The sequence below is a fragment of the Nyctibius grandis genome, chromosome 35 (assembly GCF_013368605.1).
Source record: "Nyctibius grandis isolate bNycGra1 chromosome 35, bNycGra1.pri, whole genome shotgun sequence".
Classification (NCBI taxonomy): Eukaryota; Metazoa; Chordata; class Aves; order Nyctibiiformes; family Nyctibiidae; genus Nyctibius; species Nyctibius grandis.
This window is the reverse complement of record NC_090692.1, coordinates 181,209-315,866: the sequence shown is the minus strand read 5'-3', so window position 1 is coordinate 315,866 and position 134,658 is coordinate 181,209. Positions and strand designations below refer to the sequence as shown.

Here is a 134,658-nt window from a genome sequence, read left to right as displayed (position 1 = left end):
AACGAAGCCGTTAATTGGTGGGTAGGGGGATGCACGTGCCCGGTGTGGGTGCGATGGGCTCGTCCCTTCTCCTGGGGCTACGTCCCGGTGAGGACACCCCCCGTCCCCGCGTAACATCGCCGGGCGAAGAGCACGAGCATCCTTCACGCTGCCACATCCCACCACGAAGGGGAGCGCTGGCGTCCTCCCACGTGGCCCTCGGGTTTGCCGGGAAGGGTGTCACAGCGTGGCCCTGGTGCCACCGGCACGTGGCCGTGCCCTCGCCGCCCACAGCGAGATGAAATCAGCCCCGGGAGAGAAAGCCCGAGGGTGTTTTACCCCACAGCCCCGTGAGCCAAATGATGTTTCACAGGTGGTTTTTCCCCCGCCCGATGGAGGGTGCGTGGGGTTTCCCACAGCGAGGATCCACGTAGGATGTGTGGGATTTTCCCACAGAGGGCACGTGGGGTTTCCCACGGCGAGGATCCACGTAGGATGTGTGGGATTTTCCCACAGAGGACACGTGGGGTTTCCCACAGCGAGGATCCACGTAGGATGTGTGGGATTTTCCCACGGAGGGCACGTGGGGTTTCCCACAGCGAGGATCCACGTAGGATGCGTGGGATTTTCCCACGGCGAGGATCCATGGAGGACATGTGGGGTTTCCCATGGTGAGAATCCACATAGGATGTGTGGGATTTTCCCACGTAGGATGCGTGGGGTTTCCCACGATGAGGATCCACGTAGGATGTGTGGGATTTTCCCACGGCGAGGATCCACGTAGGATGCGTGGGATTTTCCCACGGCGAGGATCCGTGGAAGACATGTGGGGTTTCCCATGGTGAGAATCCACATAGGATGTGTAGGATTTTCCCACGGAGCACATGTGGGGTTTCCCACAGCGAGGATCCACGTAGGATGCGTGGGATTTTCCCACAGCGAGGATCCACGTAGGATGTGTGGGATTTTCCCACGGCGAGGATCCATGGAGGACATGTGGGGTTTCCCATGGCGAGGATCCATGTAGGATGTGTGGGATTTTCCCACGTAGGATGCGTGGGGTTTCCCACGATGAGGATCCACGTAGGATGTGTGGGATTTTCCCACAGCGAGGATCCACGGAGGACATGTGGGGTTTCCCACAGTGAGGATCCACGTAGGATGCGTGGGATTTTCCCACAGAGGACACGTGGGGTTTCCCACGGCGAGGATCCACAGAGGATGCGTGGGGTTTCCTATGGTGAGGATCCACGTAGGACACGCGGGGTTTTCCCACAGCGAGGACCCACGTTCCCGGCCCCTTCCCCGTGGGCTCCGCAGCGATGCTGGCACCAGCCGTCCCCCTTCCCCTCCCCGGCGCCGCGTGCCTGCGTGGAGCTCATTTAATTTCCCCCCCCCTCGGTTCTCACACGCCGCAAACCCCATTAAACTTTTATTACACCGCGCTGCACAAACGCCTCGCGAGCGGCTCCCCTCCGAGGCGGCGGCACCGTGAGTACCAGCGGGGCCGGCGCTAATAAATAAATAACCGTTTGAGGGACGCGGCCGCATTCGCATCGTTTAAAAACATAAAAATAAAATAACTTTGCCGGCTGCGGCAGATGAAATTAAAGAATGAAAGCGCACGGAGCGGGCTGGGAAATGTGCGCTGGGGTGGTTTAAAGGATAAAAAAAACAAATAACAGCTGAAGCTGGATGAGTAAAACGCGTTATTTTGTACGTTAAAGCTGCGGGGGGAAGAGATTTTGGGCTGGGAAATGGTGGTTTAAAGCCGGGTGGTTTAAAAAAAAACAAATAAGAGCTGAAGCAGGATGAGTAAAACATTTTATTGGTGTTTTATTTATGTGTAAGATACATTTATTAACGTATTTTAATAAAAATACATTTATTAGTGTATTTTATACATTAAAGCAGTGGGGGGAAGAGTTTTCTCACAAGCATTGGAGGGGGAGCGGCTCGTCCTCCGGCTCCCTGGGGATGGGGACACCGGGATGGGGCGTCCTGGGGCTGTGTCCCCACCAGCACCCCGTGCCACGGGGCTGCTCCTGGGGGCTGCTCTCCCTTCCCCATCCCCTCTCTGCCTCCGCACCCCAAATTCCTCAGGGTTATCGTTAGCAGCGGAGGGGCCGTGTTAATTAGACCGAGGGCTTTATCACCCCCTTCGTCCCACCACGCAGGTGCAGAACATCTCCCAGTCGATGGAGGTGCTGGACCTCCGGACCTACCGGGACCTCCAGTACGTGCGCAACACCGAGTCCCTCATGAAGGGTTTGGACTCCAGGCTGAAGGTGGCCGCTGAGAGCCAGAAGAGCCTCAACGCCAAGAGCTTCCAGGTGAGCCCGCGACCCGCTGCCGCCGCCTCGTGTGCCCGTGGGACCGGCTCCAGCCCTCCTCGAGCACGGGGTGCTGTGGGGTGCTCTGACACCGGTGGGCACCCTGGGAAGGGTCCTGCTTGGGGTGGTCCCGGGGCCGAGCGTCCCTGGGGTGGTCCCGGGGCCGAGCATCCCTGGGGTGGTCTGGGTGGGCGAGCGTCCCTGGGGTGGTCCTGGGGCCGAGCGTCCCTGGGGTGGTCCTGGGGCCGAGCGTCCCTGGGGTGGTCCTGGGGCCGAGCGTCCCTGGGGTGGTCCTGGGGCCGAGCGTCCCTGGGGTGGTCCTAGAGCTGAGCATCCCTGCAGCCCCTGAGCATGCAGGATGTGTGCGCAGTGCAGGAGCGGGACAGGGTGCCCAGCTGCGGTGGGCGCTCAGACAAGGCACAGCGCAAACTGACCCAGGGCCACATCCTGCTGCCTCGCTGGGTGCCGCAGGGGAGCTGTGCCGGTGGCGGGACAGCAGAGCTGGCCATTTCCCAGCCCATCTGCCTGTGAATCGACACCTTTAATTAAACAAGCCCTGTCTCTTCCCTGGCAGAGCCACGATTTCCACCTGACGGGCGGCAGCCGCCAGCGCCGTGCGCTGATCGATGCAGCCTGCGCGTCAGTGCCGCTCGTGCCGCAGCGGCTCTGCACCCCGAGAAAGCCCATTACCCGCCCCCCCGCTGGGGCACTGGTTTATTTTGGGAGCCCTTGGGCTTCATCCCGACAGCTGAAGGGTGTTTGTGTCTCGGGAGCGGCTGGTTCTTGGTGCTGAGCTGGGCTGGAGGATGCTTGGGTGGATGCCGGGCGCTGCCGGTTGCAGAGACGAGACATTGATTAAACATCTGAGCTGCAGCGAATGTCTCGGCTGGTTTAATCACAGCGGGAGGTGCTGAGCCCCACGAGGCGGGGGGGGACGGAGCTCACAGAGCTGAGCATCCCTGGGGTGATGCCAGAGCTGAGCATCCCTGGGGTGGTCCCGGGGCCGAGCATCCCTGGGGTGGTCCCGGGGGCGAGCATCCCTGGGTGGTCCTGGGGCTGAGCATCCCTGCGGTGGTCCCGGGGCTGAGCATCCCTGCGGTGATGCCAGAGCTGAGCATCCCTGCGGTGGTCCCAGGGCTGAGCATCCCTGTGGCACACAGGGTGCTTGGGTGCACACGCACCCATTGCCTAGAGCCATCGCCCATCCCTGGCACGCTCTCCCCACCCTGTACTTGCACCCTGGTCCCACATAGGCTGGACCTGCTCAGCCTTCGCCTGCGGGACGTGTTGCCTGGGTGCTTCCAGGCCAAGGTCAGAACGCCTCAACCTTCTCCTCGTGCTAAAATAAGGAGAGATTTTTAACCCCTGGGCCTGGCATATAACGAGAGCCTGTTGCTCTCCTTCCCCTGCCCTGGGGAAGGGGATGTCAGCCCACGCTCCCGCAGCGGGGCCGCATCCTGCCTGGTTCTGACTCTGCAGAGCGAGGCGATGGCATCGGCTGCGGCTGATTCGTGAGCTCCCTCTCCCCGAGCGCTTGGAAGATGCAAAGCCTCGTAATCGTTATTAATTACCAACCCAGGGAACAGGGCTCGTCTCTGGAGTGTTAACGAGGCTGCGCTCGGTGATAGGCGCCGCCAGGCTGGAAAGCTCCGTGTTACCCCTGGAGGGATGGACAGGCAGACAGCAGACATGGGGCCAAGCACCACCAGGCTCCGAGCAGGGGGTTAATTAAATTGGGGGGGGGGTTTGTTTCCCCTCGCACCCCTTAAACAGGAGCTCAAGGAGAAGATGACGGAGCTGCTGCCTCTCACGCCCGTCCTGGATCAGTACAAGTCGGACACGAGGCTCATTGTGCACCTGAAGGAGGAGGTGAGGAACCTCTCCGGGATCTTGCTGGCCATCCAGGAGGAGATGGGCGCCTACGACTACGAGGAGCTGCAGCAGCGGGTGCTGACGCTGGAGGCACGGCTGCACGCCTGCATGCAAAAACTGGGTACGATCCTCCCCCTCCAGCGCCACGGCTCTGGGCTGGGTGGGCACCCAGGTCCCCCACACTGGCACAGGAGCCACTTTTCCTTGCTCAGGAAGAGCTGCCAGAGCCCAGCGGTGCCTTTTCCTTGAGCATCCCCTAATCCTGCTGCCCTGTCACTCCTGGGGGGTCCCTGGGGTGAAGGGGAGCCCTGGTTCCTCCCTGCTCGGCGCGGGATGCTCGTGGGACTGGAGGGAGCTGGGCAGTGGCGTGGCCCTGGACGCCCACCCCTGACGCCGAGCTCTTTTTTCTGCCCATTCCCAGGCTGCGGGAAGCTGACGGGTGTCAGTAACCCCATCACCATCCGAGCGTCGGGCTCCCGCTTCGGCTCGTGGATGACCGACACGATGACACCCAGCGCCGACAGCCGGGTGAGTGACCCACAGGGATGGGTGGGGGGGGACACACAGACCTGCCTGGGCTTCCCGTGGCTCTTTTGTGGGTGTTTTACCCCCAAACCCTCCCAGCCCAAGCAGGGGTGACTTTTGCAGGTGGGCAGCTCCTCTTTTGGCAGCCCTGGCTCTGGATTTTTACTCCTTGGGCACCGTGTCCCCTGCAACCTGCCTGGCTCGTGCTGCCGTGTCCCTTCGGGCTGTGTCTCCGTGGGTGCACGCTCCCTGGGGTGCACGCCGCCCATGCACCCGGGGTACACACTGCTTGGGGTGCCCGTGCCCTTGGTGCACCAAGAACTCAATCAGGCTGGACGTTGCTAATGAAGCGCACCCACTTATTAAAAATTAGCTGATCATTTGATCAGCAGAGAGAGCAGAAAACACGTTTAAAGGGGGAAGCCAGAAAAATCGGGTGTCCCAGCAGGGTAAATGGCTGTGTGTGGTGGTGGTGGGTTGTGCAGGACATGGATCTTGTCCCTCTGTCCTTGATGGGGGTGGGAGCCCCGTTTTGGCCGGGCACCCCTAACCCGCGCCCGCTGCAGGTGTGGTACATGGACGGTTACTACAAGGGTCGCCGTGTCTTGGAGTTTCGGACCTTGAACGACTTCGTGACGGGTCAGAACTTCGTGCAGCATCTCCTGCCTCACCCCTGGGCCGGCACCGGCCACGTCGTCTTCAACGGGTCCCTCTACTACAACAAATACCAGAGTAACATCGCGGTGAAGTACCACTTTCGCTCCCGCAGCGTGCTGGTGCAGCGCAGCCTCGCCGGCGCCGGCTACAACAACACCTTCCCTTACTCTTGGGGCGGTTTCTCCGACATCGACTTCATGGTGGACGAGAACGGGCTGTGGGCCGTCTACACCACCAACCAAAACGCCGGCAACATCGTGGTGAGCCGCGTGGACCCCCAGACGCTGGAAGTCCTGCGGAGCTGGGACACGGGCTACCCGAAGCGAAGCGCCGGCGAGTCCTTCATGATCTGCGGCACGCTCTACGTCACCAACTCCCACCTGGCCGGCGCCAAGATCTATTTCGCCTACTACACAAACACTTCCAGCTACGAATACACGGATATTCCCTTCCACAACCAGTATTCCCACATATCCATGCTGGACTACAACCCACGGGAGAGGGTGCTCTACACCTGGAACAACGGCCACCAGGTCATCTACAACGTCACGCTCTTCCACGTCATAAAGACGTCGGGTGAGCTGTGACCACCCCGCGCCGGACTCCTCTGCTCTCCTTCCCCAGCTCTTTTTATTTTTCTACACTTCAGCCTCGGTCATTCCCTCTAGGGGATGGAGCCTTCCTCCTCCTCCTCCTCCTCCTCTTTGATTTTTATTTTTTTTTTTAGATTTCTTTGGTTTCCTCCCGCGGGTCATGGCGCATGGATCTCTTCTGCCTTCATTTGAGCCGACCTCGGTTGGTTTTTTTTTTGTTTTATTTTTTTTAATTTACATCTTTTATTTTGACAGCAAATAAAAACGGTCTCTTCGACGTTTGATGGGGCTCATGCTGCTATTTTTTTTTCCCCCTCTGATTTTTAAAAATAATTATTATTCTTTGTCCCTTGCTGGCTTGGTTTCCCCCTCCCTTTCCTTCATCCCCTCTGCCGGTGGATGCCAGGAGCCGGCTGTCATCTCCAGCCCTCTCCTCCAGATGTTGTTTATGGGCATGTTTAATGCATGCGAGTGCGGCGCTGGGGAAATTACAGCAGAGCTGGGCGAGGCGAGGAGGAAGGGAAGGGAAATTATAGTGCAGCTGCAGCGAGAAGGGGGGGAGCAGACCCTGCAAGGGGGGGAGCAGACCTTGCGTGGGTGGCTCGCCCCAAAATGAGCACCCAATGAAGCTGGGGGCAGCAGGATCCTGGCTCTGGGGGAGAGCAGGAACCTGCTGCCCAGGGATGAGGAGGGATGGAGGAGATGAGGAGAGGTGGAGGGGATGGAAGGGGTGGAGGAGATGGAAGGGATGGAGGAGATGTGGAGGGGATGGAAGGGGTGGAGGGGATGGAAGAGGTGGAGGAGATGTGGAAAGCATGGAAGGGGTGGAGGAGATGATGGAGGAGATGGGGTGGGAGGGGAAAAAGGGACAGAGGGACATGGGGCTGGAGGAGGCAAAGGGACTGGTGCCGCACGGGGCTCAGCGGGCAGCCTCACCTGCACTTGGGTGAACCTCCTGTGGGCATGGTCGGGCGTAATAAAGCTTGAAATGGTCCCGTAAAATCAAGTTGCAGAGCTGAGCCTCCAGGGCTATGGGTCAGTCTGGACCCTGCGAGGTGCTTTGTAAATGGGGGGGGGACCCCTGCAAGCAGAGATCCCCCCAGCCCTGAGCAGAGAGCTGCGTGGGGATGCTGGCAGGATGGGGACGAGGGCGGAGATGGGGACAGGGTGTGTTAAAGCTCGCAGGGGTCACATCAGCCCTTCGATTCCCCACCGCAGCCCCGGGGCCTTTGCAGGGTTTGGGCAGGGGAAAGGGGGGGCCTGGACCCTCCATCCCTGCCCCAGGGAACGGCCTCGTGGGGCCGGTGCCTGCGGCGAGAACATAAAACCGGAGCTGGAGGCATCGGTCACGTTTATTCTCCTCTCAAAGAGGAGTGGGGAACAAGAGGATAATCCCCGCTAATCCCATCAGCTGCTCATGTGTGGGCGCGGAGGCTGCGGTGACGGCACCACAGAAGGTCCCTGGACCTCGGCGTCCCCGGCAGCTCCGTGTCCCGTGCCCTGGTCAGTCGTTCCTGTGGCTGACACAGAGCCGCGGGGGTGGCCACCCACAGCCAAACCCCCCCTTCAAACCCTGCCCCACGGCTTCTCTCCAAGACTCTCCCCACTTCCCCCTGTCCCCTCGTGCTGGTGATCGTCCCCCACCTTCAAACCCCGGCTGGATTCGTGTCCCAAAGTGCCACCGTGGCGCTCGGTCACGACGATCGATGGGGCTCAGATAAAGCTTTGGGGAAAGGCTCAGAGTGGGGGGAGCACCGGGACGAGGACGATGCCACCGACTGCCACGCAGGGACCTTGGTCACCTTCCCTGCACCCCCTCAACATCAAGTGTCCTTAGAGGGGGACCCTGCGTGGGGACGGGGACGCGACTGGAGCCCTGTCCCCGCCGAGGCGACGCAGCGAGTGCTGCAGTGCAGCTGCCGGTCGAGGCACGTTCGGTTGGTGCCTACAGCCTGGGAGGGGGAAAAACCAACCCCCGACGTGCTCTTCCTTCGTGTCGCTGTTTATTAGGCTACAAAAGAAAGGGGGAGGTGGGGAAAAAACAACCCCTGGCATTTAATAACCTTGCACATGGAGAACGTCTTTGGGAAGGCAGGCTCTCCGACATCACCCATCCTGCGGGCTGGGGGTTTTTTCCAGCTTATTGTAAATTCTCGCGAAGGCTCAGCCCTAGGAGGAGGCGAGTCGGTGATCCCGGCTGGGGACGGGGCTGGAGGGGTGGGGAGGGAAACGCGAAGGGCTGCGGCGCGTCAGAAATGGGGGTTCCAAAATATTTTGCATTTTCCCAACGCCCAGGTGCCGAGAAACCCCAAAAAAGGGGTTCCGATGGCCCTAGGGCCAGGTCCCTGGCGGCATGGGCTTGGTGGGACCCCCATGGGACCCCCACCCGAGCTGGGGTGACCGTCTGCTGGCTCGCCCAACACCAGCCCGCTCGTTAATAACTCGCTTCGTCATTAAAGCGTCAGCGAATCCGCCCCCGCGCTAATGGTGTTCACTGCGGAGCCGGAGCGTCGCGTCCGCAGCCTCCGCGCCCCGTCGCAGCCCGCCGGGGACGTTCCCCCCCGTGACAAAAAAGCAGCGGGAGCTCAATAATTGAGGGTTATTTACGGCAGGCGAGCGGGTGGGGCTGCGGCGGCTGAAACAGGAGAAAACCTGGGCTGAAATCCCTCGTCCCCCGCCGCTGCCCCTCGCGGGGTTCGATTATCCCCCGATGGGACAATCGATGGGCTGGGGACCCCCCCCCCAGCCCCAACTGCTGCTCTCGGAGGAACCGGCCTCGCAGCACCCCCAGCAGCGGGGAGAGGGGCAGGACCCCCGGAGAGAGACCTGCTCGGGGATAGGCAGATATATCTATAAAGCAGCCAGAAATCTCACGTGGCTGCAATGTAGATAGAAATCTCATCTATAATATATAGATATGAGCTATGAGATAGCTGTGATACAGCCAGATGTTATAAATCTTACCTAAAATATATACATATTAGCTATAAGATAGCCATAATACAGCCAGATGTTATATATCTTATCTAAAATATATACATATTAGCTATATCTGTAATATAGCGAGATATTATCTAGCTTACCTATAATATATACATATTAGCTATATCTGCAATATAGCGAGACATTATATATCAATAATTTATACATATTAACTGTAAGATAGCTGTAATATAGTGAGATGTTCTATATCTTATCTATAATATATATATATTAGCTATAAGGTAGATGTAATATAGCGAGATGTTATCTATTTTATCTATAATATATAAAATAGCTATAAGATAGCTGTAATATAGCAAGATGTTCTTTATCTTACCTAAAATATATACATATCAGCTATGAGTTCTGTAATATAGTGAGATATTATCTCTTACCTATAATATATACACATTAGCTATAAGATAGCTGTAATATAGAGAGATGTTCTAGATCTTATCTCTAATATATACATATTAGCTATATCTGTAATATAGCGAGACATTATATATCAATAATTTATACATATTAACTGTAAGATAGCTGTAATGTATTGAGATGTTCTATATCTTATCTATAATATATACATATTAGCTATAAGGTAGATGTAATATAGTGAGATGTTATCTATTTTATCTATAATATATATAATAGCTATAAGATAGCAATAATATAGCAAGATGTTATATACTTTACCTAAAATATATACATATCAGCTATGAGATCTGTAATATAGCCAAATATTATCTATCTTACCTATAATATACACACATTAGCTATAAATAGTTGTAATATATCAAGATGTTCTAGATCTTATCTATAATATATACATATTAGCTATATCTGTAATACAGCGAGATGTTATATATCTTATCAATAATTTATACATATTAACTGTAAGATACCTGTAATATATTGAGATGTTCTATATCTTATCTATAATATATAGATATATATTAATATAATATAATACTAGCTATAAGGTATCTGTAATATATGAAGATGTATATCTTATCTATAATATACACATATTAGCTATAAGGTAGATGTAATATAGCAAGATGTTATCTATTTTATCTATTATATATATTAGCTATAAGATAGCTGTAATATCAGTATCTATCTTATCTATAATATACACATATTAGCTATAAGATAGCTGTGACATAGCGAGATGCTATATATATCTATAATATATAAATATTAGCTATGATAGCTGTATAAGATAGTTGTATCGAGATGTTATTTTTTTTATATATATATATATATATAAAAAAAATTATATATTTATATAGATAAATTATATTATTTTATCTATAATATATACCAGGGAGCCCCGAGAGCCTGGGGGGGCAGGAGACCCCCCAAACCCTCCTGTTCCCCCCCAGGCTGGGACAGCCCGGCCACGCTGGGGCTGAAATTCCCACTTTAATAATTAACGTGAGATTAAAGATCAATCTAGGGGGGGAATTTTTTTCTTTTAATTAGTATTTTCTTCCAGTGTATCACCAAACGTGCTACGAATAAAACTTCACTTGTGCAGGAGAGGATTTATTTATGAATTTCAGCTGAAATTTGCTCTGCGAGGGCTCGGAGCGGGCGGGCAGGAATACAGATGAGATCGTGCTTCCCGCTGGCAGCTGGAGGTATAAATTTTACCTCCCATATCCCAGCTCTGCACCTCCATTTTTATTTTATTTTATTTTATATTTTATTTTATTTTATTTTATTTTATTTTTAATTTTTTATTTTATTTTATTTTATTTAGTTATTTTATTTTTTTAATTTTTATTTTATTTTATTTTGTTATTTTATTTTATTTTATTTTATTTTATTTTATTTTATTTTATTTTATTTTATTTCATTTTCTCTTATTTGGATCATTCCAGCAATATTTACTCCCCAAGGAAATGAATCTCGGGGGCTCCTCATGGATGCTCCCAGCTCAGATTTGGCAAACACAAACCCCATTTCAGAGACAACAGCCATAAAAAACTCCCCCCCCGCCCCCCAACCCCAAATCAGGAAAACCAATTTTCCTTCATCTTTAATTAATTGGCTCACGCTAACGAAAGCATCGCATTTCCATGACGACCCAGGATTCCAGCCCAGTACTGCAGCGATAGCTGGAAATTAAACCGATAAATAATAGATGCTCAGCGCTAATGAACTAATTTCAAATGGAGATTTTTCCTTTTTTTGTTTTAATTCTTTTTTTTAAATCACAACTTTTTCTGCTCCCAGCGAAGCCGTCGGCGTTCGCCTGGAAGCAGAGCAGTAATCGATTAATTTTATTAGCGAATCGAGAGGCGCTTTAATATTTATCAGTTCATCGTTAAGAAATCACCTGGGAGGAAAAGTGCCACCACCCCGCTGTGGAACCCGCGCAGACTCCCCAGAATTAAATTTATTGGGGATATAAATTTATAACGGCTTCGCTCCCTCCACAGATGGGGTATATATTGGTAATGTAATTTTCCGAACGGCGTCTGAGGGATTTATTTTGGTTTTTTATGGCAAAGTAATACAGACTAATAGATTGCACAAGGGCAAAAATACATTAAATATGTATATTAAAATATTTAATAAATAGTGGGGACAAACCCCCACCTTGCGCTGAGGATGATGCCGGCGGCTGCGGACCGGGATGCCCCCGGGGTGCTGCTCCTCCGTCCTCCAAAGGGACCCGTTCTGCCCAAAAGCTCATTTAAAGGAGGATAATTGAGGATTTTTGGTGTGTCTAAACGAGCTGGGGTGCTTTTGTGTCATCCCTTTTGAGAGGAGGGGTGGGAGCCCCTGGAACGCGCGTGAGGGGCTCGGGAAGGAAAATGAAGGGAAAAAATAGATATAAAAAAATATAATATGAATAAATACATATAAATATATATATATTTAATATATAAATAAATATATATAAACATAAAAATATTAAAATATATACTTTTGTATATAAAATATAAATAAATACATATACTTTTATATAAAAATCTATATAATATAAATAAATATATGGGGATGGGGATGGGATGGGATTGGGATGGGGACGGGATGGGATGGGATGGCGATGGGGATGGGGATGGGATGAGATGGGATGAGATGGGTTGGGGATGGGGCTGGGGATGGGATGGGGTGGGGATGGGATGGGGTGCTAGGGCATGGCCAGGTGCTTCACAAAACATCTGTGAGGAGCAAAGCCTCAGATCTTCTCTTCTCTCTGTCCCTCTCCTTCTTCTTCTTCTCCTTCTTCTTCTTCTTCTTCTTCTTCTTCTTCTTCTTCTTCTTCTTCTTCTTCTTCTTCTTCTTCTTCTTCTTCTTCTTCTTCTTTCTTCATCTTCTTGTCTTCTTCTTGTTCTTCTTCCTCTTCCTCCTCCTCCTCTTCTCCACCCCAGCAGAGCCCAGCCCCCTGCTGAGCGGCCCAGCCCCAGCCCAGGTGGGGCAGGACGAGGCTATATTAGGAGCTCTGCCAGCAGCAGCTGCCCATGGCGGGGCTCGTGGGACAGATCCTCCCTGCTCCTCCAGCTGCCTGCTCTGCTCCCAGAAGATGCACCCAGGCGACTGCAGCTCTCGCCCGTTCAAGCAAAGGAAAAGCCTTGGTACGTTACTGGGGACGAGGGGAGCGGAGACACTGGGAGGGGCTGCGCTTATTGCTCCTTCTTTTCTCTTCCACAGCCACCAGGATGCACGAAGTGACCGAGATCCGGATAAAATACCCCAACAAGATCCCGGTGAGTGCTGCTCCCCACTCCTTGGGGCCACCAACGCTGAAAGCTGGGAGGTTCTTCACTAAAGACTTTGGGGCTCAACTATGAAGACCACAGCTCTGCTTCTCCGGGTACCCCTGCGAGAGTGGTCCCAAAGCCTCCCAGAGTCCCCCCCCAACTTCTCCTCCCTGCTGCAGGTGGTTGTGGAGCGATACCAGAAGGAAAAGACCTTGCCCCCCTTGACCAGGACCAAATTTCTGGTGTCCCAGGACCTGCCCCTGGCCCAGTTTGCTGTCACCCTGCGGTAAGTGGTTAATGACACAGTGGGGGCTTGACTGGGGCAAGGTGGGGGGGGGGTCCACAGCCCCAGACCAGTGCAAAAACCCAGTCTAGATGCAACTGGTCCTGGGAAAGAGCTTGGCTTGGAAGCCACTTTGGCTGCTCCACTGGACAAGTGGTTAGGCTTAGCCTAAAGCAATTAAGCCTTTGCAATTAGCAAAGAGCCTTTGTTTGCCAACGCATGGGGTTGCCTCATGGCAGCGTTCCTCTGGCAATTAGCTCTTCTCCCCGGGGACCTACAGCACAGGTGAATTGCTAATTAGGGGTAGGTGATTAGCAGCCCTGCAAACGAGCAGCACTGGTGCCGCTGACTTGAAACCTTTGTCCTCTGGGCTCTGCTTGAAATCCCTCCCCAGGACCAACATCTCCTGTTTGAGATGGATGGAGGTGAGAGCTTGTGGCTGGTGGGTTGGCCCTTGGAGATGTTTTGGGGAGCAGCTGGCCATGCCCTAGCACCCCCCTTCATGCCTGTGGGTGCTGGTGGGTGGTTGGCACCAGAGGAAGGTGATGCTGAAGCCCCATCCCTTTGTGAGGAACCATTAAACACCTGAACCAGCACCGTGCCCCCATGGATGAGCCATCCCTAGGGAGTCTCCCCAGTTACACACCTTCTCCCCAGTTACACACCTTCTCCCCAGTTACACACCTTCTCCCCAGTTACACACCTTCTCCCCAGTTACACACCTTCTTCGCCTTCCTCTCGGCAGGACGCGGCTCTGCCTGGCCTCCTCCCAGACCTTCTACCTGCTGGTGAACAACAAAGGGCTGCCGAACATGGCCGTCACCATGCAGGAGCTGTACCAGGACAACAAGGACGAGGATGGTTTTCTCTACCTGACCTACGCCTCCCAGGAGATGTTCGGCAGCTCTTCCTCCAGCGAGCCAGCAGCTGCTTGACCACAGAACTGCCTGCCACCACCGTGTCCTCGTGGCTCCAATGCTGGGGATGTTGGAGATGTATCTCTCCAAACTTGGCTTAAAAAAATCTATGGGGAGCCCCAAATCGTGGCAGGACCAAACCTCACCTTCTCTCTGGCCGCAGTTTGACAGGCTCAGCTTTGTAACACCCTTAAAAACTCTGCTCAACACCTCCTCAGTCTCGTGGCTTTAGGTACAAACCATTCTCCCAGCACAGCAGAAGACGGTGCTGGTTCATTCCAAGCCAGGGGAAGGTTGTTCTTCTAACAGGCTCTTCTAGAAGGGCTTTGCAGCCTGTCCTCCCTGCCTGGAGAACTTAGGCTCCGTCTAAACACCTCTCCTAACTGGGTTGGGTATGGGATTTTCACAGTTTTTGCAAGGTTTTGTTAACCTGCTCGAGCACCTGTGCTCTTGAGATGGGAAATAAAGAGAATTTGGCTGGTGCATCAGGTCACCTAAACCCAGGTGTGAAACCAGCCTTGACCTTGGGGCTTTGTCCCTGGCCAGCAGCAGGGACGGGGGAGCACAGAGAGGGGAAAGAACTTTGCTCCCACCATGGCAAAAGCAGCTTAGGAGAGACCCTCCTGCAGAAAAGCAGCTCCCCATCTCCCTCCCCTCTGCAGAATAGGGGGTGACCCCCCACCCAGCCCCCCAAGGACGGGGGGGACGTAGCTGAAAGCCGCAGCGAAGATGAGCTGAGCTCAGGTTGTGGGGTTGGGCTGTGAGTCAGACACAAACGCCTCCTGCCACCGACACTGCAAAGCGCCTCGTAAATATTTAAGGCTTCCCTCGCCATCAAAGGCGCGGTCACGCCGCCTGAATATTTCATGCACGTTTCGAGTTAAAATGTTAATAAATCAGCTCTAAAATTAGCTGCCGCCACAGCAGGAGCTGGGTCCCTGATGCGTTTGGGGGGGGGGGGGTGAGACAAGTCCCCCCCTCCTGCGCAGGGATGGGGAGCTGGGGTCTGCACTGCACCATCCCCAGCAGGTTTTGGGCTGAGCTGGGGCACCAGAGGGGTATTTTTTGGGGGGGTGGATGACAGCTCCGTGCCAGTTGCTTGCTGGGGATGAGGGGTGAGCTCTAGGGAGGGGGGAGCATCACTTGGCGTCTCGGGGTGCAGCTCCCAGTGACCAGCGTGGCTCTGGGGGATGCTGGTGGGGAAAAACTGGGCAGAGCTGCCCCTTGCCCTGAGCTGCAACCCGGAAAGCAAAGAGCAGGGATGGGGCAGAGCACGGGGGAGCCACAAACCTGATTTCCCCAAGGAAAAGAGCTCAAAAAAAAAAAGTAATTGATGGCATCGCTGAGCTCTGGGTCCTGGGAGCTCGGTGCTGGCTCTGCCGGGGGGGTGAGCGCTGCCGGCTGCCCCATCCCCTTCACCCACGCTCCATCACCTCGAGCCTTTTTCCACTCCGTTATCCCAACCCCAGCGTTCACCCCTGCAGCTGCCGGAGCTTCCCAGGCAGATGTTTGGCAGTGGCGCTCGCTCCCTCCGCAGCCACCTTCCTCGTCGGGGTTGGGTTTTTTTTTTTAACAACCACGTATTTAACTTGTCAGCCTGCAGCTGATCTGCTTAGACCTAAACTCATCCCTCTCCCTGTTGAGTAGGGAAGGCGCTGGCATGACTCAGTGTTTGCACACACACACGCAGCCTCCACGCTCGCGTTACCTCTAGGCAGCCTGTAATTAAAACCGTGAGCTCTTCGGGGCGAGGATTCTCTGTTTTATACACGTGTGTGTATTATTTATGAGGGTCCCTGCAGTCCATAGGGCCGGCTCTTCCCTCCCTGTGTCCTTCAATCCCCTTCCATGCTGAATTGCCTTTATGCACGCGTTATTTTTTTCCACGAGCATCCCTCGGATACCTGAAAACTGCCTGCAAGCCCCCAGGCTACACGCAAAACAGAGACGCAACATGCCACGAAACCTCCCTCAATCCATCCTCTCCCGTCCCCAGCTCGCGTCAGCGCAGGATGGATGGGGCTGGCAGTTGTTAGATGAAAGCGTATTTTTCACCAGCACCGGAGAATTGCTTCCCAGAAAGGTTCTGCCTTCAAAAAGAGGGGGTGAAAGCAAGGAGAGGCCGCTGAGGCTCGCTGCCTGCTCCCCCCCGAACGCTTTCGCTGCTCAGAGCATCGCCTCCGCACCAGCCGGGTGGAGAAGGATTGTGGGGGGGGTTCCCTGCCAGCAAAAAAAAAAAGGGTCTCCATTCCAGGTTGAATTAATGCCGAAGGCTCCCAGAGCTGTGAGATGTGGCACCTGATGGGTTCAGAGCAGGCTCAACTCCTTAATTAACTCACAGCGAGGAATAACTCCTGAAACACAGGGGTGTGGAGCAGAGGGAGGTTAAAGAAAGGGGAGCAGAGCCCAGGAAAGCCCCGATCTCTGTCGGCAAAGAGCTTTTCTCACAGATCCAATCCCCTTTCCTACCCTTTTCCCATTTCCCCTCAGCACACGGAGGGAGGGGAAGGCCAAAAAAGCCGTTTCCTTGCAGATTTCAGGGCTTACTCCATGAGGATGACTCCTACGGGGAAGGCTCCAGCACGAAGCTGAAGGGTTGCCCATCCCATGAGCCAGGCAGGGCTCATCGGGGCAGGTTCCTGGAGAACTTGGGTCCATCTCCCTCAGGATCCCACTTTTGCAAGGAGAGGACACTTTTGCCTCGTCCCCCGGACCGTAAACTCCTCACAGCTTCCTCCACGTACCCATGGTCCAGACACCCACGACCAGGGCTCTGCCACCACCCAACCAACGCGTGGGTCCTGCCCAGGCTCCGAATTACTGCATGAACCACGCGTGCCCTGGGCTTGGCAGCCCGGGAGCAGCTCTCCCCCCTCCAACCATGGGGATGCTGAAGGATGGTCTTCACGTCTTTCATGTCTTCTGGTAAATCAGTTCAAAAAAAACCAACATCAACCAGCATTTCATGGACTTTTTGCTGGTTCATTTCGTTTCCTACACGCCATTCCGCACGCCGCCCCTACTAGTACAAATATAATTACATATTTATTGCCGATATAATTCCGAGTTAATTATACGGCAACTAATTTTCTCAGCAGGGGCTTGCAATATTTGGGTGGGAAGGAGACAGCTGTAATCCGGAGCACTTCTCTCCCCAGTTTCTTTAACACTTGTTGCTCCGCTCCTCTCCAGAGGCACCGAAGGGGATCAGGAGCGTAGAAGAAGTCGTCATCTTCCTTCCAGATGCAGCCAAGCGCTGAGATTTCCTGCCACGGACAGCATTTCACCTCCTCGCTCCTCGTTAAGATTCCCTTCACGGCCGTTTTGTGTGTTCATTAGTGGATAAATATCTATTGTCGGACTTTTTATCGGTTGGGAGACTCGCCGGGCCTTTGTTTTGTAAATTGTTCTTTCATCTCGGAAGATGCTGTTTGTGTGGGAAACACGGGCTCACCACACTGGCTCCTGATTAGACTCAGCTCCTTTTGTCTAGCCCTTGAATAGACATTTTTTCCATGAGAGACAGAATAATGAAGCCATCTCCAGATTGAGGTGATTAAGACCTCGCTTCCTCCAGCTGCTTTTTTGTCCCCATCCGAAATTTTCTGGCTTGTCACATCAAGTGCCCGGCTTTTATTTCGTTTCACTTTCGCTCCTCCTGCAGCTGGAGGCTCCACAGCTGTCACTTGGATCCAGCGTGATGAAGAAGGGACCTAAGCGGGTTCAACTGCTCATTTCTTGGCGTCAGGTCCTTCATAGAATCACAGAACCATCGAATGGTTTGGGTTGGAAGGGACCCTAAAGACCATCCAGTTCCAACCCCCTGCCACGGGCAGGGACACCTTCCACCACACCAGGTTGCTCCAAGCCCCATCCAACCTGCCCTTGAACCCTGCCAGGGAGGGGGCAGCCACAGCTTCTCTGGGCAACCTGGGCCAGGCTCTCACCACCCTCACAGCAAAGAATTTCTTCCCAATATCTCATCTCAATCTCCCCTCTTGCAGTTTAAAACCGTTCCCCCTCGTCCCATCACTCCATGCCCTTGTAAAAAGCCCCTCTCCAGCTTTCCTGTAGCCCCTTCAGGTGCTGGAAGGTGCTAGAAGGTCTCCCCGGAGCCTTCTCTTCTCCACCTGAACAGCCCCAGCTCTCTCAGCCTGTCTCCAGAGCAGAGGGGCTCCAGCCCTCTGAGCATCTCCGTGGCCTCCTCTGGACTCACACCAACTGGTCCATGTCCTTCTGATGTTGGGCACCCCAGCGTTCATGAGATGCTCTTTTGCTCTCCACCTCCCCCAAACCCTTCCCCTACCATTGCAAATGTTTTTTCTGCACATTGTTGCTCCAGTTGGAGTTTAGGGGGTGCATCAAAATAGCCCAAAATGGGAAACAAGAAGTTGGTTTGCTCAAGGTGCTCCCTGAGCTTGCAAGACCAGCATGATCTTGGAAGTCAACGGAGCCTGAGGATGGTGGATGCAGGCAGAAGGACCTTCCCTACAGCGGGACCTTCCCCGCAGCCTCCCCAGGCAGCAGCCAGCCCACGCTCCGCCTTCACCGAGCCCAGTCGGAGCCGTTTATTCACCTTTATTATCCTGGGATCCCCTCAAGGCTGTTTAATTTCAGAGTTAAACCCCGGCTGATCCAGCAGCAGCCGTATTTCCTGCCCGCGTTCCTCCTCTTCTCATTACTTTATATTAAAAGCAATTTCACTCGCAGTCGCATCTCCCACTATTTATAACCCACGAGAGGGAATATTTTATAGCAGAGCGGGTACGTGGAGGCTCTGCCTGAGCCTGCGCCAGGACCAGGTGGGTTTGGGGGGCACCAGACCCCAGAGCATCCCCCCACGAGAGTCCAGCCTGGCTGGAAAGGGACTTACCCCGACACCCCCGGCTCGCTCGCCCACCCTGCAGCCCCACGCCGGCGGCACCGAAAAGGCAGGATTTTGTTTTGGCTGGTGCTGGTTCCCCCGGTCGAATGAGTAAGGAACAGCTTGGGAATGACTCACCTTCCCGATCAGGCAATTAGCACCAGATTTGCAGCTTAACGAGCTGGCCCGTCTCTCACCGGGCAGAGGTGAGATACATATTGAAAGGGATGATGGAAATAAAACACTAAACCCCCGCCACCTCGCAGGGGATTTTTGAACCACGGCTTAATCATAGAATCACAGAATGGTTTGGGTTGGAAGGGACCTTAAAGACCATCTAGTTCCAACCCCCTGCCACGGGCAGGGACACCTGCTCCAACAGCTCCGTGTCCTTCTGATGTTGGGGGCTGGACGCAGAATCCCCTTCTCCTCATCCATCGCCCCAAGTCCTTCTCAACCATCACCCCCAAGTCCTTCTCAACCATCACCCCCAGGTCCTTCTCAAAGTCACCCCCAAGTCCTTCTCAACCATCACCCCCAAGTCCTTCTCAACCATCACCCCCAGGTCCTTCTCAACCATCGTCCCTAAGTCCTTCTCAACCATCACCCCCAAGTCCTTCTCAACCATCACCCCCAGGTCCTTCTCAAAGTCACCCCCAAGTCCTTCTCAACCATCACCCCCAAGTCCTTCTCAACCATCGCCCCCAGGTCCTTCTCAACCATCGTCCCTAAGTCCTTCTCAACCATCACCCCCAAGTCCTTCTCAACCATCACCCCCAGGTCCTTCTCAAAGTCACCCCCAAGTCCTTCTCAACCGTCACCCCCAATTCCTTCTCAACCATCACCCCCAAGTCCTTCTCAACCATCACCCCCCAAGTCCTTCTCAACCATCACCCCCAAGTCCTTCTCAACCATCACCCCCAGGTCCTTCTCAAAGTCACCCCCAAGTCCTTCTCAACCATCACCCCCAGGTCCTCCTCAACCATCACCCCCCAAGTCCTTCTCAACCATCACCCCCAGGTCCTCCTCAACCATCGCCCCCAGGTCCTTCTCAAAGTCACCCCCAATTCCTTCTCACCCATCACCCCCAGGTCCTTCTCAACCATCACCCCCAAGTCCTTCTCAACGTCATCCCCAAGTCCTTCCCCTCAGGGCTCCAGAGCTTCGACGTGGCGGGGGTGCCGTGCCTTTTGCACGAGTGGACCCAACTCCTTGTGCGAGGATGCGCGTGTGGCTCCGGCAAACGGCGCATGGGGTGATTTTGGCACATTTCATTCCTCCCTGCAACTCACATCTCTCAACCCACCTGTCCCGTTAGGGTGCTTGGCCCATCTCTGCCTCCTCCCAGCTCTTCTGCCCCTCGTTAGAGATGATCAATAAGAAAGAGCTCGCAATTAGCCCGCGGCAAGGCACCCGAGCCCTGTGTTCAGAGCTGTGTGTGCCAACGAGACTCTTCTCTGGCGCAAAAAAACTTGAAACCAGCCACCTGTCTTGGCAGGCAGAGCCCGAGCCCTTCTCCTCCTGAACACCACTCCAAGGCAGATGATGACCATTATCCCAATCCACAGCAGCAAACGATGCGTTCCCAGCCCTCCGCAATTAATCAGGGTCTATTTATGGCAGGCTATTCATCACAAGGGAAGGAATCATCAACGTTGTAATGGGAGGCTTCAACGGCCGCGCATTCAGAAGCAAATCTCAGCAAAGCTGCTGCCAATCTGCGCAACCATCTCGCCACGGTGGAGCAGGGGAATATATTTCCATATTAATGACCGGAGGTGGTTTTTTATGACTTCCAGGGAATGTGCTGCTACTGCAGAATGAGTGCACTCGCTCGGTTGGGATGAGGCCCTGGGTGGGCAGAAGCGGCGTGGCTTTGAATTTGGGCAGGTGTCTTTGCCTGTCCCCTTGTCCCCTTGCTGTTGGGCGAATTTCATCCCCCTGTACTCGGCACTGGTGAGGCCACACCTCAAATCCTGGGGTCAATTTTGGGCCCCTTGCGACAAGAAAGACCTTGAGGTGCTGGAGCGAGTCCAGAGAAGGGCAACGAAGGTGGCGAAGGGTCTGGAGCACGAGGAGAAGGGTCTGGAGAGCTTGTGAGGAGCAGCTGAGGGAGCTGGGGTGGGTTGGTGTGGAGAAAAGGAGGCTGATCCCCTCCTGTCCCTTCTCTGTCCCCCTCCACCCTTCTCCGCCGTCGCCGTTCCCGACTCCCTTTGCTTCCAACCTCCTTCCTGCCGCTCGTTCCCGCTCACTGCTGCTGGCTTTGCTCCGTGCCCCCAGCCCAGGTTGGATGATATCACAACGGCTTCTTGGCACTCTCTGCATCCTCCTTCATTGGCTGCGGTTGCTCCCGGGGATTGCAGATTGAAAGAGCAATTTTTTTCCTTTTTTTTTTTGGCTGCTGTTGCACCGAACAGCAGGAACGCAATTAGCAGCAGCGTTAACGGAGCAATTTGGAGCCCCTCTGCTGCGCCCTCCTGCGCCGTGGCTTTTTGCCTCACCTCTCTCTTCATTTCTTACTTTCAGCAGCAAAATACCCCAGTGAGTCGGGAGGGTGCAGCCACCCCCAGATCAAACCCTAAGGCCGTTATTTAAAAGGCAGCCGGCCATTAATCATTAATTAACCAGCCAGGGACAACGTGGGTTCCTAGAAGGTTTCTATTCGTAACGAGCGTCGATTGGAAAAGTTCATCATAGAAAAGTTCATCATAGAAAAGTTCATCATAGAAAAGTTCATCATAGAAAAGTTCATCATACAACCTCCAATGAACGGATTGGGCCGACGGCTTCTTGGCCACCATCTCTCCACCCATCGCTGGAGCTCGGCCTCGGCACCGAGATGCTTTCGGAGGAGCTGGGATCTTCAGCCAGGTCTCTCGTCCGCTCCTCCCTGGGTGCAGGGAACGTGTGTGGGTGCTGCTGGCCCCCGGGCACCCAGCTCCGCTCATCCCGGCGCTGTCCATCCGGATAATTAGACCCAGACAACTGGATTCAGGTCGAGGGAGGGGATTCTGCCCCTCTGCTCCGCTCTCGGGAGACCCCCCTGCAGTGCTGCGTCCAGCTCTGGGGCCCCCAACACAAGGACACGGAGCTGTTGGAGCGAGTCCAGAGGAGGCCACGGAGATGCTCAGAGGGCTGGAGCCCCTCTGCTCTGGAGACAGGCTGGGAGAGCTGGGGCTGTTCAGCCTGGAGAAGAGAAGGCTCTGGGGAGACCTTCTAGCACCTTCCAGCACCTGAAGGGGCTACAGGAAAGCGGGAGAGGGACATTTTACAAGGGCGTGGAGTGATGGGACGAGGGGGAACGGTTTTAAACTGAAAGAGGGGAGATTGAGATGAGATCTGAGGAAGAAATTCTTTGCTGTGAGGGTGGTGAGAGCCTGGCCCAGGTTGCCCAGAGCAGCTGTGGCTGCCCCCTCCCTGGCAGGGTTCAAGGGCAGGTTGGATGGGGCTGGGAGCAACCTGGTCTGGGGGAAGGTGTCCCTGCCCGTGGCAGGGGGTTGGAACTAGATGGGCTTTAGGGTCCCTTCCAACCCAAACCATTCGATGGTTTTATGATTCCATAAATGAAAAATATATAAATAGGTATAGAAAAATATATAAATATATATAAAATATAATAAATTAAATAATATATCAATAATGCCAAAATGTTTGGGTGTGTTGAGAAGCTGCTGAGCCCTCTCTGAGCACGGGCAGGGCAGGCAGAGGAGGAACCACTGTGCAGGGCCCCCAGCTCTCCGCAGCAGCAGCAGCAGCAGCAGGAGGAGGAGGAGGAGGAAGGATGCTCGGGGAGTTGCCATGGAAACCTCGGTGCCTTGGGATGCAGCTGAGCATCAGCGAGGGCTACAGCCGGCGTGGGACGGCGCAGGCAGCTCCCTGCCAGGCTGTGCTGGGCGATAACGGGGCTCGGAGGGCTGCGTCCCCCTGCTCAGGAGGGACCCCGGCCCCTTTGCTCCCCGTCGCAGGAGGGAAGCCCTTCCCCACCTCGCACACCGCCGGGTTTATTTATCCTTCGCTCTCCCCACGCGTGGGGCTTTGCAGCAGCACCTCTGCCTCGCGGGCACGGCTCCCGGCCCTGCAACAGGAGCCTGCAAACCCACCAGCACCCTCCGAGCCCAGCCAGGCTCAGTAAAACCACCTTGTGCTAAAATACAGAGGAAAAAAGAATAAAAATCAAATCCATCCTTGTGCTCTCTCACCCCTCTGGAAGAACCTCGCACAACCCACCCCTTCCCTCCCCAAACCCTCCCCTTGCACCGAGTCCCGCACCGCAGAGCCGCAGCAGCCGGGCCCCTTCCAAGCCAGGCCACGGCAGGGACCGATGGCTCTTATTTAAGCCAGGAGTGCCTAAAAATAATTAGCAGGAAAGTTCATTACAGCAAGAGCTAAACGCTCTAGCCTCGTCCTGGGAAGCCGCCAGCAGCTCTCCCGCAGCCGCTCGCTCGCCCAGACCCGTAACGAAACGCGGGGCGGGGATGGGAAAAAAACCCCACAAAACCTCGGCAAATTAGATCCAGTTGACGAACCAATTAAGGTTCTGTTTGCAGAATTATTGGACGCAAAAGAGGGTCCCCGGGCGGACGCGGCGCTGCGAGGCGGCTCGCACAAAATGGCCCTGCAGGGAGCGCGGGGGGACGTCGGGGGGATGCGTCTGGTTTCATTTCTGTACAGCAGCTCACGAGCTACATCTAGAGGTCCAGGCACCCTCCGAGCCAGAACTGCAAACGCCCTAACGAGCGGTATCCTGGAATATTTGCAACGAGTCCCTTCACCTGTGACAGCTACAGCTCACGTAAAAGCATAATTTTATTTTTTTTTAACACATTTTTTTCTGTCCCACCAGCGATCGCCTCAACCCAATGTCCCGGAGACGCAGGCTCCAGCTTCAAGCTGCATTTGTGACTTCCCTGGGGAGAAGGATCTGAAGGATCAAGAAATTCAGTAGCAGGGATTAGACAGAGCCCAAAAACACCCCAACTGCATTCCCCCCTCCCAGAGCCACTGAGCGCTCCCTCAATTCTAGGGCAGGTAGAAACGTCGGCGTTGAATCAGCCCCCTCCGGTGCTGGTGGCTGCTGGGTGGCACAGAGACACCAAAGCGATGCCCACAGCACATCCACAGGCACAGGATCGGCTGCGATTCACCCTGGCCAAAGGGCAAGAGACCACCATGGAGCTCCCAGGGCATGGATGGGACCCAGGGGTGCTGACTCGGGTGCTGCAGCTTTGGTCCATTGAGACCCCGCTCTTCCCAGGAGCAGGGACGGACCCTGAGCCACGCAACTGCTGCTTCTCCATCCAGCCCCCGCTCCGGGTCTCATCACGGCACTTCCTTGAGCAAACCACGGGTAATTTCTATTGTATTTTCCACAAAACCCAATTCCTGCAGAGGCTTTGTGAAAAATGAACACGTTGGGATCAGCCATTTGGTAACACACCCAACAAACACCACCAGAACCTCCTCTCCCTTCACACAACCACCACCAGAACCTCGTCCCAACGTCACCGTTCGATTTAATCACACCAAGACTTTGGTCTGTGAACCAGAATATCGCTCACTGCTCCACAGTGCACCCAAGGAGGATTTTTTTGCTGCCCACCACCCTCCCCAAATCTTAGGATTTCTTCTGGGGCAGAAATGCCAACCGTGAGCATCCTCCGTGCCCTCCTAAGTACCCTTCGTGCCCTCCTGAGCACCCGGTGCCCTCCTGAGCACCCTCCGTGCCCCCCTGAGCATCCTGTGCCCTCCTGAGCACCCTCCATGCCCTCCTGAGCATCCTCCATGCCCTCCTGAGCATCCTCCGTGCTCTCCTGAGTACCCTCCGTGCCCTCCTGAGCACGAGAACGGTTCAGCTTTTCACGCTGGGCCCCAGCAGCTTCCCCGCAGCCCCTAAAGATCAGCCTGTGCATAGGAGCTCCCCCATCTCCCCTCCATCCACGCACCCCAACATATATATCTCTCTCCATAGGTGCGAGAGGTGCATTTTTAATGGGACTTCGACCCAGCTCCGATTCCCTCCCCAAGCTCCTTTCCAGGGCTGGAAGGGGGGAGCTGCTGCACCACCAGCCTGAGGGACAGGGAGTCCAGGGTCTCGCAGCCCCGTTTCAATAACGGCGTTTGACAGAGACGGATTCGGTCTCCTGCAGCGCGGCGATCCCAGCCAGCACGGGCTGCCCTCTCCGCCGGTGCCCGTAACGCACGGCGGGTTTGGCAGGCAGAAAAGAAGCCTTGAGCCTGGTTTTGGGAGAGCAGCAGAGGCAGGGGGGTTACCCCTTTCCCTGCCTGCTTGTCTCTTGCCTTCAGCCTCGATACTGCACGACTCCGGGCTGAGAGCACTGGAGAAAAGCATCGTTCTCCTGCGCCAGCCCCAGCCCTGCCTCCAACTCTGCTCCTGATCTCCTGGGATGCGACAGCCTCTTCCTCAGGCCTTGGAGAGAAACCAGAAGAAATCCCTTAAATGATCCTTCCGGAGAAGCGAAGGCTTCAAACGCGACACAGTCAGAAGCGGTTACTGTTAGTGTCACCGCTCCAGCGACGGAGCCAAGGGCTGACACTCGGCTGGAGCACGGAGCCAGGGCTCCCTGCAGGAGCGGGGCTGGACGGAGCCGTGCTGCTCCCTGACTCACCCAGAACAGTATCCCAGAGCCACAGACTGGTTTGGGTTGGAAGGACCTTAAAGACCATCCAGTTCAACCCCCTGCCATGGGCAGGGACACCTTCCACCAGCCCAGGTTGCTCCAAGCCCCATCCAACCTGCCCTTGAACCCTGCCAGGGAGGGGGCAGCCACAGCTTCTCTGGGCAACCTGGACCAGGCTCTCACCACCCTCACAGCAAAGAATTTCTTCCTAATATCTCATCTCAATCTCCCCTCTTGCAGTTTAAAACCGTTCCCCCTCGTCCCATCACTCCACGCCCTTGTAAAAAGCCCCTCTCCAGCTTTCCTGTAGCCCCTTCAGGCACTGGAAGGTGCTAGAAGGTCTCCCCAGAGCCTTCTCTTCTCCAGGCTGAACAGCCCCAGCTCTCTCAGCCTGTCTCCAGAGCAGAGGGGCTCCAGCCCTCGGAGCATCTCCGTGGCCTCCTCTGGACTCGCTCCAACAGCTCCATGTCCTTCTTGCTCCATCCCCAGCCACCAACACGCACTTTTTAGAAGCCAGCCCCTTCTCAGGCAGCCCCACGACTTGCTGCTGCGAGGTCTTTGCCCATGACAAACCCTCTGCCTATGACAGTAACAGAAAACCCCCAGCAGCATCTTAACCCACACCCCAAATTCTCCACCTTCTCTTTTTTTCACGGCCATCTCCTCAACCTTCCACTCGCGGTCACACTTTTCATTTTTATTTATTTTTTTTAAATCAATGTGTAGCCACAGAAACCAACTTTCACCCGACGCGTGAGAGCCTTCCACCTCCCAGCACAACCAGCAACGAGTAGAACCGCCAGCGATATCCAGATGTTTGGGTTTGGTGATGCGGGTAACTGGGGAGAGCACGGAGGAGAGGTTGCCTTTCCCCAGCTCTAAGATGGGAGTTTTTAGGAAAAAAACCCAACCCACCGAGGAGCTGCTCTCCATAATCGCTGATTTCACAGCACGAAAGGAACACCCAGACTTGCAGAGCTCAGGAGAGGTAGGACACCGTTATTAAATTGCACTAGAAATACTGTTTTTACCTTATCTGAAGTAACACCTTGTACCAGGATTTAAACCGTTCTTAGGAAATAAGACATCGACTCGACGCAACGCAGGAGAACCCAATAACAGAGAATAAAGAACATTAACTTACAGCTTAAGACAAATTTGGAGAAGTTTTTCTTAACACCATGCGAGCCACATTTCCATTTTAGGATTAAAAAAAAAAAACACAACAAACAGCAAGAGCCAACTCAGCACATACTGCAGAGGTTTTTGTTTGTTCTAACAGAAGCAACAAGATCTCTAAAGGCAAAGGAGGAGAAATAAGCAAAAGGAGGAGAAATGAGCAAAAGGAGGAGAAATGAGCAAAAGGAGGAGAAATGAGCAAAAGGAGGAGAAATGAGCAAAAGGAGGAGAAATGAGCAAAAGGAGGAGAAATAACCAGTACCAGAGCTCTCGAAATGTTTAATTGGAGAGGGCTTTATTTTCTGCTCAAGAGAACTGGAACTATACAGCTGGTTTGCACTGGACCAAAGCTGGGATTTTTTTCCCCCCCCTCCCCGTTTTTCTTTTGCCAAACATAAGCAATGCAGCGTAACCGGAAAACAATGACTTACAGTGTTTAAACCACGAGTGGATTGAGAGGAGCTTGAGGGAAAAAAAACAAAGAGCCTTCTAGCTAGAACTGCACCCCCACCACAGTCCCGCCCCGCAGCACGGCACCGTCGTGTCTAAGTAATGGAGTGACTCCGGGCTGGCACGGGAAGCACACAGCATCCTACGTACCGCTACGCAGCTCGGGCTGGCGACTGCTCCTCCTGCAGCGGGAACTACTGGCCGTTAGCCTCTCTCGTTGGGATTCAGGACCAAAAGGCATCTTCAAGTGTGAGAATCGAAGCGATGGCAGGAGCAGAGGGAGGTCCCGGTGCCACCGCGCGACGGGGACAGAGGGACGACGCAGCTACGGATGGACACCGAGGGACGGGCGCCCCGTGCTAAGCTGGCTCATCATTTGAGATCTTGCAGTCAATTTATGAACGGCTTTAGTAAATCACTTCTACAAACCAAGAGCAAGTATCGTTCCTTCGGGTTAAAATGTGTTTTTAAGCGAAACATGCAGAGGCTGGGGGAGCTCCTTCCGTCGTAGCACCAGAGTTCACAAGTCAGCGTGGCCGTCGTCAGCGCGGCGCTGCAATAAATACTCGGCGTCTCTAACGGGGTGGATGTGGGAAGCACTGAAGTGTGACCTTTAGCACTGACAACTCCTCCGCTTAGGAGACACGTCAATACAACTCAAGCAGCTGTGGCATGCCAGAAAGGTTGGGTTTAACGTGCTCTCTGCTTACGAAAGATGCTACTGTCTTAGTTTGCTCGTGTTCTCACCCTTGGCTAACCATGCATCTCTGCAGGTGAAAAACACCGTGTCAGGTGCCACAGAGGATATTGAGATATGAAATGAGCTTTTTTTTTTTTTAAACTGGATATGAAGTTCATCTGGGAGAGTGCAGGGTTGGCGTAGGTTTTGTGGTTTGTTTTATTTTTTTTTCTCCTTTCTTCCCCTCGCCCTTTCCTTTCTACGTGTCACCAAGGCACTTCACTCCGTGCGTAGGATGATGTGGATCCCTGATTCTGTGAAAACCGGCCCGCTCATCTCGCCAGCCCTCAGCGCAAATGAGGCGTCTTCAAAAGGCTTCTGCATCTGACCTGCAGAGAGCAGACACCAGAAAGTTCAATTAAGCCCAGCAACGCACGGAGGATCTTCCTGAGCAAGCAAGCCTCAAATGAGGACAGCTTCCAGGCAAACAACAAAGTCACCAATTAGTAACTTGCAGGGGGTATTTGTTTTCATCTGCTCCCAGAAGATGATTCAAAACAACTAATTCACACATGCGTGTACACAGATGTTTTTCTTTTTTTTTTTTTAAAACAGGGGGGTTTTGTTCAGATCCTACAGACATCACTGCAGCAAGGAAAGATACTCAGAGAGCTGCGGACCCAAAAGGCAGAGGAAATCTGTTCTGCAGACTCACTGGCTCAAGTGGATGTTCGTCTTCCAGCCTCGCGTGCCCTCCAGGTACGCGGGGGGAATGGATGCGGTGTGCATTACAAGCTGTGCTAAATAATTTACAAGGTACACGTGGATAATGTCATGACCTAGATAAGAATTGCTCTTAAGGCCTCTAAGTCACCGAGTTGCAGGAGGTTTTAACAATCCAGGGTCAGGAAAGCCAGAGGTGCTCAGAGGAAGGACCCCGCACGGGGACTCACGAGCAGAACCACCGCAGCTCTGCAGAGGGGCAGAAGGAACAAGCAGCACAAGTGCTCAGCCAGAATGATTCAAGCCAAGAGGAGAGCCAGCAGCCTGCTGCAGGGGGACTCAGGGGGGACAGTATTTTTGCCCAGCTTCCTGTGACAGCAGTTAGAGCAGAGAAACCGCCCGCCCCAGATGAAGTAACGAGGTTTTACTGCTACCAACAGGTCAAAGTCTCACCGGGGGACTCTCAGCAAAAGCTTCAGCAGAAGGACAAGGTGCGTGCGAGGGAAGGCCAGGAGGTGACAGTCCCCCAGGCACAGAGGGAACCCTTACTCTCTGCTCTTTGCACTGGCCACGCTCGCAAAGCTCGCCTCGAGATGCCTGAGGAGATGTACGGACCAGCGTCTTGCCAGAAACGCGACATAAATCTCCTGTAAGTTTACGACGCTTGTCTCCAAGCTTCGAGGCGGTGCTGTGGCTTTGGGCTCCGCAGCACGTTAGGAGGGGGCTGCAGAAAGCTTCCAGGCAGCCTGACAGCTGGATCAGCAGCAGACATCGCAGCCATACACTAATCTCTTTGCAAACGAAACCTTCCCGACCCTTCAAAGGCCGCCACATCCCAGATGCATGGCATCCAGCCCGGCAGCATCTCCAGAATTCATGTTTTATTTCAGGGCCTCCATCCATCCATTCCCTTTTCTCTACACCAGTTTGATGCCACAAAAGGCACTCAATTCCTCCCTTTCAGGATCAGTAATAGCTTCAGCTTGGTATTTTCCCCTTCCAAAAAACAGTGGCTTATTACTGAAGCGACCTGATGCATACAGCTTTCCAGAGCTTCCCTTCTCTCGTGTCAGCGTTTCGATTAATTGCCAGGAGAGGCAGGCAGCGTGCCTGGCTCCCAGCTCCAGTTACAAAGCCAGTGTCACTCGCCGTCAGGCAGACCTGCCTCGTCACCTGAATTTTTTTGGTTATTTTCCACTAGGACCTGAAATCTTTACTGCAGATGAGGTAAAGCCTCCCTGCTGAACCACAGCGGTCTCCCTCGAGCAGAAACATGACTTATTTGAAGGGTTTCAGGAAGACAAATGGAAATGTTTTAATAACTTCACCTCCGAAGTAACCAGTGCTCCAAGTTCTAACAAATTACATTTTCAGCCCAGTAAAAAAAAAAACCCAAGAGGCAGAGAGGGGGATGGAGTGGCAGCCCAGGGGCTTGGCCACCACACATGGCTCCAATGCCATCTAGTGGGAACTGGCTCTTGCAACAATTTCTTTACATTTTGGTGCAGCCAGAAAAAAAAAGCAATAAATCTCTTTCTATATGCCTCCAGAGAGCACAACGAGCAGAGCTTCCACTGAACCCCCAACAGCAGACACAGCACCCTAGGATTAATGCTTCATTATGTACAAATCCATCAACTATCACTGAAAGGATCTATTTGAGGAGGGAACTGTTGCTGAGCTACAGCAACGCCGCACCCTGAAAAGGAACAGTGATTAAAAACAGTATTTTAGGGGAAAAAAAACCCAAACCACATTCTTGAATAGAGTGTAACCTGCCAAAGCTGGGTGGGCGTCAGCTGGCAGGGCAAATAAATATGCACAAACACCTTCGCTACAAAAAGATTTTGGTTTGTTCTTTGAATATTGCAGCTGTGCTCACGACATCATCGCTTGATGTTTTCCTCCTAGTGGAAATTACTGCAAAGAGCATCCCTAAGATAAAGCAAAAGAGGTTTCAACGTTACGCTTCCCCATCCCAAAGATTCTTCCTCCCACACACGCAAATCTCATTAACGAGGAAGAACCCACGAGCTTTTTGTTGTCGCTCCCTCACTGCACTGATCAATAATCCTGTAACAAAATCTCTCATCAGCAATGCTATTTCGGTGGGCTGTGAATTGTTATTTCCACAATTTGCTAATAGCTTTCTCATCCAAGATTAGAGTGCCAAACCATTTATCTGGCGGGCCGTTAGCAAGACTTATCCCTTCTTCCTCATTCAGGGCTCATTACGCTGTGGGACTGGATTTCCACTCGGCGTAGCTGGAAAACCCTTTTCCAGAGGGAAAAGCCAATTTCATGAAGGGCGTTTGCACAACAGCTCCTCTCCACCTAAAATACTACTATAGTTGTATTCCTAATTGGTTTAACTCCTAGGCATAAACGACATCTCCTGCACAGCAGGCCGCCTAGCATGTAAATCCATTTGCATGGTCATTCCCCCAGCAGTTTTTGCATTATCAAACCCCACCTCCTGCCAAGATCAGCACCAACCCTGTAATCTTGACCCACGTCGCCAGCCTGGAGCTCGACTCACCTCTTCCAAACGCGCCCAGGTCGCCTCCCGCTTTTGCTGAGCTGCAGTCGCTGAACTGGGAAGCGAGAGATTCAAAATCCTCTTCTCCCGATTTTATCTTCTGGATGTAGCCTGTAAATACAGGGAATAATTCAGTCAGGGGAGGGGAAAAAACCCCCAAAAACCCACTTTAAGCATTACCTCCTGCACCAAGAAGGGCACAAACAGCCCCGTACACACACCACGTACACGCAGCGAGGTTTTCAGACCTCTTGAATGAAGACAGAGCCAGACCTAAACTTTCCTAACACCCCAAAAGCACTTGTCTCACGTTTGGGTTTTTTTTTTCCAAGCACGTTTCCATCTTTGCACCGTGGCCCATTTCTATTGAAGCTTCTATTAAATAAAAAAAAAGGTGATTCCGCCTCCTACTGCCCCTGAAGCACGGGAATTTATTATTGGGCTTCAAAACAGATGAGCTTTTGATTTCAGAAGGGCTCCCCTCCGTCGAAGAAGGAGCATGAAGAATCCCCGAGGAGCGAATTATTTGTCAAGGCAGCTTTTTAAAAGGTCACTTAAGAAATATTTGTAGTCTTAAGCGAGAGCTCTGCCTCACTGTTCTGAATCTTTCTGGACCGGTGGAAACCCCCCTGCTAGCTCTTAATGAGAAAACCTAGGAGACAGATCGTATTTTCCAGTCAACAGCTTGATTGGGGAGCCACTAATTACAGATAGTGACTGCTCTGGAGGTGAGCAAAGCACAAGTGCCACTGACACGAGACAGATTTTCTATTAAGTCTCCTGGTTTTGATAACCAAATTTCCTATTTCAGGTCATTCCCATGCAAGCCCTGCAGCCTGCTTGTATAGAGTCTGCACTTTGCTAGATAAACCTCTAAAAAGAAAATAAAATAGGGCTGGGCATCGTTTATTCCAGCCTCAAGCAGTGGAAGGTCCCTACCTGAAAAAGGGTCATGCAGGTAATTCAAGAGCTTTATTATTTGGAGGGATGCTCTCAGCAAAGGAAGAGGGCGGTTTCTGATGTAAAAGGATGAGGAAATTAAGTATTTTCCAGCTCATTTTAACGCTATATACTTGTATAAATTTGAGGAAATATCTGTGAGGGCTGGGGGCAGGTGAGAAAATATTCCTTAATGAGAGAATGGATGTTGCCTCTTAGGAGTTGATGTATCCAGCAGTGACTGAAAAAGCAGGCTATCCATTTCCAAATGAACTCCTTTATTGCAGTTTAATGCTCGCCGGACCAAAACGACGGGGTTTTAAATCTGCAGATTACTCTTGTAGCCTACAGCCCACTTTTTCCTCCCCAATTCAGCCCTCTCTTTAAACCAGCTGCCACTAGCCTGAACCTCTGGCCTTCAGCAAGGTGTCCAAGCTCGGTTTGCTTTTCCAGCTGGGCAGGCCAGGCAGGTTCCGAGGGGTAAAGAGGGTCTCACAAGCTTGTAGAGAAAACCAGTCAACCACACATTGAAACAGAATTTACTTATTAAAACCTCTTAATTTTAAGCCAGTGACCAGCCCAGCAGCAAAATCCGCCTGCCAACTGGATGAGGGTTTTCCTGGATAAAACCTAAGGCTTTTTTAAAGCTAAGGCAGTCGTTCCGAGCCACCTCTACCAAAACAAGACACCTGCACCCCGTGTCTAAACTTTGGCTCTGCAAAGTGGGATTAACGAGCCCTTTTCCCCAGATGATCTCAGTACCTGATCTCAGATACTGTCCAGGTTTTAATAAAGTGCCCCTAAAAACTTCTGGGCGTAAGTTAAATGGAATAATGAGCGCAAGAAGAGTGAGATGAAGAATGGCAATGGATTGTGCTGACACGAGGAGTACTGAGGCAGAGCAGCTTTTGGGGACTGATCTTTGGGATGAATCCTAGCTGATTCGGCAACAAGAAGCAGGGGTGAGCTAACGAAACATGCAAATAACCAGCTGGAAGCACTGTCAGCAGAAAGGAGGATCAGAATATTAAACGTGACCTGAATGACCAAGCAAGATCCAACGGCACCAAGCGAACTCACGCACCTATTCAGAAAGCAGCAACAAAAAAAATTCACTGTAGGCAGAGAGCTCGATCAGAAAGAGGAGGATTAAATGCAGAATGACAACTCCAAAACAGGGAGTACGACTTTAAAAGCCAGAAACACAGCACCGAAGTCACGGTACGCTCAGCAGAGAAGGGCAGTAGTAAATGCCACAGTCGAAGGCACAGCCAAGAGCTAATCTGGAATATTGCACACCACGATGAACCCACGCTCAAGACAGATTAATTGAAACTGAAATGCAAAGGAGGGCTAAGAGCAGAAAGAGCAGAAGAGATGACCTACATTAGCAGAGACTAAAAACCTGGTTGGCTCAGCGTGCAAAAACAGGCTGGTGAAGAGCGGGGCTCTCGAAATCCACTGAGAGGTCAACATCAGGAAGAAATTAAATTTAATTAAGTAATTAAACAACACTAATGCAAGAAACACTGGATAGAAACTGATCACAAGCAGCGTTTAGCTGGAAACTGGGTTTCTACACAGCAGAGCAGAGATGGTCTGAAATAACCTTCACAGCAAACTCAGACCCTAATGGTCTGTTAAACAGCTAAAGCTTGCAGAGAGGACTAAGAGGTTTCGCTACCTTTAATACCAGGGTCAGGCTCAAATCTGAAATTTCTTCCCAGTTCTTCCCACATTCCCTGCGATAATAAAATAATTAATCACAAGCTGATGTTCCCTATGGCCAGGAATGATGTTTATCGAGGACAAATGTGGACAGAAGGGTGGTCAGGGGTTTTTTTGACAATGGTATTTCCACCACAGGAGTTAATTCCCTGATGGCCTTTACCAAGAACACAAGCAGGGTGTTTACATGAAGTTTTAATCACGACTCTTTCCTCTCCAGGCACCGCAGAGAGATTGAAAGAGAAAGAGACAGAGAATTTGCAGCTTGGCTGAAATATTAAATATTTCATTCTCCTTATCTTTACACCAGTCTCAACTCCCTCAGCACAGATCTCCACACTCCACGTGCATCCTGCTTTACCCCTGGTCACACTTCCTCAGCCACCCTAACCCGAAGGAGACAATTCCCTAAGAAAATCCCCATCCGTGCCAGATAATTCAACCTCCCCTTGCAAAGGTGGTGAGCAGATACCACCTGCTGGTCACTGCCTCAGCGCTTTGAGTTATTCAGCAAAGATATTTCCCCTTCTAGGGCTTTCAAATTAAGAAAATCCTTATATTTATGGTTGGTTAGGATGAAGGCAACAGCCAAAACACCCTCCTTATCTTCCCTCCCTCATTGCTGAAGCCATAAAAGACAGGCCCAGCGCTGTGCTACGTATCTGCGCGCTCGCAGCGTGTCAGCTTGGCTTTGCAACCTCACTGCCACTGAAGAGCACAGTCTCAGCTTCATCAATTAATCACTAGGACAGATTTAAATCTCACCCAAGCCCCTAAATTCCTTATCCTAAGAGGTAAAAGCCAATAGTAACAGCTGGACTCTGAACTCGCTTCTGTAAGATCAAGAACCTCGCTGCCAAAGAAACACGACATCCATTCAGTGCTACTGCCAGAGCTGCAAGGAAAAAAAATCTAGGCTGCAAAGATTCCCCCCAGCTCCTGCAGCAGGGACACAGCACCCTCGCTCCTAGGCCCCAGCACAAGCCAGAACGCTTTGGGAACAGCCCAAGCCGCTCGGGTCACCCGCACGGCCTCGTGCAAGGTGGATCGCCTCCTACAAGCAACTCGATTTCAAGCAGAGGTTAATTAGAACATACTCTAAGTTGCTACTAGGGCAAGGAGTGACATTAAATAAAAAGAAATGTTTAAAGAACATTTGTTTTAGCTTTAAATAATTTTATTTTTTAATATTAAAAATACACATTTACAAAGAAAATACAAACAAACCTCTGAAATAACATTACAAAAAAAAAAATAAAGGGGAAGACACACGGGCTGGGACCTGTCTTTACATCATTTAATCATACAGCAAAACTTTCTCTGAGTGGCTGGGCCACACGAAAGTCCACGTTCAAACCACTCAGCCTAAAAAAACCACTCTGCTTTAGCAAGTTCACAACACACTGAACCACCCATCTCAGGGCCTTAAAAATGACTTTTCCCCTTCAACAGTACCATATTCTCCCTCTCTCTCCTGCATTTACTTGCCATTTATAAGCTCCAGTGCCTCATCTTTGGTCCGCGTGATCTTTTCCTGCCTCCACGACGAGGGTCTTCTGGACTGGTTGTGCTTCACCAGGAGATGTGAACAGCGCACTTTGCTGGGCTCCCCTTGGCCGTTCTTCCCGCTGCCGCTGGGCCGTTCCCACTGGCTGGCATTCGTGATGTGGTTGAAGTAATAAACACGGCCTGCGGGCAGAGAGAGGGGGCTGGCGTGAAAAAAAAGCTCCTGGCAGACCCCGAGCATCAGCTTCTTGACGTTAAGAATCAGTTTCTGACCCCAAGAGGCAGATCCTCGACCCCAAGAGGCAGATCCTCGACCCCAAGAGGCAGATCCTCGACCCCAAGAGGCAGATCCTCGACCCCAAGAGGCAGATCCTCGACCCCGTAGGAAAAGGCGACTGGATTCCTGTGAGAGCTCGGCCACATCCACGCCATCAGCTCAAACACACGAGGTAGGAAACAAGACTTTACAGCTCCACGTAATTTCCTTTAGCCAAAGCACCAGCCCCACGCAAACGCAGGCTCCAGCTGCCTTCCGCTCCACGAGGCTCACACGGATCAGCGACAAAACACCCACGGACGCAGTGGAAACGACAACCACCCCCAGGCACCACCCTGCTGCTGCCGAGAAGGGGGACAGTGCCGGGTTTGTGGCCTGGGGATACGGCTGCGCTGCACTCCAGCCCCGTTCACAAGGGTTAAACAGTGTAAAGCCTCTCTGTTAAGCACCTCCCGCAGCAAACGTGGTCAGCAAAGAGCACAACTTTGCACTGCACAGATCTTTCCTTCCGAAAAATCACCTTTTTTTCTACCAGAAAATAAACCCTTCCTGCACAAGATATCCACGGTTTCTCCAGGTAGCAGAAAATGAAGCGCCTGTGAAGTCACCTTCAGCACTAAAACCAGATAATTTTGAGCTCAAGGACCAAGCGCTCAGAGCCACGCGGGCGTTTACCTGCGATAACTCACAGCATCCATCGAGACGATGCCCGCTTTCTTCTAGCGAATCACTCACCCCAAAGCTCTCCACTGAAGCTAAAAGCAGACCAGACTCGAGAAAAAAGCCAAGCAACCAAGGTGAGGGGCTGCAACAGCAAAGCTGTGTGGCGGGAAGCTACGAGCTCACAGCAATGGGCCCGAGCTCCCGGTTTGCAATCCCAACCAACAGCCTAAACCTGCTAACTCCAGACAGCCACGGGGCTCCCTCCCTCTCCAGGATGCTTCAACCCCGGTAGTTCTGGCAAAAAAGGGTTCACGTGGGCCCCTCTCCCCTCAGCCTCATCGTCCCCGGCTCAAACAAACGAGCAGAGCAGCCAAGCTGATGAACACAACCTCCTAGGAACTGATTTGGAGCCACTAAACACAAAAAGCTCTTGCCACAAAGGATAAAACCCCGCTGAAAGCACCGTCCTGACCCCCCAACTTCCCTCCCCGAGCCACCGCGGCTCCACCGAGGGCAAAGCATCCCAACCCGGAGGCTCCTCTCGGCTCTGCCACCCTGCCCCGCTTCCCTCCACCACTTACCCCAGACGGAGCAACCCCCGCCCCGGCCCCACACACCCGCACGACCCCGGCACCGCTCCCCGGGCAGACCACGGGCCCGGGAGCCGCTTCACCGCACCCTGCCAAGGCCAGACCCCAGCCCCATCCCCTCGGGCACGGCAGCCCCGGAGCCAGGCGCCCCGCACACCCCCACCCCAGCTCTCAGGCCCAGCTCTCCACACCCCGCCGCCCCCGGGCACCGCTCACAGCCCTCACCGAGGCCCAGGCCGGGCCCACCGGGCCGCACCCCCCACAGGGCCCAACCCAGGCCCCCGAGAAGCCCAACCCGCCGCCCCGGGAGCAGGCACCCCCCAGCCCCTCCGCTCCCGGAGCCGCTGCGCGTACCGGAGCTGCGGCTCATGCGTTTCTCCCAGCCCGCAGGCAGCTTCTCCTCCTCCGCCATCTTCCCTCGGCTGCGCCTCCCGCACCCGGCCCGGCCCCATTGGCGCGGGGAGGGGCGGGGCGAACCCGCCTCTTCCCTCCTCCCATTGGCCTGAGGGAAGGCAGCGCCCACCCTCCTCGAGCTGCCATTGGTGGAAGCGCCCGCCCTTCTTGGCGCGCGTTGAGCCCAGAAGCAGCCCTGGTCACGTGACGGGGGAGTGGACGGTGGCCGCGGGTGGGCAAAATACGTACAAACGCGCAGCGCGTCGTTACGCGGCCCCCGGTGCCCCGTTCCCGCCGCCGGAGCCACACAGCGACCAGAGATTTGAAACACAAATTTATTATAAACAACTTAAACACTCCAGGGCAGCTACAGAAGGTTTAGAGCTTCAACACGGCTCCAGCTTGGCCATACCGAGGCAGGGGAGGGGGGGAGAACGGGGATGGGTCCATGGAGAGCACCGGGAACGGGAATGGGTCCCACGGAGAGCACCGGGGAGGGAAGCGGGAGGGGCGCCAGCCGCTACTGGTAATAGAGCTCCAGGTTCATGCCATCGTGGATCTCATCTGGAAGATGGGAGTTAAGGAGAAGAGCGGAGAGGGCTGGGGAAGCTGCGGACCACACACACCGCCCCCCCCGCCGTTAACACCGTAAAACACCCGCCCGGAGAAGGATACAGTCGCCCAGCGTGACGTGATCCTTGAAAATGGTGTACCTGCGGGGACGGAAAACACAGTTATCAGGCGGCCGGTACCGTCTTCATCGCCCCAGGGTAGAGGGGGGAGCCCTCCCCGCCATCCCGGGGCAAAGGCTTCTTCTCCCCCCTGGCCTCACTCACCATTTCTTGAGCACGATTTTGTCCCAGCGAGTCCCGGTCTGTGCCGCGATCAGCTTCTTCAGATCACGGATAGAATCCTCCGTGCTGGCGGCGCCGTTAAGGAAAATGGCGGGGGGGGGGGGAGAACCGGGAGAAGCCCCCCCACACCCCGGATACCCCCCCTCCCGCTCCGGTTCTCAAAGATACTTGCATTTCACCCGCACTTTCTTGCCCAGACGATCGTTGCAAACGACTTCGATCATGGCTGCCTGAGGGATAAGTGGGGGGGGGGGCACGGGAGGAGACACCGGGGGTTAACGGGAAGGAGCGAGAAGCACCGGGAGAGGGAAAGAGGCACCGAGGGGGGTTGTCGGTAAGGAAGGGAGTGAAATAGAGAGGTTCTGACCCCACCGGAGCGCCCCCGGTGCCCCCCGAACCCTCCCGGTACCCACCGAGCCCTGCGTCACTCCGCCGCAGCCGCTATTGTGACGGAACAGGAAGTTACCGGGCGTTGGACCGGAAGCGGAAGTGACGCGCGTAACGACCACCAAGGCGAGAAGACGCGAAGATGGCGGAGGCGGCGGAGCTGCCGGTGTTGCCCGATTCGGTGTTGCTGCACGTCCTGGAGCTGCTGCCGCTGCGGGACCGGCTGCGGGCGGCCAGGTGGGACCTCCCCCCACCCCTCGTCCGTGACTGGCACCGGAGCGGCCGCCTCCCGCCTCCCCGGCGCTGAGCGCGTCCCACCTCCCTGCAGGGTCTGCCGGCGGTGGCAGCGGCTGGCGTTCGACAGGGCGGTTTGGAGAGATGTGGATCTGAGCCCGCACCGGGTACGGGCGGCGGGATCGCCTCCTCGCACCGGGCGGCGGGGGAGGGAATGGCCGTAGTGCGGGCAGGGGGCTGAGATGGGGGGATCACCCCGATGGGAGCAGGGGGCTGAGATGGGGCGGGGGGAATGACCCCACTGCGGGCTGGGGGCTGAGATAGGGAAGGGGATCACCCCATTGCGGGCAGGGGGCTGAGACAGGGAAGGGGATCACCCCAGTGCGGACAGGGGGCCGAGATGGGGGGGTAAAATCACCCTATTGTGGGCAGGGGACTGAGATGGGGCAGGGGGGCATCACCACACTGCAGGCAGGGGGCTGAGGCGGGAGGGGATCACCCCACTGTGGGCAGGGGGCTGAGATAGGAGTGGGGGGATCACCCCACTGGGGACAGGGGGCTGAGATGGGAGCGGGGGGATCACCCCACTGGGGACAGGGGGCTGAGATAGGAGTGGGGGGATCACCCCACTGGGGGCAGGGGGCTGAGATGGGAGTGGGGGGATCACCCCACTGGGGACAGGGGGCTGAGATGGGAGTGGGGGGATCACCCCACTGGGGACAGGGGGCTGAGATAAGAGTGGGGGGATCACCCCACTGGGGACAGGGGGCTGAGATGGGAGTGGGGGGATCACCCCACTGGGGACTGGGGGCTGAGATAGGAGTGGGGGGATCACCCCACTGGGGACAGGGGGCTGAGATAGGAGTGGGGGGATCACCCCACTGGGGACAGGGGGCTGAGATAGGAGTGGGGGGATCACCCCACTGGGGACAGGGGGCTGGGATAGGAGTGGGGGGATCACCCCACTGGGGACAGGGGGCTGGGGAAATCACCCCCCGGCAGGCAGAGGAGCCCCCCCTTGCCCACCCCATGGGAACGGGCCCTTTTCTTTCTCGCCCCCAGCTCACCTCCCGGACCCTGTGGCACCTGGTGCGGTGGCGGTTCCGCGACAGCCTGCAGACGCTGCGGCTGCGGGGCACGCTGGGCTCCAAGCGGCGGCTCGTCTCCCCGGCGCTGCTGGCCGCCCTGAGGAAGCGCTGTCCCCAGCTCCGCCGGCTGTGCCTGGCCGAGACAAACCTCTGCCCCGTCCCCTACAAGAGCATCCCCCCTTCCCTCACCACGCTGGAGCTGAGTCGCTGCGAGATCCCCGCCACGTGGTTCTCTGCCGCCATGGCGCCGCCGCAGCTGCAGCACCTCGTTGTCTGCAGCGTCCCGGCTTTTGCCGACTACCATCTGCTCAGCGTCTCCTCCCACAGCCGCCTGAAGACGCTGAGCCTTTCTGGCACCTACCGCCTGACAGACACGGGGATTCAGCAAGCGGCTCCGCAGCTGGAGGAGCTGGAGCGCCTGGTGCTGCGCCTCTGCCCCATCGGCGACGCCGCCGCCCATTTCATCGGGCGCCACATGAAGCGGCTCCGGTTCCTGGAGCTCCGCAACGCTCACACCCTGACGGACGCGGGGCTGGCGTGTTTGACAACCCTGCAGCGCCTGGAGACGCTGTGCCTCGAGCTCTGCGATCACATTTCTCCCGGTGCTGTTATTGCTTTGTGCCAAGCGCTGCCCCAGCTGAGGAAACTCAAATTAAGCGGGGCTCGCTTTGAAGAGAAGGTAGTGGATAAAATTCAGGCGAGTTTGCCGCACTGTAGCTGTTCACATAGTCCTTGACGCAGGGCCCGAAGCAGCAGGGCTTTTGCCGTTCATTTCTACACCTCAAGTGTTCCTTCTTGGGTAAAGTCTGGTTTCCTGGGAGCTGCTCTGCGTGTTTTTGGGACAGAACTTCCACTGGGGCTAAAACAGCAAGCGTGTCCTGGGAAATGGTTTGTTGGGAAGTTGGATTTGGGAGGATCCCTCCCCTTTTCCGTGGATCAGGGGAACAGGAGAGCCAGGGAACCCCACTGATGAGCTGACCAAAGACTGGCTGAGGTTACAGGTTCAACCTCCTCCTCCTCTTCCCCGCAGTATCGTAACACCAGGTGACTGACTGTGCATCATGATGTTGCTGTTCTTTGGTCAGAGTCAGCCAATGATGTTTTTAAATCAGATATTGTATTTATTAAATAAAAATGCTTTTGATTTATGTTTTCTCACGCTGCAGTGTTTTAACTGAACTAACGTCTCTGTTAAAATAAAGAGGTCGGGCAGCTTTTGACACCCAGCAGTGGCATCCTCCCAGCAAGCACAGCAGGAGGACATCACGTGCACCCTCAGTGAATTCGCAGATGACACCAAGTTGGGTGGGTTGTGGATCTGCTGGAGGGTGGGAAGGCTCTACAGAGGGATCAGGACAGGCTGGATCGATGGGCCAAGGCCGATTGTATGAGGTCCAACAAGTGTCGGGTCCTGCCCTTGGGGCACCATGACCCCACACACCGCTCCAGGCTTGGGGAAGAGCAGCTGGAAAGCTGCCCAGGGGAAAAGGACGTGGGGGTGTTGGTCAATGGCTGCTGAATATGAGCCAGCAGCGTGGCCAGGTGGCCAAGAAGGCCACCAGCATCCTGGCTTGGATCAGCACTAGTGCGGCCAGCAGGACTAGGGCAGGGATCGTCCCCCTGGACTCAGCACTGGTGATGCCGCACCTCGAATCCTGGGGTCAGTTTTGGGCCCCTCATGACAAGAAAGACCTTGAGGTGCTGGAGCGAGTCCAGAGAAGGGCAACGGGGCTGGTGAAGGGTCTGGAGCACAAGGAGAAGGGTCTGGAGAGCTTGTGAGGAGCAGCTGAGGGACCTGGGGTCAGTTAGTCTGGAGAAAAGGAGGCTGAGGGGAGACCTTATGGCTCTACCTGAGAGGAGGTTGTGGTGAGGTGGGGGTTAGTTTCTTCTCCCAAGCGACAGGACAAGAGGAAACGGCCTCAAGTTGCCCCAGGGGAGGTTTAGGCTGGAGATAAGGAACAATTTCTTCACCCAAAGGGTTGTCAAGCATTGGAACAGGCTGCCCAGGGCAGTGGTGGAGTCCCCATCCCTGGGGGGGGAATCTAAAAGCCGTGTAGATGTGGTGCTGAGGGACATGGTTAGTGGTGGCCTTGGCAGTGCTGGGTTAAGGGTTGGACTCGATGATCTTCAAGGTCCTTCCCACCCAAACGATTCCATGGTTCTGTGACTGAAGTCTCTTCTGCCCCTTCCCTGGGCTCAGCCTGGCCAAACAGCTTCACCCCGCACACCCCCTGCCCTCCATTCACTGCAGCTTGTGCAATAAAGCCCTTCGGTTTCGGACAGACCTGGAGGGCCGTGACCTGCTCCGTGTGATGAAATCCTCGTTGTTGTGCATCTCGTTAAGGGCCGGTCTTTGTGCCCTGGCCTCTTTTCTGTTCCTATACCCAACCTCCGTGTAGCTTTGGGGCAAATAAACAACGGTTGAGCGCCCCAGCTCTGCTTTGGAACGCATCCCAGGGCTGCTGGCTCAACAACCACCGCGACGTGGTTCATCATGGGCCCGGAGATTTCTGCTGGAGTCATTAGCATTATTAAAACTTCCAGCACTATCTGTCCCAGTGCTCGGCGAGCAAAGGTAAAACAGCAAATAGGGAAATTAAAAACAGTGGAAAAAAAAAATCTGTCAGTCAGTCAAGGCGCAGCTCAACGAGAACCTCGATGCTCCCAGCCACGTAACTCAACAGCTGACAGCCCCAACTCGCCACTTTTCCATCATCTCCGCAGAGCACGTAACTGCTGAACGCAGAATAACACAAATTACAAGTTCACGTGGGGCTGCACGGGCTCAAGGTTTAGAGCTGCAAATATTGGATGACTGCAGGCAAATTATAGGAATAAAGGACCAAAAGGGTCTTCTGAAATCCTCAGATCTGTTCCTGGCCCGGTAGCACGGCAGCTCACCCCCTCACACACCTGCTGAAGCTCTTGGAGGGCTGTCCTAGACCCTTATTGCTTCTAATTTCCAAACTCAGGGGGGTTTTAGTCTGTTTATCTCCATTTCATCCTTCCCCAACCTTTAACCTGAGCGGTTCTTCCCCCCAGCCGCATCTTACAGCACATCCTGACACCAAACCAGGACTTTTTAAAAAATAGACAATAAAAACTTACAGAAAACCAGCACGTGAGACAGCTCCGAGAGTCCTGGCGGGGCTGAGAGGAGCAAAACTCCACAACCAACGTGAAAAGGAACCTCAAAGAGGCCCTAAAGGTTCTGGGTGATTAATTACGAGCTGCTCCTGCCCCTCCATCACACGGAGGTTTACAGACAGATGCTTTATCAGCCCCACAGCCGGGTTATTTTCTTGGGTGAGCGCATCTCTTGGGGCCCTGCTTGTGCCTGCAGCTTCAGTTTCTGAACCAAAGCCCATTTTATTTGCCAGACCCGCTCATTTCCCCACTTAGAGAGGAAACACCTTCAGAAACCAGAGAATTTGCCCCTCTTTTTACCCCAAAGGGACAGGGAAGAGTCACAAAGTCACTTTTTATGGGGCACCCAGCTTGGCTGGAGGAGAAAAACCCTCCAGACAGATGAATTGTTGGAGGTGGACACGATCCAAGCTGCTATTTTGAGAGGACAAACCAATAGGACACGGCCTGAAAACCCGCTGGTTAAATTACAACCTTTGGACTGAACATCCCCGGGGTATTGCAAGTTTTCTCTTCCAGAGATCCCGGTGAAAAAAGCTTCTGCTCACCTGGTCCTAAGCTTCACCCCCCCCTTACCAGGATGGATGAGGAACATCTTCACGATGACCTGCATGTTTTCAAAGGTAACCTTCAGCCACACCAGCCCACCACCTCGAGGAGACTGGCTCTCGTAGCCTGGTCTTTCTCCACCAACACACTTGGTTTCTGAGGAAGAGGAAGGTGCAGGCTCTCCTTCCTCCCCTTCTTATGCAGCTTGGCTAATCAGCTCTAACGAGGTTGATTGGGTGGGATGGGGAAGCCCACCCTGAGGAGCTCCTCCGTGGGGTTGGGGCTCATATGGAAGATGAGGGAGAGGGGCTTTGCTGTAGGTGTGGGCTGTCGTGGGGATGAAGGTCTCTTGGTGGTCTGAAGCTGGTGGTGCCCAACCAGCAACACCTGAGCGGGTTCAGCCTGGGAGGTGTCCTGGACCGGGGTACAATTCGGCTCTTCCTGGAGCCTTCCCAAGTCAAGCTCCCCAAACCGAGTGGCCCAGCGCCCTCACAAAGCTCCCAAGGTGGGACCTTGGAGCCCACGGGTATTCCCAAGGTTCAAACCCCTCCGAGAAGGGCACCTGATGCCAGCTGGGGACAGCAAAGACTCCTGGGGAACCATTTCCCTTCTGAAAAAGGGTTGCTAGACAGCCAGGAGGGGTTAAAAACACGTCACAGCCCAAAATACTTGGTGTAAGCTCATGATTTCTTTTGATTTTGCTTACGTGGTGCCTGAGATGCCCTGCCCTGCCCTTCAGCGAGGCCGCTCCGGCGCTGACACACGGCACCGTGTGACACGTCAGGTTTGGGGGGCTTGCAGCCCCCCAGGTGGGTCTGAACAGGAATCACCATCAAAATTTGGGCTTCTGTAGCAAATAATTAACTATTCTCCGTTATTTATTAACCCTTCTATAAACGGAGCCAGAGGAGCTACGAGAAAATCCCGGTGATCCCAGGGGAATATTTTCACATCTCTTTTTTTTTTTTCTTTTTCATTTTAAAGACAGAAACTTCTTCCAGCAGAAGCTGAGGTCCTTCCTCACGGTCTACTTGCTGCTGGCCCTCTCCTTCTTGCTGATCTTCACCCTCTTTGCTGTGTCGCTCTCCAAAGGTACTGGGGTATCTCTGAACTCATTAATTAGGGAGGACCGAGAGATACACGAGGTCTAAGCGCACGCTCACGTGCGAGGGGACTCACAGGTCCTAATTCCACAGGGCAGGAGGAGCTCCCAGACTGTCCCGTGTAGTGTCCACGCCACCATCGCTGGCTAAGCCCAGCTATAAACCAGGATTTTTAAATTTCCCGGGATTTTTTCCTGCTGGAAAAGTTAAAACACCTCTTTAGCCTCACGCTTGCAGGCGGTCGGTGCGTGGGTGGCAACACGACCGATAACCCAACATCTCTCCCTCTCTCTCTCGATAGTTTCAGCCATTTCTTCTAAACTCAACGAGGTGCAGCCGGAACGGAAACAGAACTTTTCTGGCAGGGATTTTCTCTGTAAGTCCTGGCCGCTCCCCAACCCCACGAGCTTTCCTGCCCCTACAAAGTTTCCCTAAATTTCCCCCAAAGCGTTCCCGCTCCGGATCGCTTTGCTAAGGCGGCGCAGGGCGGCCATCCCCTTCGGAGTTTGCTGCTCCGCCAGCAGCAAATGCTTTTATATTTAAAAAAAAAAAGAGAAAAAGCAAATTTTCCTTGGGGTAGAGGCTTTTTGGGGTGCCAGTCACTGCCTTTGTGGCAACCCACTACACCCCAAGCTTCGGGGCTGTGTCCATACCAGTTTGACACTGGAAAAAGCCTCTTGCTGGGACGAGTCCAGCGAGGACCAGCCCGACAGCGCAATCCCCCCTCGTCCTTCTCTCGCCAGTGTTCCCCTGCGGCCCCGGCTCCAGGGAGTGGGAATACTTCGACGGAAAATGTTACTACTTCTCCTTAACGAGAACGAGCTGGCACAAGGCGAAGGCTCAGTGCGAGGAGATGCGCTCGCACCTCGCCGTCATTAACAGCTACGCCAAGCAGGTAAAGACCCCCCCCAGCTCTGAGGCAGGAAAACTCAGGCTTGCCCCAAATCCTGCCCGTGGCCCCGTGCTGAGCCCCCCGCCCCGCACCTCCCTGCTGCCATCCTGCACCCCTCAGCTTCGCTGGGTACCGAGAGCTGGTGCTGTTATCCTGTGCATCAGCCAGCAGAGAGCAGGCAGGACCCGCTCTGCCTGCGGCCAGGGCTTCCCTGGGCCGGTGCGGGATGCTCACACACAGCACCGGCACCTATCCTGCTCCTCCGTGCCGTAAAGATACAGCCAAGCGCAGCGTTGTACCTCTCCGGCTCCTCCGCGGTGCCAACGCGGAGCTGGGCTTGCCCCGAGGAGCCTTTTCCTGGTGCTTTTCCCTCCTGATCCTTCTCCCCGCTGCAGAGTTTTGTCATGTTCAGGACAAGGAATGAGCGTTTCTGGATCGGGCTCACGGACGAGAATTCAGAAGGTGAATGGGAATGGATCGACGGGACCGACTATAAAACCACCTTCACGTGAGTGCCGGCCCGTCTGCGTGCCCGTCACCCCGAAACAGGCACCTTCCCTGCCCGTGCGCCCCCGTTTCAGCCAGGGACGGGCGCTCACACGAGCTCTAACACAGCAGCAGAGCCAAGAATTAGCACCTAAAACCATCTAAAATCAGATGTAGCCAGTCCTCGCCCTTCTCCCAGCCCCGGGGAAAGCCGCTCCAGCTCCGCTGCCTGCCCCTTCTCTCAGTTTGACCCTCCTCTGCCCAGATTCTGGAAGCAAGGAGAACCCAACAACAGCGGCCACAACGAAGACTGCGCCCACGTCTGGATCTCCGGGGAGTGGAACGACGTTTACTGCACCTACGAGTGCTACTACGTCTGCGAGAAGCCTCTGCCCAACTGAGCGGAGCCGCGCGCCGAGGCGACGGCCCACGCTCCGGCGCCGCAAATATTCCTTCTTTCTTCTTAATTTATACAAGCCGAGCGCCCGCTCCCCGCTCGCCCTCTCCGCCGCGCTGGCCGGAGGAAGGGCAGGGATGGATTTTTGATGGTCCTAAGCGATATAGGCAGGAATCCGGGTTCTCCGTGGGGAGCTCAGCCTAATAAAGGACGATTATTGCTCTGGTTAACGAAGCTTCTCCATTCCTCGGTGTGCGTGTGAAGGGGTGGGGGTGAGCTGGGGCTGCAGCCGTGGGACACCAGTGAATGTGGAAATGAGGGTGGGTTTTCCTACCGAGGGAAAAAAAAAACCATAATTTTCATAATTTTCCTTTTTTTGGTGGTTGTTGTTTCAATTTGGATTCCACCTGACAAAATTCCCCCGTGCTTGTTTGTTGTAACACGAAACTCGAGCACGGCTCAGCTCTGCGTCACGTCACCGGTCACCGACGGGGTCCGTGGGCCAGCGGTGGGGCTCCGGGACCCCGCAGGGATCGGGCCCCCTCCCGCATTTTCCGTCCTTCCGCTAAAAAAAGCTCATTTTGGGGCAGACGGGGAACACCGAGCTCCCATGTTGGCTCACGCCGCACCCACCCCTGCTACGAGCTGCTGGTGGCACCCGGTTCTTGCACAATCACAAATGTGCACACGCGTGTGTGCCCTGCAGGGAGTGGGTGTGCACACGCGTGTGCGTGCACACTGAAGGTACATGTGCACACACGTGTGTGCTGCAGGGAGCGGGTGGGAGCCGCTCTCAGCCTCCGGTACCGGAGGTGCCCGGAGGTGCCTCCCCCCCCCCCAACCCCCGAGGGCAGCCCGGGGCCGGGACCTGGGGTGGGGGGGCAGCACCCCGCGCCCCCGCCGCCCCCCGGGACACCCACCCGGCTGCACCCCGAGCTCCTGCCCGGTCCCGGTCCCGGGGGCCTCCCCGGAGCTCCCCCCGCCGCTCGGCCCCGGCTGGCAGCGGGCAGCCCCCGGCCCGGTTCTCCCCGGTTCCCCCCGGTTCCCCGGACGGTGCCCGCGGGCGGATCCGTTCGAGGAGCCGCGGGAGAATCACGGACACGGACCCGCCGAAGTCCCGGTCCCCGCCGCCCCCCGCACCGGGCCGCTGCCTCCGCCGCCCCGGTGGGACCGTCCCCGGAGCCGAGCGGGGCGACAGTCACCCCGACGGCGAGAGGACGCGCCTCCGCCTGTCCTGTCGGCGACACGGCTGTCGTGACAGAGCCCGGCAGCCCCGCGGTGAGCGGCGAAACGGAGCCCGGCAACGCGGAGTCTCCCCCCGACCCCCGTTACAGTCCGGACCCCGCGGAGCCTCCCCCGTGCCTGCGACAGCCCCTGTCGTGAGGAGCGCTCCCTCTGTCACGACAGCACCTGCCGGGAGAGCCGTCGGTATCACCTGGGTGCACCGGGCTCTGCCGGCATCAACCCCCCGGGGAGCACGGGGGGGTCCGCACCGGGTTGGGGGGGGGGGGTCCCCGCCTTGATGGGGTCCCCGGCGCGCTCCCGGCTCCGGCGCGCTCCCGGGGGAGGCGGGAGGGGGGGACGGGGGGGGGACGGCGGCGCTCACGGGCGCGGACACGGGCGGGGGCTGCGCGCTCTGCCCCGCGCACGGTCGCGCCCCGCTCCGCTCCCTGCTCGGTGCCGCTGCCGGTGCCGCTGTCCCGGTAAGTGCCCACGCGTGGACGGGGCGGGCGGGGATGCGGTGCCGGTAACCGATGGGCGAGGATGCTCCGTGCGGGGAGGGGGGGGTGACACCGGGTGTGCGCCCCGTCCGTGAGCGGAGACCCCGGCACCGGCAGCGGCACCGGCAGCGCAGGGACCCGTCGGGCCGTCGTGCCCCGACAGGACGGGACGGGGTTGGGGGGTGCAGCCCCCCGGGGTGGGCTCCGGGGATGCCGGGGGTAAGGTCGGGCTCAACCCCAACGGGAGCGAAGGGAGCGGGGCTGGTGGCCGCCGCCGCCGCCGGGATTTCGTTGCCGTTCGTTAACCGGAGCTCCGGGAAACGGAAAACGACCGGGAGGCACCGAGTAGCCCCGATCCTCCGGCGGGGGTGACCGGTCCCGGTCCTTACCGCTCCTCTCCGCCCGCAGCCCCCGCGCTGGCCGCCGGCATGAAGACGGAAGAGGCTCCATCCTGCCTGCAGCAGGCGACGCCGGTCCTGGGCTTCGGTGAGTACCGGAGAGACCGGGGACGGGCACCACGCACCGGGGAGCAGGGAGCCCCTCAGCCCCCCCAGCCCGGGCTGCTCAGGCAGCATCCGTGGCCGCCTGCCCCATCCTCATCCTCCCCGGGTCGCTCTGGGGGTCTCGGCGTGTCCCCACGTTGCAGCGGGACCAGCCGGCCCTGCCCGGTTGGCCCCAACCGTACGACCCCGATCTCCCGTCAGCGGCATCCCCCGCTCCTCCGCGGTGTTTATCCCCGCTCGGGAAGGAGCTTCCTTCCCCCCGAGACTGTCGGGGTGACCAGGGGAGGGGGATCACCCCCCGCCTCTGCGGTTTGCCAATCTGGAGGCACCGAAAGCCACGGCGAGACGCTGCAAAATGCCATCTTGTAGCCCCAAAGCAGCCGCGGCTCCGTGGGCTGGGGCTGCCCGTAACGGCACGCAGCACCGGTGTTGGCAAGGCACACGGCGAGGAGCCCGGGAGGGACAGGGACACCACACGCACCCGTCCCTCGTCGGCCCCGACCTCCTGGATAAGCCCCTCCGGAGCCTCAGTTTACCCCTGATTTCAGGGCACACCCCGTGCGGGGCCAGGCTGCGGCCGCGGGGCCCTCGACCGTGCCAGCCGCGGGCGATGGTCCAACCCGAATTTGAAATGACACCGAGGATCATCTGCCCACGAGAGCCCGGGGGGGGTTCACGTGCCGTGGGGAGGGTTAGTTTTGGGTGGCGCTGGGATGAGGCACCCGAGCTGCGCCGCTGCCGGGCTCGCCGGGTCGTGTCCCCTGCGTTGTCCCTGTTCCCTTCCTCAGAGAGTCACAACATGGTGGGTCGGGATTGCTCCTCGTTAAGGTATTTGCTGCTCCAGACCGTTGGGTTTTTGGGAGCCGGGTGTCTTCAGGGGCAGCGTAAGGCGGAATCTCCTTTACTTTCAGTTTGGCCTCTCTCTCCCGGGCTGCCTGCGGGGGGATTCAGGCAGGCCGAGAATTTTCCTGGGGATTTTTCACCTCCTCTCTTCCCCCGGGCGCTCAGGATCGCTCGCTCGCGTTACGGCATCGCCACGGTCGTGGCCTTGTGCCGAGGAAGACTCAGGTGTGACTTATTGCCAGGCATTAACCTCTGCTCCGGGCCCTGCCCGTGCACCCCGAGCCACGGCCCGGGCAGGATCCCGCTGCCTCCCACCGCCCCGAACCCCCGTCCCCGGCATCCTCCTGCCTCCTGGCTGAGCGAGAGGGAGGGACAAACATCCCCCGGGCTGAAGTTTTGTGTCTCTTCCTTTTAAACTGCTCCCACATCCCCAGAGCTCCCTTATCTATCTGCTTCCAGACTAATTTGCTATTAGATTCTTCCCGGCTTTTTCCCCCTAAATTAAAGAGGAGTCTCAGGGTCTCAGGGTCTGGTCCCCTCCAGCTGATGCTGCCACCCCATTGCCAGGTCCCAGCACTTAATTAACGAGCTGCGCCGAGCCCGGGAGCTCCAAAGGACTCGGCTTGACACAACGTTGGGCATCGCCCCGGCACACGTCCGCTGGCTCCGCCGGCTGAGCTGGGATGCTGGAGGTGCAGGACCCAGACCCACGCACCACAGCGAAGCGGGGCAGAAGCTGCCTTTGCACAGGACACCCCCATTTTGGGGTACACAGAAAGCCCAAATTAGCCCAAATCCCCTTTTTGCAGGAGATGCTGCTGGGCCCGGGGCTCCTCCACGTCCCCCAGCCTTGCGGGGAGGAGCGTGGCTCTCCACCGGAATGTGTCTCCTGCCCTTTGTCACCTCCGCTTCTTGTCTTTGGCTCCTTGATGTGGGACAGTGCCCAGATTAGAGCTGGGTTTAGCGTTCCCCCTCAACCCCACGTTCCTCCAGGGCGCAGCAGAAGACCTTGGTTGCCCTTGGCAGCTCACTGCCTTTTAAAACAGCCCTAAGCTTCATCCATGGGGTGCCATCATCCCCCCCCAACCCTTCGAGGGGGCTTGGGCAGGTGTTACCCCGGGACCCACAAGCTTACAGGAAGATAAAAGCATCGAGAGGCTGGAGAGGACAGAGATAAGGGCTCGTAAAAGCCCAGGAGCTTGGCAGGGTGGAGGCTGTGGCCATCGGAGAGGGTGCCGCTGCCTGGCTCAGCCGCAGCCCGGATCCAGCGCACCAGATAGTGTCTTTATTACTCACTCCTTTACCTTGAAGTTACCATGACGAAGCCTTTGAAGAGCAGCCATAGATTTACATGTTGATAACACCGAGGAAAAGAAAAATCCCAAATCTCTGGAGCCTTTTTAAGCAGCTCTTAGCACCAAATCTGGGGTGAAACTGGACAAACTTCAGCCCTGGGTGTGTCCTCTGACCAGGACCAAGGTTTCCAACAAACTCAGCACCCATTATCTCCTGTCAAGACACACAGATATTTGCTCTCCCGTCCCCAAACTTGTGTTCTCCACGTTCTCTGTGATTTACACAGTGCCAGAGCCGTGGGTTTGGGGTTCACCACCTGCAGAGAACCCCAGAACCTGCCACTTTCACAGAGCCACCTTTGACAGTTATTTCCAAGGTTGTCACCGACTCCGTGCCGAGCCTCCCTTCTCCCTCTCCTACACTAATGCCACGTGGCTTTAACAAAATCAAAGCAAAACCCAACAGTAGATGGTTTCAAGGAGTGATGTGAGGCTGAGCATCACCCCCTCCCCAAAGGCAGACGCTGTTACTGCGGGACATGATCCTGATCCCCCCCAGGAACCCCTTCTCACGCTGTCTTTTCCCTGCTGCCCAGGTTCAGACTCCAAGATGCGGGAGGTGTGCGCCGGCTGCGACACCCCCATCTCCGACCGGTTCCTCCTGCGAGTCAACGAGCGCTCCTGGCACGAAGGCTGCGTGAAATGCGCCGTCTGCCTGCAGCCGCTCGCCGGGACCTGCTACTGGCGCAACCGGCAGCTCTACTGCAAGCACGACTACGAGAAGTAAGCGCTCTCCGCTTTTCTCTGCGTTTTCTCCTTCCTTCTTGGCTCTGTTTTGAGTGTATCGGAGGTGGGGTGGGTTCAATCGCGAGGTGGGATTCTGGAAGGGTGGGTTGGAAAAAGGGCATCGTGGTGTCGGTGTCATGTAGGCTGGTGAGGACCAGGTGAGATGAGCAGGACCACAGAGGTGTCCTGCAAAGGGATGCTGTCCATATAGAGGGACAGCAGTGTTTAGCTTTGATTTAAAGTGGTGGTGTGGTGGGGATGAAGAGGAAGAAGGGAGGAGCTGTTGGATGAGGAGGAAGAAGGGATGAGCTGTTGGATGCGGAGGAGGAAGGGATGAGCTGTTGGATGAGGAAGAAGAAGGGTTGAGCTGTTGGATGAGGAGGAAGAAGGGATGAGCTGTTGGATGAGGAAGAAGAAGGGAAGAGCTGTTGGATGAGGAGGAAGAAGGGATGAGCTGTTGGCTGTTGGGATGTTTTTCAAGAAATGAGGGATGCCCAAGGCTGCCCAGGAGATGACACCACCCCACGCCTTGTCCTTCTGGGACAACGCGGTCCAGCAGATTTAACCCGAGGAGCTTTGCTTTGCGGCCAAGGTCCTGCTCATGGGGTGAAGAACAGGTCAGACGAGGGCAGGAGTGGGCAGGCTGTCCCCTAACCGTTACACCGGGATAAAAACGTGTTTGCAAAACCAGTCTGTGAGGAGCATCGTCGGCGTTTCCATATGGGGTGACCTCAGCCACCAACGTTGTTGGGGTTTTTTGCTATTTTTGGGGCATGGTAACGTGGCCACGCTGTTTTCCCGAGCACTGGGCTTCATTCAGCTGCAGCCGCAGGGCTTGCAGACCTCTGGCACGGCCTGCTCCATCCCGCTTCTGTGCTCCAAAGTATCTCAGCTGGTTTAAAAAACACCCCTGAGGGTCTCCAGCTCCTTCAATGCCTTTGAAATTTGGTGCTTCGGGCACTTTTGAAGGTGTCTACGCTCAGCACCTTTGTGCTTCCAGCATGGGAATTTCCAGGGAGGCAAACTCTCAGTCCTCCTCTTTGGAAATCTTGTCCCCCAGAGTATTCATTCTTGGCCTTGACTTCCCAAAGTCCATGTTTTTTTGGCCAACGATGAATCCCAGCCCGCAGAATCCAGCGTCACCCTGGGCTGCGGCGTGGACCGGGGCTTGCAGCGTGGTGACCCGGAGGGGAGACCCAGCTGGCATTTCTCCCTCCTCATGTGAAACTGCGCAATAAGAGGAAAATGCTTTAATGGAGAGATAAGCCAGCAGCTGCAGCTGAACGTGGGGGAAGGAACGGGCTGTTGATCCAGAGATGAAATGTTAAGCCCGAAGATGGATGTTGTTCTGCGGTCCCTATCATATAAAACCGCAATCTTGAAGGCTTTTTGTGAAGCTCTCCTCTTCCCCTCTCGCCTGGGGCCCCGCCAGCTCTCCTGCGCTTCGCTCAGGCACCTGCCCTGTAAATCCAGCTCCGGGCAGCTCGTGTAAATGCAACGGCTCAAGAGAAAGAGGAGGGGGAGGAAGGTAAAATACTCCTGGCCGATGATAGAGTGGCTGCAACGGCCGGGTCCTGGGCGCCTTGTTGACTTTGAAGTTTGTTTTGTGGGATGACAGGCGATGCGGGGGCTGCCGGGGAGCTGTCGGGAGGGATCTGAACCGCAGCCTCGCGCTGGCAGCCTTCCCCCTCTCCTCCGCGCTCTCCTTTCGCCCATGTGGAGATGATTTGCTCGTCCTCCGTAGAGATACGGGGTGAACTCGGCTCGAACCTGACTTGCAGCTTCTGCCAGCACGTGACCAGCACAGCTGAGCACAGAGCGAGGCCTCCGAGTGCCCTCACGGTCCTTGGTCGTTGCCTGAATCACCGTGGTTTCTCCATCTGGTTGTAGATGCGAGAGGGTTGAGGAGGGGTTGACCAGCATGTCCCAGCCATTGGCTCTGCCTGCATCGCTTTCGGGGTCCTCTCGGAGCTATTCTCATCCTTGCTGGGTGAGATGTGCAGAACCAAGCACTGCAGTTGAAGTTGAGATAATATTCCTAGCCAGGAGGGTTTGGGAAGCTCCCAAAAGGGCTGCGTGGCTCATCTCAGGTGGCCAAAGTTCAGGGAGGTCCTTCTGAACCAAGAGCAGCTCGTTTGCCTTTTGAATCACAGAACCATCGAATGGTTTGGGTTGGAAGGGACCCTAAAGATCATCTAGTTCCAACCCCTGGCCACAGGCAGGGACACCTTCCACCAGCCCAGGTTGCTCCAAGCCCCATCCAACCTGGCCTTGAACCCTGCCAGGGAGGGGGCAGCCACAGCTTCTCTGGGCAACCTGGGCCAGGGTCTCACCACCCTCACAGCAAAGAATTTCTTCCTCATATCTTATCTCAATCTCCCCTCTTTCAGTTTAAAACCCTTACCCCCCATCCTATCACTCCATGCCCTTGTAAAAAGTCCCTCTCCAGCTCTCCAGCTGGGTGGAAACCCACCACAGATAACCTCAGCTACCCCTGCGTGTGGAGCAGGGATGTTCAGAGAGCAGAGACAGAATCCTACAATCACAGAATCGGTTTGGTTGGGAAGGACCTTTAAGCTCATCGAGTCCAACCGTTAACCCAACACTGCCAAGTCCACTAAACCATGATGGGAACCTTGGGCTTTGCAGTCTCTTGTGCATCCCGAGAAGCAGCGTGGTGCAGGCAAGGAGCAGCCAGCAGCCCTGCTCCTCCCCGCCGAAGAGGCAAGGAGCGAGGCAGTGACCCTCCCCGCCTGAGTATCAGGGACTGACCCAGACCGAGCACCTTGGCAACTCTTCTGAGCAAGCTGGTTAATGTTTAAAGCCATGTGGGAGGGCTCCCCTCCGAGCAAAGATCTCCTGGGTAGGAGAAACCGGGACAGGAGTTGGACAAGGGTGAGCCCAGGGACTGTGTGCAAACCCCGTTGCATTCCAGGAGCAGGAGTCAGGCCCTAAAAATGATGAAATTGGTGTTGAAACCAGAATTATTTGGGTTTATTTTTTTTCTTGTGATGGGATTTTTTTGGGGCTTCTCCTTGTCCTTTGCTGCGTTTGGGATGTTTGGTTTTAGTCAAGCTCAGAAATTATCAGAGCGCTTCCTAGGCATGAGGACGTTAAAAAATAGTGTTTGAGATGTATTTATAACCCAAAAAACAGGGACTTGAGGACAAAACAGGGCCAAACCGTGACGGATTGCAAGAGGTGATGGTAGCTACTGCTCTTAAAAAGGGGCTCCTGGTTGCCCGTTCCTGGCTGCGCCGGGCAGCCCAACCCCGTCGCTCCGAGGGCAGCAGGCAGGACCCGTCCCTCCTGCCCCGCCGCCAGCGTCTCCGTCTGCTGAGCAACAGGGTCCCCCCCGCCCCAAGTCCTGCCTTCTCCTGGCCCTCCCTCTCCGTCGGGCTGGAGGGAGGTAATGAAAAGCGACGGCGCTCTGAAAAGTGAGCGAATAAATGAGATAACGAGGACCCTTGACGAGGCAGTGATGGATGGAGCTCCCGCGCCCGGCTAACAGACCCCGCGGGTACCTCCACGAGGAGCACGACGGGAGACGAGGGGACGAAGGAGGTGGGAAGGGAAGAGCCTGAAACTCCTTCCAGTCTGGGTGATGGGACAGAGTCTGGACGCCCTTTGATAGGACCCGTGAGCTGTGCTTACTGCCAGCCCCCCAAGGAGCATCCACGCTGTTCTCTTGAGACACTTTGCTCCTCCAAACTGGGGAGGTCACTGCAGCCATCCCCGCTCCACCAGTGAGGACCAGTGGGACCTCAGTAGTGCAGAAATTACAGCATCACAGACCGGCTGGGGTTGGAAGGGGCCTCTGGAGATCATCCCATCCAACCCCCTGCCAGAGCAGGGTCACCCAGAGCACGTCGCACAGGGTCGCGTCCAGGTGGGGTTTGAGTATCTCCGGAGAAGGAGACTCCCCACCCTCACCAGGGCAGTGTAGAGGGGCAGGAGAACCTCCCTCGTTCTGCCCACACTCTTCCTCACGCACCCCAGGACACCACTGGCCAATCCTGGTTCACTTTGCTGGCTCATGGGGAACTCAGTGTCCCCCAGAACCCCCAGGTCCTTCTCCACAGAGCTGCTTTCAGCAGGTCACCCCCAACCCGTACAGGTGCGTGGGAACCTGGGCAGCCTGAGCCTCAGCAGGACCTCAGTGCCCCGTTTTAGGACCCCCCCGGGGCATTCCCAGCTTGACATCTCCGTTGGACCCTCCCCAACGCTTCGGCAAACGCCCCAATCGCAAAACCTCGCGCCTTTTTCCCCCATCCCAAACGTTTCCTCCTTCCTCGTCGGGTGGGTTGGCCCAGCCCCGTCCCCCCCCCGAGAGCGAAGCCAGTCTGATGATTAATGACGTTAATTACGCAAAGCCGTTCCTACCCCGGTTCTCACTGTTCCCTCGCGCCGGTTTGTGCGCAGGGCCCAGGAAATTAAACACTAACTCTGTAATCGCCGCGAAATGAAAGGAATATGCAGATGCGCCTGGAGCGTGATTAAGGGACCAGCCACCACGTGCCGTCTGCTCCCCGTCGCCGTCGGATTGTTTTTCTAATGGGGGGGGGATACCGGGGGGAGGAAGAACTTTTTTCCGTGCGCAGCACATTATTTTTCTAGTTTAATTAAATGTAATTTACTTTGATAGATCCTCCTTCTCTTTTGGGCTGTTTTTTTCCTTCCATGTTTTGTGTCTCGTGGCTTTGAGTCTCTCCTGGACCCGTGTCACCAACTTTCTTTCTATTACTGGGCGGAGTTTTCTTAACTACTCAGCTCCTGGAGCCCTGTGACCACAGTTATTCCTGCCTGGAAAAATAATTTGCTTTCTTTTCTGATGAGGAAAAGGAAAATATGAACCCAGAAAGACTTAAGATACCAAAGTAAACAACTATAGTTCAAGGTATTTGCTCCCCACCAAGCAGAGGACACAGATGTCCCTTAACAATCGAGGGGTTGTAAATGGTTTGGATCCTTAGAGCTTCCAGTGAAAGACGTCTCTCATCCCTTTCAGGCTGCAGGTGACATTACGGGCACGAAGCAGATACCAAGGATGCCACCAGTGGCACCCGGGGCTGGGGAGGTGGCCGGGGTCCAGCGGGGAAGCCGGCTCAGGGCCGCAGGGGTTTGACCACCTGCGCTCCCCAGGGCTGAGCTGATTAACGTGGCGCTGACGGACGCGCCGCAGCTCTGCCTTCCTGCGCTCGCAGCCCCGTGGCCTCGCTGGCCGAGCTCCCCGAGCTGGCTGCCCTCGTAGCAGAGATGCTCCAGCCCTCGGACCATCTCCGTACCCTCCGCTGGATGCTCTCCAGTAACTCCTTATCTTGAACTGGGGGGCCCAGAACTGGACCCAGTTACTCCAGGTGTGGCCTCACCAGGGCTGTGTAGAGGGGCAGGAGAACCTCCCTTGTTCTGCCCGCACTCTTCCTCACGCACCCCAGGACACCACTGGCCTATCCTGGTTCACCTTGCTGGCTCATGGGGAACTTGGTGTCCCCCAGAACCCCCAGGTCCTTCTCCGCAAAGGGACGGAGGAGGGAAGGTTTGCTGAGGTCGGCGGTGGCTGTAAGGGCGAGGGTTCGCGCTGGTCACGGTACCTGGCTGTGTTTGGACAGCGTGACCGGCTGCATTTCCCCAAGATTAACCCAGTTTAGACCCAGCACAACTCCAGCGGGACTTGGGGGTTGCTACCCCGAGCGAAGTGGTGTCGGGGCGAGGAGAGGTGTGATCGCTGCGTGCCCGGGCTGGCAGGCGAGGAGCAGGGCTAGAGCTCTGCGTGCCGGTGCCGTTCCCATCCCTGCACCTCCGTGTCCCTCTCGGTGCCTGGAGTCCCCTGAAGCGGGTACGAGCAGTGTGGGGGGGTCTGGGCATTGCCTGCACGCACTGAGCACCGCCCCAGCATCAGCTCCACCAGGAAGGGCTCCGGGACATGGATTTATGGTTTGGAAGGCGTTGAAGGGTCGGAGGCTGCACCATGCTCCTGCTTTGGGCCGCAGCATCTCTGAGAGCCCAGGACCAGGGACCACCAGAGGGCACCCGTGAAGGGAAAGGTGCCAGAAATGAACTCTGGAGAGGTGGCTGCCAGCAGTGCCAGGGGCTGCAGCGCTGGGGACAGCAGGCAGGACCTGTTCCCACACAGCACCAGCAAAGGGGAGCCCTGAACTGTTAATGCTTCCAGGAACCAGGTTTCTCCCAGGCTAAGGGGTTCCTGGAGCGTGGCAAGGGGAGCCCAGACCCTGTTCTGGTGATGTTGAACGAGTGTTGTTGGCGTCACACAGTGCCCTGAAAATGAGATCCTCCCACCTGTCCTCTCAGTCCCCTTCCACTCGACAGGTCCCTGCTCAGCTTTTCACCCCCGATGGCCACCGGTTGCCATATTTTGTAAAATACAGGGACTGAGCCAGGATTACAGCCAGGAACTGGCTCACACAGAGTCCTTAGAGGGGACTTAGAGGGCTGGAGCCCCTCTGCTCTGGAGACAGGCTGAGACAGCTGGGTCTGGTCAGCCTGGAGAAGAGAAGGCTCTGGGGAGACCTTCTAGCAACTTCCAGCACCTGAAGGGGCTACAGGAAAGCCAGAGAGGGGCTTTTGACAAGGGCATGGAGTGACAGGATGAGGGGGAACGGTTTTAAACTGCAAGAGGGGAGATTGAGATGAGATGTGAGGAAGAAATTCTTTGCTGTGAGGGTGGTGAGACCCTGGCCCAGGTTGCCCAGAGAAGCTGTGGCTGCCCCCTCCCTGGCAGGGTTCAAGGCCAGGTTGGATGGGGCTGGGAGCAACCTGGGCTGGTGGAAGGTGTCCCTGCCCGTGGCAGGGGGTTGGAACTGGATGAGCTTTAAGGTCCTTCCAACCCAAACCCTTCTCTGTTTCTATGATTCTTACTGGCACTACAGCAGAAGGCACCACATACCGCACACACCCATGGGCGGAGGGGTTAAACTGCTCTTCCTCCCTTGCTTCTCCCAAGGTATTTTCCTACCTTCTGCTTCCCAGTCCTCCCTCTCTTTCCCTCTGCTCTTTCTGCTCCCGGATCGTCCCTCGAGCCCCGGCAGCTCCACGCCTCCCGCGTTGCTAACGCGATGCTGGAGAAGTGGCTCCTTCTTTCCTGGCTCTGCACAAATTGAATTACAAGCCAGATCCATAAGCTGCTTCCAGCTTTCATTTCCCCCTCCCCCTTAATGCGATTAAGCTTTAATGTGGTTAATTACAATTTATCCTAACTATCTTGGTGGCAGCTTCACACATCTTTGACTGCTCACGCAGCTTTTTTTCCCATTACTGAGGTCTGGCTGATACAGCCGCAGTCAGCCTTGCGCAGAGAAGCACCGTCCCAAATCCCTTTCGATTCCTGGACGTGGTTTCGCTGGTGCCAGGAGAAAGGTGAAGCTGGGAAGCAGCCTGGCCTGTAAAAAAAAAAGATGCACAAGTTTAATTAACAAGACCCTGTGTTGATCACCGTCCGCTCGCGTACGACTGGCTGTAGCGGCTTTGTGGACGAGGAGAGTCTTTGCTGCAGTTCCCTGGTCCCCAACACTTCAGCTTGTTTTTTTGTTGTTCTTTTCTTTCTTTTCACAAGTTTTAACTTCCCTTCTCTTTATTCCTGCCCCCTCCATCACAAGTCAGGCTGGTCTGTACGTGGAGATCTCCTGCACTCTTAGGTCAGCCAGTTTCTTGAGTTAAAGAGGTGGGTTCCTATTGTGTGACAGCTTAACAGCTTGCACTGCTTAAAAACACTTTTTAGACGATGTTTAACTGGTACCTGCCTTCAGAGCACCCGCATGGAGGGGTTCGGGCGCTGCCTGCACTAGCCTGGTGCCCTCGCTGCCGTAGGTCACTCATCAAGGCAACTTTATGCTCCTTTTTCCCCCAAGGTCGCCGTTAGCAGGGTACCTTTTCTCTTCTCTGTCCTTAACACAGGCTGAGTTTTGTGCTGAAATACCGTCCTGGCCACCTCTTGGGCCACGGCTGTTTTGTACGAGCCTTTTCCCTCTTTCCAACGTGAGTCCTGCTTTAAAGGACTTTAAAGGAGGATTTATCCTCAGCCCTGGCGGTGAGGATGCTCCGTAACTCCTAATCCACAGAGGGAACCGTGGCACAGAGAGGACGGGCCCAGAGCTGCACAAAACCTCCAGCAGGGCACGGACAGGGACTAATCAGCAAGTTTCTACCTCCAGCTTCTCACCCGGCCATGCCCAGCTCAGCCCCAGGGCGCTGAGCTCTGAAACCCTGCGGAGGTACCCGAGGCATTTTTGCCAGCAAAGCTGGTTCCAGTGGCCACGTTCGGGTGGGATGGAGCTAAATGTCATTCCTAGTGGCCCTGACCAGCCACGCTGCCCCAGTACTGCTGTGGGCTACCGCATCGTCCCCTGGGCCACCTCGTTTAAAACAGAGAGAAGAGGGAGCCAGCGCAGAGTTTAATTTAAATCACATCTCCCACGCTTGTTCTTTGCTCAATCAATATTGCTCTTTACATCATATCTCATCTCTTTTTCTTTTTTTCTGCCCCCCCCCCAAAGTAAAATTTAATTAAATAATTCTAATGAATGTTTAATGATGTTCTTTTGTCATTATTAAATCTGTAATAAAAGTGTCTGCGGCCCCTCTCCCCCCCTCCCCCTGGCTCCCCCCGTCCAGCCCTCCCTCTCCCTGCACACGCCGTCCCGCCGTCTCCCTTTCTCCCCTGCCTTCCCCCCGCCTCGCTGCGACAACGCCGGCATTCAGCCCCGCAAAACAGGAAATGAGAAAAGGAGAAACAGGATATTGAGCTGGGATACTATCAGGATGGGTAATATCACCCCTAGCTACTAAGCGGAGGAAGCCTTCTCCTCCTGCCAGGCATACTAATGGAGACGCGGAGGCTCTCCCGGAGCCCTGCAATAAGGCAGGGCAGAAATCAATAGGAATTGATGACTCCTAACCTTAAACCCACGGACCTGGGAGCGAGCTTTGGGGTTGTGCCGTGTCAAGCGGAGAAAAAGCAAGAGGAGAGAGAAAGGAGCTGATGGGTCCCGTCCCAGGGGACAGCAGGAAGGTGGTGGCTCAGTGAAAAAAGGCCCACAAACTTTGTCTCTTCTCAGAGGTGGAAGCCCCATAAATAAGAGATGCAGTTCCCATGTTTTTGAACCAGGGATTGTGGCTTCCCAAGAGCTCAGTGTGGAGTAAGAGCCAGCGTGAGCCCGCAGGTGGGGCAGCTTGCCAAGGCACTACAGCAGCTCTCTGCACTTGGAAGAGAAAATGACGGCCTCGAGTTGTGCCAGGGGAGGTTTAGGTTGGAGATCAGGAAGAATTTCTTCACCCAAAGGGTTGTAAAGCACTAGAACAGGCTGCCCAGGGCAGTGGTGGAGTCCCCATCCCTGGGGGGATCTAAAAGCTGTGTAGATGTGGTGCTGAGGGACATGGTTAGTGGTGGCCTTGGCAGTGCTGGGGTAAGGGTTGGACTCGATCTTCAAGGTCCTTTCCAACCAAAACAATTCTATAATTCTACGATTCCCTTTGAGCTGCCAACACCCCACGTAACGTCCAAGCTGCCTTGCCCTCGCCGCCCTGAGAGAGCTCTCCTGAGCTGGAGGCACTCTCTGTCGCTGGGGCAATTCAGGGGAGGTCAGCCCCTGCTGAAGCAGAGGCAGGAGCATTCTTGCTCTACTTTAATCCCACCTTAGGCTGGCTCATCAAGGGAGGTGATTGTGTCCCTCTACTCCGCTCTCGTGAGACCCCACCTGCAGTGCTGTGTCCGGCTCTGGGGTCCTCAGGACAAGAATGACATGGAGCTGTTGGAGCGGGTCTAGAAGAGGCCGTGACGATGATCCAAGAGCTGGAGCACCTCTGCTATGAGGACAAGCTGAGAGAGTTGAGGTTCTTCAGCCTGGAGAAGGCTCCAGGGAGACCCTGTGGCCTTTCTGTATAGAAGAAAGATGGAGAAAGACTTTTTGACCAAGACCTAGAGGACAAGGGGCAATGGTTTTAAACTGCAAGAGGGGAGACTGAGATTCGATATTAGGATGTGAGGGTGGTGAGACCCTGGCCCAGGTTGCCCCGAGCAGCTGTGGCTGCCCCCTCCCTGGCAGCGTTCAAGGCCAGGTTGGTCCTGCCGTGCTCTCTCCATCACTGCAGAAGCCCCCCTGCCCTGATGTGGGGTGTGAAGGGGGTTTGGGGGGGATATATGGTTGCCCCCTTTTCCCACTGTACTTGAGCCAGTCGCACCGTCCCTCCTTCACCTGCCAGGGACCCTCACCCCAACCCAATCCCACCCTGGCAGCGCTCGGAGAAAAATGGGGGGGGGAAAGAAAAAAAAACCCAAAAAACCCCACATTTTTTTGTTAGCATTCAGCAGTGATATGACAGGCGCCCTATGAATTCTGGGAGATTTTAATAAAGAAGACAGGCCTGTGAAATTTAATAAAAGAGTTCATCAGATTATATGGTGATGGCTCAGTGCCACCGTGCTGGCAGCAATATCCTCGCGGTGGGGGGTTTAACCCCTTGAGGGACAGAGCAGCGGCACGGTATTAAATCTTTCAGTAGCATTTCACTCGTGTCACTTTAATATTTATGAATCTCTCTGGCTTTGGGAACCTCTTTGGTGTTGTTTTGCTCCTCTGTTTCACTCGTGGTTTAGGTTTTCGGCAGCGGTAGCAGTTGTTTTGATTTTCAGCATCAGTTTTCATCGCGGACATGAACAGAATCAAGCCCAGGGTGCAGAGCTTGTAACACCTTGTACCTCCTGGGCAGATGCCAGGGGCATTTACAGGGTCCAGCCAAGCAGGACCACACTGAGGAGATGCAATTTTTTTGGTTACTTTTTATAACTAAGTGCAATTACATTCGATGCTGCTCGTGGTGCTAGACACAAAACCTTGGGGAGATCTCTTTGCTGCGTGCCCCGTCCCCAAACCCTCCTGCCCTACACGTCTGTGGTGCTGCCCTCGTCCTTCTAAGTAATATTTCCAGTGATGGAGACAGAAGGTTGGGTCGTTCCCTCTGTACAACCGTGCTGATGCAACAGCAATAGTGGGATGGCAGCTCTTCCCTGACTCCTACCCCGTCCTTCTGCCTTTCATTTAAATCAGACGACTAACACTTATTTTAAATTTGTTTTTTCTTCGGGGTAGAACTTTGCGTGCAGCAGGCAGCTTGGCTTGGGTAAGCTCTGGCTTCTGAAGGCTTCTTGTCCGGGGTACACGCTCCCATCAGAGGAGGTTCGAGTACGTTGAGTCTTGGCCATTTCTGACAAGAGGCACAAGGACATAATTACATGACGACAAAGTTCCTTTCTAGGGGTAAATCTGTTCTATGCAGCCCACAAAGAGCTTTGTTGGGAAGGGAGAGCAAAGGTAACGGTTGCCCTCAAATTACTCCTTCTCTCTCTGACCCAAACGTTGCTGGAACAAGTCACAAACTAAGCAGAAGGAAATTTTTTTCCCCTTAATCCCCCGGTGCCACTCAGTATCGCTGAACTGGGGGAAGTGGCTGTCGTGGTAGGGAATAAAAGAGCATATTGTGCTGCCGCCGCCTCCTCATTTCCCTCGTGTGTCCCCTTCCCCATCCCGCCCCGAGCCCCCAGCCCAAAATCTGGACAGGGGCTTTGCGAGTTCCACTTCAATATTTCAGACGGCTACAATGGATTTCGCAGCTCAACGTTAAGTCAACAGACCTCGCTTAAGCCTGGACCGCTTCATTTTGACTAAACCCTAACCAAATAAGCTCGTTTCATGAAGCACAGGCCCCCCCAGCTTCTTCCTTGCTTCATTAACACCTTTTAATCCCATCGAGACAATCGTATGCCCCCCAAATTACCCTTCCCAGGCTTGGGTCAGAGCAGGTTCTCAAATAACTTGCTGCTCAGCTCATCCCCATCTGGAGAGCTGGGAGCTGGGCTGTCCCTCCTCCTCCGGAGCCATCGGCAGAGAGAGCGGTGCCCTGAGATTAACGCAGGGTTAGGCGTTGGGCTAAAGTCTAATAAATTAAGTCTATGAAATGTCTGAACAGACACAGAAAGATCTCAGGGCTCCTCAGCTGCGTGCAAAAGCCAGGCAGACGCACGCGGTCGCTTTGCAGCAGCTCCTCTTCCCTGCTCTGCGCTTTAAAACTTTCCTGACTGTTCTTAAAAGAAAAGCAAAGGGTAAAAAAGAGATGGGGAAGCTGTAGGTAGGGCGAGGGGATCAAATAAGGGAATTGTTTATCCCAGAGGACGTAACTCCTTGCTACAGGATGCTGTTGGGACCAAGATTTCATAGAATCACAGAATGGTTCGGGTTGGAAGGACCTTAAAGAGCATCTAGTGCCATGGGCAGGGACAATACCAGCAAGGTTCAAGCCGCTGGGCATTGCCGTGGTGTCCAGGCATAAAAGAGAAATAGAGAAATATGGTTGGGACTTTCAGGGCGATACCACACCTCCTGTAACCTTCAACAGAAATCAGACTCAGCTGGGACCTCGAGGTGTTAAGTAAGGACATGGGGAGACTTGGTCAAAATACAAGTGGAGGCATGTGGTCTACGTGGCTTACGCAGCACAAGGGCCCTTCCAAAAGAAGTAGTTGTGAGTTACGGGCACTCCGAGGTGCTCCTGCTGCCGCCGAGGCTGTTCCCTTCTCCGGGAGCACGCAGCGATCTCGCTCGTGTCGTTGCTGTTCCTGAAGGCACTTTTCATTACGAACCTGGGAACCCATTTATTTTTTGGAGCGTCCCTCGCTGTGGTTTCTGCAGGCAGCCCCTTCTAGGCGTCGTGCAGCCGCGTCTCCGCAGCGCAGCCTCCTTGTAACCCACCGCCAGCGACGGAGATGTCTTCTGTTCCTATGGCAACCCAAACAATATTACCTTGACTTAAACGGATTCAGGCAATATTAAAACCAGCCTCTTTAGGAATTCCTGGTGTTGGAGGGGGCTGAGAATTTTAATTTTGTGTAATGCGAGCTGACACCGTGTTTATGAGCTGCTTGCTGAATGTTTTCTTCAATTAGGACAAAGCGGAGCGGATTTGTTTTCGGGGCTTAGCAGGGAGACGGGAGGGTGCAGACCTTGCGAGGCCAAAAGCGTTACCGAGTTACACCGCAGTAACGGCGCTTCCCTCACCTGGTAGCTGCAAAAAAAAACCCTTTTCGTGGAAATTTGGCACATGACAGCACCTTTAAATCAGGCTTGCTGACTGCCTCGTCCCGCCAGCAGCGGGAGGAACCGTCCTGGTGCCCTGCAGGTGAGCAGCTCTCCCGTCCCAGCTCCGTTTCTACGTTTCCTTGCTCCGCTCCATCCCTCTCCTATCAGCCTGCCCGCAGTCAGGAGCACACCACGCTCAAAGCTCTCCCCCACCTGCCTTGGCTGAGCAATATTTGGGATGTTTTCCTCAAGCAACCAGCGGTATCACTGAGGTTAGAAATATAAAAGGACCCAGGGAATGTGCCAGGATCCGTATGGATAAAAATAATTAAGAACACACGAGTGTGAAACAAGACGGGGGTTTTCCATCGGTGTTTTCCTAAACTATCCTGTTCCCTACTTGGAGTCAGGTCGGGATATTGAAGTAAAGCTGCTTTCCATCAGGTCTATGTTCTTGTTTCCATCCCTGGACGGGGCTTTGGGGTGGAACCAGCTTGGTCTGGGTGTGTTACAGGAGTAAACTTGTCTCTGGAAGATACAGGAAGACCAGGTGGAGCTTGGGGCTACCTTGTGCCCAAGTCAAACGGTATTTGTGTCACTTGATTCAGCTACACGACAGCGTATAACAAAGCAAGGCAGATCTTTGGGGACAGTAATTCCCCAGCCAAGACGCAAAGACAAGTCAGTGCTCACTTTGGAACCGGTTCTTTGGAGGATAAGGGACAGAAACGTGGAAAGAAGGAAAGTTTGCTTACCCACAGCTGGCAGAACTAATTGTAAGAGTTTCTCAAGAAGATAAAGACGTGACAAAGTCGAGTGGCTGGGCATGGAATAAAGGAAGGTTCAAACTGGAAGTAAGGAACGAGGAGCTGGTCAGGATCTGGAACCTCTTCCAGATGGATGTGGACAGACCCTCCCACGCTCGGAGCCTCCTGCCCACGACCGCCTGGCCTTCGCTGGACACCCACCACCGGCGAACAGGCTCGAGGTGGGGGTCCCTGGGCGAGATCCTCTGGGTTGCAGTGAACCCAGGGTCAGGCGACATCACCATTATCTTCCACCTGGGCTTAAAGCCCTGGAACATTAATAACTTCATGTTTAGTGATATGTCACACGTTCCACACCCATCCCAGACAGCCGCGACCACGGACTGGCTCTAGTGTTGGGTCTTTTTTATTCTTTTTACTATTTCTGCTGTAACAGAAGGATGTTGGTGTTAGGAAAGGGACAGATTTGGACTCAGCCCAGATTTGGACTGGGATTGTGCCTGGAACATGCTCCCAGTTTGCTCCTTCGTTAAGACAGTGAGAGGTTGTGGTTAAAAGGCTGCTCTTTACTCCCGGCTTTTTCAACTCAAACTCGATTATTATTTTTCAAGTGTGACTTAGAGAAAGACAAAGAGGAAAAGGGGAGAGAAAGAGAGACGGGGAGGGAGAGAGGAACACGCATGCAAACACACTCACACAAAGGAGAGAGAAATCCCACACCACTCCAGTCGGAATGTCCCAGGCACTTCAGCCGAGAGCCACCGCACGGCACAAATCCACGGTGGTATTTGGAAGGGATGAGCCCACCCCTGTAAGCCCCTTCATCCTGCTCCACAGAGTTTGCCAGGAGGATTAACCCAGTCTTGTTCTCAATCCCAGTTTATGAGTTCCCTGCTGGTGGGGAAGATCCTGTGTGTTTAAACAACAGCCTAATTAATCCCTATTTTATTACTTTCTCTTGTCAAGTGGCTAAATAGAAGCTGTCAGCCGGCAGCCACCACCGCTCACATTTGTTTAGATCCCAAATTACTTCATCAGAACCATCTGCTCCGTACGCGGGGCGCCCAGCAGTTGTTTATTTCTCTCTCTGGATGCGGTGTGGGGCACAAACAGCCTCCCCTGTGGGACTCCCAGGACCCCGGGGATGGTCCTGGAGGGGTCCATAAAGTCCTCTCACTAGGAGCAACCTAAGGAAGCCAGGCAGTGACCAGCCCTAGAGAGGAAGAGGGGACGTGGACCTCTGTCCTGTTGGGCCAGGCAACTCCGTGTTCCTCCCTGGGGCCACGGAAGGTCAGAAAGCCCCAAAGCCCAGTTGGGATGCACGGTTCTTGCTGGGATAGAATCAATCATGGAATTGTTTTGGTTGCGAAGGGCCTTTAAGACCATCAAGTCCAACCCTTAACCCAGCACTGCCAAGGCCACCACTAACCCATGTCCCTCAGCACCACATCTACATGGCTTTTAGATCCCTCCAGGGATGGGGACTCCACCACTGCCCTCGGCAGCCTGTTCCAATAGTGCTAGCACAGCTCCAAACATCCACCCCCTTCTTCCTCAGCCTCCTGAGCCCCAACCCAGGGCTCATCTTCCCTGCCCAAGTGTTTTACCCACCTGGACCTTCTTTGCAGGTTGTTCCAGACCAAGTGCAGCAGCTGCTTGAAGGCCATTGCCCCCTCCGAGCTCATCATGCGGGTGCTGGAGAACGTCTACCACGTCCACTGCTTCTACTGCTGCGAGTGCGAGCGGCGCCTGCAGCGAGGAGACGAGTTCGTGCTCAAGGAGGGGCAGCTGCTGTGCCGCAGCGACTACGAGAAGGAGAAGGAGATGCTGAGCGCCATCAGCCCAGCACCCACTGAGTCCGGTGAGAGGCTGAGGGTGGGGAACCAGGGTGAACCCTGTAGAGGGCAGGTACTGCCTGGTCCCTAATTAACTACAGGGGAGGCTGCAGAGGGAGGAGATGTAGGTAAGGGGAGGTTGTAGCACCTTTTCCCCTCGGTGACTGGCAGCCAAGAGGATACCAGGCTGCTGAGATCTGCTTGGCTGATCTGGAGAGGTTTGGGTGGGCTGCTCTGAGACATTACAGATGGACAATACGGGGCCAAGCTGGCCCATCAGCTCTGTCTCTGAATCAACAGCGTTCCCCTGAGCCACGAGCTGTGCTGGCTTCATTCTGCGCTTCTGCTCTAAACCACACCTTGGAAGGCGCCAAACCCAGACAAGTTCCTCCAAATCCTTCCCCTGGGAGGTGGCCCAGAGAGGCCACTCTCTGCTGAAGCTACTCACCTTCCCTTGCAGTGAAAAGCGAGGACGAAGACGGCAGCCACCCGCACGGCAAAGGCGGCGAGGAGAGCAAGGACCACAAGCGCTCCAAGCGCCCGCGCACCATCCTGACCACGCAGCAGCGCCGGGCCTTCAAGGCCTCCTTCGAGGTCTCCTCCAAGCCTTGTAGAAAGGTACAAGGATGCTCCACAGCACAACCGCCAGCTCGGATCCTTCTAAGTGCAACTTAAGTTCTGATTCAGCTCTCTGGGGTTTTGTGGACAGGTGAGAGAGACCCTGGCAGCCGAGACGGGCTTGACCGTGCGGGTGGTGCAGGTCTGGTTCCAGAACCAACGAGCCAAGGTGAGTGACGGTTCCCGTGGCACAGCTGGGCTCTGCAGACCTGTGGGATATCACACACGCTCGTTAGATTAAAAGGAAACATAAAATAGCTTAGAAAAAGAAGACATGGTTAGAAGAGCTACGCAGGGCCATCCACGGGTCCACCTAGTCCTACAACAAGCATCCAGCAGTAGCAAAAGCTTAAAGAGAAATACAAAAATTGATTAATTAATTAATTTGCAGGGCTTAACATTTTTGACGCTGTTTTTTTTTTGATTACTCTTTTTCTACCTTTTCCCCCCTCACTCTAAAAGACTAGAAGGATTTCACACTTCTTTTTTCTCGAAGTTGAAAAATTTCTAATTGAGCAGAATTTAAAGGGTGAAACCAGAAAATATGTGGCTTTGAAAACCCCACTTTGTAGTCAAACAAAGTCCTTTGTTTCTTAAACTGCAAAGGGCGTCTCCCACAAAGATAACACAACCCCTTCCATCAGGGATGACCACAGAGACCATGGGCTGCAGAGGAGTCACCCGGAGGGGGCCAAGCAGGGCTGTATCACGGCGGTGCTGGGTCTCTGTGACACGCAGTGGTCCCCTGCTGCACTAAACACAACCCACTCCCCTCCTCTCTCAGTCAGAACCTCAAATCCAGGGTCTCCATCTCCTTGCAGATGAAGAAGATCGCTCGCAGGCAACAACAGCAGCAGCAGCAACAGCAGGAGCAAGACCAGCTGGGCAACCCTCGCTTAGGGACCGGGCGCGGGACCGGGCGCAACAGCAGGCAGAGCAACGAGGACAGCGAGGGTGAGGAGCCCCGGGGGAGCAGGGTGGGATGGAGGGGACTGAGCCAGATGTGTTTGAGAAGGAGATTAGCAAAGACCTGCAGGTTGTCACTGGGTTGGTGTGTACGAGCTGGAATGACTCGGTAACGTCCAGCAAGACTCGTGGGTGCTCGTGGCACGGCACGTAGCTTCTCTTTTTGAGAAGATGATGGGTATTTTCTGTTGCATGTAGAATCATAGAATCTGTTTGGTTGGGAAGAACCTTTAAGATCGAGTCCAACCCTTAACCCAGCACTGCCAAGGCCACCACTAACCATGTCCCTCAGCACCACATCTACACGGCTTTTAGATCCCCCCAGGGATGGGGACTCCACCACTGCCCTGGGCAGCCTGTTCCGACCCTTGACAACCCTTTTGGGGAAGGAATTTTCCCTGATCTCCAATCTAAACCTCCCCTGGCCCAACTTGAGGCCGTTTCCTCTCGTCCCATCGCTTGTTACCTGTGAGAAGAGACTAACACCCACCTCTCTACAACCTCCTTTCAGGTGGTTGTAGAGAGCGAGAAGGTCTCCCCTCAGCCTCCTTTTCTCCAGACTAAACACTCCCAGTTCCCTCAGCCGCTCCTCACAAGCTCTCCAGACCCTTCTCCTCGTGCTCCAGACCCTTCACCACCTTCGTTGCCCTTCTCTGTACGTAGGCACCGAGCCTCGTACCGTGCAGTGCTGGTCCCAAGTCAGCCCACCACATATTGCTGCGGCAACGCGAACAATGCGTGTGCCCACCCTCTGCTCCAACCCATCCCACTGGTTGTGTCTTTAGACGGCGCAAGCGTTCACGGCCTGGATGGGCTCATGGTCCCCTACCCCAGGATCCCCCAGCAGCAGCTGCTGCCCCTGGACCAGAATGGCTACAGCACAGACTTGTACAGACAAGGGCTGACGCCGCCCCAGCTGCCGGGAGACCACCTGCACCCCTACGGTAGGACAGCGGCGTGGACATGGTCCTGTCTCTGCACCAAAGCGGTCCAAGTCATGAAAAGCCAACCGTGCTGCGCCTGCTGACCAAGCCAGCAGCAGCGAGTGCCCCACAGCACTTGGACTTCATGCCGAGCCTTTCTCAGAAGTTTGGTGCGGCCAGAGCCTCAGTGTGGGGCCAGGGAGAGAGGTTGGGGTCTCACCTCCACCCAACATGAAACGTTTGGGTGAGGGAGGAAAGAGTTATGCCTAACGCTGGTCCTGTGTGTGGGGCTCACCTCATACCTGCTCAGGGTGACCATGGCTCCGGGTGAAACGTGGCCCTGCTGTCACCCTCTTTCGGTGCTGCAGCTCCCCACCAGACACATTCATGCCACATTCATGCCACCTTCACACTCATTTCCTTTTCCTTCCCCTTCTAGACTCAGAAGGAGTTTTTCACGACATGGACAGTGACAGCATCAGCCACCTGGGAGACTGCCTGCTGTCAACGGCTGAAGCCAACCTCCTCCAAGCCCGCGTGGGCAACCCCATTGACCGACTCTACTCCATGCAGAGCTCCTACTTCACATCCTGACCATAGAAAAGCTCCCAGCTCTTCACCAGTACCTCGGATGGATGCTCTTCACATGCAGAATGAGGGTGAGGGAGAAGAAACAAGACTGAGACCTTCAGAGACATTCCTTGAGCGCTGCACAACGGAGGAGGCAACGAGGTCCACCACACATATAAGCACTAATTCGTGGAGACCTTCCACAGCCCGAAGGACACTGGATTGCCTCTCTCCTTTTTTCCTAGCCACGAGTAGATCGACGGTATGATGTTGTTTAGCTGTAACTGTAGCAGTCTGTCCAGTGTTTGAGCTTTTGAGCATTGTGTCCTGCAAACAAAGACTGGCCAAGCCAACCAGAGCTGCCCCTGGCAGCGAGAGGTGCCCTTCCCACCAGAACTCAGTTTATTTGAGTCTTGGTTGCAGCTGAGCTGCTCGCTGTGCTGGTTGTGCCTCATTTCCCAATCCAGACGCAGGCTTTATGGAACAAGGTTAATATTCAACAGCAAAATCCAAGGTCCTGAGGCCTCTCTAAAGGATGCCACTGAGATTTTCTACCGTCAGTCGGACCAGGACAGTTTTTTTAACGTTTGGCATTTCAGAAATGCGCAGCAGTTTGGCCCGACTGACACGGCTCTGCTCGGGTACCTGCTTCAAGAAATAACAGAATATTTGTCCTCTGTCATGTTCAAGGATGCCAGGAGAAGTGTAACACACCCACAGTGAGTTTGCTATCGCCTTTATATCTGTCTGTCTTTCTCTACAGGGGCAGTTTTACTCCCTGTACGGACAAAGACTTATTCTCACAGAACCACGGCTGCCCGCCACGCTAATTTCTGTTTGTTTCTTTTTTAAAGCAGCAAAATGAAACGCTTTTACTCTAAAAATACTCCTGGTAGAAAGCCCTTCCCCTGTAGCTCTGTCCACAGCAGGATCCCCCACCCTGAAGGCATCCCAGCACCTCGCTTCCCACCAAGTGATGGGAGAAAGAAACTGGATTGCGTCCCCGCCACGTCACTTAACTCCACGAGGCGACGCTTGGTTTTCGCTTCAAGGGCAGCCCAGGGGTGACGTGAGGACTCAGCCAAGAGAAGGGCACGTCTGCGCTGTGGATGGAAAGGAATGATCCATTTTCCCTACCCATCGTCACGCCACGAGGCGGGCGAGTTACGAGGAGCAGGTGGGCACTGATGGGGGTACCCACGAAAAGGGCAAGAAAGAGAGAGCGGAGAATGGAGTCTGAATTATTACCAAAGGGAAATTCTTTATTCTCCTGCCCAGGACCCAAGTCTGGGATTTGGTTCTCTATATACGTGCAGGACAGCCGGTGTTCCCAGAAAGGTCAGGCTTTCCCACGAGCCTGCTCGCAGCGTGCCAGCTGAAGGAACTCCTGGTTCTGGTCCTCCAGCACTCACCTTCCCTTGTCTATGTGAACTGAACAGCTCCCAGAGGAAATAACAACTGATTTTTAAATCTGGGATCTCCAGAGCTGCCAGTCCAGCGGTGCAACCCAAGAACCTGGCTGACTGATGTTTCTGTGTTTCTGTTTTACTGCGGAGCCTCCGCAGGCTTCTCCGTCTGATTTTAAAGGTGTGTACCTCTCAAATGTGAAAGAAAAGGTTAATTTTTGTTGTCTGCAGTTAGAAGATTCCCAGGAACTACACAACCCTGGATCTGGGGATGAAAGGAGGTGCAGTCCTGATGTGTTTTGCGTTTTATCAGGACTTTTTCACCTTCTCGACTACTTGCAGAGAACTGACATAACGAATGACATGTAATAGAACCACAGATCCCCCCACCATTGCCTCACCTTCAATAAAGCTGTGTGAACGTGACCCGTGCTGCTGTGCAGTCCCTTCCCGTCGCGTTTACCGTGCTGTAGCTGGACTTGCCTTGCGCCCAGGTCAGACCACGTCTCTCCCCAGCAGGCAGTCGTGTACATGGTTTACAAACATTTCTTTTTAGGAGGGAAGGGGGAGCCTTTTGCAGAAACAGCTATTCATGACGTATGTTTGCCCAGACACACAAGTTCTAGGCCAAGCTGCTGCAGCTGGGTGACTTCCACCTTCGTTGTGTGGTCGTCCATCCCCAAGAAATGAAACGGCAGAACTCCTAAAGCTGTGTGTTACTTTTAGAGCCTCTTGCACTAGAGATGGTCTCAGTTTAGATTAAGTTTTAAGATAATATTACAGTGAACTATGTGCAAATTGATGTTTCTCCCAAACACCAGAGCCACCTTCGCCCACTGCAACCTCACCCTCTCTTCCTTGTGATCTAGTGCTGTGATGTGCCAATGGGTTTTTTTTTTGCATGTACATTTGAAAATAAAAAAAAAGCAAAGCAAACTGTAAGTGGAAATCTGAAACTCGCCTCAGCACAGTCAAACTGCACGCACGAGCAGGCAGCTGGCTCCCTGCAGGCCCACGAAGGCTGGCCTGGGCTCCTCACGAGGACAGCCCAGCCGTCCCCTTTCCCAGGAGCTCGGGATCCTGGAGCAAAGGAGCAAGTAGTGCTGGCGGCTGTTCGTACCTTAATGGAGTCAGCAAACTCCAGAGCAGCAGTCCCAGCTAGCTGCAAGAGGAACTAGAACCCCAGCATCAATAAATACAGTGAAGAGCTATGTGAGACCTGGAGCTACTGAGCAAAGGAGCCTGATGATGACAAGAGAGTTCAAGTACAAGAGCCAGTGATGAGATTCACACCCTATAGCTAAGGGAAGAAACAATCACCCGTCAGGTTGCAGGTACTCTCCAATTGTGAGGCCAGATTCTGCCTTAAATGAGCACAAAAGTGGACACCAAGCACCACAGCTGACACTGTCAGAGCCTGGAAAGCTACCAGGCTTGTCAAGTCCTGCTGCTTCTCTTAGCGAAGGACAGAGCTGCTTTTAGCACCAACAGCCGAGTGTCAGAGTTCGGTGACTGCAGGTTAATCTGCTCCCAAGCGGATCTTGCAGTTGGAAGTCTTCTGGCAGCGACAAGAGACTTGGGGAGACAGCGCCAGGAGGTGGGAAGGGCAGAAGTAGCTTTGTGTGCATATGCAGAAGGGACCTGACCCTTTGGCAACCAAGGGGCACCACCGTGCACCCCAAGACACCTCTGGACATCACTGAATTAATTATCGTAGGACTTGGGGAATGTGTATTTGAGAGGAAACAGCAGGAAGAGGCCAAGCTCACTCTGCAGCAGAGTGAAGAACAGAATCACACACATCTTGGGCAACACCCAGATGTGTTTCTCTCCTGTCTTTGCAGCCAGGAGAATAAAGGTGAATATAAGCGAGTCGAGGTGATGGACTGACCACGAGATGAAAAAAAGCGCTCCCCTCTGCCCACACAATTTCCCTCGGGCTCACAAGTGACTCAAAAAACCGTCTGGGCGATGGCCAAGTAAAGCAAACGTGTGTGTGAATGGAATGCGGCTCCGTACGGCTCTCTGCCCTCGACAGTTGCCCACTTCAGACCCGGGCCTGCCAGCAGCACTAAATCTCTCCCTGTGACTGCAGACACCAAAGGAACACGCTGATTTATGGTTCCTTTAAGTAAGAGAAGCAGAGTGTAAAACGAGAGTATTTTCTGGATGAAGAATTAAAGGGATGTTTTTTTGTTAGTTCCTCATTCTAGGATCGTGTGTAATTTACCTTACTGGTTTTAAAGTTCCACTTGAAAGGAAAGGTGACATCAACAGGAGTTAAAGCAACAGGCTGAAAAAAGTCCTGACACACTGAACTTCACATTCTGAGAGATCTAAATCAAGAAGAAATGGAGGAAAAACAAAGCAGAGGATTAACTAACCTAATGATCCTTAGCTTTCTCTTAGTTAAGGACCTCAGAACCCCTTGCATGCATTAATTAATTATCCCTCATTACTCCCCAGCCAACTAGGTGTTATTTATTTCAGAGACGAGTAAACGGAGACATAGAACATGCTACAACCAGCTTCCAGGGCCACACAGAAAGACTTCCCCTCATTCTGTGCTACGCAAAGTTATTTCACATTTACATTACACATAGAGTGAACAATGTATGAGGACGTTCTTTATTCAGAATAAAACTTACAACTGCCTAATACTGTCACACAAAGCATTTCCCTTCTCAGTTGCACACAGAAACAGGATGGAGCAGCAGCTTCCTCTCCCCCCTCTCCCTAAGTAACAAGTTAACTGAACGCTGGGAGAGTTTGGCTCATGGGTGACAACAGCAAGTGCCTGGCAGCTCAGTGGTTAACGTGTTCGGGCGAGTAATAATAGAGTGGCTCAGGCTCCTGAGGAGGAGGAGGCATAACTGGGCTTAAGAGGGGGCCCAGGGCACCTTAAACATAATGAAAAATGGCTTTTCTGCTGACAGGCTGACATTTCAATACAATGTCAACACCATGCAAAGCACCTTCGCTCCCGTCTAACGGCATCCTTAATAAAGCCATTCACACCACAGACGTTTATGACTAACGGGGTGCTGCCTGGGATAAATAAAACTCCAAAGACTCACTAAAATAGATCTCTCCTTTTCTGGTAGCAGTTGCCCCCTCTCTAAATTCACTTTGAAGCGAAGCTACCGTCACCTTTTTCTCCCAACTTTTCTGCCAGAAGATAAAACATCTCTTTACATTTCCAACACACGGCATTGGATAAAGGGAGCACAGTGGTGGCTGCAAGCGTGCATGTATGTTTTCAGACGTGACCCCAGCATCTACACATGCCCCCACCACTGCTGAAATGCAGCCGCCTCTGTGAGACAGCCACGCCACCAGCCAGCTTTGGGAGTCAGGCTCTGCTAGAAGCTGGACCAGCTCAGCTCAAATCTGCTGTCCTCTCTCCCCACAGGAGTTAAAACTCGGCCCAACTGAAAAATGCCAAGCGACGTCTGCCAACCAGCGCCGGCTCCAAGGCGAACGCTTGGACTTACGCCTGGCTGAGCCACGAGGAAGGATTAGTGTGTCCCGGGAAGGGGGTGCGGACCCCTGGGAACCGGGGCAAGGCCAAGTGTCCTGGTCCAGGCCTTGCCTCCTCCCAGAGGTACAAAAAACCCTCACGAAGGCAGCGAAGCTGTGCTGTGCTTGCAGACACTCCGCTGGTGCTGTACCCAGTGCTTTCTGCGTGTCATCTGCTGCCTGCTCACTTCTGGAAAATTCTGGGGTTTGGTTCCCTGTAACTCTCCTGGAAGACCAAGTTCCTCCTCCGGACAGCAAAGCTGTTCCTCTGACGCTGCGTTTGCATAATGAGCTCACAGAAGCTCATTTCTCCTTCCTCGAACCTGCTCTCGAGTAACCCAAAGGATTTCCCAAGGTTTAAACCTTTGCTGGGAGAGATTCTCAGTCCCACTTAACAGCAGCACATTGAACAGACCCACAGTGGTTTTCAGACACGGCGCAGTGGAGCAGCGCCCCAAAGCTCTCCCTCCACAGGTCTCACGAGCCCAGGTCTTAATCCCACTCCTTGTAAGACCCTCTATTAATATTTTCTCATATTGTTTTAATTATTTTTTCCACTAGTTACAGCCCAGAAACCACCTCTCCTCGGAGCCAGGCCCTTTGCTCCCCCGTGTAAGAACAAGGGAGGTGCCCCCCCCACCCCTGCACTGGAAGATCTCCCTTGTGCCCTGGATAAAGCACTCAGGGCTCTGAAGTCCGCAGTTTTTCTGCTTCTCTGCCGGTGGGAAGACTCCCTCTGCTGTCCTAAACCAGCAGAAGGCCCCAGGCTACAACCCCTCACTCACCCCCAGAACTGGGAGCCACCCAGGATGTTTTCAAGTGGGTCAAGCTGGGACATTTACGGTCAAAGAAACGTCCCTGTAGTGCAGTCCAGCTCAGAGAGCAGCTTCCATCATCAGTGGGAAAAGCCAGAACTGGCTTTGGATCTTGAAAAGTGGTTTTTTATTGGGACAAAGGAAAATACTGTTTAATTATCAAAGGAACTGTCGAAGAATAGACTGCAGAAAAAGAGGTAAGGGCTGATTCTAACTTTCAGCTCCTATTCAAGCACATCTGCAGGTCGCTGCTGATCCTCTGGTGTCGCTTCAACACAGTTCTGTAATTTATTGACTTCTGAAGTTTTTAGAGGCAACTCAGCAGAGAAAACCCGGCGTTACCAGCACCCAAGGGATCAGGAATGCTCTGACATCCCGGCCAGAGTCCAGCTGTCTGCTGGAGACAAGCGTAGTGTGACCAGAACCAAGAGAACCACATCGCAGAGCTGCCCTTCGGTTTCCAGAGGGGAAAAACCAACCCAACCAAGCACTGGAACGATACTCCAGAGTACAGAAAGACTTTTCATTCAGTCCTGAGGATGAATTTTAATTCCAAGGCTCCCCTATGAAAAAAACAGCACAAATAAAAGCATCAGGTAGGCTCGGTGTGTGTGCAGCATCCTAGTTATGAGGCACAGTTGATGGGAGTGTGTCGCTCTCAGGTGATTTCTACACACTTAGTAACACGTTATTTACTACAACGTTGCTCCAGAGACGTTTACAAGACCTTTAGCAGAGCGCTGCAAGCTGACCTACCCCGACAAAACCATTCTGTATATATCACTGTACAAAATTGATGACCAGATTAACAGAGCTGGACAAAAATCCTGATTTTACCTGACCAAGGCTGCTTCCATCCCAGAGCTGTTTGCCACAGGGTATCAGCTTAGTCCGATACTGACAAGGTACTGAATTACCACACTTTCAGCCCATATATAGTTCCTGGCTGTGCTCTATAGTTTTTCTGAGGAGGCTAAGTCTGAATTTAGAGAGACAGGAAGGGAAGGTGGGGGAAAAAGGGAAAAAAAAGCAGGTCTGTGTATTCTGGGCTGTACTACTCCACTCCAGTTGTTTAAACGAGCAGCTCCCAAGCAGACAAGGCAGGTGGAGAGTGGCTGCTCATGACAAGAAAGACCTTGAGGTGCTGGAGCGAGTCCAGAGAAGGGCAATGAAGGTGGTGAAGGGTCTGGAGCACAAGGAGAAGGGTCTGGAGAGTGTGTGAGGAGCAGCTGAGGGACCTGGGGTGGGTTAGTGCAGAGAAAAGGAGGCTGAGGGGAGACCTTCTAGCTCTCTACAACTACCCGAGAGGAGGGTGTGGTGAGGTGGGTGTTAAGTTTCTTCTCCCAAGCGATGGGACGAGAGGAAACGGCCTCAAGTTGCCCCAGGGGAGGTTTAGGTTGGAGATCAGGGAAAATTCCTTCCCCCAAAGGGTTGTCAAGCACTGGAACAGGCTGCTCAGGGCAGTGGTGGAGTCCCCATCCCTGGGGGGATCTAAAAGCCGTGTAGATGTGGTGCTGAGGGACATGGTTAGTGGTGGCCTTGGCAGTGCTGGGGTAAGGGTTGGACTTGATGGTCTCAAAGGTCCTTCCCAACCAAAACAATTCTATGATCCTATGAAATCAACCCCGCTCTGCGGCCCGACACTCACCTCACGTGGAGAGCTTCACCTGGTCAGCACAGAGCAGGAAGGCGTTGACGTGGTCGCTGCAGTTCATGACGGAGGCCTGGTTCTCCTTCAGGCACTGCTCGAAGGCGGCGAACGGCTCCGCGCAGTCCCGGCGGATCTGCTGCACGATCGGGCTGCGGGACAACACCGGGCCCTCAGCTCCCGGGAGCCCCACGGCCCTGAGATCCAACCCGGTAGGTCCAACCCGTCCCCAGCCCCTGTTACCGGCCCTTCTTTGTAATTAGCGAGGAGTTTAACAGAGACCTTGGATTCTCTAAGAATAAGCACAAGAGTCAGTGACAACTATAACTTTAAGCGTTATCAGTCCCAGAAGCAGAAACTGCCTGCAAAACACGCCGTTAGCTTCAGATAGCACAGTTATTTTAGCTGAAAATTACTGAAAGGAAAATTGATTCTGTCTAAAAGCCTTTTAGAGCCCACTTTGAGGCCTACTTTTATAAAACCGTCTGGTATCACCCCGACTCCATCCCTCCCCTCCCGCACTCACTGAGCGGCGGCGCAGCGGGACATGCTGAGGCGGAGACGGTGACAGTCGCTCTGCCAGGAGGCCGGGCTAGCGGCCACGCACCGCCCGTACTGCTCCATCTCGTTACGGCAGTAACGTGCCGTGATCTCCAGGGCCGCCTGCCTGCGGGGAGACGCTAAAGTTAATACTGGGAGTGGGGGGGGCAGCGCGGCCTGGTCCGGCCCGGTGTCCGCCCCCCCCGCCGCCCCCTACTCACATGCCGCCGCTGGAGCTCCTGGCGCTGCGTCTGTGCGCATGCGCGGCCGCCGCTCGACTGATGTACGCATGCGCGGGCGTCCCTCGGCTGATGTGCGCATGCGTCGAGCCGCGGGGGCCGCCGGCTCCCCACGGCTCGGAGTATGCGCATGTGCAGTCACAGCTCCCCACAGCTCGGCGCATGCGCAGCAGCGGTGACGTAACTCCCGCCGCCGGAAGCGGAAGTGGGTCGTTCCGGTCCCTCAGAAGATGGCGGCGGCCGGCCGGGCTCCGGCTCCCGTAGACGAGCTGGTCTCGTCGGTGACTCTTTACCGCCGCCGACCGCGGCTTCTCCACGGCACTGTGTTACCCTTCGTGGCGGGGCTTTACCCGGCTTGGTTGTGGCTGTGGGGACCGCGTGTGTGGGCGGCATGGAGCGAGGCGGCGGCGGAGAAGGAGGAGGGCCCGAGTCCGGGCCCGGGCCCCGCGCCCCCCGAGGCCGCGTTGCTGGCGCTCGCCGCCATCGGTGTTGTCCATTTGCTGACGGCGCTCTCGGGGCTGTGGTCGGTGCACGCTCACTGCGCCCTCACCTGCGTCAGGGTGAGTCCCGGGGCTGCCGGTGCTGCGGGGCCGGCCAGGCTGGAGAGTCCTCCGGGGCTGCCCCAGAGCAGCGCGGGGAGGCTCCTGCCGCTCCCCACGGGCTCTCCTGCCGTGCGAGGGCGGCTGAGGGCGGGGGGGCGTTCAGTCTCCTTAGTGGGGGGTGTTTCTTGCGACGTCGGAGAGCCACGAGCCGCGTAGGGCAGCTTTGCAGGCGCGATGAGGGTGAGGTCCCCAGAGGTCCCTTCCACTCCTAACAGCCTGTGATGCTGTGAATGTCTTTGATTCTCACAGCGGCCCCACAAAAGCACCCGGCTGCAAAGAGCTCTTTTCTCCACGTGTGTTAATGCAACCGGGCAAGGATTCCTCCCGACTCGTTGGAGTTCAGGGTCCGCGGTCCCCTTTACAAAGCGTGTCCTGTTTGTGTTTCAGGAGCCTTGTCCTAAGAAAGCCACGTTGGCTAAAGTTGTGCCAACCCCAAATAACGGATCCGTAGAGCTGGTGCCACTCCACAGAGACCAGGTAAGGAGACGGCAACTGCGAGGCCGTGCTGTCAGCCTGCAGTTGATTAGCTTTTAACTTAAGTAATTAGGGAAAAATCAGCTGAAAGTGGGGATTTTAAAGATTGTGTGGTGTTTCCTGGTGTGTGTACCCCAAGCAGAATCATATAATAACTAAGGATGTAAGGAACTGGGTTTTCTGTCTTTCTTCAGGCTAGGTTATGTGTGGAGCAAAGTGTTTGGTGTGTGTCCAACTGGTTGTTTTTTTTCCCCCTCTCTGCAGGGTGAGGATGGGCAGGAGGCTCTTTCCTTTGAATTTCAGAAAATCAAATACTCCTACGAGATAGATGGCAAGAAACAGTTTCTTCCTGTAGCTTTCCCTGTGGAACATCCCCTCTGTTACTACCAGAACGCCCGAGGCTACCAGGAGGACAAAGATATCCGAGCAGCTGAGAAGAAATACGGTACAAACAAGTAAGTTTTGTGGGTGCAGATCTCTCTGTGCCCCAGTATCGCAGCGCATCAGGAGCAGAGGTGTGGAACCACAGTTCTAGTCCTGTTTTTCAAATTCCAATTACTCCTGGAATTGCTTCAAAATCCCTTTAAGGACAGGGAATGGTATCAAGGGGTTTTCTCCAGGTGTAGATGGAAACTAATTGCACGTAACGAATTAACTGAAGCAAAGTAATTGGAAAGAGGGCGATTGTGTGTGGATGTTCTGGAGTGCAGCCTGGTCTGACACCAGAGGCTGCAGCTGGCTTTTGGGGTGGGCTTTTGCTGAGAATGTGGAGCGTTGAGGTTAATGAGGATTCAATTCTTTCCCAGGGCTGAGATGGTCGTGCCAGAGTTCTTGGAGCTCTTTAAAGAGCGAGCTACGGCCCCGTTCTTCGTCTTTCAGGTAAAATAAAAAGCTGTAAGCACTTCTCCCTGCTAATAAATGAGAAAATTCCTGATAATCCTGGCTTGAGAGCCATAAATCAGCTGGCAGCTTTCTGAATCAGGAGGAGATGCTGTTCCTACACTGTAATGTTGATTTGACTTCTGGGAGTGACCCTGTTTCTCCCTAATGAGTTACTGTGATTTTCTGTTTTTTCTGGCTTCCTGCAATTAAACATGTACCAAGCTGGCTTGAAAAAAAGAAATCCTAGAAATTGAAGGCTTCTATTTTCTGAGGGAGATTAGAATAACTTCTGTGTCATCTTCTCCCCGCAGGTGTTCTGTGTGGGTTTGTGGTGCCTGGATGAATACTGGTATTACAGTGTTTTCACCCTCTCCATGCTGGTTGCCTTTGAAGCTTCTCTGGTCCAGCAGCAGATGAGGAACATGTCGGAGATTCGAAAAATGGGCAACAAGCCCTACATGATCCAGGTAATCTGAACCAGGGAGGATTGTGCAGGAAACATCTGGCGTAGCTGTCTTTTAGGTGTTCCCCTGCCCCGTGTCCCCTGCCCCGTGTCCCCTGCCCCGTGTCCCCTGCCCCGTGTCCCCTGCCCCGTGTCCCCTGCCCCGTGTCCCCTGCGTGCAGGCCTTCTGAAAGTGCTTTTTTTTTCCCTACAGGTTTACAGGAACCGCAAGTGGCGCCCCATTTCCAGTGATGAGATTATTCCAGGGGATATCGTTTCCATTGGTAATGACTTGCATGATGGTTATAATCAAAAGCTTGTTTAAAATCAGATTCTTTCTGGTGCGTTAAGTTACACGGTGAATTGAATTAGACTTAAAAAGCTAATTCACAATTAGCTGTCACAATTCAAGGGTCCAAGAGATCAATCCTTGGGCTGGGTCTCTTGGGCCTGCTAGCTGTCTTGAAGAAAAGTAAATACTTAGATAAATCAGCCTCAGGTTCTTCAGCTTAGGATTGTGAAGATGAAGAGTTCTCTTCCTCCTGACAGTATCTTTCTAGAATGGAAAGGGCAGAGCTCTCCCTTTTAAGGCTGCATTACCCCAGGATGTGATCCCAGTCGTTGAAGCCTGAAGGGCAATGAGAACTCAGTGACTTGATTTTGAACTTCCCTGGTCTCAGTAGAGACCTAATAACTTTCCAGCCCTTTCAGTTCTCAGTGGGCACATGCTGTGGTAGACTTGGCAGCCCCTGGGGGAGGTGTGAAGCTTTGGGAATCTCCCATATCTCAGCTCAGCTGAAGGAGAGCTGTCCCCTGCCAGACAAACAGCCAAACAATAGCCACTGCTGCCTTTGAGCTGCTTCTCAGGTTTAATGTCTGCATTGCAGGCCGATCTCCTCATGAAAATCTGGTGCCGTGTGATGTGCTGCTGTTACGTGGAAGGTGCATTGTCGATGAAGCGATGCTGACGGGAGAGTCCGTGCCACAGATGAAGGTCTGTGAAACCTCCTCTGTGCTGTCCCTTCGTTGCAACTGGAAAAGTAAAAAATAACTCAAGCCCCTGCAGCGTTTGTGGGTGCAAATTAATCTCTGTGTGTGAATGCTGGCCCGAGCAACCCAGTCTGTTTGTTATCGGCTCCTTATCAGTGATTGATGGTCTCTGGTAAATGAGAAACAGAAATGTCTGTTTTGTCTGGCAGTGTCTGCAGCCTCTGGGTCTGAACTCCGTCGTGCGGGCATGGCATCGCCCTCCTCCGCATTCCCCAGTCTGGATTCCTTTGGCTGGGTAGAGGTGGGAGGAGGAACAAGTGCAAAGCACTTCAAAACCCTGAATCTTCCTTCTTTTTCTGCCAGTGGGTGACTTAAAAATGATAAAGTAATGCTTGCGGAGCCTCCCTGGCTGAATCCAGCATGCCAGGGTGAACCAGTCCCCCGAAATCAGAATTTCCACAGATGCCAGGCTCTAAACCCACACTGAGGAGCTGAATGGCGTGTTAGGGTGTAGATGCAGTTCAGGCCACCTTTGGCTGATGTGCAGCTGAGAACATCTCGTGGGATACGAACAGAAAGAAGCACTTGGTGTTTACTTGATAGCTGTGAGTCTGAGGCTGAACGTTGTCGTGCAGGAGCCTGTGGAGGATCTCAGCCCCGAGCACGTCTTGGACATGCAGACAGATGCCCGCCTCCACATCATATTTGGGGGAACAAAAGTGGTGCAGCACATCCCGCCCCAGAAGGCCAGCACAGGACTGAAGCGTATGTACCTGCACAAATCCTCACTGAGGTGCATGCCACGTACCCACAGGTTTATTTTAGATGGCTGAGATGCAACTTTGGAGGGTGTCATTGAGTCAGTGTCCTTGGCCCTGTCGCTAACGGTTTACTTAGAGTATCACAACAGTCAATAATCAATTAAAGTTGATTATTCCCCTTTGTAAGTGAGAGGAGGGTGTAGGTTCAGGTGTATTCTGCCTGTGATAAGCCTATAAAAGATTTACACGAAGCTCATTGTCTCCATTCCTGCTCCAGCTGTCGATAACGGGTGTGTGGCCTACGCTCTGAGGACCGGCTTCAACACGTCTCAGGTAAGATGCGAACGCGCCTTCTCTCCTCTGTCTTGGGGATGATGCTGGTTGTGTCGTTCAGTGCTTCGCTGTAAGGAAATCCTTACGAAATACAGCGGTGGGAAAACGTAAATCAGGGCATCAAAATTACTTGTTTGTTTGGAAGAGGAATAAATAAGGTTGGTCTCTTCTGTGTGTGTCAGATGAGTCGTCTGGTGTTTGATGCAGAAGCCTGGGAGTCAGGATTTAGGGTTCTCACTATGACTGACCACACTATGTACCTACTCCAGCTCCTGGTTATCCATGTTTCTGTAATGATAATTGTTGGAAAAAGGCAACTCAATGTGTTGTAGAGAGTAGAGGTGTGAACGTGAGCTTTTTCAGTTGAAGACTGCGTCAAAGAAATCACCTTAATGCCGTAGCAAGGGGCTTGGGGTTTTCTAACAGATCACTTATGGGTGACTGTAGGCTGCTGCCTATTAAGAGGATCACAGAAGTGGGAATCATTGTCAGGCTCTGGCACCAAAACACCAGAGTGTAATTTTAAAATTGGGTTTCAGAGATATTTTTAACAAACTACTGCATGCTGCAGAGGTAGCTTCTTGCACTGAAGGCTGTTCTTCTCAGGGGAAATTGCTACGTACAATCCTCTTTGGGGTGAAGAGAGTGACAGCCAATAACTTAGAGACCTTCATTTTCATCCTGTTCCTGCTGGTCTTTGCCATTGCTGCTGCAGCATACGTCTGGATTGAAGGTGAGATTTCTTCTTGCCTCTTCCAGGTCTCTGCACAGGACTTGTACCAAAGCTTGTGGGAAGGCCAGTTGACGTAATATGTGAGAGTTACAATAGCTGGGTTGGGCTGCGCCAGTGTTCAGTGTAGGGGCCCACACTGCATTCTGGTAGGTGAGCTTCTTTGTGCTACTCAGCTCTGTGGGGCACGCAGGGTGAGGATGAGGTGTACAGGTCTCTCCTCTCATTCCGTAGGCACCAAGGATCCGAGCAGGAACCGTTACAAGCTCTTCCTGGAGTGTACTTTAATACTGACTTCGGTCGTTCCACCTGAGCTTCCCATCGAGCTCTCTCTGGCTGTCAACACCTCCCTCATCGCCTTGGCCAAGCTCTGTAAGTCCCCAGCCTAAACACAGAATCAAAACTAGGGCTGCTGTCCTGTCTCTGCAGCTGTGGGGATGTTGGTGAGGAAAGGAGTGTGAAATCCCTGGAGTGTCCTCGCTTTCTACACGATGACAGTGTGGGTTTTGGAGCTGGTGTACATGAGGGGGTTTAAACCCCGGAGAACTTAGGGGGGGTTGTGCTTTGCAGTGGGTTCTGAAGCGTAGGAGGGCAGTGCTTGCTCAGCAGTTCTGCATCGAGCAGGTTCCTGTATATGGAATGGGGAAGTCAGTGGCTTCTGTGTTGTGCTACGTCACTGCTCCATCTTGGTGTCTGCTCTGGTTTCAAACCCCACAAAAATTGACAGTGGGGGGTTTCAGGTTCGTTAACTCTAGCAGAGCACCATGTCTGGAGCTCCTGTCTTGTGATAAAAGCCCCGGAGCATCCTGTCCTGGCTCTGCAGCTGGTGTCTCACAGAATTTCCTCTCCTCTCTCCTAGATGTGTACTGCACGGAGCCCTTCCGCATCCCCTTTGCAGGCAAAGTTCAAGTTTGCTGTTTTGACAAAACGGGCACGTTAACCAGCGATCACCTCGTGGTGAGAGGAGTGGCTGGGCTCAGGTGAGGTCCTGGGGGATTCTCCTTGTGAGACTTGCTGTGCTCTGGGCTTTGTGTGCTGTGGGAGCTCCTCAGGCACGAGTGCAATCACATTCCAGTGAGGAAGAGGAGATAATCAGGGATTCAGAGAGTGAAAGAGGTGGATTGAACTGGAAGGAGAGAGGGTTGTTGGTCTCTGGCAACGACTGTGGGCTGAGGGCTTGTGAATTTAATTGTCTTGGGGGACTTCTTGCAGAGGGTTTTTAGGTAACTGAGGTCTTCACTGCTCCACGCAGTAGCACCCTGCCTTCTCGTTACGCTGCCATAACGAGCTGTGGTTGAAGGCTGGATGCCACAGCAGAGGGACGTCTCAGCACTTTGGTTCTAGAGTTACTTAAATGTGTTAGTTCAGGCCTCTACTTCGAGTGCTCTGCTTGAATCAAGCTTGCTCTGGAGGACTGGCAAAAATTACGGGCTTTGGCACTGGTTGCAGTTGAGGCAGCGCCAGATTTCCTGCGGCTTTGATCTCACCATGAGAAGCTCCACTGTCGTAGAGGAGGAATTTTTTGCTGGGAAAAATTCCAGAGTTTGTCTGAGATAATGCGAGTGGGTCTGTTAACATGGGCAGTCTTTTTTCTGCCGCAGGGATGGGAAGGAAGTGACACCAGTGTCTGACATTCCTGTAGAAACCCACCGAGCGATTGCGACGTGCCACTCGCTGGTACAGCTGGATGATGGGACGCTGGTGGGAGATCCCTTGGAGAAGGCAATGTTGATGGCTGTGGACTGGACCCTGACCAAAGGTAAAACCTGTTTCCAGCTCCTCCCTGGTTGATACCTGAGCCCTGTTTACATGTTCTGTGGGTTGTGGGGTGGGTTTTTGGGGGGAGGTGACGATGATAACACTGTTTTTATCAGTTCTGAGCATAAAATTATCTGGTCTATGAGATTTCCTATGCCTCATGCCAGCCTTCTGCAAGGAGTGAATCCCATCTGGTTTGGGGCAGTGGAAATCCTTGCACTGCATGCCTGAGGGACAGCAAATAGTACAAGTCCCTTCTCAGGCCTGCATATCTGCAGCTGGCACGCTCAGGTTGGTGTCTCCTAGTTCTGATTGTGCTGACTCAGTAAAATCAGGGTGTGACTAGCACTGATCACACTCGTGCAGACACGACAGCGTGGGGTTTAGCATGGTCTCTCTGGAGGCTTTCTGCTCTGCTTCCTTGGGTTTCACATGCACAGATAAATAAAGTAGAAATCCTCCAGAACTCCTGTGTACATATCCCGCTGAAACCCACGCTGCTGTGGTTTTTGCTGCTGGATTTTTACCTGTGCTATAAATGCACCTTCAGCCTGTGGTGTAGCTGCTCGTACTAATGCACGTAGGTGTCCTGATCTGTTGCATCCCTTAATTCTTGGTGCTAGAATTTCCACCTCTGTGTACTTGTATCTAAGGAGAGGGAATTCATAACGATCTCGGTGACCTGTGGGTTCCTTTGGGACCCAAAGGGAGGGATGTTGCTTTTGATACCGAGAAACCTTTCAGGATTTCCTGATCTGTTTGTTTCCAGATGAGAAAGTTTTCCCCAGAAGTATTAAAACTCAGGGACTGAAAATTCACCAGCGCTTTCATTTTGCCAGTGCCCTGAAAAGAATGTCTGTCTTGGCGTCGTACGAGAAGATCGGCTCGACTGATCTCTGTTACATTGCAGCTGTGAAAGGGGCCCCAGAGACGCTGCACAAAATGGTGAGCGTGAAGGGCTCGTCCCCTGACACCTCTGCTTGTCCCTGACCAGTCTGGGACCTGAATTACCCAGGGATTTTGTCCTGCAAGACAGCACAGTGAACCAGGGCCTGAAAACAGACTCCACTGGGGAGTTCCAGTCCAATCCCAGTGATATTTAATATCTCACCGTGTGCATTCCTGGCCCTGTTGCTTTTACTGGCAGCAGAGGGCTCAATCTGGGGGATCTCTTTTGCCCTTGTTGGTGAGGGACCCTCCCAAAGGTGCCTCTTTCCCACGTCTGCATATTTAATGTGAAATACTGGCATGTGCTAATGAATTATGTTTGGAACTGTATTGATATGATGCTTTTCCCCACCCCTTCTCTAGTTGTCTCAGTGCCCAAGCAACTATCATGCTGTCCACACGGAAATTTCACACGAGGGGGCCAGAGTGCTGGCCCTTGGCTACAAAGAACTGGGCCACCTCACTCACCAGCAGGTACATCTGTCTGCTTGAGCCTTCAAATCGAGCCCTTGTTAAAGGAAACAGAGGTGGTGCGAGCAGGGAAGGAGAGGGGGGACTCTTTTGGGATGTGGCTGCCCAAAGCTGCTGGAACCGTGGTGGTTTTATGATCTGGATGTTCTGGGAAGATCCCACCCACTGGAAAACAAGATTGCTGCTACACAGCAGCAGGTAACTCTCTGTTTGCTGATTTGCTTTGGCAGGTGAGAGAGATGAAGCGTGAAGCTTTGGAGTGTGATCTCAGATTTGTTGGGTTCATTGTGGTTTCCTGCCCTCTCAAAGCTGACTCCAAATCCGTCATCAGGGAGATCCAGAATGCCTCACACCACGTAAGCGTCGGCAGCGTCCTGCCTTGCTGGTAGCTGTGGTGGTTGGGACGTGGTGTTTCAGTACCAGAAGCTTTTGTGGAGCGAGGGCAAAGGCTTCCCCATGGTGAAGGCAGGGAGACCTTGTGGGCATGATGGTATTTTTGTGCTGGGATTTGCCCTGGCCCAGGGGGAAAGCCTTTCTGCAGGGCGCTGCGCAGAGCTGCGTCTCAGGGGGAGTGTCAGCAGCATCCAGGCCAGGCAGAATTCTTTTCTCTCTGTGAAGTGCTGCTGATCTACCCAGAACTGATCTTTGACCCCTCTCGCTTTCCCCTCAGGTAGTGATGATCACAGGAGACAATCCCCTCACTGCCTGCCACGTGGCCCGGGAGCTGCACTTCCTCCAAAGGGAGCACACCCTCATTCTGCAGCCTCCTGTGAGCACAGGTAACCCATCCCACGTGGGAAATGGCTCTGTGTTCTGGGGGACAACAGCCAAAGCCCTGCTGGGGCATTGTATCAGTTATCTACGTGCTGTTAGCGCTGCTGCTTGATGCTGGTAAAGGAAACGACTCGCTTTCCAGGATCCCAGATAACCCTCTGTCCTTCACCCCTCTCTTTTCTGGCTTGGAGCACTATGCAAGCGACATACAATCCTCTGCCAGCTCCTAAACTGAGCTATCTGAGCACTGAAATAAGAAAAATAACGGGAGCTTGAAGGCCTTTGTGCTGTGTAGGTTCAGAGGCCATCCAGGGAAGCTGAGAGCCACGTCCCTGACTGCAGGGAAGGAGGGTCCACATCAAGGCTGTACCTAGGTGGGAGGTGGGCATGTCACTGTCCTGAGGAGGGGAGGGCCTTGTGTCCACGGTGCTGAGGGGCTGCACACACCAGGGTCAGCGTCTGTTGGGTGCCTGGGAGCCTTTCTGACGGCCAAGCACCTCACGGCCGTGCTCACGTCAAGCTGGTGCCTCTCTTCCCAGGCTCCAGCTGGCAGTGGCAGTCCATCGGCGGCGCTGTCGTGCTCCCAGTCCTGCCAACCTCCTCGCGGGAGCTGACGCAGCGATACGACCTGTGTGTGACTGGGGAAGGTCTCTCCCACCTGCAGTCTGTGAACAGGCAGCAGCTCCTGAAGCTCATACCGCACATCCAGGTGTTTGCCAGGGTGGTGCCGAAGCAGAAGGTGAGAGATCTCAGCTGCTGGTAGAACCCAGGTTTCGCAGGGCTGGGGTTTGGGAGCCACGTGGATGCTCCACATGATCAGTGCTGGAGCTGCTTTCGACACAGCAGCGTCACCTCTCCCAATATCAATCCAGCAGGGAGCAAGAACCAGGGCTCAGGGTGCACCACATTGTTATCCTAAAGAGTCCTGAGCCTGTCCTAGCTCTGCACTGCTAAAACAGAGCCTGAAGGTGAAGCTTTTGGAGTGTGGGGTGAGGCCAGTGAGTTCCTGCAGAACAGAAGCACTTGACCACGACGTGTAAACCAGACAGCAGCGTATCAGGACACGCAGGCAGCCAGCTCTCACTGTGCCTTTCTTTTTGCAGGAGTTTGTCATCACCACTTTGAAGAGCCTGGGCTACGTCACGCTGATGTGTGGGGATGGGACCAACGACGTGGGAGCTCTGAAACACGCAGATGTGGGTGAGTCCGCAGGCAGGACTCGTGTGTGCCCCTGTCTGGGTTTGGCCAGCACGAAGCCGGGGTTCATTTCTCTGGTGTTTCGAGGGCTGGGATCGATCTGACCAACAGCATTTGGTGGCAGAAACCAACATAAAGAGGAAGGATCTTTGTGCTGTGGAACACCCACTGTGTGCACACCAGCAGGCAGCAGGAACTGGCTGCAAACACGTTTCGCTGGAAGAAAGATTCTTCCTAATTCTTTTTTCCTAAGTCTTACTTCAGCAAGTGTAAAACCTCTGTGTGAAAATGCTCTGCAGGCAGAGGGATCACAGCCCTTTCTCCCTGCAGCTGATGTTTTCACGCTCTTACAGGAGTGGCACTGCTGGCAAATGCTCCTGAGAGACTGCCTGAACGGAAGAGGAGAGCTCGTGATGGACCCGGCGACGGGCGGCCGGCCCTGCCGTCGGTGGGGAGCGGGGCCGTGAAGCCCACCTCCCGTGGAGCCAAGCACAGAGTCATGTCCCAAAGGGAGGAGCAGCTGGCCATCCAGAGGGTTGGTACCTGGGCGTTTAAAAGCCCGTTAACCTGTCCTTGCTCTTTGACCCTCCTCTGGTTTACTGCTAATTCATGAGAACTGGAAGTGGCAGGATGTACTGGGAAAAGACCAGCTTGTCTGCTGCTTACCCTGAGAAAGCAGAATGGATTTAGGCAGAGAAGGTGCTGCTTTTCCACCCAGCCATCAAGCTGATGCTGCAGACACGAAGGCGTCTCAGCCTCACCTTGGGAGTGGGTAGCACGGGATGGTCTGTGATCCAGGTTGTGATAACAAGGTGTGCATTGGCATCTTCCTCTTGTTGCCTGCAGGAGCGGATCAGTCAGGTGCTGAAGGATTTGGAAGAGGAGCGCGTGCCCGTCGTGAAGCTGGGCGATGCCAGCATTGCAGCCCCCTTCACCTCCAAGCTCTCTTCCATTCAGTGCAGTAAGTGCGTGGTGGGAGCTGAACAGCTGGTGTCTGGGTTCCCTGAGGGGAATAAGCCACGACAGAGGGTGTGGGGTGGTGAGAAATGCCCCCAGACCCACGGCTTTGCCAGCTGGTTGTGTGGAGCAGCCTCGTGGGGGTTTCTTGGGTGAGGGATGCAGGCAGTGAGGGGTCAGCTGCCCTCCGTACTGCTTCAGAGGAGGAGAAAATTGAGGGACAAAGCCCCCAAACCTGTTTTGTTTCGTTTCCAAACGCTGCTTCCTCTTGCTCCTTAGTCTGCCACGTGATCAAGCAAGGTCGTTGCACGCTGGTGACAACACTCCAGATGTTCAAGATCCTGGCCCTGAACGCCCTGATCCTCGCTTACAGCCAGAGCGTCCTCTACTTGGAAGGGGTGAAGTTCAGTGATTTTCAGGCCACTCTGCAGGGGCTGCTCTTGGCTGGCTGCTTCCTTTTCATCTCCAGGTCGAAGGTAAGGGCAGGGAAGCGCCTTGGGCCAGGGGCTGGTCGCTGTCAGTCACAGGGTTGCTGAAGGAGGGCCTCTCCCCAAAAAAGGGCCCTTTATTTTAATAAAGGAACAGTCCACAGTGCTGGGGAGGGGGTTTATGTTCCCCTGGATTTAGGAGGTTCCAATCACAATATCTTGTGATTGCAGGCAGCTTTGTTCAGGTTACAGGAGCAGCTGGAAGAGGTGGGAAGGGTGGTGCAGAGAAACCAGCTGAGCTGTGGGTCTCATGTAAAGTGGAATTCTTGGAGGCGTTTCCCGAGAAACACAAATATTGGTTGGATTCTGCTGGAAAACTGCCCTGAGATGCTCAAAATCATTCGAGTGAACCCCACTTGCTTTTCTCCCCCAGCCTTTGAAGACGCTTTCCAAAGAGCGCCCGCTGCCAAACATCTTCAACCTCTACACGGTGCTGACGGTGCTGCTGCAGTTCCTCGTGCACTTCCTCAGCCTCGTCTACCTGTACCGCGGCGCCCAGGCCCGCAGCGACTCCAAGTAAGTGCCTCTTCCTCCAGCACCGGGGTGTTTCCTCCAGTTGCTGCTGAGGAGGATGGCAGAGGCCTCCCTCACCCAGTGCTCTGTGAGCACGCCAGGCGTTGGGAGTTTGGTGTGTTAGACGTGGAAAAAGCGTTTTTGAGTTGTACGTCGAGTGCGTCGGCAGCCCAGCGTGGCAAGGGTGCGACGGGACTGGGGGGAAATGGAAATAACACCAGTGAGGTGGATGACTGGGAAGCTTTTTAAAACAAAACCACCACAAAAAATTGATTTTTATTTTGTGGAAAAAACCCCAATAATTCAATAATTACCTGTGCTTGCAGCAGCTGCAGCTCTGCTCCTCCCCGTGCAAGCACACTTGCTCAGGAACAAGCTGTTGTTGCCCAACAAAACCTAAATAACCCGGGGTCAGTGGGGTCATGCAAGGAAAGAGAAATGTTCCTGAGGGTTCTGAGTCTGGCCCACTGATCTCTGGCTTTGTTCTCTTTCAGACAGGAGGAGTTTGTGGATCTGTACAAGGAGTTTGAGCCCAGCCTGGTGAACAGCACCGTCTACATCATGTCGATGGCGATGCAGATGGCCACGTTCGCTATCAACTACAAGGCAAGCACGGTTGAGTCATCTCCACCAGCACCAGCGCAGTGATTGTGTAATTAAAACACAATAGCACAAAGCAGTGCTCTTCTCTCAGCACAAACTGCATTTCGTCAGTGCTCTGCGGGGGAAAAACTCCCTCTTTTTGCTCCAAGTTGCAGTGAGCCAAGTGTCCCAAACTGCATCATGAATTGCTCCGCATGCCCTAGTCTGAACGAGTAGGAGCCTCCAGGAAAGCTGTAGAAGGGGACAATTGACAAGGGCGTGGAGTGACAGGATGAGGGGGAAGGGTTTTAAACTGAGAGAGGGGAGATGTAGATCTAAGGAAGAAATTCTTTGCTGTGAGGGTGGTGAGAGCCTGGCCCAGGTTGCCCAGAGAAGCTGTGGCTGCCCCCTCCCTGGCAGGGTTCAAGGCCAGGTTGGATGGGGCTGGGAGCAACCTGGTCTGGTGGAAGTTGTCCCTGCCCGTGGCAGGGGGTTGGAACTGGATGGGCTTTAAGGTCCCTTCCAACCCAAACCCTTCTGTGACTGAGTACAGCCTCCCCCTGCTCACTCTTTCTCCCTGCTGCGTTTCAGGGCCATCCCTTTATGGAGAGCCTCCAGGAGAACAAGCCTTTACTGTGGAGCATCGTCCTCTCGGGCCTGGCCATCGTGGGCCTCCTCACCGGCTCCTCACCAGAGTTCAACGAGCAGTTTGGCTTGGTGGAAATCCCGGCCGAGGTGAGCGGGGGGCGTTTCTCTGTGCCTGCTGACTTCTACGTGTGGTTTCAGCGGGGAGAGCAGGACTGAGCCTGTCCCCAGGAATTCTGGAGGGAACTCAAGGTTTTTAGCAGAATCTCAGGCAGAGAATGACTCACAGGAGCATGAATAGCTTTAAGTGTGGGGAGCTGGCAGCCACCCTGCTGGAGCATCGGGGATTTTTTACAGCACACTGTGAATTTTTTACCATTTACCAATTTTTACGGCGTGCTGTGAAGGGAAATTCAAGCTCCAGTTGAGCAGAGGCCGATAGTGGGGCAGAAGCTCCGTTCTGCGGGGACAGAGGGACTGAGGAGAGGGACTAACAAGTTGTGTTTGTTTCCCTAGTTCAAGATGGTGATCACGCAGGTGCTGCTGGCTGACTTCTTCCTCGCCTTGTCAGTGGACCGAATGCTTCAGTTCCTGCTGGGGAGCGAGAAACTGAAAGTGCCTTCGTGAAGGGAGGGCGAGGCCCTCGCCCCCAGCAGCGCTCCGCGGAGGACAGCACCCAGGGTTCCACCATCACAAGAATCATCCTGAACTCTTATTGACAGTAACTCTGACCCTGTTCAGAGCCAGGCGTGGGGACGCTTCCTTCCAACATCACACGGAAAACCACCTCTGTGGAACGAGCCCCGACTTTTTAACGGTGCCAGGACGTCCCCACCAACGGGCGGGAGGTTTTGTACTGCCCCAGCGTTTAAGGAAACGTTTACAGAATTTGGTAACTAAAATGAGAATCGATGTTATTTTGAAACACGTTTGGAACTTCCTTTGTGGGGCTGAAAGCTCTGTGGTGTTTTTAGTAGGGAAGGGGAGCGAGCGCAGGAGTACAAACAGCAACACAAGGAGGGTGAGGCCGCGGGGCAGGAGCTCTCACCCAACAGAAACACCACAAACACCCTCGCAGGAGGTAAAAATAGAGAGTTTAGTGTTGACAAAGCGCAGGAGAACAAACACTGCCCAGAACTTCTCTACATGGTGCTGCTGTAGGTGCCAGCCCTCAAGCCCTGTATTTTAAAACCATTACAAAAATATTTTGGCAGGTGAGGGGAGAAACATTTGCTTCTCCCTCAGCAATGTGTGTAATCAGATACCGACTGCGATTCTTCAGGTACCCTGAAATGTAATCAGAGAGAGGGAGAGGAGCTCAGCCTTGCTGGGTGTTTGGCTGCAGGTCCCGTCCTCGAGGGGGGCTCTGGCGCTAACAGAGGCCGGGCGGGAGCCGGGCAGCGGCCGTCCTTTCGACGACAAAAGCGTAATTGTACTGGAAATAAAAACCACTCGGTCAGGACAGGGCGGGGGTGTTTGAGACACTCAGACCACGACCGCTCGCCGCCCCGAAAGAGAGGCAGGAACAAAGCAGCCCCCTTACCTCGTTCTCGATATCGGCGAGTGATTTAACATTCAGGTCTGCAAGGATGGCCTAAGAAAAGACATCAAATATTTCTAATTAGGACTAGTTAATGAGGGAGGACTAAGAACAGCGGCTTAAAGGAAGACTCACGTTGCTGCCAGAGCTGAGCTTGCTCTCGAAGCGGGGGTGTAGTGTGAAAGGCACGCCGTCCATGGCTGCGGAGAGAGGCAAGAGCTGCTTTAGGAACATCAAAGTTCCTAAAAACCCCCCGTTCCCTCACCGCTGGGGAAAGCAGGGGAGGGGAACGGGTCACCTCAGCCCCCTGAGCGAGGTGTCAAGGGCGCCTTTTAATTGAAGCAAGGGATAACTTGCAGGAAGGGAGAAGCCTTTTAATAAAACTTTCCTCTCAAAATTTAGCTCAATTCCAGTCTTTGAAGGGAACAACCGTGCGGAAGCACTTGGGTAGGAACCAGCCCCCAGCCTCTATTTTAATTATTTTAAAGTTCCCCTTAATTAGGGAGACGCTTGTGCAGCTGCCTCGTTCATTCCGCACGCAGAGCCGCGGTACCTGAGAGGCCGTAGATGGTGGCGGTGTCGTACAGGGATTCCTGCGGAGAGGCACGTTTGATGCTGCACCGAGCCCCGGGTGACCTGCGGCAGATTTAATTAATTAACGTCCCTCACGCAGAGAGGAAGATCATTAGCACAAGCCCCAGAGCACGGGAATGGAAACCACGAGGTGGCACCAGCAGGCGCAGGATTATTCCCAGTCCCGGACTGGTTCAGGTGAGATGGGGAGGGACAAGGAGGTACCTGTGCTCCGAGTCCGGGGGCTGGAGCGAGAGCTGCCTCAGGCCGGCGCTGAGCGTCCGCGGGCGGGGGACGGGCGGGGGGCTGCGCTGCCGAACCGGCCCCTTTTTACACCAAATGGCGAAGTGACCCATTTCCCTGGGGAAGATATGACACCCCCCAGGCTCGTGCCGGGGGCGGCGGGGCGGCGGCGGCGGGCGGGGCCGCCCTACCCTATCTTCAGGTACTGCGGGAGGGCTTTGCTCTTGGAGCTCAGCTTGATGTCCAGCACGGCCGTGGCGGCGGCGTCCCGGGGCAGCAGCTTCACGTACACCCGCTTCTTCCGGGAGACACCGGTCCCTGCGGGGGGGGACAGGCGACAGGGCCGAGGAGGGGGGCTTGGGACCGGGTGCCGTTACACACACCCCCCTCCCGCCCCCGGGGGGGCACTTACGAGGCTCCGGGAACTCGGGGGCGCGGGTGTAGCCGGCGGGCTGCGGGCTCCGGTCGCTCAGCACCTGCACGTCGGTCACCACGGGCCCGGGGGCCGCCTGGACGCGACGGGACCCCTCGGCACCGGACCGGGCTCGGTCCCCAGCCCCCCTCCCCGGTCCCTCCCCTCCGGGCTGGCACTCGCCGCCGTCCCGGCCCCGGTGCCGCCCCCCCCGGTCCCGGTTCCCGTCCCCCCGCCCCGCACCTGGGCTCCGCCGGTGCTCACGCACAGGTACCCGCCGCCCTTGTGCCCGAAGCCCTTGCCCAGGTTGGCCGCCGCGCCCTCCACGGTAACGGTGATCTGCGGGCACACGGAGCGTCAGGCCGCCACGGAACCGGGCGGCGGTGGCCCGTGTCCCCCCCCGCCCCCCGGGCCTACCGCGGTCCAGCCGGCGGGGGCCGCCTCGGGCGCAGCGGCCAAGGCCACGCCGGTGAGCGGGGCCTCCTCCGCCGCCGCCATGGCCGCCACCTCTGCCCCGGGAGTGGCGGAGCTCCGCCCCCCTCCCCGCTGCTGAGCAACCATTGGGCGACGCAAACTGCGGCTGCAGTGATTGGCCGGCGCGCTCTGAGCGACGCGCGCTGGCCAATAAGCGGCGATTGACGCCCAGGGCGCGTTCAAAGGCGGAAGCGCGGAGGGACCGGACAGCGGGAGGCACCGGGAGGCGCCGGGCTCCCCCCGCCTTTATTGACCGCAGCACCGAGAGCGCAGCCCCCCGCCCCCTCAGCCCTCCGGCGGCAGCGCGCTCCTCGGCGGGGCGGCGATCAGCTTGCGCACGGGGGAGTTCTCCAGCTGCCGGAAGGTCCTGGCGGCTGCAACAGGGGGGAAACGCCCGTTAATCCCCGTTACCGGCCCCCACGGGGGCTTCCACCACCCCCCGGGGGACACCCGCTTACCGAGCTGCTCCGACAGGCGCCGGAGGTACTGTCGGCTGTCCTCGCCGAAGGCCTGCAGCAGCTGCACCACTTGCTGGAGCTCATCGAGCTGCAAAACCAAAGCACCTCAAAAAAAAAACCCCAAAAACTCCCTCAATCCTCACCGGGGGCAGAAGATTCTCCCTCAAACAGCTGGGACCAGCTCACCACAAGCTCCATGCAGCTCAAGACCTCGCCCTGGTCATCCAGGATCTGCTGGTAGTTGGGTTTGCTGCTGAGGACTCTGGCCTGCGATGTCTGGAGGTAACTCAGCGGCTCTGCCCGGCCCCCGTCCCTCCTGCACTCCTCCAGCCGCCTGCACAACAAACCATTTCTCTGCCCTCATTTCATTTTCTTTTCAAGCCCTAAACAGCTGCAAGACAGGGAGGAACCGCCCCCACCTGGCCATCTCTTCAGCGCTTCCCTGGTAGCGCCGCAGGAGCTGATCCCAGGAGCGACATTCGGTGCTGAACCTGCGGAGCGGGAGGAGGAGGAGCAGGTCCGTACCCCGCAGCGACAGCCCAGGCTCAGGCTCGTGCCAAGAACAGCCACAGGATTAAACCCCCCCAAAACCCCCTCGAGGAAGAGGTGTCCGAGCCCCCGCGGGCGCTGAGCCTCGGGGTGTGGGCGGGCTCACCTGGCGATGTACTCCTTCACCTGGGCCACCGACTCATCCAAGGCCGAGTCCAGCAAAACCCTAAAGCACAGACGGGACAGAGATTCTTCCCAAAATCTAACCTAAATCTCCCCTCTCTCAGTTTAAAGCCATTGCCCCTCATCCTGTCACTACATCCCCTGACAGAGGGTCCCTGCAGCCCCCCTGAAGCACTGGAAGGCGGCTCTAAAGTCTCCCCGGAGCCTTCTCTTCTCTAGGCTAAACAACCCCACATATCATCCCCCAAACACATGATCCTTATTATCCATGTGCATATAATGTGATTTTTATACCTATTTATTCATCCAATAAGCAAAATCTTACTTGGTCTGCCTCTGACTTCTGCCCCACTCCCCTCTGCAGACCCTGCGTGTGCACAAAGGGACCATCGAGGGGTTTCTTGCCCATTTACAAGTGGATTCTTTCCCCTTTTCACCCCCCTAAACTCCGCGGGCATAATTGCACATCAGCCTTTCCTCCCTGGTTCTGCCAGAGCTGCCTGCATGAGGGAAGCCAGCTAATTACAACATCTAAATGAACCCAGAGCATTGTGACACCGGGTTAGGAAGGTTTTTGCTGGCAGGGTGAGGTCCCTGTACACGCCAACAGTCATTCTGTGTCCAGACCCGCCCCACTGCTCCCACCCCACAGGGGATGAGCTCGGCCAGGCTGTACCCTTGAGGGTCTTCCGTGCAGCCCTTCAGCGTCCCGTCTCGTTTCAGCTTCTGCATGTATCGCTTCAGGTCCTCTGAAACCGAGTGCACTGGAGGCAAAATGAAAACAGGATGAAACAATGCTTGTACCCACCGCCTAGAAAACACCGACACCGAGACATGAAGCTGGTTCCCAACCTGCAGCTGCTGCTCTGGTTCCTCAGCAGAGGCATTCTGGTATTAATTAACTGTTTCTAAAGGAATAACAACTCATCCCTGTGGCCACGGTTCACTTCAGCGCCTCCGTTTGTCTTTTCCCTCCCAGAAACTGGTGACGCAGAGCATGTTAAAAACACCACTCCCCTATTCTGGCTGCCCCCTGGCTGCCCCCACCCCTTCTAGAGGGCGGCTGGTTTCAATCCGAGAGCGGCTCGGGAAGGGTCGGTGGTTTAAGCCCAGGATTACCCCTGCGCCTCACCGTGAGCTGTGAAAGCCTCCGGGCTGAAGCCGTCCGCCTGCTTCAAGACGTGTTCGAGCTTCTGTGCAGAAAACTGAGAGAGAAGAGAACATCTCAGCACCCTTTTGTGAGCTGTGTGACAAAGCTGGGGGGAGGATTCGTTACTCAAGGAGGAAGGAGTCCCTCCTGCCCCAGCCCGTACCTCACAACTCAGTCATACAAACCAAAACATACATTTAGTGGCAGAAAAAAGGCAAGAGAAAAATAATTCACTTTTAAGAGAGGAGCTTACCTGGAAACTGGACAACAGCAGCAGAGAGAGCCGGTCTGTCTCTGGCAGATCCAGGCTAATTGATTTGCTTAATTCTGAAAAATCAAAATTATTTAACAACAATTAAATTCACACCAAGCTACAAACAGCTGGAATGTTCCTGCAAGACACCAAAAGCTCTTGTGTTGGGAGGGTGGTTTGCAGGATGTGGACGGAGCAGGGAAAAGAGGGAAAACCAGAGTTCCTGACAAGGGAAAGTCACACTTAAGGCTCAGCCGTGGAAATACAGAGGCAGAGGCTGCAAACCCCTGCTCTGCAGAACCCGTTAGCGCAGCATCTCCTGTCATCCTCCAGCACCGGGACTTCTGAGACCACTGCCAACACGGCCCTCAGTGGCTACTGGTCTGGAATAACGCAATTAGTCTGTAATCACCCCAAAGGTCGTGCCATGAGACTAAATTTCAACTCGCTGCAGGCTGCCACACGAGTTGCTCAAGAAGGTTGATGAAGGGAAGCAGCAGAGCACGCACCAGTGACATCCTGGTGAACCGGGGGCAGAGATTTTCGGCGCTTCGTCCCCTTCAGGCTCGAACGACACCAAGAGCGACGCTTGGCTTGAGGAGTGGTGATGAGCTGCCTCGGGGACAAGCTAAAAGAACTCAAGGTATGGTCTTTCCTGGGGCTGCTTCTCCAGGGAGACAGCCTCTTGTCACTAGATCCGAGGGGGCTTTTCCTGACGCTGGGACTTTCCTGGGATCTTTTCCTCATGGCCGCTGCGGTTGGCTCATAGGGACTAACGTTCTTCTTGCCAACAGCAGTCAGGTCAGGTGGCTTTGGGAATTGCTCAGGATCTGCTTTTTTCTCTCCAGGGTCCGATTCTGAGAAAAACAGACAGAAATCCATATGTCAGCAGGGTCAAAAGAGAGGAAAGGGTCTGTCCTGGTTTCGTGGGGATAAAATTTATAGAATCAAGTTTCTGTTACACTTTGTTTCAGTTTGTGGCCAGCTGGGGGATGGTGATCAAGGCCATCAGCAGTTAAATCCAGGGCAGCTGCCCCTCAGGTGTATTCTATAACATTAACATCATGTTCACTGTAAAAGGGAAAGCTTGGGGGGATGCGGGGGGGCTCTTTTTGCTCTGCTCTCTTCTCCCCTTCCCTCTTTCTCCTTCTTCTCAACAACCTGTTCTTTGAGCTTTACTTTCTAGCTCGGAGCACCAGCAGCGCCGAGGGGCGACGGCTGGATCACCGCTCACAGCCTCCCGAGGCTCCCGGTGCCTCCGGTTCTCCCTTCCAGCACGGAGATCCTTCTCCCAGGCGCCGGGCAGAGCCGGGGGGGTGATGCTCGGCTCCACCCAGCCCTCCCCGCTCCCAGCCCCGCCGCTGCCGCCCTTACCTGCCGCCACCCCTTCGGCCGCAGGGCGGGCTCCGCCGGGGGAACGCTGAGGGGAAAAACCCGTTAGGAGGCAGGCAGCGAGGCCTCCCTGAGGACCCCTCAGCCCAGCCGAGCCCCCCTCAGCGCTCACCTCCTCCTCCGACCCGGCACACGGCCGCGGGGGGGCGGCGGAGCGGGGCCCGGAGCCCCTCGGCGTAGGCTCCGCCATGGCGGCCGTTGGGCGCGGGGCATGGCGGGAAGGCGCGGCCCGCCCGCCCTCAGGCGGCGCATGCGCAGAGCCCGCCGCGCGCTTCCCGCCCTTCGCTTCCCGCCCTTCCCTGAGGGAGCGCGGCGCTCCCTCCTCCCCTCAGGGAGCCCCGGGGCCGCCTCAGCGCGCAGGTGAGGAAAGCCGAGAGCTAAAAAACAAGAAAGACGACACAAAAGAAAAAAAAAAAAGGCTTTGGAAGTTTATTATCTTTGATAAAATCTCAACTGAAAGGGGTGGACTTTGTTAACAGCTGCAGAAATGCACAAAAACCCTATTATCCATGGGGCAGTCAGGTGGTTGTGTTGATTATTTTTTTTTTTTTCACTAGACATTAAATTAGAATGACGTGGAATGACACAGGATGGAAGGTCCTACCCGAGAGCAAAGTCCAGTGAGAGTTTTGGTAAAGCGACGTTCTGATTAATTAAGCTCAGAATGAATTCTAGTTAAGAAAAAGCTTATTTTCCCTATACAAAATTACAATACAGAGAACGCATACAATTACAATACGGGGGGGGGTTTAACTGTTAGTAGCTATCAACTAGAACAGAAATTTCATAGTAAAAAACTTTATGGAAATTAAAATAAGTCAATTTTCTTAAGCTGTAAAACTTGAGACAAACGCCAAGTTCTAGAAGAGACACTTTCCGATTCTTACCATAAAATCCTTATTTTAAAAAATGAATTTGGTCAGGAAAATGAAGCAAGTTCTTTTAAAACAATTTCACATCCCAATGGGCATAAGTCAAAAGAACTCGACTGCATGAGGCTGAGAGGTAGAGAGGTATCATTGTAATCACAATCTTCTATTGGTTCCAGGGGTTTTTCTGAGGTAATTAGCTGTGTGTCAAGTTGTATAAACAATAGTATTGGCAAAAAGAGCAACATTGACAAATTACACTAATGACCTCTTTCCTCTCATCAATAGGTCCTAAAAACTTAATTAGATGCATCCGAATTAACACTTCCAGGGTCTCCAGCAGGTGAAGTGATTGATGAAGGGGTGGTAGCATCCTGCCAGCTGCCATTAGCCTGAAGGGAGAACAAATGTATAATTTCATCAAATCTTTAAGAAACTACTTGCAGACAACAAAGTATGCCTTTACATATTTACACCTTACAAGGAACAGTGGTTTTGAAAGGAAATAACTGTATCTGCTCTGGCAAAGCAGAGTCCACAAATACCCCATAAAACCTCTTCCCCCTCCCCGATTTCACGGTGTTACTCTTGTTCCAAGTGCCATCTCCTTATGCCAGCATTAACTGAAACGCACATTTTCTGGTGAGCAAAGCCAAAATTTTAAATCAAGTCTCCGTGAGGAAAAGGCTCTTGTATTAAACTACATCTTTTTCCAGCTTTTTCCTATCCCCACATCAGAGATGTCATGGGAATAGAAAGTCAACATTTTTTCACAGATCATTAACCAGGCAAATTAACGAATACCTCGGTACATCTTACATCTATGCGCTGCGTCGTGTACAAAGGATTCCCCACAATTGTGTCATATCTTCCTGTCTGGTGTATGACGTGGTGTAAGGAATCCATCTAGAGTAAGATCCCACACAATGAGAGCAGTAAGGATAAAACGTCATGGTGAAATGCAGTAGGATGTGGTACATGTCTTTTGGGCCAAAAAGTCTTTAAATAAGGGGAGGTTTTTTTGCAGGAAGACAAGTTTTCTCTGCAGTTTTTGCTGTCACCTGAGCTGCACAGAGCTAGTTCAGATGGATTTAGAAATTCAGCAGAAAGTTTAACAATACTGTTAACCACAAATCCTAAGCAAAGTTCTACTTATATGGAACAAGACTGACTCTAAAATGAGAAAATGCTGATTAATGTAAATTTAAAGGGATAAAAGAATAGCAGCAGGTTTTTTCCTTACTGACCTGCGACTGCACATTGGCTCCCACTGGGGAGCTCTGGTAGGAAGTCAATGACTGCAGGTTTATAAACGAATCTCCGGAATTGGTCATCTTAAAAGAGCCAGAGGAAGCTGAAAAAAAAACCAACCCATGTTTTAATGAGAAATAAAACCCAGCAAAAATGGTTCTTCAACAAGTATTACATAAGTTTAAAAGAAAAAGAAAACCTATGACTGTCAAACATCGGCAGTCCGTGGTACTAATTGTCACAAGAAATAATTAGGGACTTCTGAGCAGACAGACACTTCACCAGCACTCTCACTCACCTGAATTTGGTGTAGACGGAGAATTTGCCTGGTTGCCTTGAGCCACGACATTGGTTGCATCCACTGCTGTTTTTGCGGCATAAATATTAGCTTCTTCTTGGAACTTCCCCATGTTTTTTTTGTATCGAATTCTTTTGTTACCAAACCAGTTGGAAACCTGGAGACGTAGATCGCTGTTAGCATTCGATCAAATTATTACGTTTTCCTCTATGTGCAGAAGTTACCAGCAAAGGAGACGTTTTAAACTAGGCTTCAAGCAGAAAATACCTATTAAATACCTTCAGAATAACCTAAATCCTATTTAAAGTACCAGTGACAAGCCTGTTGCTAACTACGGGATAAAAAAACATCGTTCAAGGAAAAAAAAGTCACTTAATTCCAGATAAAACACTTGATACCTGTGAAACTGTAATGCCACCCTTCTTCGCTAGCTCTTCTTTGGCCTCTTCACTGGGGTAAGGATTACTCAGGTGCGAATAAAAATACTCGTTCAGAACTTCTGTCGCCTGTTTGCTGAAGTTACGTCGTTTACGCCTATAAAAACATCAGTTATTCCTATTTAAATTGTCTTACAGAGTGGCTAGAGCACACTGTTGGCTTGTCTTCTCCTCTAAATTACATTTGGTTTGAAGGTGAATGTAAGACTTGAGTGGAATTGGTGTTGGTGTCAAAGCAGGCGTAACGGGTGGCAAATTCTTAATTTGAATTAAGAATTCTTAATTCTGTATTCTTTAAGAATTTCTTAATTCTTAATTCTTTAAGAATTTCTTAATTCTTAATTCTTCTAGTTTAAATATTAACTAGACCAACCCTGGGCATGACAGACTTGGGATTTCTCACACAATCACAAGCAACAAAAGCCGCTCAGGCTTAAACATCCGTTGTCCCTCGGTTGTGTTTTCTCATACCTGGCATCGAGGAAGCGCGAGCGCAGGATCATCACGGCCTCGCACGTGCTCTGCTTCAGCTGCATCTGGATGGTGCTGAATTTGCCGTGGATTATGTTCACCATGCGCTCGATTTCTTTTGGCGAAATCGGCCTTGTTCTGCTCTGCTCCCTAAGCAGGTTCATAACGTGGGTGGTGAACTCGCTGCAGGCCTGAAAAGACACACATTTGTATCGACAAACAACAAAACACCCGAGAATTCGTTTCCCCAACAAGAATATATATCCAAAACGCTTCAGAGGAGTTTCCATGTTTCAGCTTTACTCTTATTTACCCTTAAAAAACGGCAACAAAGACAAACGAGACATTTATTATCTTCAGTCTGATGTCCAGTCCCTCTATCTTCACCCTACTTCTGTAACACTGAGATAAGTTTTCCACTGAATCGCTCTCCTCGCGTTCACCTGAACCCGTTATACCTCCTGTTCCGTTCTCACAACCGACACCAAAGGAAAAAACGGTTATTTTTAATTGAGATGATAAAAACTCTTCCATGCAGAAAGATCACCTGTTCATATTTCTCTAGCTCAGAGTGGTATATCTGTCGGATCTGTGACAGCTTGGCCCTGTAGTCAGAGTGTTCAATGCTATTGTCATTTGGACAGCCACCTGATGTTGCTGCTACAGCCATCGGTCCTCCTCTTCCTCTTTTCTCGGGCCCGGAGACACCCTCTGCCAGCAACATGTTATCTAGTCTCATTAGTTGAGCATCTGGGGGATCTTCTTCCTGAATACCGCGAATACTTAACACTAGATAAATATAAAGAGGGAATCAAAAGATTATTTCCGAAACAGGAACGAGCATCCATTTCAATTCTGGCAAAGAAGCTTTAGCAGGTCTTGAGCTCAAGAAAAAAAAGGGAGTGTTTAACGAAGCCACAGGGCAACACATCAGAACGAACGGGGCATTATTCAGGTTGAGAAACACCAAAACATAAGGCGAGTTTTCAAATTATTCAAGTTTGATTCCAAGCAAAAACTCCATTTCCCAAACTTTTTGACAATTAATTACGAACTCCCTTCTTTAAAAAGGGCAAGAACTCATGAGATACTGAGTCAATACTACAAATGCCAACAGCTTTTTGGCTTTTAATTTGATTTTAACTGCTAGCCAATTTGAGTTGGAGGAACAGTTGGTCTTAGCCTTGTGAAGCTACCAAATTCAAATGACCTTTTCCAAATTGTAATTGGCAAGTTAACGGGATATTATGTTCCCTACCAAAGATAAACACAAAATATCTCTGGTTATGCAAAGATTCTAGCGCGAGGGCAGGAGAACAATGTACAGAGACATTAAACTTCTGAATTAATAACAATTTTCAGCACCCAACAGGCAAAAGAACAGCTCATCTAAGAGAACCCCAATGCACCACAGACGTAATTCTGAGCACACAAGCAGCCTAAGCTCACAATCACATTGCTGAACCTCCTATTTTGCAGGCTGTACAGAAACTACTACACAATTCTGAAGAAAAGGGAGCTTTGGAGTGGCTGCAGACCCTCGCCCTGCCACAGCAACCCAGCTCTTCTCCAGAACATCCCCCGTCCTTTTGCAAGCCAAAGGTAAGGCAAAAATAGCTGTGACGTAGATCGTGTGTAACTGTTGAACTCAAGCTCAGACACCAGTGAGAGAGGAAACTGTTGACTATTTAAGAAGTTTGTGGCTTTTCTAACTCATTACAGAATTAAAATTAATACCTTATAAAGAATAAATAGCAGACCATCTAATGCATGCACCCTTTAATGAGTGATTGTTACAAGAAATTAAACGCAGAAAAAAGTTTTTTTTAATTTGTTGGCGGTTTTTTGTTTTCAAACGTCGCCAGTTCTCCTTTTTTCCAGCAGAGAGTTTGCCAACGGCCATTTGCTCTCAGTCTTTTTGGCAAAACTCACCCTAAACTATCTGGGCTGGGAAGTGTGAATTCAGTGCAACAGATATTGTGGTGTCACCTTCTTATCTGAACGTGCTTCTGCCAAACGTCTTGTTATGCACATTATGATGCATATCAGAGTACCTCGTGTTGAAGTCAAGCTCCCAGCTGCAGCTTAATTTTATGTCACTTGTCTAATTATGGTAATTAGACATTAGTTATCATCAATTACACATAAGCTCATCTCAAGCTGACTCCTGAAAAGCATGTATAAAGCACCTTCCCAGTCTGGAGGGAAGACTCTGGTTGGCTGGCTCCAGGAAGGCACGGGAGACTAGAACGGAGTTAACGGCCATCAACACACCACAAACTGCATTCCCAACCCAGCAGCTCAAACTTTTATTTCATAAACCCTCTCAACGGTGAGCAGACCTAAGAATCAATGAGTCCAAGAAGCTCCGTCTGTTCGACCCGCTCCATCAGGTTGATTTTAAACTTTTGGCCTAACTGCAGCATCTTAGCATGCGTGACAGTCAAAACACGAGTTTAAACATCATTGCCACGGATATTATTTGTAAATTTAAGCCGTCATCCCCCAGAATGGCTACCTTTTGTGTCTTTATTTTTACTTCTAGAATCTTCACCTAACGATAATATTTGTACAGATTGTAAGTTACATCAGATTCACTCAAAACTTCCTACTCAGTGAACTCACACCTGTGTGTGCTCCAAGTAGCAGCCAGTTCCAGTTTCCAGGAACGAGAGCTGCAGTTGTTCACCTGCCAACCTTTTCAGCACGCTTACCGACTAGATTTCATTAAACAAAAAGGATCCCAAAGGGAAAAAAAAGTAGTTACCACACAAAAAAAGCAGCATCCCAGTCAACACTGACTCGTTACATCTGCCTGTCCTCACACACTGCTTGTTACCGACTTGGACGCTTCTCAGCAGCCTTTTGGCCACCAGATTTTCCAAGTTCCCACAATAGTTTAAGCACATATAACGACTCTATTAACACTCAAGATGCTAAGAGGCTGCAGCTATGCCACAACCAGTTATGGCACAGTGTTTGAAGCGTGATTTAGAAAGTCCTTGCTAACAGTGAAATCGTTCACACTTAAACACTTCCCTGAAATCCTTCACAACCCACCACTTTTACGGATGTTTAAGAAAAACCCTGCACTGGCTCAAAAGGCCCGAGGAGCCGCTGCCTTCAGCTGTACCAGTGTAACATTGTGCATTCTCTGGCACGTCACCTACCAGATATTCATCAAATATGTAAAATAATTATACTAAGCAAAATGAAATTCCCATCATTTCTAATTAATCTTTAATTAAAACACCTCACAAACTAAGGTGCTGAAGCCTCACTCAGTATGCAAATGCAATCATTACAATATATTTACATCTCATTAATTAAAGGTTTGCAGTTCTGTAATGAACTGTACAAGATCACTGGTACCAAAATAAGTGACACACACTTTGCTCAGACTTGCTTTCCTTTCCAGATTTTCCTTCCTAGAGCAAGTAAGGCAGAAGAGCACGATAAAGATGCCTCTTCAAACAGCTACATACGCTTCAGGCCTGTATTTAAGACTTGAAAATAAAATACCTGTTTTTCCCATAACTGGTTTAAAATAAAAAAAAAAATAAAATCATTTAGAGGGGGAGGAAACCCAGGGCTTGAACAAAATATTAAATGTGGCCAAATCTATTTAAATTACAAAGGATCATTTGTAATTTCTTTTTAATTAATAAACACGATTGGGGAGAATTTTCCAGCACCTTTCAGCCGGCTGCCCCTTGCGAAGGCGTACAGCTTATCCCAAGCTATTGTCAATGACACCAGCGCTCCAACAAAGGGCAAAGGAAAGATGGAGGGGGGGGAGGAACGTGTTTGAAACCGATTTCTGAGCTAGAAAAGCAGCTTGTGTGCCTGGGTCACAAAGGAAGCCCCAAAACCTCGTGCTACAGTATGTCCAGGCTTTTGTCTGCTTGAAGCCATAACATCTGCTCCCCATAATTTAAATAAGGAAGAGACAGACCATCAGACATTCAAAAACCTACGAGACCAAAACAAATCCAGCAGAGTCTGCTCCTGCCCGTGTATCTCGCTCAGAGAAGTCTCAATCAATAAAATGCAGAAGGCAGCTTTCAGCGTAGAAAGGAAAAACAGAGGGAAGACCCTCTTCCAGGACAGCAATCCCCAAAGGAGGGAGAGAAACGCACACCCAGGGAGCACACACACACTTGCTACCACAACATTTCTCTTCAGAAGCAACCTGATATCCTAAGAACACAATATATGCAACCAAACTCTCCAGAACAGAACGTGTCCTGTCTGCCCCAAAGCTGCCCCCGATGACAAGGGCACGCAGAGGACGGAACCGCGTGGCCCCTCACCTGGCCATACAACGAGGAGCACTGCTGGCTTCCCTACTCTTTTAGAAAAAATAATCCAAACGTGGGTTTAGGATGTTAAATGTTAACACAAGAAAAACACCACCATTTTGTTACGTATCATGAAAGCAGTTACCCTCTAAAAAACCATCAGAATTCACTATAGTTTATAGAAATTAGCTATTCAAACAACAATCCTTAAGTGTTTGTGTACGAGCATACACTGGGCGACTGAAAACCAAAACCCCTTTGCCCCCAGAGCTTCTGCTCCTCAAAGCTGCGTGACCACCAGCTCCATTTCCTGCTACTTCTTTATTTTCCCAACACCCCCGAGCGTTCTGCCTCCCTGTCTCTTTTTCTCCCTAATACAGTTATTTGGCAACTTTGAACTCTTCCTACCACCACAATTTTGGTACCATTTTCTTAAAGGAAAAAACACAGCAGGATTATTCAGGGTTCTATAGATCCAGCCAGACATCAAACAACCCCAGCCTCTAGGTTCTTCACATACACACAACCAGAACACTTGCTCCAATAAGCAGCATTGTCTCTCCAAACGTGCACACAGACAGCATTAGAAAAAGCACATCAAATTGCCAGCTTACAGAAGACTGTTAGCCAAAATAAATAGCTTTAAGTTGTAGAATCTCCCAGGGAAAATCCAGGGCATGTTAAATGAGAGCAGAGCTGACGACTGAACGGGGTTTTTTGGGAAAGCTGAGGCCAGAAAAGACACCAACGCACCTGTTTTCTCCTTGATCTCACAGAGCACGCTGAAAAGAGCAGGCTTCATCCTGTGGCAGTTCAAGGCATGTTTTCTGCAGAGGAAGAAGAAAGAAGGAGTGAACGCCAAGGAGAAAGGCGGAGAGATGCCAAGGCCTACAGAGAACTGGATCGCGCTTCAGGAGCGGCAGGTTAGTGCGTAAGATTCACACAGAAATGTGCCAGTTCTGGTGATGGGGTTCATTTAACTGCCCCCCTCAGTCATCACTAGGGGCAAATGGTCATAAAAACGTGCAGGCCTTAAAATCCAAAATTCCGCGTCGCTCATAGGAACTGTGCACACCTGCAGTTCTACCACAAACATGTTTTATACGTGGGGATAAAAAGCTCCTTCTTGAGTCACTACGTTTCTATAAAATCTAATAACGGAGTCCATCCCAAAAGTAGAAAAAAAACAGTGTCTTTAGAGCGTAGAGATCCTGAACAGCAGGAACACCACGGAACACCAGCACCACTGACGCACCCGGCTCACGCCACGAGCGGCCACCTGCTCCGAGGAAAAGCAGATTGTATTTAACAGCGCTGTGGGACAAGCTCTGCCACACGCGCTCATTCTGCCTTTCTGAAGCTCTTCCAGGGTCTGCTGCTTTCTTTTCCTCCCTTCTCACCAGGAAGAGACAATGTTAATTGCACTATTAACACAAAATCCATCCTAACGTCTAATCAAAACAGGGAATTACATCTTTTGCTGAGTGCAAACACATGTGAGGGGCGGTGAGCCCCGTCTAGAAGCAGGGGCTGAGGTTCCCCACGGAGGCGGGCGGTGTTTCACCCAGCCATCGCCGATTTTCACGGGCAGCCAGCAGTCAGGCGCCCACTTCCACTGGAAGTCAGGGGAAACAAGTATCTAGCTGCAACGTACACCTCAAACAAAGTCTCTTTTGCTTCTTGGGACCCCTTTTGTAATTCTGAAATAATATTTAAACCACCTTTATAGCCAGGTTTCAGTGTGGTTTTTATACAAGTACAAATTGGCCTTCCTTCTCGCACACCCGTCAGTCCTCCAGCCATTGGGAACGGCACAAATACAGGTGCTCGGCTCCCCCACGACGCTCACAGCTCCTGCTGGACCACCAGCGAGCACCAGAACGTGAGCTTTTAACGAAAAATCACAGAACCCGCAGCCGACTGGCCGCTGTCCTTCGTGCCACAGCCCAAGGAAGGGTGAAACCCCTTCAGCTATGGAGATGTTTGGTACTATCAGCCCCCAGACAAACAGCCTGAGAACAAAGGCAGCTGAGCAGGCAGCGAGCGGAGCCTATTGTCCTCGCCGAGGAGGGAACAGAACGGGGGGGAGAGGGAGAGAGAAAATGAATTCCGAGCCTCTGCTCTCCACCCGGGTCTGAAAAGCGGCGTTTAGGTACGAGGCAGCAGAGATCCCAGCCCCGAGATAATTGTGTAATTAATATGGCCACTAACTCCCGTGGAGAAGACTAAGGTGATAACGTAACGTGTTTAATAGCGGCGTTAAACTCATCGTCTTCCTTTCAATGAAACTTTCACCCAAGTTTTCAACCTGGACTTTAAAAATTCTCGTTGCCTGCACTGAAAGAACGCTCTGATGTTCACCAGGCGCTAAAATAACACCCACAACACGTCAACATGCATTTTTAATACAGAAGAACAGAAGCAATCCCCAACAAACGAAGCCGTTAACGCCGTGAGGTGTGGGAAGTCCCGGACCCTCCTCCACGTCCCTGTACGCTCGTGCGATGGGTTGAACCAGGCCTGAGTTGTACTTTCTCAGCAGCACGGACTGAGTAAACCCAACAAACTTCTTGTCCAGAAGACAAAACCTTCTTTTACGCATATATACGTGAAAATAATTAAAAGTTGGAGGCCTTCAAAGCCTGCCGTGCTTCGGGTGGACTCTGACAGCATTTCCAAGGCAGTGTTGAAGTCATTGAGTTCAAACAACGGCCAAGCCGCTTTCCAAAGCCCGTTCCCCAACTCTTATTTGAAACTCAAGTACCTGACAGATTTATTCTGCTCAAAGTTAGCTTAAATACGAGGTCGTGAGAGAAAACTGCAGCTCTTCTGCAGCACACAGGCACATCCAGGCCTATGGAACCTACCCAGGAGCTGCGGGGGGTTATTTCCCAGATACGGCGCCAGGGAGGAAAGAAAAACGTAAGTTTGGGGAAGGAGCAGCAGTCCTAAGCCTGAGCCCCACTCGGGCTCCACTGCCCGACGAGCTGCAGTTGAGTTACCTGAAAGAGTCGACTTTAGACCCAAATTGTGACATTCTTAGAACACAGTTTCTCCTTGTATTCACATAAATCCGCTCAGCCGTCAGGAATCCCGGACCTGGCCTCGGTAACGCCGCTGCCTCGGCACCCCAGCTGCTGACAGCGACAGCCGTACCCAAAACCGCCTAAACTTTAGGCACAGATTAAAGAAAACCCGGCACGGTTTTATTGGCACCGTGGCAATCACCACGATAGGGGAATCGGGGCAGCCGGGGCAGCGGCACCACGCTCACTGGCATGAAAAAGGCCAGAAAAGCACTTTGCAGATTTTTATAAACCCACTCTCTCAAGCCCCCACCTTCTCCCCAAGCCCCTCACGGCGGGGCTGCCCACCTCGCACAGCAAAGCATGTAATTACGTGTAATTACACGGCGCCAATCAAGGCCGGACGCACCAGAAGACGCCGAATTCCGCTCCGTTTCCAGGCCGGTTTTGCCGTATCATTATTTACGCCCCGGTGACGTCAAGAAGACGCAAAGAACCAACGTCGGGATTTTGCCTTTGAACATGATCCGAGAGAAACTTCTTGATGGTGGCAAAACCCCCTCGGAGCCCCTCGCCCCCGCGCCGGGAGGGGCCCCACAGACCCCCAGCTCCTCTCGCCTCCCTCCCGAGCAAACCTCTCGCCCTCAACAGCAGCCGGTGCTTCGGTTTTCCCGTTCCCGGCAGCACCGGGCAGGACAATCCCGTTTCCACCCGGGATAACGGCCGCAGTCAGCTCACCCGGGCAATGTCACGATACCGTGAGAAGGAGGAAGAGTCAAAGGGTAATTCCGAGGGGTCCGGGCGTCCTCCCGGTGCCGGAGGCCGGTACTGAAGCGTGCCCCGGCTGACGGGAGGCCAAGACACGGAACCACCGGGAACCGAACGTGGAACTTTGCGCCAAAACCCCCTCGGCTTCCCCCGCCGCAGCCGCGGCCCGGAGCCGCTGCCCTCCGCCTCCCCTCGCCACAGCCCCCGGTATCGACCGGAGCGGCGGGGCCGACGGTGACCCCCTTCCCCATCCACCCGCCGGCGCCGCGCAGAGCTGAGTCACGGCGCCGGGCTGCGCGGGAAGGCGCCCGGTACCGAGCAGCTCCGCCGGCCCGCTCCGCTCCGCCCCGCTCCCCGCCCGGCGGCTGGGCCCGCCGGTACCTGGCCTGGGCCTCGTCCAGGCTCTGGTCGGTGATGGCCATGATCTGCTGCAGGACGTCGCCCGTGTCGTGATGCGCGGGCGGCGGCCCCGGCGGGGGCGCGGCGGCCGGATCCGCGGCGGCGGGCGGAGGCGGGATTCCCCCGGGTAGATTCACCCCGGCACCGTGCGCCGCCGCCAGCAGCCGCGACGGGTCCTCCATGGCGGGGAGGCGGCGGGGCCGGTCCGCCGCGCACGGGCAGCGGCGCGGCCCCAGCGGCTCCCGCACAACAGGGCCCAGCGCCCGCAGCCCCCCCCGCACCGCGCCGCCGCCGCCGCCGCCGGGCCCGCCCCGCGACGTGCCCCGCCCCCGCCAGGCCACGCCCACCCCCGGACGCTGGGGGCGGGGCCACCGAGCGCCCCGCGCTGGGTCCTAGTGCCGACCGCCCCCGGCTGCCACCGCCTCCCGTCCTCTTCCCCGCTGCTGCCCCGCGGTTCCCCGGGCAGCACCGGCGGCCCCGTGGGCTGCGTTTACCGGCGGAGGTTCCCGAGGAGCCAACGGGGTCAAATCCGCGCCGTAGCGTCAGCGCGGCAATCGGCCATTTCATAAAGCTCTATTCAGATCAGCTTGGGGGTTCCCTAATTGCCCTCTAATTTGCCTGGGCAGACAATAAACCCTTCCCATGCTAATAGACATTTAAACGCGGTGCGATGATTCCGTTCTTTGCCCAGCCGCCGCCACCGTTTTCGTATGTACCTGATGTCAGGCCAAGCATTGAACAAACACGATCCTTAGCCCCGATTCTCCGCTTTTTACACTCAAACAGAGCAAAATGATTCTGATAAACACTCGTGGAGTTTCATTAGTAAGAAACACAGTGGAGGGAAGAATTAGACTATATACTTTGTTGCTAACATAGTGCATGTTTTTGAGTAACCTGAGGAAACTCTCTCACCTCTAAACCGATTTATTCTGCCCAGTCACTGCTAAGCTGCTCCTCAAACACCAACACCACCAGCACCAGCCAGCGCCATAATTGCCTTCCTCCATCAGCCTGGGTTCACTCACTGCTTTCCAGGATTTACATCCTTTTACAGCTGTATTTCAAGCAGAAGCACCCTCCCCACTCCTGCTTGCTACCAACCCAACTCTCACGTCTTCACCTCCCAGGCAAAGCTAATTTAACACGCAGTGTTGCCGTTTTAGTGCTGTTTAAAATAACAATATCGATCCCGCAAATAAGAAGCGCTGCATTCATCCTCCAAAGCTGGCGTATGACATTCATCTTCTGCTTCAGAACACCCCGTCCAGGGGCGATCCCCCTCAGAGGGCTGGTGGCCAGGTCTCTGGGGCAGCCAGGCACGGCAGCTTCTCAGCAAAGTCTTTGCAAAGCAAACGTTCCCTCCTCGACAACGCGATGAGTGATGGAAGTGCTGCAAAGTGACCCGCAGCTTCCCTCTGGGGACGTTCCCGGCGGAGCAAGTGCAGCACATGGGAATTGCTCATCTGATGCAGCTCTGCTCTGACAAAGCTAAAACATCTTTTCTGTTCTGCTGCAGCAAATGCAGTGACGTTCTTGTGAATAAAAAGTTTACTAAAAGTAGCAATTATGGTAACGCCCAGGGCTCCTCTCCAACTACAAGGCAGGGAAACCTCCTTCTCCGCCCTTCCCCTTTTAGCTCATTCTCTCCCCTCTAACACCATGTACCTCTCACCCCCACTGACGTTTTCAGGCACCACTACAACCACCCTCACTGCAGAGTCATGGTCAGGAGTCTCAGCACACCCCTGCTCCCTGGGGGGGAATTGTTGCATTTAGGAAAAAAAAGACAAAACTTTGTTATATTAGAAAATTTCCAAGAAACTGCTGGTATCAGCAAACACAAACATGGAAGTACTGAGTTCCCAGACCTCTGCTCTCCTCCATCCAGATCATAAAATCTTGTTTCCAGGCAGAGCATTACCCTTCTCTGAGTATTGGTGTGTTTATTGATCAAACTGACTGAAGCTTTAAATCAGAGAGGAAAACAATAACCACAGCAACACTCCCCATCGACCTGCTCTTGGTATATTTACCTTTGTGTTTTTTAATCATTGGGCAGCATTTGGACCAGCAGCCACATTGATGTGCAGAACCAGAACAGCTTCTTACTGGTTTAAGTATACATGTGTATTGGTGTGTGTAGATGTGTAGATATAGTCCCAGTGATGGTTATGATGAAGGTTCAGTGCTGAAGCAACCCTGGCTTCACACCTCCCTGGATCTGGTTCTACAGGGACACCACTTGCAGAGCCAAGCAGCAGTTTTGCTCACACTACTCCTTTCCACCCATTACACCACCACCATGGGAGCAGAAACAGGGTGGGGATGAAGACAGGAGAGAGTGAGGCAGGGAAGAGAACGCCAGTGACAGAGGGAACAGATAACCACGGCAGGTCCCAGGGCTGTGCCTGGGCTCAGAGCAATCAGCCCCTCCTCGGTTATCCCAGCTCACCAGCAAGTGATAACCCTGCTGCTTCAGACAGATTCGAGCACATCACTTTAGTGAAGTTCTGCATCCATTTATTCCACCATAACGCCACAGATTTGGGACCTTGATGGGACCTGGCTTTACGAGCTAGAAGTTCCCCCTCACCTCAGTCAGGCAGCGATTGCCCCCCGCTTTGTGACACTGAACACACACACTTTTTTTTTATTTCCAGGCTTTATTTCATGCAGGTTCTTGCATAAAATGCTGGGGCCAAATCCAGTTCTGAGTCCCACCCTTTAAGACCCCAAGGAAGGCAAAACCTGGCTCCACGCACTCACACTTGTCAGGTTTTCACAGTGAGGGAGCCCGTTTTCCCATGTCACAGGGCTGAATGTTTATGACCCCGTGGCTCTCCGAGCGCTCGGGGGATGCTGACTGATGGGATACAGAGCAGGCACCGCTGGAGAAACGCCGTATTTCTCAGCCGTTTGCTAAAATGATTAATAAACCCTCTTTTCTCATTCACAGGCTGACTATACGGGCAAAGGGAGCTGGATTAAAAGATGACAAGAAATTAAATTGTCTTGCAAAAGTTCTTGCTGATGCAGCCAAGGGAACGGGGAGAGCTGTCTCCAGCTCCCTGATAAATCGCCCCGTGCATTTCGATTGAAAATGGGCCGGGGTATAATTAGCAAGTGAATTCTCTCCTGTCAGCACAAAAAGGAGGGGTGGGGGGAAGAGTTCATTTTAAAACTGAAGCCAGGACTTCAGCTGCCAGCTGACAAGTTATAAACTGAGCCTGAAGCCCGCAGAGCATAAATTCACAGGGAGATACACCCCCACTGCAGTCTAAGCCTTACCTCTGGGCATTGCTACAGCTCAAGTAAGTGTGTGTGTTGTGATGGGATTAAATTAGCTGCTGGACCCACGACCACTGGTTGTGTGAGGGGAGGCAGCAGCACACAAGTGGTGAACTCCCCAGCAAGAAGCTTGCACGCTCCCCAGCTGTATTTCAGAGTTCATCTGGACCAGACCATGCCCATAAGATATGGAAGTTGTATGTACCTCTGTGAAGATACCTGCCCACTACACCTGCACGTTGTTCACGTAGGCAGCAATACTCACCTTGCTCTTCCATCTGTGTCTCTCTCTTCCTGTCGGTGTCCTCTAAGTTGGAGCGTATGAACTTGGTTTCACAGATCAAAGCCTTTGCTCAGCCCCGAAACTAACAGGGACGTTGTGGGAAACAGGCTCCAGTGCCACAACTAACGGCACCCAGTTCCTAGATTCACACACCGGTGGCAGCATGGGTGGCAGCAGGACAGGGAGAAGGGGACACCAAGCCTCAGGCAGGGACCAGGAGAACACCCGGCGAAAGCAAAGCCTGGCCTACATTGCCTCCCGGCGGAGGAAGGCTACAGCACGCCCACAACAGCCACCCTCATCCCCGCAGCAGCTGCCAAGGCTGTCCTGCCAGTAAGGGGACTCGTGAGCTACTGCCGAGGAGGATCAGCCACTCACCATCTCAAAACACCACTTGTAGAGATCTCGGCGGGCTCTGGAGAGCCCCATCCCATCGCATCGTACCGCTCCTGGCTTCTGCTTGTGCTTGTTCAGGCACACGTCCTGCAGCTTCAGCCTCACGTTGCTGATGTGTCCCTTGGCTGCCGCTGCGACAGCTGATGGCAGACGAAGGTGACCACAGTCTGTGCCTCAGATCATGTGCCACACCGGTGACACGGGTCACCCCAACACCCCAAGGATTCCCCACCCACACTGAGCTGGGATGCTCTGGCACTGGCCTTCGTGAAGCGCCTCCTGGACTCACCACGATCTGCCAGGGTTTCCAAACACCGATGGGTTTTACTTTGGGCTGTGAAGTAAGTTGCTTCTTACAGCCAGGTTAAGGAAATAGTACAATAAAACGATCCAGCACTGAAAGCTGCATTACACTCACAGCAGCCCATGCCAGAAACCATCAAGATATAAGGACACATCTTTGATCTCTGACTATTTGCAATAAAAAAGTGCAATTTCCCTGACAGCCAGAAAGAAAATAAGCGCAAGCACCACTTCAGTGAAGGTCCCCAAGGCACGGAGACAGTGAGAAGAGAAAAGCAGCAGTGCCAAAAGCATTTCTGTTCCTGTCACCACACAGCACAGCAGCCAGTTACCCACTGGTATCTCCAGATCCCAGGGCTCCACCATGCTGCGTTACTCCTACCAAGCCAAAAGCGGGTGGTAAGTGCTAAAGATCAGAGATTGGTAGCACCAAATAAATATTTTTTTGACAAATGACTACACCAGAGCAAAATCCAGCGTGCAGCTTCCTGGTTGGTAGCACTGAACTCTGGATGAGCCAGTGATAAGAGACTTAGGAGGAGGATATTCTCCTGCTGCCTTTGGACTTTCTTCCCGTGTGGTGCTTGGGACACTTCGCAGCATTAGAAACAGCCACAGGCACATTCAAAAAACCTTTCCAAGAAATCCTAGGCACATTTTTTCCAGTTTGTATTCATCACTTTCAGTGAGCAGAGAAAAACCTGGAGAGCAAGACTGGTTCTACCATGCAAAGGCTCAGTGCAACTCGACCAAACGCTCCTTCCCCAACGCAAGCCAAGCAGAGGTCAGCTGAACACTGTCACCATTACAGAAGAGACTGAGGTGAGATTCATAAGGAAATGGGTGTGCACAACTAAAGCACAATTTTATTTTCCCTGCTGGGAAGTGCAGGCAAATCAGAGCTCCCCCTTACCTCTTCCTTCTGGTGCCCGCTGTATTCTCCGTGACAGTCACAGCGTAAGGACAAAACCCAGTCAAGACCACCAGCTAGAAAAGAAGCATCTTCCAGAAACTCCGTTTGAAGCTGGGCTCTGGGCCCAAGCCAAGAAGAACTCACCCCATAAAAGCTTCCAGGCACTCGCTGTCTCCTTTCTGGCCTTCGGCTGGGGGAGCACAACGCAAACCTATGGGTGGGCTCCTAAACTATCCACCACCATCGTGCCAACCAGGGGCCCCAGGTGTCACACCAGGCATCCTTGCCCATTAAAAATGAACTCTCAGCTCTATTATTCCAGTATTGCCCAAGAAAGCACAACTGACTGCAAACAGCTTAACTTCTGCATTGGCTACACTTACAGTCTAGCAGAAACTTTGATTTTCCTTTTCCATGTCTCAGCAGGTCAGAGAGATGAGGAACTGAAGTTTAAAAACAAAGAAAAACCACCCATCACCAGCTTCCCCCTTCTTAATCTCACTTTCCCTCTTATTCTTTCCCCTTCCTGCAGGTTGTTTTTTTTTGTTGTTGTTGGATTTTTTTCTTCAATAAAATAAACCTTCAGAGTCCATCAGTCCCTCCAGTATTAGTCTCCAGTGCTACCCTCCCCAAAAAACACACCAAAATCCATATTACTTTTGGCAGCAGCTTGCTTCAGGAATTCCAACCAGTCAGCAAGGCACGACCTCTCATTCCTGGAACCACACGGCCCATCTTTGATCAAGTTGTGTGTTCTCACTTGTCCCACATTTCATCCCTCTAAAAGAGTTCCTAGGTGTCTCTCCCTTCCTCCCACCCAACACACAAGTCTAGAACAATCTCACATGCCTCAAAAAAAAACACCACAGAAAAACAACCCCACACACTAATTTCAGGGAGATTTCCTCTTAAAAAAAGAGCTTGATGAAACCAGCGATGAACCTTCAAAGGCAGTTTCATATAGTGATTAAAAAAATAAAAAGGCAGGGGGTCTTCTCAAACTGAAGAGAGGGATATTGCCACATTTCAGCTAGACACACCTTAGGCTGTGGGTTGCGAATTAAAAAACAAGCTCTGCACACAGTGAGAAAGTCACACTTAAAAGTCTTCCAGCAGCTTTGGGAAATGAACATGTAACCAGATAACACCACACCCTCTGCTGCAGCATCTTGTTCAGGACACAGAACAGCGAGAGGAAAACACAGTGCAGTGTGGTTCCTGCCCCCATGCAGTCAGACAAGGCTTCGTGTTTCCAAGTAAAACTAGGAAGTAATGTCATGTGGAACCCTGAACAGCCTGAACCCCTTTTCTTGTGATACATGTTCTATACACATCGTCTATGTCTCCTCCTCTCCCTTCCCCCATCTTCATTGCTGGGAGGGCTGTTAAAAATCCTCCCTCCTCTCTCTTCTGCCTCATTGATTCACCATTTCTTTTCAAATCTCACTGAAAATGGCACTTTCCAGGCTAGTTTCTATGACTCCTAATTTCCTGCTGTCTCATCTATTACAGCCAGCTGGAAACAACTAGAAATCCAGGAGTCCCAAGTCACTGGGGAAGAGAAATCTCACTGAAGAACTCCAGGCAGCCCGCCTCCGTTCCTGATGGGTGCCAGCCATCACTCAGACACGAGCTCATTACAGGTTTGGGACCGTTTTTCCTCCTTACACTAATCAGTTAGTATTTACCTGTGTGAAATCATGCAAACTACTGTTCACTACTACAGTCTTTCTCCAGCTACTGCTAATCCACCACCTGCTTCCCCTGCAGTGGGTATCCCAATAACAGTGTTTTCTGGGGCAAGTAAAGTTAACTACAAGTCATCTCTGGCAATGAAAATTAAATTCTGCCTTCTCTTAGCCCTGTCACCTGGTGTGCTTTAGTGGTATGAGACTTCCCCAAACCAGCCAAGTCTGGGGTTTGCAAGCAATGGACCAAGGCTGTAGTCTAACCCCCTGCTCTGGCTGAAAATTACTTCCTCCAGTCTCTTCGGGGTCTTTCTGGAGGCTGTAACCCCTCCAGACACATGCACAGTCCTGCGAGATGCTCTCAGGGACAACCTACCGAGAAGGTGGTTCAGTAGCAGGGCCACCACACAGCGAGTCACAGTGGATGCAAGCCTGAAGGCCAGTGTCCCTCCCTCCCAGCACCACAGCACACAACTGGAGGATGGCATTTTCCCCAGGGCTGCAGAGAGGGGAGAGAGGGAAAAATTCCAAGTCTTTTTTTTCCTAAAACCCAGGACAAAATATTTATTCAAAAAGTCTCTGGGACAGGGAGATGGGAACCATATTCCAAGACTGGTTTAGTCAATCCAGGAGACTGTCACCTTAACACTGTCACTTCCTGACCATGTTCTGCAAGAAGTCCATGCACACACAGTACCAATGCCTCCAGTAAGTTGTCTTTGCAAAGCCAGCTGAGGTGATCAGTCAGGAAGCTGATCATCTGACAGAACAGGGCTGGTTTTTATTAAAAACTCTGAAATCCGAGTTTTAGACAATATTCCCAAACCTGCCTTCTGGTAGCCTCTCTCTGCACTCACAGAAGCCCACGGTAAAGGACTAACTCTGGATTTTGGGCTGTCACCAGCACGTTCACACTGTTAAAAGTTAACAACACAAAAGTGAAGTGGCCTCACAATCAGAAGTGACAGTTTACACTGCGTGTCAGACGCAGCAAATGGACTTCCTCAGAAAGCTAGATCCTACAGGCACTAGTTTGATCAATACTGCTAATTGTTTATGGTGCTTTGCTGAGGGAAAGCCTACATTTGAACACACTCTACACATTATTTGAGCAGTTGAGTATTAAGGTACAAACTGCACATTAAAACCTAAGGCAAAATACCGATTGCCTTGGAATCCAACCTAAACCTGTCCCAAAGGGCTTTCACTGAGGAGAACGAGGGTTTAATGGGAGCATGACTCACTCCACATTTATGAATAGGCAATGAACTTGTGCGTACCACATGGTATCACTTAGCAGAACACAAACACAACTGCAGTTAGTTACAGCACCACTCTCCATTTTAGGAAAGAATTAGGTGCTCCTAAAACATCCTCCACAAGCCCAGAACACTTTGAAATTCAGTAACAGACACCTAAGGAAAGCAGGAATCTGCTGCTTAGGCAGCAATTCAAACGGATTCCTCCTGGAAGAGGCCTTAAGAACGGCTTCTGCAGCGGGTGGAACACGACCTGGACGAGGCTCTCTGGGGAAACACTAAGCAGCAACACGTAAAGCTGGAGAGCTTTGGCTCCTTGGAGTACGCTACCACTGGAACGACTATTTCTGAAGGCAGTTAATACTGAAGTACCAAGAAAACACTTTGCTCGTTGAGAGCTCACAGGAGATTCCTGTCGCACACAACATACTCCTAGACGCTGCTAAATTAAATCCACTTTGCATTAGAAATAGCAGTCTTTAATAAGAACACTACTCAAAGTACGTTTGTCCTAAACAATGCACCATCCAGCAGGTCCTTAAAAGCATCTTGTCCTTTATCGATGACAAGTATTCTATAGAAATATTTATGCTTGAGCACATAAAAAGTCTCCACTGCTTTGGAAGCAGGTCGCTCTTCGCCTCTGCTCTTCCGCTCCGAGAGCAGCCGCTGTTCAGCCCCGCGCTCGTCTCGCTGATCAAGAGCTAAATAGAGGAATCCACAGTAAAGTGCCCGTTCTGAGAGAGTGTCCTGCGGTCTGTGGTGTTTAACTTCACCACCGTGGGGGTGTATTTGGAATTCCTATAACAGACAAAGCAGAGGATCCTCCGGAAGGTGCTACGCATCTCGTTGTCCCTGTAAGAGTAGACAATAGCGTTTATCAACGAGTTGATCTCTGCCAGCAAGAGGACGTATTTCTCCACGGCGAGAACATTGCAGCTCTTGCAGCCCAGGCCGTCCAGGAGGAGCACGACTTGCCCTGGAGTCCAGCAGATGACAAAAGCACCTGGGGAGAGAAGAACCCCTGTTAGAAAACAAGCAGGTCCCTGGCCCTGCTCAGTCCCTCACCATAAAGATGCTCAATGGAATCACTGGTGGTTTATCTTGGGGGAAAAAAGTTAAATGTGGGTTAAAAAAAAGTCTAGTTTCACTTTATATTTTTGCTTTGGAGGAAGACCAAGGATTCACCCAGCAAGCACTGAAAATGGAGGCATTGTTTTTTTCCTCCCACCCCATTTGCTCAGAACACCACTTCCAAGTACTTGCACTTACCTCCTTCATCCCCAGCGTTGCATTTACAGAGTGAAGATCAATCAATCAGTCAGGTTGGAAGAGCCCTCTGGGCTCATCGAGTCCAACCATGGCCCTGACACCACCATGGCAACTAGACCAGGGCACTAAGTGCCACGTCCAGTCTTGTCTTAAACCCCTCCAGAGATGGTGACTCCCCCACCTCCCTGGGCAGATAAAGTGTTGAAAGATGAAGTGTCTCATTTCCTCTTCGTGCGCCGCTCCCTCCAAAAAGGGGAACAGGCCACAAAATTAGGGAAGAGTCAGAGTGATGCATCTTGAACCATATAATCTCCACTGTCCATACAGTTTATGGGGCCTTTAGTTAACGAGTTTACAAGAGTCCTGGCCAACACTTAGGGCAGCCCAATGAAGTTTCTCACACACAACTATACGCTGAGCAGAAAATAGCCACGCAATGGGCTGGCCAGCCCCAGGGCTGAGCTGGACAGACTCCACCACTGATCCAGTCAGGCTGATACTATGTTCTTGCCACCACCTGCAAAGCTCGTTGGCAAAAGGATAATTGCTGTTTTGCATGATGGAGTGGGAGGTGCCTGCGCCTCCTAAAACCCTTTTTACAGTCATGATTCTAAGGCTGATGTAAATGGAGCCCTCGCCCATCAGTGCTCCTGGAGGACAAGCATAAGGTTGTATCTTAAAGCTCAGGAGCTGCACCCTGCTGTGTCTTCTGGGAAGGGGTGGAAGAAAAGACTTCCTGGGAACTTTGCAACTACACCCTTCACTGAAAAACATCTGACAGGGAAGAACAGCCAGAGGAGCTGCACCAAAACAGGCTGAATTTAAAGCTGGCACTGAGGGAAAAAGTTGTGGGCCTTTGCCTGCAAATCCAGCTGATCTCCTCGCTCCTTAATGGAAGCCCAAGTATTGAGAAAGAAGCCTCAACCCTTAATAATTAACACGGCATGGTCACCAAGGACTCTGCCCTGTGGTTTGGCCATCATCACATCCCACGTCACTCAACTCATCTGTGGGAAAATCTGCTCCTAGGTTCCAAGTGTACCTTGGACTTGGAGCTAGGTCAGCTCCTAGACCTGTTCTCAGTGCCCAGGACCTGCAGGATTGTCACCCGCAGCCGCCTCGCCATGCGCTGGAGCGGCACACAGACAGCTCCTGCCGCGCCCTCGGCTTCCTCGCATGCTCACCAGCGGCTACGCCCTGATGCATAAGGCGCAAAGTATTCCTCTGTGCAGAGTCCAAGTTTGCAGAAGGCTGGGGAACGAGGGCGGAGGAGGAATTACACCAGGGCTTTCACAGGGAAGAGAAAAAACCCTCTGCAGTCTCAACTCTCTGTACGCCGAGTCCAAATGGAAAGGTATTTCCCCCGAGTTGAGCAATTCCCTCCCGTGCAAGGGACCTGCACAGAACCGACTGCTGCTTCTCCCGACACTGCCCCGCAGAGGAAGGGAAAAACTCCTGGGTTACAAGAGTCCTAAAGGCCTGATGAACTCCTCATTTCCCCCAACTTTCCACATGAGGTTCCTCACCACTGTGTCCACCCTCATGCACCAGTCCCAGCTCCCTGTAAAACCACAGCGGCTCTCCTGAGCCTCCTCTGACCCGAGCTTTGTCCCCACTCGAGGCAGAAGACAAAGGCAGGCCACGCCAGGCGGGCACACACCAAGAGGGAAGGGATCTCCCAAAACAAGGTGATGCACCAAGCGTGAATGGCTTTTTCCTTCTTGCCCAGCACCCCCATCCTGCCAACCCTCTTCCAGCAGATGTCGTGAAGTCCCATAAACTCCGCAGCCCTGCTGACACCACGGGGTAACCCTCAGATACTGCTCAGGAAGGAAAGGGGGGACCAAAACAGCTTCTCTCTGCTGTGGACTGTGCAAAATACACAAAGTAACTCATCCTTCAGCCCCGCTGACCCTCTGTGCTGCATCTGATCAGCTCCAAGGCAGTAACCAACTCCCAGCTGCGCCCAAGAGATGGGGAGATTGCGAGGCAGGGAAGAAGACACCCCAGGAAAGGCAGGAACAGGCAGAAAACTCCGGTTTCGACGCTCACAAGTTGCAACAGGACCCGGCAAGCCGGCGTGCCCCCGAGCAGGGACACACCAAGCAGCCCGCCAGCCCCCCCACGCTGCTCCCCTCCCCTGCCGAGCCCCGCTCCGCCAGCCCGAGTTCACAAGGGAGTCGTCTTTGTTTGCAGTACAAGGTTTCCCTGACGGAGCAAATTCTGCGCTTATCAGGAAAGATTTGCAAGCGAGGGGTTGTGACTGGGAGCCCAGGGCCGAGCGGGGTGGCTGAAGATCTGTGCTCACTGATTTATTTCACGTTAAAGAAAGGTTGTTGGACCATCAGAGCACACAGCAACAGCGGATTAAAGAAATGGAGTTACGGGCTGTCGATAGCACAACGCGTGCACCAGCCTCCACCGCTGGATGAGGAGCTCTGGGCAGAGCAGCACATACCCAGATAAATGTCCTGGAGGGGCAGAGCCTCAGCACCAGCCACTGCCCCTTACTGATGTGCTCCTATTTGCACTACAGACTGCGGGTGCGGACAGACTGACGGGCAGTTAGCGCTCAGCTGGAGATCCTGTGCTCCCAGAGAGCAGCTCCAACTACGAGTTAAGAGCTTCCAGGGACAGATTTACCCGAGCAGATTGAGACCTGGTACTGAGCTGCTCAAAAAAAAAACAAACCTCAGAGTTCAGCGCTTTGTTCCAGTAAACAGGAAGGAATTTGGACACAACTCCCTCATTCTCTTTCCCCATCGCCTTGTAACATCTGCCCCGAGCCTCTCTCCATCTAACAAAGGATGCACTAAGTGCTGCTTCTTGATTAAGGCCTGACTGTAGCCCCTAATTCCATGCTACCCTTCCATGGAGGAAGCATCTAGAGTTGAGCACGTAAAAGAGCTGCTTCTGGGCCCAAAGCACCTGCACTTACAGCAGTCAGGTATTACCAAGTCACATCAGTAACAGTTCCTCTGAGGAGCAGCCATGTCACTGGGCAAGATATTGAGGAGCTCACCCTCCCCTCTGTCTGCCAGGTCACTCCCGTTACAGCTCACACGGAATTCATGCAGAGCCCTGACACTGTTGAGCTCCTCAGCAGCCAAACCAAACCAAACCATCACTCCAGCAGCTTCAGAGACCAGGGAAGCAGAAAGTCACTTCCCAGTCCTCTCCGTCGTCCTGAGCACCTTCACCTCACCAACCCCACCCAACCCAGGATGGAGGATCAAAGCATCGTTTAGACTGACTACAGCAAGGGGACTTACTTAGGATAATAGTGACTGTCTTGACAAGGCTGATCATGGTCTCCTTGTAGCGAGGGTGGAAGCTAGTGTGCTTGGACATCCGTGTCATCTTCCTCTTGACATAGATGAAGATGTGCGTGTACACAACCACCATGATCAGGAAGATGACCAGGTTGGAGATGGCCCAGAAGGTCAGGTAGCTCCTGCTGTAGAGCGGTGCCATTCTGGAGCACTTCTCCAGGGCACAGAGGCAGTGCCAGCCATAGGACGGGATGAGCCCCAGGAGCAGCGCCGTGACCCAGATGCAGAAGATGAGGATCATCACACGCTGGTTGGACATTTTGCTGTGTAACTGCATCGTGAAAACAGTCTGGTGCCTTTCCACAGCGATTGCCAGCAGGTTCACCACAGAGGCTGTCAAGCTGGTGTCCAGCAGGCTCTGACGGATGAACCAGGTCTTCAGGGAGAGCTCTGCTGTCCTGGGCCCCGTGTGGAACATGAGAAACATGTATGCGATGCCAGCAAAGAGGTCGGCAGCTGCCAAGTTCCCCAGCAGGTAGTAGATGGGGTAGTGGAAACGCCGGTTGATGATGATAGCGGTGATGACCAGCAGGTTGGTCAGGAGCACAATGACACTCACTGTCAGGCCCAGGGCCACCACCAGGACATCCTTCGTCCTCCAGTACGTGGTCAGCTCTTTGCGGCTGTTGTTGTAGAAGAACCCCACGGTCTCATTGTAAAAACAGTGCTTCATCGCTGCTGTCCTAAAGAGGGATGAGAGGATCGTTAGCTGGTGCCTGCACACCACAACTATCACGAGCTGGGGAGATGCTGAGCGTTACAGTAATGCCTTTGACACAGATGGAGGTGGGGAGGAGTTTGAAACAGAGAAACCACCACACAAGCAACAGAAAACCACTTCTGTACTCAAGAGAGCTACACATCTCCCAGGCTGAGTCCTCATCTGTCCTCAAAGCCGCACTGAGGATGCAGCAAAACCTTGAACATTCATGGGAGGAGATAAGGCTTGCCAGATCTGATAAGAGGTTCTCCCTGTCTGGCCCACGCAGCTTCGTGGGGATGACAGACAAAACTATTTCTGTTGTCCCAGATGTCCTACTTCAGCAATGTAAAAACAAAGCAGCAGCAGAGAAGGTTTATCAGTCAATCACGAAACAACACTGATGAAGACTGTGAGCCTCTGCAGCTGTTGCAGGCCCCAGGACTGCTGCTCCTGGCTCAGGGAGCACATCTCATCCTTCCTGGGTAGTTTTATTGCTTAAAGGCTAATGCAATGCTCAGCTGCTTCCAGACACTGGAGCAAGACCAGCCAAGCCGTTCGTCTGGATCATAACGTTAAGTCTTACTTTTCAAAGCCCGTGGTCACACCTCTGGTCATCCACCTTCCTGCCCTGTGACAGCCCAGCAGGAAGCAGCAGGTTAAGTTAAGGGATGCTTTACCTGACAGAGTCAGAGTTTAAACCCAGTAATTGTCGCTTGTGTTACTTGTCCATAAAAAAATGAAAACATGACAAAGATACAGCACCGTGCAGAACCCCGCGGGAGGAGACACAGCCTGACCATCACAGCCCACAGCAGATGTTCGTGTTCCTCCCCTAACCAAGGGCCTGGAAATCTCAAGTCAGGGCTGGCTCCAGGCCCCGCTGGGATGAGCAAACCCAGTTCAGAGCGTCCTTCCTCGTGGCACCGAGGTGCTGAAAAATGACACGCTTTTTCCTTACCCTGGTGTGCTCTGCACATGAAGTCACTGGTTCTCTGTCCTCTCATGAGCTCAACCATCCTCCTCATCTCAGAGAAAGCTTGACGCAGACCTCGCAGCACGAGTGCCGTCCTCCTCAGACCGGCAGAAACCCCAAAGTGCCTGACTCACAGTTCACTTTAATCACTCCTGAAACCAAACCACAGCTCAGGAGCCCTAACGAGCTGCATGTTCCTCTGCTCTCTAGGCAGAGCTTTCCGGGACACCCCAGCAGGAGCTCTGGGCAGAGCAGCAGGGCTGCTGTTAGCAACAGGGAGGGGAGATCACCGCAGGCTTATTATCACCTGCACCGCACCCACGCCGAGTTGTACAAACAAGATGGCTGGGCCAGGAAACCCTCTGTACCTGCAGCTGAACTTCTGATCTCTGCTGCCTCATGGGCTCTGTACCAGCCCGCTTCAGCGTACGGCTGGCTGTACCATGAGGCAGGAAAGCTATAAACTCAGCTAATTCACTTGAAAATCTGCTGAACAGGGAAATAATATTTTTTACAAATATTGGTGGGAGGAAAAGGAGGCAGAGGAGGACTCAACCTGCCCCAGGGGATGGAGTCATGGGCTAGCACTGTGTAACAAATCCATCTTTCCTCTCTTTTCAGGTCACGGGATGTTTGTGGATCTCAAGCCATCGAGCTGCTCAGGAGTCGTGTGGTCCAAAGGCAGAGCAGGGGATGAAAGCAGCCGAGTGAGTTCTGCAGAGATGGCATGTGGCAACCTGGCAGGTAACTGGGGAGTATTTCAGCTCGAACAGGGGAAAGTGATGGAAGAACAAGGAAGGGCAGAACAGGACCAACACAACCGCTGTGAATCACAGGCAGGCAGATGACACCTGCACAGGGTGTGTCTGGGGAGGCACCAGAGGCACCAAATCCAAGGCTGGGCCCTTCGTATGCAAAACAGTTTCCTGTAAACGTTTTTGAAAGCTTTAATCCCAAATCAAAAATGAAACTGCTGAAGTTAGATAAGTCACATCACCTCTTTAAGATTACACACATGGATTTCCAGGGAAGGAAGGGGGGCAAGGAGAGAAACTAAAGTGGTGCCAGGGTTTGGAGCGCCCCATACACTGTCCAGCCACATGAACAAGCAGGTTTCAAACGCCATTAAATCCCATCCACATTTTTGCTATGGAGTAGCATAAGTGTCCCCCCCCTCCGGTTACAAAAGTTTAACTGATAGGATGAAGGTCATACTGGAACAGGGACTTGCCCGTGCACAGCGCAGCACAAAGACTGCTCACACTACGCTTTGATTTTTAAGAAACACTGGAATACTACAGTGAAATCATGTGTTGATGGGTGTGTTAATTACTCTTATTCTCAGTAATCTTTGAGCTGCCACCAAGACAAATTAAATTCAAATAAGACTAGCTTTAAAATTGCCACTAAGTTATGGAGACCAATCTTATTTTGTTGCAAATATTAAAGATTCCCCAGCTGGGACAGGCCCCATAAGCTTCCTCCTGGCAAACTGAACTTTTGTCAAAGCCTTACACAAGTACTGGTTCAATGGTGTGTTTACTGGGGGAGGGGATCAGAGCTGTGTGAACCCACAAAGGAGCTGTGTTCTGCATCTGTAATACCCAAATCTGGAGAAACAGCCCCTCAGCATTAATCCTAACGACAACGTCCAAAATGCTTCTTTAGGCAAGACCCAGTCAGAGCACAGGGAAAAGTTTGAGAGTAGTAAATCCCTTGGAAATGTGCGTGGGTTACAAACCAAACCCATGCGAGAGCGTGAGCTGGGTGGGGTCCAGCAGCGACTGACAGGTTAACGCTGGTGACTGGTCCTACGAGCTCATGTGCTGCTACCCTGCAATTAGAAAACTGACCTTGGCGCTTGGCATCAAGGGCAGACAATGCCACAAACCAAAACCGAAGAGGCAGCGGCGGGGAGGAAAACACCCTGCCCACAGCAGCGAGCAGAGAGAAAGTCAGGCTGGTGCCATGATGCACAAAGGAGCTGGATGAGGCTATTGTTCAGTGTCCGAGCAGCCCCTTCCATGGCCTTACCCTCCTCAGCGGGCTCCTACAAGACTTCTTCCTCACCCGCGTTGTTTACTCGGTAAAACCAGACTCTGGTTACGTGCTGCAGCAGTTCAGCAGCCCCTTTCCTTGAGCAATACGCAAACACAGGCTCTTCCCTAATCACGCTACCTCCAACTCCGCTCAAGTCTCTCCCCCTTAAACTCGAGCCCAGCGTGTGCAGTTTGGTAGGAACCACAGCACACAATGAGCGCGGAACACGTCCTTTCTCCTCGCCGGCGTTATCCGTACGCACACGCCATCTCCCTCCTCACCCAGTTAATCACTGCCCCAGGTTCACTCTGAGTTCAGAGTCCTTCTGCCCAGAAAGTAAAGGTGTAAGTGTCCTCCCTTCTCCATTTCCTCTTGCTTGCAAAAGTGGAAAACGCTCGTCAGCCCCGTGCCATCTGGGAGGACATTCAACACTTGTGAGCAAGCCCCCAGCCAGCGCGGAGTGGAAGGGAGCGGGGATGAACGGCTGAATTTGTGCTCTCACTAATAACCACAATCAGTGCTGATCCAGACAGAACAATGGATCTATAACGGCTCACAGGGACTCAAATCCACCCTGTTTCACCCACGTCCACTGCACGCGGATTTACACGCCTAAACGTCCAAAGCACTGATGTATTTTTAAGCCATAAACAGGACAAGGTTTTACTCCAAAGAGCAGCGTCCTTACCTGAAAGCACAACCACCGCATCCAAACCTGACCCTCAGCGTTGGTCTCCCCCCCGCAGGAAGCCCGGGCAGCTATCCAGCAAGGAGATCCCCATCGCAGGAGGGCAGAGGTGCTTTCCAAGCAAGAAAAAAAAAAAAAAAGACAAGTGCCTTACAGGGAAGTTTCAGAGAAGCGCTGCAGCCCCGGAGCCCATCGCGGAGCGCTCCGAAACACTGGCTCCTGGGAGGCAAGTTTGCAAGAGCTCCGACGAGCCCGTCCCTCCTTGGGTCCTCCCCTAGGCGGGTCCTTCCAGGAGCCCCAGGAGCTGTAACCCGAGTCCTCGCCGCCTCCATGGAGGCCGGAGCCACTTTCCGAGCGCCTCTGGTTCGGACTGGAACGAGTTAGCTCGGATCTGCCAGCATCGCCCTCGGGCACCGTTCCTGCCGGGAAGGTGTTGCTCTGTGGGAGCTGGCACCCTCTGGTCACCCCATGGTGAGGGTTCACTGGTGCTCGCCTGCTGCCCCACAGCCTTCCCCCCACCGCAGGAGGAGAGTGGACCTTCTTCCAATGACCAGGTGTGACCCGGTGATGGAGGAGCTGTCTTGCCCCCGCACCAGAAGGCTGTTGTCCTACCCTGCAACTACAGCACCCACATCTCAGACTGTCAGGTCAGGATCCAGCCCCCCACATCCCCTACACCAGCCACACTCGCCCAGTGGAATGCAAGAAACCTGGCAATGGGGGAGATGCAGGGAGATGTTGTGGGACACAAGGGAAACTGAGGCACGGACTGGAAATTATTTTCCTGCTATAACTTGGTAAAAGTCTGTGTCAGTGCTAGAAGAGCTCACATTTCTGTCAGTCTAGCTAGTCCTTGACACATCTGAGATTATCTTGCCTGCCAAATCCTGTACAAATACCCACCACACACTTAGTGCTAACGAGCCGTAGCTGTATAAATTATGAAGGAAAAACCCCAGAGTTTGCAACATCCATTTTTATTTATTCCTGCTGCTCTTGCAAAGGCCCCAGCGGTTTCCATTCAACTCCAATTTCCTACTCTCCCACCCTCCTCCTGCCATCATCTGCTCCCCAAGGAACAATGTTATCACCCAGCACAACCCTAATCCGCTGCCAGTCAGATACACGGGCAGAGCTCGGCAGAGCAGAGTAATGTGATGTAAAATAGGCAGGAGATTTACAAAGAGCTCAACACAAAGGGGAAGGAGATAGGGCCAAAGATCCAGGACACATTAACGGAGCAGGGCAGCCAGTAGTGGAAGCAGAGCAGTAGGACACCAGCAGAAGAAGAGATGGATGAAGGGGACAGGCTGAGAGAGCAGAGGGGCAACTACAGAGTCCTGCAAACACTGAAGATTGCACCAGGCTCCCTAAATTCTACCCCCACGTCCTGCAGCCTCCCAAGGCCAAAATCACGCCAGAAAGCTCACAAGGGCTACAAAAACTCAGCAAGAGCCTGTCATTGCCACTGCTCACAAATTCTGCACCCTCAGGCCGATGATGCCACCCCAAGACAGCACCAGGCACAGGGGCCTTTCACAGGATTTCCAGATGCATTTTTAGAAGCGGCAAGAAGTTGCACTAACAGGTATCCCAGAGTCCTTTCTTGGAAAAAAAAAATAATCTGTATTTTAACAACTTGCTTTCTCATAGCAAAGAACCACCAAGTTACCAAGGAGTCCAGTCCCAACACAGAGAGCCTGAAGTCCTTACTGCAACTAGACAGAGTTACAACAATATTAACATTACCAGAAGTCATTTCAAATCTGAAGTATCTTCCTCAAGCGACACAGGGCAGACCCTTCACCTTCCCACGAGGCTTTATCACCCTTTTGGTTACACAATTGCTTCAGACCAAAGAGACCCAAAGTCCAAGCTGCGATAAAACAGCCCCCCCGTTTCCCCAGCCCCCCCTTTGGTCTGCTCCAGCCCTTGGGCTGCCCGCAACGGGTTTAAGTCGCTGATCCAACTCCACGCTGGTGCACAAGAAGCAGAACCCAGGTCAGAGAAGCCGTTTGGCAGCAGCGCTGGCTTCGGGAGGCTTCAGACGGTTACGAAGCCACACGTGCTGTGCAGCTGTGCAGTGTGGGATGGCAGCAGGCTAAAAATACTTTTGATTTACTCTTTCCTTAAAGGTTTCAAACTGGCACTCAGCGAGTGCTTTGGAGGTGACAGTTCCATAGAGAAACACCCAGAGCGATCAGGAAAACAGCCCAGCGTAACTGGTTTCAACTGAGGTGTCAACAGTCCATCACAATAGCTCAGCAGTCAAACAGACCCAGCGAGTTCAGAGCACCCAGGGCTGACAAAGGGTCAGAAGCACTTTTGCAACTCAGCCCCCACACACCAGAGTCAGGGCAAAGGGGGATACAAGAAGGGCCAGACTGGGTCAGGCCAGGGCTCATGTCAGCCTGTCACAGAAGGTATCTGCTTGCGCTTGGAGGTGAGAGAATATTTCAGGTTTCAAAGTCCATTTTGAAAATGCAAAATCTACTAAAACAATGAGTTTTTTAAGCCTCATAGCTGTGACTGTTCCCATGGATGACAGTCTGAAAGGTGTTTTTTTTTCCTGAGACCCCTCTCCTGGAATCCCAGGAATGTTAAAAACCTTCTGGAAGGAGTCCTGTCATCATCTCCCCCCCAGCAGATCTCTGCAGAGAACCAGTTGCTCAAATTAACACTTCCCAAGTCCCAGCTGGCCCAGAGATCCCCAAACCCTCAGTGAGGGGCACTCCCTGGAGTACAACAACACAACAACGTGGTTCTTACCACTCCAGCTAACAGCCAGACCTTTCGGTGGAAAGCAGCATCTACATCAGCGTTCAAGACGCAGGAATTTCCTAACACCCACTGCTGCTGACACGCAGCCAGCTCCGAGGTGGAGCAGAGCTGTTGTTTGCAAGCCTACAGCATCAAAGAACGCTTCTCAACAAAGAGGTGGGGAAGAAATCCGTGCCCACTGCAGCCTTGCCTACAACAGGAATTTGCTTTCCCTCCAGCAAGCTAGCAACCGTTTACAATCAATTGCTCCAGAACGAATCACAAAACCTGGAAAATTCCTTCCCCCTTTCAGCGTCCAGGTTTGCCCTGGCTGCATTTGGACGCTCAGAATCAAGGCGTTTCCATAGACAACACCTTGAATTGAAGCAGGGAGACCACTGAGGAAAGCAGAACATTGGAGCTTGTCACCTTGTCAGACAAGACAGAAAAAGAGCTGACAAGAATGGCCGGGATGTTCTCTCGAGTGCAGCTGGGTCCTGGCAAAACAACCCTCTTACCTGCCCCAGGTAACTATCCCGGATGGGTTTTGGTGGGCTAACTTCCTCCTGCACAGTCACTGCCTAGTCCAGCCCTCTCCAAGAGGAAAACATTTGTCCTGCAGCAGTGGAGGGTAGGGGAGGGAAGAGAGGGTTATTTGCAGCGGTGTTTTGTTTGGAGCCAGGATGGTCCAGGGGCCCCTCTGCTGCTGCTCCTCCTAATTCACACAGGAAGGAGGAGATTATCCTACACAGAGACAAGCAGCGCTGAAGGCAAAAAGCAGCAGTTCAGAGAGAGAAGAGCTTGGCCCCCCGAGTGATGTCACATCACTAGAAGCCACGCGAGGTTAAAATCAAGTGGGGCTGCTGTGTTTGTGAAGCGGGACTCGGCCTCCTCCTCACCCAAAGATAATTTCATCTGGCGCTTCGCACTATTGTCAATAAAAACAGAACTGGGCGGAAATTCCCTTCCTGCGCACCGCGGGCGGGCGGCCTCGGCTCGGCTCCCTCTGCAAGGAGGCTGCACGCTGCCTTGCTCCGAGCTCCTCTGATCCTGGCTGGCACCCAGCGAGGTGAAGGCTCCCTCTTCAGCTGGCACTTGCTGGAGAGTCAGGGAACTTTGCAGGCACTCGAGCTCCGCGTGCCTCAGCCTTTGCTTTCATAGGGATTATTCCTAAAAACCCACTTCCCCCGTGTCTCCGTTTGGTTTAATGTCATACGCCTGCAGCTTATGGCTGGAGAGTCGTAAAGAGCATTTAACATGCCTTTCTGCTTAAGTCTAGAAAGAATAAATAACAAAACCAATCCAGAAAAGCCTCCAGCTACAGAATAAGCAGATGCAGCACAACTGCAGCTTTATCTTGAACGAGAGCGTCAGGGGCTGACACACGGCTCCTCTCCCCGAGCGAGGAAAGGGAATGTCTGTCCCTCCAAAGAACTGCGACTTCTGGGTCAAGCACAATTCTCAGCAACTTGGCTTTGTCCCCAGGGCGGTGGGGATTCCAGCTCCCTCCAGGGATGTTTCGTGATGCCCACAACTGCTTCACCAATGGACCGAATCACGTTAGCAAGTCTTGCATTTGTTCTCAAGAATCAGCTCCCACAAGAGCGAGGTCACGGGGAAAAAAAAGTTACAACCCCCCCACTTTAACCACGCAAAAGGTGTGTTCAGCACAACCCTTTACAGACCCCCCCACCAAACCCCTTGAACACGTCCAGGCGATAGCCAGCAAACCTTTCCAGTCCTGCCTTGGTCCTGCAGCCCTGGCCTGGGCACCAGGTCGTTCCTAGGCAGAGCCAGCTGCCTGCTCAGCAGCCAAAGCCATTTGGTTTTCATTCCCTTCACCACCAGAGCCTGGATTCTCTGTGCCCTTTGTGTATCACTAACCATGGGGTAACTGGAATTATTTCAATAGATTCAGGCCACAGGTCCATAACTTCTAAGGTTTCCATTACAGATGAAACTGTCTTTTCTGCTTTTGTTTGCTTAATTCCTGAACTTCTGATCATTTTTGGTGATGCTTTACTAACTGGCTAAAGCTTTGAGCTTTTAGGCACGTTTCTAGTGGAAAAAACAATTACCTCAGATGCTTCCTTCCCTGCCTTCCTCTGTTGCAAAGCAACAAGAAAGCTCTTGCTCCTTCTAAGAAAAAAATACTCCCTTAACTAAGTCACTGTTGTACAGGGCATAGGAAGGCTACAAGTTCCATTTATTAAACAGATTTATACTGAAAAACACAACCCCCTTGAAACCTGTTTATAAGATACCTACAAAACTGACCATCTCCAGGGCCCTGGGTGCCAAGTATCCAAAACTCGCTGTCGAAGCAAAGCTTCAATTACAGCTCTGTGCATCTTTTTTTAAAATAAATGATAGAGGAGAGCGGCCAGTGCCCCGAAAGTGTTCCAGCCACAAGCTGTGGGCCTGGATGGGCAGACATGCATTGTGATTTAGTTCATTCCAGGGTTCCCTTTGCACAGGCTTTTCTTGAACGCCCCGAGGCGTACGACACCTACGAGCACGCCTGCGCTGCGTACACATGAAAGGGGGGAAGCACATCCTAACTCAGCATCTTTAGCAAAAAGCCCCCAAGAAAAGTGTCCTCTGAGTTTCAGCTGTAGGAGCTCTGGCTCATCAGAAATTCACGTGCCTGGTTTACTTGCTGTCCCATACATTGTAAGTACCATCACTGTGCACATTCACACAACCAAGAATATTACAGAATATCCTGAGGCGGGGGGAGATAGAGAAGAAAACAAAAGCTGTTTGTCTGCAGCAGCGTGAACTCCCAGCAAGACACGCAGAGGAGCTCACTTTTCACTGCCTCATCTGCCCAGCACTCTGCTGACTGGCTGTTGGAAGACATCTTTCAAAGTAAAACAAAACACGAATGCAATAATACCGACTTATTTTACACACTGCAGTATCCCACATGTGTTAACGCCCAGGGCAGAGATAGGAATCATTTCATTTGCCATTAAACAACCACTCATGCAGCCACTCCTGCTGCTAAACCACCCACTGTGGTGCAAGACAACAGAACAGCTCAGGAGGAGGAATAGAAGTAAATTGGGTACCTACTGGTAAGGGCTAGAACAGGGGGGCAGAACGGAACGGCCCGTGGTGATCTTTAGGGGTAACTGAGCAAGGAAGCGCCCTGCACAAGGGCAACATTAACACTGCTCACTCCTAAGGGATGAAACCTCCTCCCCAATACACAAGCCCAAGCTGTGCCCAAGCTAGCCACAGGAAGACAGGGGTTGCCATTTTATAAATAGTTCCTTACACTGGCCCCTTGAGTCAGGGACCCCCAGGACTGGCTTGCTGGGAGCACATCCATCCCAGGGACCCCTCACAAAGCAGGGAGCAGGTGACCTACAAAGGGGCCCCCATCTATAAACCAGCCCCTTGCAACACTACCTGATATTCTGATTGGTTTTAGGAAATAACGAAGGCTCTCTCACATTTTGAGAGGCACAGCCTGCTAATCAAATATCTCTTACCTTCAGAGAAGGGATTCTGCAGGGCATAAAAGCCCCTGGAAAAAGCCTGCTCCAGGGAGAGCAGTAACAAACCCCCTGAACCCCCATGTTCCCCCATCAACACCTCAGGCTCCCAGCAAGCCCCTCACCCCTGGCTTTGTGTTCTTGGGATCCTCGTTCAGAGGTGAGTGTGAAGTGCTAAGGGTTCAAAAGGAAGCACCTGTGAATGAAGGGTGTTTCCACCTGATAAATGGCCTGAACTTGCTTTTTTTTAGCAAAGACTCTCCTGGGGATACTTTTAAGAGCTGACAGGTGTGTTTTAATCTCCATTTAGCTTCTCCAATTAGATAATAATGAACAACAGCACAGGACAAAAGCTGAAATGGGGAGGAAAAAAGCAAAAAGGGAACAGTGGGATTGAGAAATGGACCAAAGTCTGGAACCCCTTAAAAAAAAAAAAAAAGTAATGCCTTTTGCCCTGCTTGGCCCTGCGTTGTTAGAACTGGGAGGGGCTGAAGGCGACCCCTCAGCAGTCTCTGCTGGAAAAGCCTGGAAAATTTTCC

At 53.2% G+C, this 134,658-nt stretch overlaps 13 protein-coding genes across 17 annotated transcripts in view; 6 read left to right on the top strand and 7 right to left on the bottom strand.

Annotated features, from left to right (window-relative positions):
• The window catches only part of OLFM2 (olfactomedin 2), an 11,252-nt gene extending 5,200 nt beyond the window's left edge, over positions 1 to 6,052 (top strand). Inside the window, exons 3-6 of the mRNA XM_068421749.1 lie at positions 2,157 to 2,312; positions 4,086 to 4,305; positions 4,606 to 4,712; positions 5,276 to 6,052. Coding sequence (XP_068277850.1) covers positions 2,157 to 2,312; positions 4,086 to 4,305; positions 4,606 to 4,712; positions 5,276 to 5,953 — 1,161 coding nt within the window. The 3' untranslated portion in view covers positions 5,954 to 6,052. The remainder of the gene's footprint in view (positions 1 to 2,156; positions 2,313 to 4,085; positions 4,306 to 4,605; positions 4,713 to 5,275) is intronic.
• Positions 6,053 to 12,479: 6,427 nt separating this feature from the next.
• LOC137675602 (microtubule-associated proteins 1A/1B light chain 3C-like) lies at positions 12,480 to 13,875 on the top strand. The gene is made up of 4 exons (XM_068421767.1): positions 12,480 to 12,531; positions 12,608 to 12,663; positions 12,837 to 12,943; positions 13,686 to 13,875. Exons 1-4 carry the CDS (start codon positions 12,480 to 12,482, stop codon positions 13,873 to 13,875), a joined length of 405 nt encoding a protein of 134 aa, XP_068277868.1.
• Positions 13,876 to 26,816: 12,941 nt separating this feature from the next.
• On the bottom strand, positions 26,817 to 37,097 carry PIN1 (peptidylprolyl cis/trans isomerase, NIMA-interacting 1). Its single transcript, XM_068421743.1, has 4 exons — positions 36,987 to 37,097; positions 35,085 to 35,285; positions 30,930 to 31,040; positions 26,817 to 28,056 (listed from the first exon to the last, which is right to left on the bottom strand). The coding sequence occupies exons 1-4, from the start codon at positions 37,042 to 37,044 to the stop codon at positions 27,947 to 27,949; spliced, it is 480 nt and encodes a 159-aa protein (XP_068277844.1). The 5' UTR covers positions 37,045 to 37,097; the 3' UTR covers positions 26,817 to 27,946.
• Positions 37,098 to 37,346: 249 nt separating this feature from the next.
• Positions 37,347 to 38,392, bottom strand: UBL5 (ubiquitin like 5). The gene is made up of 5 exons (XM_068421745.1): positions 38,293 to 38,392; positions 38,048 to 38,109; positions 37,862 to 37,945; positions 37,701 to 37,738; positions 37,347 to 37,589 (listed from the first exon to the last, which is right to left on the bottom strand). Exons 2-5 carry the CDS (start codon positions 38,101 to 38,103, stop codon positions 37,546 to 37,548), a joined length of 222 nt encoding a protein of 73 aa, XP_068277846.1. The 5' UTR covers positions 38,104 to 38,109; positions 38,293 to 38,392; the 3' UTR covers positions 37,347 to 37,545.
• FBXL12 (F-box and leucine rich repeat protein 12) lies at positions 38,362 to 40,736 on the top strand. Its single transcript, XM_068421744.1, has 3 exons — positions 38,362 to 38,503; positions 38,595 to 38,667; positions 39,563 to 40,736. The coding sequence occupies exons 1-3, from the start codon at positions 38,409 to 38,411 to the stop codon at positions 40,322 to 40,324; spliced, it is 930 nt and encodes a 309-aa protein (XP_068277845.1). The 5' UTR covers positions 38,362 to 38,408; the 3' UTR covers positions 40,325 to 40,736.
• Positions 40,737 to 43,315: 2,579 nt separating this feature from the next.
• Positions 43,316 to 46,238, top strand: LOC137675613 (hepatic lectin-like). The gene is made up of 6 exons (XM_068421799.1): positions 43,316 to 43,358; positions 44,269 to 44,376; positions 44,689 to 44,763; positions 45,131 to 45,282; positions 45,675 to 45,787; positions 46,031 to 46,238. The coding sequence occupies exons 1-6, from the start codon at positions 43,316 to 43,318 to the stop codon at positions 46,164 to 46,166; spliced, it is 627 nt and encodes a 208-aa protein (XP_068277900.1). The 3' UTR covers positions 46,167 to 46,238.
• A 1,446-nt stretch (positions 46,239 to 47,684) lies between these two features.
• Positions 47,685 to 70,098, top strand: LOC137675583 (LIM homeobox transcription factor 1-alpha-like). Its single transcript, XM_068421736.1, is given in 11 exon segments — positions 47,685 to 47,744; positions 47,747 to 47,829; positions 47,831 to 47,865; positions 48,292 to 48,369; positions 51,121 to 51,307; positions 66,791 to 67,023; positions 67,458 to 67,615; positions 67,707 to 67,784; positions 68,437 to 68,569; positions 69,367 to 69,525; positions 69,944 to 70,098. Coding segments are annotated over 11 exon segments (1,359 nt in total).
• On the bottom strand, positions 67,745 to 78,269 carry CHCHD5 (coiled-coil-helix-coiled-coil-helix domain containing 5). Of its 2 annotated transcripts, none has more exons than XM_068421738.1 (4): positions 78,224 to 78,269; positions 77,989 to 78,129; positions 77,463 to 77,614; positions 67,745 to 67,824 (listed from the first exon to the last, which is right to left on the bottom strand). In XM_068421738.1, coding segments are annotated over exons 1-3 (294 nt in total). In that variant the 5' UTR covers positions 78,226 to 78,269; the 3' UTR covers positions 67,745 to 67,824; position 77,463. The 2 variants fall into 2 exon arrangements, with proteins under 2 accessions (XP_068277839.1, XP_068277838.1); XM_068421737.1 differs by lacking the exon at positions 67,745 to 67,824 and adding an exon at positions 75,919 to 76,377.
• A 201-nt stretch (positions 78,270 to 78,470) lies between these two features.
• Positions 78,471 to 92,645, top strand: ATP13A1 (ATPase 13A1). Of its 2 annotated transcripts, XM_068421722.1 has the most exons (26): positions 78,471 to 78,801; positions 79,231 to 79,320; positions 79,582 to 79,772; positions 80,124 to 80,196; positions 80,511 to 80,666; positions 80,856 to 80,925; positions 81,529 to 81,635; positions 82,267 to 82,396; positions 82,670 to 82,725; positions 83,332 to 83,458; positions 83,690 to 83,827; positions 84,315 to 84,435; positions 85,057 to 85,214; positions 85,983 to 86,158; positions 86,525 to 86,635; positions 86,863 to 86,988; positions 87,303 to 87,411; positions 87,946 to 88,145; positions 88,510 to 88,606; positions 88,957 to 89,138; positions 89,450 to 89,564; positions 89,840 to 90,036; positions 90,422 to 90,564; positions 91,056 to 91,167; positions 91,735 to 91,878; positions 92,245 to 92,645. In XM_068421722.1, the coding sequence occupies exons 1-26, from the start codon at positions 78,472 to 78,474 to the stop codon at positions 92,353 to 92,355; spliced, it is 3,570 nt and encodes a 1,189-aa protein (XP_068277823.1). In that variant the 5' UTR covers position 78,471; the 3' UTR covers positions 92,356 to 92,645. The 2 variants fall into 2 exon arrangements, with proteins under 2 accessions (XP_068277823.1, XP_068277824.1); XM_068421723.1 differs by lacking the exon at positions 86,525 to 86,635.
• A 288-nt stretch (positions 92,646 to 92,933) lies between these two features.
• On the bottom strand, positions 92,934 to 94,994 carry MVB12A (multivesicular body subunit 12A). Its single transcript, XM_068421725.1, has 9 exons — positions 94,914 to 94,994; positions 94,740 to 94,835; positions 94,497 to 94,593; positions 94,276 to 94,402; positions 94,067 to 94,201; positions 93,822 to 93,904; positions 93,404 to 93,468; positions 93,272 to 93,322; positions 92,934 to 93,163 (listed from the first exon to the last, which is right to left on the bottom strand). The coding sequence occupies exons 1-9, from the start codon at positions 94,992 to 94,994 to the stop codon at positions 93,101 to 93,103; spliced, it is 798 nt and encodes a 265-aa protein (XP_068277826.1). The 3' UTR covers positions 92,934 to 93,100.
• Positions 94,995 to 95,170: 176 nt separating this feature from the next.
• On the bottom strand, positions 95,171 to 99,106 carry DSN1 (DSN1 component of MIS12 kinetochore complex). The gene is made up of 11 exons (XM_068421756.1): positions 99,008 to 99,106; positions 98,878 to 98,923; positions 98,013 to 98,360; positions 97,504 to 97,577; positions 97,233 to 97,305; positions 96,777 to 96,864; positions 96,084 to 96,143; positions 95,848 to 95,919; positions 95,615 to 95,762; positions 95,429 to 95,516; positions 95,171 to 95,344 (listed from the first exon to the last, which is right to left on the bottom strand). Exons 1-11 carry the CDS (start codon positions 99,083 to 99,085, stop codon positions 95,256 to 95,258), a joined length of 1,164 nt encoding a protein of 387 aa, XP_068277857.1. The 5' UTR covers positions 99,086 to 99,106; the 3' UTR covers positions 95,171 to 95,255.
• Positions 99,107 to 99,299: 193 nt separating this feature from the next.
• PBX4 (PBX homeobox 4) lies at positions 99,300 to 110,897 on the bottom strand. Of its 2 annotated transcripts, none has more exons than XM_068421714.1 (9): positions 110,698 to 110,897; positions 107,276 to 107,349; positions 102,769 to 103,010; positions 102,222 to 102,412; positions 101,712 to 101,847; positions 101,314 to 101,470; positions 101,012 to 101,118; positions 100,584 to 100,670; positions 99,300 to 100,156 (listed from the first exon to the last, which is right to left on the bottom strand). In XM_068421714.1, exons 1-9 carry the CDS (start codon positions 110,895 to 110,897, stop codon positions 100,064 to 100,066), a joined length of 1,287 nt encoding a protein of 428 aa, XP_068277815.1. In that variant the 3' UTR covers positions 99,300 to 100,063. The 2 variants fall into 2 exon arrangements, with proteins under 2 accessions (XP_068277815.1, XP_068277816.1); XM_068421715.1 differs by having other exon boundaries at positions 100,569 to 100,670; positions 110,698 to 110,836.
• A 7,245-nt stretch (positions 110,898 to 118,142) lies between these two features.
• Positions 118,143 to 128,072, bottom strand: LPAR2 (lysophosphatidic acid receptor 2). 2 transcript variants are annotated; one of them, XM_068421747.1, is made up of 3 exons: positions 127,857 to 128,072; positions 123,393 to 124,135; positions 118,143 to 119,854 (listed from the first exon to the last, which is right to left on the bottom strand). In XM_068421747.1, exons 2-3 carry the CDS (start codon positions 124,123 to 124,125, stop codon positions 119,553 to 119,555), a joined length of 1,035 nt encoding a protein of 344 aa, XP_068277848.1. In that variant the 5' UTR covers positions 124,126 to 124,135; positions 127,857 to 128,072; the 3' UTR covers positions 118,143 to 119,552. The 2 variants fall into 2 exon arrangements, with proteins under 2 accessions (XP_068277848.1, XP_068277849.1); XM_068421748.1 differs by having other exon boundaries at positions 118,143 to 119,703.
• Between the last annotated feature and the right edge of the window lie 6,586 nt (positions 128,073 to 134,658).

Bases quoted from the DNA above. Each gene is read 5' to 3' on its own strand.
- LOC137675602 (XM_068421767.1), top strand. From the start codon at position 12,480: ATGCACCCAGGCGACTGCAGCTCTCGCCCGTTCAAGCAAAGGAAAAGC. The intron at 12,664-12,836 runs GTGAGTGCTGCT...TCCCTGCTGCAG, and splicing joins AATACCCCAACAAGATCCCG to GTGGTTGTGGAGCGATACCA. The intron at 12,944-13,685 runs GTAAGTGGTTAA...TCCTCTCGGCAG, and splicing joins CAGTTTGCTGTCACCCTGCG to GACGCGGCTCTGCCTGGCCT.
- PIN1 (XM_068421743.1), bottom strand. From the start codon at position 37,044: ATGGCGGAGGAGGAGAAGCTGCCTGCGGGCTGGGAGAAACGCATGAGC. The intron at 35,286-36,986 runs GTACGCGCAGCG...CTCTGCCCGCAG, and splicing joins ACGCATGAGCCGCAGCTCCG to GCCGTGTTTATTACTTCAAC. The intron at 28,057-30,929 runs GTGAGTCGAGCT...TGCTCTCTGCAG, and splicing joins CCTGGGCGCGTTTGGAAGAG to GTCAGATGCAGAAGCCTTTT.
- UBL5 (XM_068421745.1), bottom strand. From the start codon at position 38,103: ATGATCGAAGTCGTTTGCAACGATCGTCTGGGCAAGAAAGTGCGGGTG. The intron at 37,739-37,861 runs GTGAGTGAGGCC...CCGTCCCCGCAG, and splicing joins AAAATCGTGCTCAAGAAATG to GTACACCATTTTCAAGGATC. The intron at 37,590-37,700 runs GTATCCTTCTCC...CCCATCTTCCAG, and splicing joins TCACGTCACGCTGGGCGACT to ATGAGATCCACGATGGCATG.
- FBXL12 (XM_068421744.1), top strand. From the start codon at position 38,409: ATGGCGGAGGCGGCGGAGCTGCCGGTGTTGCCCGATTCGGTGTTGCTG. The intron at 38,504-38,594 runs GTGGGACCTCCC...ACCTCCCTGCAG, and splicing joins GACCGGCTGCGGGCGGCCAG to GGTCTGCCGGCGGTGGCAGC. The intron at 38,668-39,562 runs GTACGGGCGGCG...TCTCGCCCCCAG, and splicing joins TGGATCTGAGCCCGCACCGG to CTCACCTCCCGGACCCTGTG.
- LOC137675613 (XM_068421799.1), top strand. From the start codon at position 43,316: ATGGATGAGGAACATCTTCACGATGACCTGCATGTTTTCAAAG. The intron at 43,359-44,268 runs GTAACCTTCAGC...TTCATTTTAAAG, and splicing joins TGACCTGCATGTTTTCAAAG to ACAGAAACTTCTTCCAGCAG. The intron at 45,283-45,674 runs GTAAAGACCCCC...TCCCCGCTGCAG, and splicing joins TTAACAGCTACGCCAAGCAG to AGTTTTGTCATGTTCAGGAC.
- CHCHD5 (XM_068421738.1), bottom strand. The intron at 77,615-77,988 runs GTGAGTGCGGGA...GTTGTCCCGCAG, and splicing joins TCCCGCTGCGCCGCCGCTCA to CCCGATCGTGCAGCAGATCC.
- ATP13A1 (XM_068421722.1), top strand. From the start codon at position 78,472: ATGGCGGCGGCCGGCCGGGCTCCGGCTCCCGTAGACGAGCTGGTCTCG. The intron at 79,321-79,581 runs GTAAGGAGACGG...CCCTCTCTGCAG, and splicing joins TGCCACTCCACAGAGACCAG to GGTGAGGATGGGCAGGAGGC. The intron at 86,989-87,302 runs GTAAGCGTCGGC...CTTTCCCCTCAG, and splicing joins TCCAGAATGCCTCACACCAC to GTAGTGATGATCACAGGAGA.
- MVB12A (XM_068421725.1), bottom strand. From the start codon at position 94,994: ATGGCGGCGGCGGAGGAGGCCCCGCTCACCGGCGTGGCCTTGGCCGCT. The intron at 94,202-94,275 runs GTAGGGCGGCCC...TATCTTCCCCAG, and splicing joins CCGCAGTACCTGAAGATAGG to GGAAATGGGTCACTTCGCCA. The intron at 93,164-93,271 runs GTAAGGGGGCTG...TTTTATTTCCAG, and splicing joins TCGCCGATATCGAGAACGAG to TACAATTACGCTTTTGTCGT.
- DSN1 (XM_068421756.1), bottom strand. From the start codon at position 99,085: ATGGCGGAGCCTACGCCGAGGGGCTCCGGGCCCCGCTCCGCCGCCCCC. The intron at 96,144-96,776 runs GTACAGCCTGGC...TCTGTGCTTTAG, and splicing joins TGCACGGAAGACCCTCAAGG to GGTTTTGCTGGACTCGGCCT. The intron at 95,763-95,847 runs GTGGGGGCGGTT...TTTGTTGTGCAG, and splicing joins AGCGCTGAAGAGATGGCCAG to GCGGCTGGAGGAGTGCAGGA.
- PBX4 (XM_068421714.1), bottom strand. From the start codon at position 110,897: ATGGAGGACCCGTCGCGGCTGCTGGCGGCGGCGCACGGTGCCGGGGTG. The intron at 102,413-102,768 runs GTGATCTTTCTG...GTGTCTTTTCAG, and splicing joins AGCTAGAGAAATATGAACAG to GCCTGCAGCGAGTTCACCAC. The intron at 100,157-100,583 runs GTAAGATGTACC...TTCTCCCTTCAG, and splicing joins ACACGACGCAGCGCATAGAT to GCTAATGGCAGCTGGCAGGA.
- LPAR2 (XM_068421747.1), bottom strand. From the start codon at position 124,125: ATGAAGCACTGTTTTTACAATGAGACCGTGGGGTTCTTCTACAACAAC. The intron at 119,855-123,392 runs GTAAGTCCCCTT...TTCTCTCCCCAG, and splicing joins GACAGTCACTATTATCCTAA to GTGCTTTTGTCATCTGCTGG.